Below are 144,179 nucleotides of genomic sequence, written 5' to 3'. Positions count from 1 at the left end.
TTTGGTAGCCAATGTGTGTTTTTCCTGTGCAATGTTATTTGTCTGCGCATGCGTCTGAATTGTAATGAATAGATGTCCCGATGGTGTTTGTACAGAGTTAACAGAACAAAATGTAAGTTGCTCAAATCAATTAGGAAATACAATTCAGGTGCAAGAAAGGGAGGGGGTAGTCTAAGCTACAAATACATTGGGGATAAACCCCTGGTGTCCCCCAGCACACCAAACTGTACCTGTACCAAGACATGAAAGACTATATATAATTATATATATATGCATATAATAGAAATCCAGAGGTCTTAGTTACATACAGTTTGCAAACGTATGATAAGCCACCAGGCCCTGACAAGGCTCCTCTGATGCTTGTGGTCCCTAACTCTAGGTCTGGGCCCGGGGTGCAGAACCCCACAAAGCAGCGAAGGCCAGCTACCCCAGGGCCGCACAATGGTGGTCATTCCGAGTTGTTCGCTCGTTATTTTTTTTTCGCAACGGAGCGATTAGTCGCTAATGCGCATGCGCAATGTCCGCAGTGCGACTGCGCCAAGTAAATTTGCTATGCAGTTAGGTTTTTTACTCACGGCATTACGAGGTTTTTTCTTCGTTCTGGTGATTGTAATGTGATTGACAGGAAGTGGGTGTTTCTGGGCGGAAACTGGCCGTTTTATGGGAGTGTGTGAAAAAACGCTACCGTTTCTGCATACCTCCCAACTGTCCCGCTTTCAGCGGGACAGTCCCGCTATTCGGACCCTGTCCCGCTGTCCCACCCGCGGGCAGCAGTGTCCCGCGGGCGGGGGAGGCAGTTGGGAGAGCCTTTGATCACCCGCTGCTCTGCTCTGCAGAGCAGCCGGTGATCACTGAATACATGCTGTGCGCACGCGCACGGCATGCATTCAGTGCTAGGAGGGGAGCGGGGGCTGCCCAGCTGCTCGGGGAGCGCTGGCCACGCCCCCAAAAGGCAGGAAAATGCCCCGTTTGTCAAGGCCACGCCCACTCGGTGAGGCCACGCCCCCTTTTCGGATCGAGTCCCGACTTACTCAAACCGAAAGTTGGGAGGTATGGTTTCTGGGAAAAACGCGGGAGTGGCCAGAGAAACGGAGGAGTGTCTGGGGGAACGCTGGGTGTGTTTGTGACGTCAAACCAGGAACGAAACTGACTGAACTGATCGCAGTTGCCGAGTAAGTGTGGAGCTACTCAGAAACTGCTAAGAAGTGTCTATTTGCAATTCTGCTAATCTTTCGTTCGCAATTTTGATAAGCTAAGATTCACTCCCAGTAGGCGGCGGCTTAGCGTGTGCAAAGCTGCTAAAAGCAGCTTGCGAGCGAACAACTCGGAATGAGGGCCAATGCGAGAAGGTAAAGTGTTAGTATGTGTTAATAAAAGGAAAACAAAATCTATATACAAAAATTAATATACTAGTGAGAGTGTAATTAAAAGACCAAAAGGATTAATAAATGTGTTAAGGGGGGTGCTAAATAAGATCTTGCAGTGTGCTGCCCCAAAGCAGCCCAGTCCCACCAATCCAGGGGGACCTGCACCCCAGACCCGCCCCAGGTACTAATAATAATAATAATAATTCGAATTGAGAGCTAACTTACCTGAAGATACCCTCGGGATCTCCAAATGGCACTACAGAGTGCCATTTGTAGATCCCGGGGGTATCTTCAGGTAAGTTAGCTCTCAATTCGAATACATTTACTCAGATGCCATTATCATGTGGCATTATGTTATATTACCCAGAAGGGTTGTTATTATTATTATTAGTAGTACCTGGGGCGGGTCTGGGGTGCGGTTCCCCCTGCATTGGTGGGACTGGACTGCTTTGGGGTAGCACACTGCGAGATCTTATTTAGCACCCCCTTAACACATTTATTAATCCTTTTGGTCTTTTAATTACACTTTCACTAGTATATTAATTTTTGTATATAGATTTTGTTTTCCTTTTATTAACACATACTAACACTTTACCTTCTCGCATTGTGCTGCCCTGGGGTAGCTGGCCTTTGGTGGTTTGTGGAGTTCTGCACCCTGGGCCCAGACCTAGAGTTAGGGACCACGAGCATCAGAGGAGCCTTATCGGGGCCTGGTGGCTTATCATACGTTTGCAAACTGTATGTAACTAAGACCTCTGGATTTCTATTATATGTATATGTATATATATATATATATATATATATATATAGTCTTTCATGTCTTGGTACAGGTACAGCTCGGTGTGCTCGGGGACACCAGGGGATTATCCCCAATGTATTTCTAGTTTGTACAGAGTTGCAATACAGATTGAGATGCACGAACCAAGAAATGTATTAGAAATGTGTTGGACGTACTGTACCTTGGCTAATCAGATGCAGATGTAATGTAATATGGGTGTGTTATTGGAGTGACATGGACATGTTGCTGATAGAGATTGCATATAGAGATGCTGAATTGCTCACATTGGAGGCCAAACTCCGACAGATAATCTGCACCTAGCATAAGGCTGGTGAATGTTTCAATGGTGTGACTGATGGTGGCATCTAAAGATGCACAAAGCATGTTTGCAGCATCTGTAGACACTGACAGTGGGAGTGTCTGTCCTTGCACATTCGGACTCACGGATGTACACCAGGGAAAGGCTTTGTAGTGGCATTAACATAAAAACGGAACTGCAGCAAAAGACGCAAGGAATGACGCAAATGCATCAAACTCAGAATCAGGCTCTATGAGGACAGATCCCGCCCCCCACAGACATTGCCTCTATTAGGGCTGCTTCCATAAATTTCCTGGTCTGGTTTTCCATCCCAATCCCCTCCTTAAAGGACTTCCATCATCTAGTGCAGGCATTCCCAACCACGGTCCTCAAGGCACACTAACAGTGCAGGTTTCAGTGATATCCAGGCTTCAGCACAGGTGACTTAATTAGTAGCTCAGTTATTTTGATTTAACCATCTGTTCTGTAGCCTGGATATCACTAAAACCTGCACTGTTGGTGTGCCTTGAGGACCGTGGTTGGGAATGCCTGATCTAGTGACTGCTACAATCCTTTCTTTAAGACATCTGACTGTCACTACAACTGCCCTTACCAGTTGTTACATGAACTCCATCCTGGGTGTCTGATTATCCCATAACCACCTACATGTGTTTTCCTCTGTTTCCAACCCTATCTAATGTTCCACTCAACCCACTTACTGGCTGAACACCAACCTGTATTCCACTTCTGCCCTTACTGTCTTATCCTATCTCCCATCACCACCTTTATTCTGCCAACTTCACCAAGCAGCCCATCTTCCCCTTTCCTACTCCATTGCTACTTACCTTCACTACTATTTTGTACCACTCTCCCCTGAAATTTTTCCTCACTACCCTATTTTCCCCCTCTCTAATATTTCAGTATGTGCACTAATCCCATTCCTGCATCTCTCATGTACTTTACTCTTTTGCCTTTCTCGCTCCGCTACTCATCCCTTCACTAACAGTAGGCCTCCTACCTTATAATCCTCTCTTTCATCATGTGAATAATTTCCTTATACCTGTCTACTTTCCCTGGTTGTTAGCTACTCATATTATCCTCTTCCTCTCTTACCTCCTAATCATGCCTTCTGGTGACTTTGGCCCCATTCCATTTCTACTATCACTTCCTCCCCTGCCACAAAACATATCCTAATATTCTCTCTAACCTTGCACCTACTACCCCTCCATCTTCATTCCCAGTCCTGCTCTCCCCAAATTCCCTATCTCCTGGTCACTCTGGAACAATAGAATAGTCTGCATCAAACTAACTCCAATCCAAAGCCTTCTCTGCTTCACTTTCTCACTCCTTACTCATTTGATCCCTTACGAATACTTCGATCTCCACCTATGATACCTCCTTCCCTTATGCACTTTGATGGCACACTCTCTTTTGCTCATACTCCCTCGCACTAGTGTCCATCAATGTAATGGTGCAGATATCTTTCTATCTCCTGGCTGCGCCTACATTAACAACCCTGTTTGTCCCCCTCCTAGTTCCTAGACAACTTTGCTGCTTGGATCTCCGACTTCTATTCTACTAAACTACTTACCCCTATCAGTACTTCAGAATCTAAACTCATTACCCTTCCATCTCCAGTGCATATCACAAAGGATATCATCATCCACCTAAAATGGTAGTAACGCCCTTGACTTTGTCTTCTTCCATCTTTGCGACATCTTCAATTCAGTCTATCCTCTCTCTGACAAATCTATTTCCATTGTCCTACCCCTTACCTACCTGACCTCTGCCGAAAGACAAACACAGCAACCCAGAACCCCTCCTACATTTTTTTCCCCAATCCCATCCCAATGCTACCTTCTGCTTCTACAACACCACAGTTTCTGATGGTTGTGATGCTGAAGACCCAGCTACTCCACTTTGTCTCCACCACTTATGTTCTCCTAGCACCAATGTGAAGATCTGAATCGGACTAAATCCACTTTAAATGTATTATCTCTCTGTGTCTGGCACCACCTCCTTCCTCCCTTATTTATCTGTAGATGGTGTTCACATATTGTACTCTATGCAACATTTTTCCAAAGAATCCATCTCCAGGTAATTATTGCTCCCGTAGACACTCATGTCCAGTAGCCTGGCCAGACCCGAATATGGCAGTAAAGTGATTAAATTACTATTTTGCATTCGCCGGGTCAAGTTTTTTTCAAAGCCCATGTCCAGACATGTCATAAATGGTAAACAAATATTCTGCAACATTGAGCGATGAGGAATGTTACTTTTCAGGGTGTGGCCACAGTAATTATTAAACAAGTCCCTATAATATAAAGCACTGCGGAGAATGCTGATGTCAAATAAATAAATTGTAAAATTTAGCTAATAAAGATTATATGGAAAAATGCAAGTGGGAGAGGATCATGGTTAAAACAATCCACAGTCAGCTGCATCACTCTGAGGGAGATGCATAATTACTTGGCAACAGGGAGGGTAGAAGCTTCCTCTGTGCCCTAGGCAAAACTTCAGCCTAGCACCCCTCCTCCCAACAAGACCAACTTCCCAGCCCCTTGCACATTTACTTTGGTAAAAATAAAAAAAAGTTCTTACTGTACCTCCATCTGGCTGGTTGGCAAGGCTGCAGTCCAGAAATATTGATGTGTGGAACAGAACACTCTCCGTGCTCGGCTGCTGTTCAAGGAAAAAAAAAAAAAACGTATTGAATTTCAGAGCAAAGCAAAAAATAATTTATCACAATAATCCAGGAACAGACAGTTTTACAATTATTGGTTTTGGCCTGATTTATCAAGTAGCATTTTTCCAAAAATTTCAGTTTACTACATTTTCATTGGTGATTACAGAGGGGTAACCATCCTAAAAAAAATGTAATATAATAAAACTGCTGGTTGATAACGCACAGTAAAAAAAATCACAGAAAAACTGTGATTTAAAAAAATCTATGTGTTATGCCTGTGTACCTGCTTATTACATAAAATCAGAGGAAAAAACAAAATCTCAAACCTTATTCCTCACATGCCTTTTGCCCACCAGCTTTACTCTGACATGCACCTCTACTATGGATTCCAATCCCAAAATAATTTTGTGATTCCAGGATTACCAGGCTCTAATTTTGGGATCCCGGGATTATTATCATTATTTAGGATTAAGGAAAATTAATAAATAATTAGATTGAATAAAAGCATATTTTAAATATATTTTCTCCTGTCCTTTCAACCATCCACCTCCTCCATCCTGTCCTCTTTATTCCATCCATCTCCCATTTGCTATACTTTCTGCCGTCCACCACGCCCCTCCTGTCCTTTGCCATCCATCTCTCTCTCCTGTCCTCATTTTTTCATCCATCTCTACTATCCTGTGCTCTCTGCCATCCATCACCCCCTCATGTCAACTCTGCCATCCATTTCCCCTCTACTGTCCTCTCTGCCATCCAATTCCCCTCTAATGTCCTCTCTGCCATCCATCACCCCCTCCTGTCCTCTCTGCCATCCATTTCCCCTCTACTGTCCTCTCTGCTATCCATCACCCCCTCCTGTCCTCTCTGCCATCCATTTCCCCTCTACTGTCCTCTCTGCCATCCATCACCCCCTCCTGTCCTCTCTGCCATCCATCTCCCCTTAATGTCCTCTCTGTCATCCATCTCCTCCTAATGTCCTCTCTGCCATCCATCTCCCCCTAATGTCCTCTCTGCCATCCATCTTGCCCTCCTGTCCTCTCTGCCATCTATCTCCCCCTCATGTCCTTTCTGCCATCCATCTTGCCCTCCTGTCCTCTCTGCCATCCATCTCCCCCTAATGTCCTTTCTGCCATCCACCTTGCCCTCTACTGTCCTCTCTGCCATCCATCACACCCTCCTGTCCTCTCTGCCATCCATTTCCCCTTTACTGTCCTCTCTGCCATCCATCACCCCCTCCTGTCCTCTCTGCCATCCATCTCCCCCTAATGTCCTCTCTGCCATACATCTCCCCTTAATGTCCTCTCTGCCATCTATCTCCCCTTAATGTCCTCTCTGCCATCCATCTCCCCCTAATGTCCTCTCTGCCATCCATCTCCCCCTAATGTCCTTTCTGCCATCCACCTTGCCTTCCTGTAATCTCTGCCATCCATCTCCTCCTAATGTCCTCTCTGCCATCCATCTCCCCCTAATGTCCTTTCTGCCATCCACCTTGCCTTCCTGTCATCTCTGCCATCCATCTCCCCCTAATGTCCTCTCTGCCATCCATCTCCCCCTAATGTCCTCTCTGCCATCCATCTCCCCCTAATGTCCTTTCTGCTGTCCACCTTGCCCTCCTGTCCTCTCTGCCATCCATCTCCCCCTAATGTCCTCTCTGCCATCCATCTCCCTCCAATGTTCTCTCTGCCATCGATCTCCCCCTAATGTCCTCTTTGCAATCTATCTCACCCTAATATCCTCTCTGCCATCCAACTCCCCCTAATGTCCTTTCTGCCGTCCACCTTGCCCTCGTGTCCTCTCTGCATCCATCTCCCCCTAATGTCCCCTCTGCCATCCATCTCCCCCTAATGTCCTCTCTGCCATCCATCTCCCCCTAATGTCCTCTTTGCCATCCATCTCCCCCTAATGTCCTCTTTGCCATCCATCTCACCCTGTCCTCTCTGCCATCCATCTCCCCCTAATGTCCTCTCTGCCATCTATCTCCCCTTAATGTCCTCTCTGCCATCTATCTCACCCTAATGTCCTCTCTGCCATCCATCTTGCCCTCCTGTCCTCTTTGCCATCCATCTCCCCCTAATGTCCTTTCTGCTATCCACCTTGCCCTCCTGTTCTCTCTGCCATCCATCTCCCCCTAATGTTCTCTCTGCCATCTATCTCCCCCTAATGTCCTCTCTGCCATCTATCTCACCCTAATGTCCTCTTTGCCATCCATCTCACCCTAATGTCCTCTCTGCCATCCATCTTGCCCTCCTGTCCTCTCTGCCATCTCTCTCCCCCTCATGTCCTCTCTGCCATCCATCTTGCCCTCCTGTCCTCTCTGCCAACCATCTCCCCCTAATGGCCTTTCTGCCATCCACATTGCCCTCTACTGTCCTCTCTGCCATCCATCACCCCCTCCTGTCCTCTCTGCCATCCATTTCCCCTTTACTGTCCTCTCTGCCATCCATCACCCCCTCCTGTCTTCTCTGCCATCCATCTCCCCCTAATGTCCTCTCTGCCATCCATCTCCTCCTAATGTCCTCTCTGCCATCCATCTCCCCCTAATGTCCTCTCTGCCATCCATCTCCCCTTAATGTCCTCTCTGCCATCCATCTCCCACTAATGTCCTCTCTGCCATCTATCTCCCCTTAATGTCCTCTCTGCCATCCATCTCCCCCTAATGTCCTCTCTGCCATCTATCTCCCCCTCATGTCCACTCTGCCATCCATCTTGCCCTACTGTCCTCTCTGCCATCCATCTCCCCCTAATGTCCTTTCTGCCATCCACCTTGCCCTCTACTGTCCTCTCTGCCATCCATCACCCCCTCCTGTCCTCTCTGCCATCCATTTCCCCTTTACTGTCCTCTCTGCCATCCATCACCCCCTCCTGTCCTCTCTGCCATCCATCTCCCCCTAATGTCCTCTCTGCCATCCATCTCCCCTTAATGTCCTCTCTGCCATCCATCTCCCCCTAATGTCCTCTCTGCCATCTATCTCCCCTTAATGTCCTCTCTGCCATCCATCTCTTCCTAATGTCCTCTCTGCCATCCATCTCCCCATAATGTCCTTTCTGCCATCCACCTTGCCTTCCTGTCCTCTCTGCCATCCATCTCCCCCTAATGTCCTCTCTGCCATCCATCTCCCCTTAATGTCCTCTCTGCCATCTATCTCCCCTTAATGTCCTCTCTGCCATCCATCTCCCCCTAATGTCCTCTCTGCCATCTATCTCCCCCTAATGTCCTCTTTGCCATCCATCTCACCCTAATATCCTCTCTGCCATCCATCTCCCCCTAATGTCCTTTCTGCCGTCCACCTTGCCCTCCTGTCCTCTCTGCATCCATCTCCCCCTAATGTCCCCTCTGCCATCCATCTCCTCCTAATGTCCTCTCTGCCATCCATCTCCCCCTAATGTCCTCTCTGCCATCCATCTCCCCTTAATGTCCTCTCTGCCATCCATCTCCCCCTAATGTCCTCTCTGCCATCCATCTCCCCTTAATGTCCTCTCTGCCATCCATCTCCCCCTAATGTCCTCTCTGCCATCTATCTCCCCTTAATGTCCTCTCTGCCATCCATCTCTTCCTAATGTCCTCTCTGCCATCCATCTCCCCATAATGTCCTTTCTGCCATCCACCTTGCCTTCCTGTCCTCTCTGCCATCCATCTCCCCCTAATGTCCTCTCTGCCATCCATCTCCCCTTAATGTCCTCTCTGCCATCCATCTCCCCCTAATGTCCTTACTGCTGTCCACCTTGCCCTCCTGTCCTCTCTGCCATCCATCTCCCCCTAATGTCCTCTCTGCCATCCATCTCCCTCTAATGTCCTCTCTGCCATCCATCTCCCCCTAATGTCCTTTCTGCTGTCCACCTTGCCCTCCTGTCCTCTCTGCCATCCATCTCCCCCTAATGTCCTCTCTGCCATCCATCTCCCCCTAATGTCCTCTCTGCCATTCATCTCCCCTTAATGTCCTCTCTGCCATCTATCTCCCCTTAATGTCCTCTCTGCCATCCATCTCCCCCTAATGTCCTCTCTGCCATCTATCTCCCCCTAATGTCCTCTTTGCCATCCATCTCACCCTAATATCCTCTCTGCCATCCATCTCCCCCTAATGTCCTTTCTGCCGTCCACCTTGCCCTCCTGTCCTCTCTGCATCCATCTCCCCCTAATGTCCCCTCTGCCATCCATCTTCCCCTAATGTCCTCTCTGCCATCTATCTCCCCCTAATGTCCTCTTTGCCATCCATCTCACCCTAATGTCCTCTCTGCCATCCATCTCCCCCTAATGTCCTCTCTGCCATCTATCTCCCCCTAATGTCCTCTCTGCCATCTACCTCACCCTAATGTCCTCTCTGCCATCCATCTTGCCCTCCTGACCTCTCTGCCATCCATCTCCCCCTAATGTCCTTTCTGCCATCCACCTTGCCCTCCTGTTCTCTCTGCCATCCATCTCCCCCTAATGTCCTCTCTGCCATCTATCTCCCCCTAATGTCCTCTCTGCCATCTATCTCGCCCTAATGTCCTCTTTGCCATCCATCTCACCCTAATGTCCTCTCTGCCATCCATCTTGCCCTCCTGTCCTCTCTGCCATCTATCTCCCCCTCATGTCCTCTCTGCCATCCATCTTGCCCTCCTGTCCTCTCTGCCATCCATCTCCCCCTAATGTCCTTTCTGCCATCCACCTTGCCCTCTACTGTCCTCTCTGCCATCCATCACCTCCTCCTGTCCTCTCTGCCATCCATTTCCCCTTTACTGTCCTCTCTGCCATCCATCACCCCCTCCTGTCCTCTCTGCCATCCATCTCCCCCTAATGTCCTCTCTGACATCCATCTCCTCCTAATGTCCTCTCTGCCATCCATCTCCCCCTAATGTCCTCTCTGCCATCCATCTCCCCCTAATGTCCTTTCTGCCATCTATCTCCCCTTAATGTCCTCTCTGCCATCCATCTCCCCTTAACCCCCTAATGTCCTTTCTGCCATCCACCTTGCCTTCCTGTCCTCTCTGCCATCCATCTCCCCCTTATGTCCTCTCTGCCATCCATCTCCTCCTAATGTCCTTTCTGCCATCCACCTTGCCTTCCTGTCCTCTCTGCCATCCATCTCCCCCTAATGTCCTCTCTGCCATCCATCTCCCCCTAATGTCCTCTCTGCCATCCATCTCCCCCTAATGTCCTTTCTGCTGTCCACCTTGCCCTCCTGTCCTCTCTGCCATCCATCTCCCCCTAATGTCCTCTCTGCCATCCATCTCCCTCTAATGTCCTCTCTGCCATCTATCTCCCCCTAATGTCCTCTCTGCCATCCATCTCCCCCTAATGTCCTCTCTGCCATCTATCTCCCCTTAATGTCCTCTCTGCCACCCATCTCCCCTTAACCCCCTAATGTCCTTTCTGCCATCCACCTTGCCTTCCTGTCCTCTCTGCCATCCATCTCCCCCTAATGTCCTCTCTGCCATCCATCTCCCCCTAATGTCCTTTCTGCCATCCACCTTGCCTTCCTGTCCTCTCTGCCATCCATCTCCCCCTAATGTCCTCTCTGCCATCCATCAACCCCTAATGTCCTCTCTGTCATCCATCTCCCCCTAATGTCCTGTCTGCTGTCCACCTTGCCCTCTACTGTCCTCTCTGCCATCCATCACCCCCTCCTGTCCTCTCTGCCATCCATCACCCCCTCCTGTCCTCTCTGCCATCCATTTCCCCTTTACTGTCCTCTCTGCCATCCATCACCCCCTCCTGTCCTCTCTGCCATCCATCTCCCCCTAATGTCCTCTCTGCCATCCATCTCCCCCTAATGTCCTCTCTGCCATCTATCTCCCCCTAATGTCCTCTTTGCCATCCATCTCACCCTAATGTCCTCTCTGCCATCCATCTCACCCTAATGTCCTCTTTGCCATCCATCTACCCCTAATGTCCTCTCTGCCATCCATCTCCCCCTAATGTCCTCTCTGCCATCTATCTCCCCCTAATGTCCTCTCTGCCATCCATCTCCCCCTAATGTCCTTTCTGCCGTCCACCTTGCCCTCCTGTCCTCTCTGCATCCATCTCCCCCTAATGTCCCCTCTGCCATCCATCTCCCCCTAATGTCCTCTCTGCCATCTATCTCACCCCAATGTCCTCTCTGCCATTCATCTTGCCCTCCTGTCCTCTCTGCCATCCATCTCCCCCTAATGTCCTTTCTGCCATCCACCTTGCCCTCCTGTTCTCTCTGCCATCCATCTCCCCCTAATGTCCTCTCTGCAATCTATCTCCCCCTAATGTCCTCTCTGCCATCTATCTCCCCTTAATGTCCTGTCTGCCATCCATCTCCCCCTAATGTCCTCTCTGCCATCCATCTCCCCCTAAAGTCCTCTCTGCCATCTATCTCGCCCTAATGTCCTCTTTGCCATCCATCTCACCCTAATGTCCTCTCTGCCATCCATCTCCCCCTAATGTGCTTTCTGCCGTCCACCTTGCCCTCCTGTCCTCTCTGCCATCCATCTCCCCCTAATGTCCTCTCTGCCATCTATCTCCCCCTAATGTCCTCTTTGCCATCCATATCACCCTAATGTCCTCTCTGCCATCTATCTCACCCTAATGTCCTCTCTGTCGTCCACCTTGCCCCTCTGTCCACTCTGCTGTCCATCTCCCCCTCTTGTCCTCTCTGACATCATCTCCTCCCTCCTGTCCTCTTTCTTTCATCTATCTCCCATCTCCTCTGAGAAGTTATGGGGAGGGGTGTATGATGCCCCACAGTTTGTTTGGCTGGGTGGGGGGTACATATAAAAAATGAAATACCTATATACTGTAGTGTCACATGGGAAGGGGGGTCACTAAAATAGTGGAGGCTCATTGACATTGGAAGTGAGGTTGGGTGGGGGCTGTGCCCTAGGGATCTAGTACCAGTAGGGGTGGGGGTGATAATATTGGGGAATAGTTTGCCACTGAGGGGGGCTATTTCTGCTTGGGGGAGGGACGTATTTTACACTGGGGACATATGGACATGGGAGTGGGATGCAATATACCCTCTAAGCAGGCCCGGCACTACCCGCTCAGCGAAGGGATGCAGTGCAGGGAGGCGCTGGGATGGACAGGCGATTCCCCTGCTCTGCATCCCTTCCCTGCTGTGCCATCCTGTCCTCCCTGCTGCTGCTGCCAGCTGCTGTGCCTGTCACTGTATGACAGGCACTGGCAGTGGCACCTGCAGCATGAAAAATCCCCCCCCCCTCACCTGTGTGACAGGCAGCGCTGTGTATGGGACAGAAGGGGGCGGGGCTACATGGTCCAGAAGGGGGCGGAGCTACACGGACCAGGCTGCTCTACAGAGGGAGACTGGCTTAGGTAAGTGGAGGGTGAGAGAAGTTTGTGTGTGTATATATGTGTGAATTGTGTGTGTGTGTGTGTGTGTGTGTGTGTGTGTGTGTGTGTGTGTGTGTGGTATGTCTGTGTGCGCGCTTTATGGACGCTACTACTGGGGGGGGCATTACGTATAACGACGCTACTACTGGGGGGAATTACATGTAAGGATGCTACTACTACTGGGGGGGCATTACGTATAAGGACGCTACTACTACAGGGGGGCATTACGTGTAACAACGCTACTACTGGGGGGCCATTACGTGTAAGGACCCTACTACTACTGGGAGGGGGGCATTACGTATAAGGACGATACTACTACTTGGGGGCATTATGTATAAGGATGCTACTATTACAGGGGGGGCATTACGTATAACAATGCTACTACTACTGGGGGGAGGGCATTACGTATAAGGATGCTACTACTGGGGGCGCATTACGTATAAGGACGCTACTACTACTGGGGGTGCACTACGTATAAGGACGCTACTACTACGGGGGGGAAATTACGTATAAGGACACTTCTACTACTAGGGGGGAATTACGTATAAAGACGCTTCTACTACTGGGGGTGCACTACGTATAATGACGCTACTACTACTGGGGGGGGGGCATTACAAATAAGGACGCTTCTACTACTGGGGGTGCACTACGTATAAGGACGCTACTACTACTGTGGGTGCATTATGTATAAGGATGCTACTACTACTGGGGGGGCATTATGTATAAAGATGCTACTACTACTGGGGTGCATTACATATAAGGACGCTACTACTACGGGTGGGGCATTACGTATAAGATGAATAAGATTGTGCTACATTGTGGAGTAATTTTAAATGGGGGTACTATTGTGTGGCCATGCCCCTTACTTGTGAGACCCCACCCCTTTTCCTGGCGTGCGCCAAAGGAATATGGGAAGACGAAAATTTATAGTTTGCAGGGGCGCGCCGAACACCCTAGCACCGGCCCTGCCTCTAAGTATGCATTCTTTTAATAAAAATTATTTTAAAAATACATTTAAATCTTTATTAAACTAAAAAAAATAAAAAAAATGACTGAACGGTTTTTGGAAAAAATTTAAGTGGTCAAAACTGTATTTCTAGCTTTCTCATAGAATTCTGCAATTTTTGTATTTTTATGTATTTTGTAAGACATTGGGTCTGATAGTGTGGAGGTGTACATACTTACATGTCACAGACCACACCCACACAGCACTGACCACACTCACACAGCACTGGTCACAGCTCCTCCCCTTCTCAGTATAGGCTCGTAAAACATTTTCAGCCCCAGGCCCATGTGGTCCTTCATCCGGCCCTGACAGTACCAACCTCACCATTGTATCGACGGCTGCTGCATATCTCCGGAGTCAGGGGAGCAGTCACTGCCCATGGATAGCAGGCAGAAAAGGATGAGTTGGGGGAATGTACAAGGACCAATAGACAGATTATTGGTGGAAGGTTGCTGTAACCAGAAGTGTAGCGTGTAGCCATGGCACCTGGAGCAAGCTCATGTCACGGTGCCCGCCCCCCCATATATACTCAAACACATACCCATATACACATTACACCAGGTAGCCCCATATACACGTTACACCACGTAGCCCCATATACACATTGCAGCAGGAAGCCCCAAATACACATTGCGGCAGGTAGCCCCATATACACATTGCGGCAGGTAGCCCCATATACACATTGCGGCAGGTAGCCCCATATACACATTGCGGCAGGTAGCCCCATATACACATTGCGGCAGGGAGCCCCATATACAAATTGCGGCAGGTAGCCCCATATACACATTGCGGCAGGGAGCCCCATATACACATTGCGGCAGGTAGCCCCATATGCACATTGCAGCAGGTAGCCCCATATACACATTGTGGCAGGTAGACCCATATACACATTGCGCTAGGTAGCCCTTATCTTCACAATTTGCTAGGTAGACAGGAAACAGTGAGAGTGTGTGTGTCTCACACTCCCTGCAGCTCTGGGACTCCCCGCAGCTTCATGACTCCCCACTCCCCGCAGCCCAGGGACACGCCACTCCGCACCTCCACTCCCCGCAGTGATGGGCAGGGGTGTATCTAGGGGTTTGAGCGCCCCTGGCAAAGTAAGAGACTGCCATATTTTAAATAGAAACAAAACGCGTGTAAAAAAGTGGCATGGTCTCTTGGGGAAGGGAAGTGTCCATGCAATAGTACACCAAATTGAAATCACACAACACAGTAGTGTCCACAGTAGTGTCCTTTCCTCACATTACACGACACACTTGAGCCAAGGGCTTAGTTACATTATGCTACACCGTAGTATGCCTTATATATATAATGCCACACAGCAGTGCCACTTACACATTGTAGTAGTGTACATACATATATTGTTTTCCATGTTTTTCCTGTTTTCACTCCCCCACTCCTGCTTCCTGCTTCACATCGGTAAACAGTCAAAGCAGAAAGAGCTATAGCGTCATGATCCGTGCCGCTATAATACATCACCCAGCAAGTGAAAACATTTCTGAAAAAAAATATTTATACATGATTACTAGTGATGAGCGGGTTCGGATCCTCGGGATCCGACCCCCCCGAACTTCACCTATTTTACACGGGTCCGAGGCAGCCTCGGATCTTTCCACCTTGCTCGGTTAACCCGAGCGCGCCCGAACGTCATCATCCCGCGGTCGGAATCTCGCGAGATTCGAATTCTATATAAGGAGCCACGCGTCGCCGTCATTTTTCACTCGTGCATTGGAGATGATCGTGAGAGGACGTGGCTGGCGTCCTCTCAGTTTCTATGTTCAGTGGGCTGCAAATATCTGTGCTCAGTGTGCTGCAAGTGCAAATATCTACGTTCTCTGCCTGAAAAACGCTCCATATCTGTGCTCAGTGTGCTGCAAATATCTGTGCTCAGTGTGCTAATTGCTTTATTGTGGGGACTGGGGACCAGCAGTATTATATAGTAGGAGGACAGTGCAGAGTTTTGCTGACCAGTGACCACCAGTATTATACGTTCTCTGCCTGAAAAACGCTCCATATCTGTGCTGCATTGTAGTATATAGTAGGAGGACAGTGCAGAATTTTGCTGACCACCAGTATAACTATATATATAGCAGTACGGTACAGTAGTCCACTGCTCTACCTCTGTGTCGTCAAGTATACTATCCCATCCATACCTGTGGTGCATTTCAGTTTTGCACAGTTTGCTGACCACCAGTATATATAATATATAGCAGTACGGTACAGAAGGCCACTGCTCTACCTACCTCTGTGTCGTCAAGTATACTATCCATCCATACCTGTGGTGCATTTCAGTTTTGCACAGTTTGCTGACCACCAGTATATATAATATATAGCAGTACGGTACAGTAGGCCACTGCTCTACCTACCTCTGTGTCGTCAAGTATACTATCCATCCATACCTGTGGTGCATCTCAGTTTTGCACAGTTTGCTGACCACCAGTATATATAATATATAGCAGTACGGTACAGTAGGCCACTGCTCTACCTACCTCTGTGTCGTCAAGTATACTATCCATCCATACCTGTGGTGCATTTCAGTTTTGCACAGTTTGCTGACCACCAGTATATATAATATATAGCAGTACGGTACAGTAGGCCACTGCTCTACCTACCTCTGTGTCTTCAAGTATACTATCCATCCATACCTGTGGTGCATTTAAGTTTTTGTGACCAGTATATATAGTAGTAGGCCATTGCTATTGATAAATATATTACTGGCATCCAAAAATGTGGAGGGTAAAATAGGGAAAGATCAAGATCCACTTCCACCTTGTGCTGAAGCTGCTGCCACTAGTCATGGCCGAGACGTTGAAATGCCATCAACGTCGTCTGCCAAGGCCGATGCCCAATGTCATAGTAGAGAGCATGTAAAATCAAAAAAACAAAAGTTCAGTAAAATTACCCAAAAATCAAAAATAAAATTGTCTGAGGAGAAGCGTAAACTTGCCAATATGCCATTCACGACACGGAGTGGCAAGGAACGGCTGAGGCCCTGGCCTATGTTCCTCATGACTAGTGGGTCAGCTTCACATGAGGATGGAAGCACTCATCCTCCTGCTAGAAAACTTAAAAGACTTAAGATGGCAAAAGCACAGCAAAGAACTGTGCGTTCTTCTAAATCACAAATCCCCAAGGAGAGTCCAATTGTGTTGGTTGCGATGCATAACCTTCCCAACACTGGACGGGAAGAGGTGGCGCCTTCCACCATTTGCACGCCCCCTGCAAGTGCTGGAAGGAGCACCCGCGGTCCAGTTCCTGATAGTCAAATTGAAGATGTCACTGTTGAAGTACACCAGGATGAGGATATGGGTGTTGCTGGCGCTGGGGAGGAAACTGACAAGGAGGATTCTGATGGTGAGGTGGTTTGTTTAAGTCAGGCACCCGGGGAGACACCTGTTGTCCGTGGGACGAATATGGCCATTGACATGCCTGGTCAAAATACAAAAAAAATCACCTCTTCGGTGTGGAATTATTTCAACAGAAATGCGGACAACTGGTGTCAAGCCGTGTGTTGCCTTTGTCAAGCTGTAATAAGTAGGGGTAAGGACGTTAACCACCTAGGAACATCCTCCCTTATACGTCACCTGGACCGCATTCATCAGAAGTCAGTGACAAGTTCAAAAACTTTGGGTGACAGCGGAAGCAGTCCACTGACCACTAAATCCCTTCCTCTTGTAACCAAGCTCCTGCAAACCACATCACCAACTCCCTCAGTGTCAATTTCCTCCTTAGGAAAGCCAATAGTCCGACAGGCCATGTCACTGTCAAGTCTGACGAGTCCTCTCCTGCCTGGGATTCCTCCGATGCATCCTTGAGTGTAACGCCAACTGCTGCTGGCGCTGCTGTTGTTGCTGCTGGGAGTCGATCGTCATCCCAGAGGGGAAGTCGGAAGACCACTTGTACTACTTCCAGTAAGCAATTGACTGTCCAACAGTCCTTTGCGAGGAAGATCAAATATCACAGCAGTCATCCTGCTGCAAAGCGGATAACTCAGGCCTTGGCAGCCTGGGTGGTGTCAAACGTGTTGCCGGTATCCACCGTTAATTCACAGGGAACAAGAGAATTGCTTGAGGTACTGTGTCCCCGGTACCAAATACCATCTAGGTTCCACTTCTCTAGGCAGGCGATACCGAGAATGTACACAGACGTCAGAAAAAGAGTCACCAGTGTCCTAAAAAATGCAGTTGTACCCAATGTCCACTTAACCACGGACATGTGGACAAGTGGAGCAGGGCAGACTCAGGACTATATGACTGTGACAGCCCACTGGGTAGATGTATGGCCTCCCGCAGCAAGAACAGCAGCGGCGGCACCAGTAGCAGCATCTCGCAAATGCCAACTCGTTCCTAGGCAGGCTACGCTTTGTATCACCGCTTTCCATAAGAGGCACACAGCTCACAACCTCTTTCGGAAAATGAGGAACATCATCGCAGAATGGCTTACCCCAATTGGACTCTCCTGGGGATTTGTGACATCGGATAATGCCACCAATATTGTGCGTGCATTACATCTGGGCAAATTCCAGCACGTCCCATGTTTTGCACATACATTGAATTTGGTGGTGCAGAATTATTTAAAAAACGATAGGGGCGTGCAAGAGATGCTGTCGGTGGCCCGAAGAATTGCGGGCCACTTTCGGCATTCAGCCACCGCGTGCCGAAGACTGGAGCACCAGCAAACAGTCCTGAACCTGCCCTGCCATCATCTGAAGCAAGAGGTGGTAACGAGGTGGAATTCAACCCTCTATATGCTTCAGAGGATGGAGGAGCAGCAAAAGGCCATTCAAGCCTATACAATTCAGCACGATATAGGAGGTGGAATGCACCTGTCTCAAGCGCAGTGGAGAATGATTTCAACGTTGTGCAAGGTTCTGCTGCCCTTTGAACTTGCCACACGTGAAGTCAGTTCAGACACTGCCAGCCTGAGTCAGGTCATTCCCCTCATCAGGCTTTTGCAGAAGAAGCTGGAGACATTGAAGGAGGAGCTAAAACAGAGCGATTCCGCTAGGCATGTGGGACTTGTGGATGGAGCCCTTAATTCGCTTAACCAGGATTCACGGGTGGTCAATCTGTTGAAATCAGAGCACTGCATTTTGGCCACCGTGCTCGATCCTAGGTTTAAAACCTACGTTGTATCTCTCTTTCCGGCAGACACAAGTCTGCAGAGGTTCAAAGACGTGCTGGTGAGAAAATTGTCAAGTCAAGCGGAACGTGACCCGTCAACAGCTCCTCCTTCACATTCTCCCGCAACTGGGGCTGCGAGGAAAAGGCTAAGAATTCCGAGAACACCCGCTGGCGGTGATGCAGGGCAGTCTGGAGCGAGTGCTAACATCTGGTCCGGACTGAAGGACCTGCCAACGATTACTGACATGTCGTCTACTGTCACTGCATATGATTCTGTCACCATTGAAAGAATGGTGGAGGATTATATGAGTGACCGCATCCAAGTAGGCACGTCAGACAGTCCGTACGTATACTGGCAGAAAAAAGAGGCAATTTGGAGGCCCTTGCAGAAACTGGCTTTATTTTACCTAAGTTGCCCCCCCCCCCCTCCAGTGTGTACTCCGAAAAAGTGTTTAGTGCAGCCGCTCACCTTGTCAGCAATCGGCGTACGAGGTTACTTCCAGAAAATGTGGAGAAGATGATGTTCATCAAAATGAATTATAATCAATTCCTCCGTGGAGACATTCACCAGCAATTGCCTCCAGAAAGTACACAGGGACCTGAGATGGTGGATTCCAGTGGGGACGAATTAATAATCTGTGAGGAGGGGGATGTACACAGTGAAGGGGGTGAGGAATCGGACGATGAGGAGGAGGTGGACATCTTGCCTCTGTAGAGCCAGTTTGTGCAAGGAGAGATTGATTGCTTCTTTTTTGGTGGGGGCCCAAACCAACCAGTCATTTCAGTCACAGTTGTGTGGCAGACCCTGTCGCTGAAATGATGGCATTGTTAAAGTGTGCATGTCCTGTTTATACAACATAAGGGTGGGTGGGAGGGCCCAAGGACAATGCCATCTTGCACCTCTTTTTTCTTTCATTTTTCTTTGCATTATGTGCTTTTTAGGGATTATTTTTTGAAGTGCCATCCTGTCTGACACTGCAGTGCCACTCCTAGATGGGCCAGGTGTTTGTGTCGGCCACTTGGGTCGCTTAGCTTAGTCGCACAGCTATCTCATTGCGCCTCTTTTTTTTCTTTTCATCATGTGCTGTTTGGGGACTATTTTTTAAATCAACCATCCTGTCTGACACTGCAGTGATACTCCTAGATGGGCCAGGTGTTTGTGTCGGCCACTTGGGTCGCTTAGCTTAGTCATCCAGCGACCTCGGTGCAAATTTTAGGACTAAAAATAATATTGTGAGGTGTGAGGTGTTCAGAATAAACTGGAAATGAGTGTAAATTATGGTTATTGGGGTCAATAATACTATGGGATCAAAATGACCCCCAAATTCTATGATTTAAGCTGTTTTTGAGTTTTTTTTGTAAAAAAAACAACCGAATCCAAAACACACCCGAATCCGACAAAAAAATTTCAGGGAGGTTTTGCCAAAACGCGTCCGAATCCAAAACACGGCCGCGGAACCGAATCCAAAACCAAAACACAAAACCCGAAAAATTTCCGGTGCACATCACTAAGATTACGTTAACCTATAGAAGCCTATGGGCTTCTCTCAGCATCAGATGCTGTCAGAGGGATCCGATCAGATGTCCAGGGAAGGGAGCACATAACGAAGGACAGCTCTTATCAGAAGAGCTGGCCTTCGCAATTCCAAAAGCATATGTTAGTGCATATGCGATTGGTATCGTTGCGATGTCCTGCGATGTGTGTCGGGATGTACACCGCAAGGTTAGTACATTCTGCCCGCAGTGAGAAGCATGCCAGGCAGTGCCAGATTAAGGACCACATGGGAGAGAGAGGAAGACAGTGAGAGAGAGAGAGAGAGAGACTGAAGGGGGAGAGGAGAGAGAAAGGGGAGAAGGGGGGAGACGCAGAGAGAGAGAGAGATGAGGTGAGACAGAGAAAAGGGGGAGACACAGAGTGTGGAGAGGAGAGAGAGACAGGAGAGAGAAAGAGAAGGGAGGGGACAGAGAAGGGGAAGAGGTGAGAGTGAAAGAGGGGGGAGAGAGAGGGAGAGCGATATCGGGAGATAGAGGGAGAGGGGAGAGAACGTGGAGAAAGACAGAGAAAGAAAGGAGAGACAGAGAGAGAAAGAAGGGGGAGACAGAGAGAAAGAGAAAGATGGGGGAGGCAGAGAGAGAGAGAGAAGGGGGGACCCAGAGGTAGAGAGAGAAGGGGTAGGCAGAAAGAGAGAAGGGAGGAGAGAGAAAGAGGGAAGAAGTGTGCGTGAGAGAGAGAGAGGGTTGAGACAGGCATATCTATCCCCCCCCCCCTATCAGTTCAGACAGAACTATGTACTTCCTCCCTCACCCCCTTACAGGTGTACCTTTGGTAGCAGCGGGTCCCCTGTCATCAGCGCCGCAGAAGCGGGTCCCCGCCATATGGTTTTCACGCCGGGTCTGGTCACTAGATAGTGAAGTTGATACCTGGCAACAGAAGCTAGAAGGAGCTAAGAGCAGAGGAGGGAGAGGAAACGTGAGGGAAGGGGAAGGTGCTGGAACACCTCTTTGTCACACAGCTACCTCATTGCACCTCTTTGTTTTGTTTCGGCCCATGGCCGGCCTCTGCCCTTTCACATTGCACAAATAACCCGGTATCGACTCGGCATATTGGCTATGGCAACCGACCTTGCATATTGCCGGGTTGAGAAGCCAACGCAGAAGCTCCAATGCCGGATCCCACCAGGGAAGGACCCGTTTCCAATTCCCGGGTGGGATCTGGCATTGGAGACCTGAAAGGGGTATTAGCGCTGGATGATGGATCTGCCACATGATGCCGGTGGAGTGTATGTCGGTACTAAGTGGGGTTGAGGGGATAAGGCAGTGAGTAGGCGGGGCTTCAGATGGCAACTGATAGTGACAGAAAAATAATTTCTTGTTTAACAGCACCGTCTGGGCCTATTTTCATGGGGGGCCTGGAGCTGCAGCTCCACCCGCCCAATTGTTAATGCGACCCCGATGCCAGTAGATTAGGTCTTTTTGTCAGGTGACCCACACACATATTTATCATAGTGAAACCCAGCCAGCATACAGCTTTAGGTATTAGTGCCTATTACACAATGCTATACTATAGGCAGCCTGTTCCCCATGTTATTACATACATCACACAGCACATGGATTGAGGGTAAATACCGGCAGTGCACTGCAACCTAATGTATACAGTATAATGTGCTACTGAGCGTTCCTGTGCACCAGTGGTGGAGGGTCCCCGGGTGAGACCACGGGCAGCAGGTTTGGTGATGTGGGAGAACATGCAGGGGAATCAGCAGGCAGCAGCTTCCAGTGACTCCAACAGCAGCAGCGGCATAGAGCACTAGTAGACAGTGTGAGGGGGCGGCTCTATATAGTGCCTGACGACACACGTGACCATTCCAGCTAAATGCCAATTGTCGCCGACAGGACCTGCTCCCTGCAGCGTCGGGACCTGCTCGCCGCAGCGCTGGGTACCGCTCTTCCGCGCCCTGCAGCGCCGGTACCCACCAGCACCGGCTAACGGTTTTGGCGCCTGGAGCTTGCGCTCCGCCAGAACCGCCCTCCCTACGCCCCTGGCTGTAACCACACACAGACACAGCATCAGGAATCATCCACAGCAGTGAGCATAAGTCCCATAGACATTGCTGTATGTTAGATCAGAGACACTGTATACCAGTCACCAAATTACACTTCAGGAAATATTAAATGTAGACACGGGCACTGTCTAGGTGACCTGTGTGGGGGGAAGGAAGGGTATTCTGCATCTCTCTGGCTAATCTGTGATACACGTGAGTAGTCCAAGCTTCCAGCAACGTTAGGGTACAGTCTGCGTAGTGCTGGGGTGAAAGTTAGGGCATCTAGTGTATCTCATTTATTATAGGAAAGTGTGGTGAAGTAGGGTAATAATAAAGAGGTGTAGAGCTGCCTCCCCTCCTTCCCCCTCTTGCCGGTCACCAGACCACATTTCAGGGTTGCCTACCCTCCCGCATTTAGCGGGAGGCTCACGTTTTTTACATAAGCCCCCGCTGCCCCGCAAAAGCTCCGGGTCCTCCCGGTTTTTCAAATTACTCGCTAAAAATGCCATGTGCGCATGCGTGAATCCGGATTGTCAGGGGGCGGGGCCTGCACGACAATATCATGAAGTGGATAGTACAGGCCGCCGATATCATACCTATCACGCTGCCCTCATTTAAATAACATGACGCCCCCACCATGATGTCACCCATATAGGTCCGCCCCCAGCATTGCGCATGTGCAGTCCCCATTTTCCTGATGTCAGGGAACATGGGTCCGGCCACCGCGGAGTTATGGGTAGCGGTGGCCTTTCCCGAAGATGGTAACCAGCAGCGCAGCAGAGATCGTCGGGGGGAGGAGGGGGAGAGAGAGGCAGCCGGCAGCGTAGCTCATTCAGCTGAGCTGAAACTGCGGCTGTAAGCGGGAGGGAGAGCCGGAACTACGGAGGCTCAGACGGCTGCCAGTGATAAAGTTGCTGCCCAGATCGGGCGGCCACCAGTGCCGCAGCTCACACATCTATGCGGAGATAAACCAGCAGCGGGAGGGAGAAGGTGCAGAAGCTCTGCTTTCAGTGCTGACTGCAAGCTATGCTGCCACAGAACTTTAACTTCCCCAACATATCAGGTAAGTTTTTTTTTTTTTTTTAATTGTTGCTTTTTTTTTGGGGGGGGGGGGGGGCAATGAGTGTGTGTTATCATTCTAATGTGGGGGCAATCTGTGTTATTATTTCCCTATTTCCCTGGGTGCAGAGGGGTAGATTTATGAACATGCAGGATGCGGACGTTGGGGGTCATTCCGAGTTGTTCGCTCGCAAGCTGCTTTTAGCAGCTTTACACACGCTAAGCCGCCGCCTACTGGGAGTGAATCTTAGCTTCTTAAAATTGCGAACGAAAGATTCTCAAAATTGCGATTACACACCTCTTAGCAGTTTCTGAGTAGCTTCAAACTTACTCGGCATCTGCGATCAGTTCAGTGCTTGTCGTTCCTGGTTTGACGTCACAAACACACCCAGCGTTCGCCCAGACACTCCTCCGTTTCTCCAGCCACTCCCGCGTTTTTCCCAGAAACGGTAGCGTTTTTTCACACACTCCCATAAAACGGCCAGTTTCCGCCCAGAAACACCCACTTCCTGTCAATCACATTACGATCACCAGAACGAAGAAAAAACCGTGAGTAAAATTCCTAACTGCATAGCAAATTTACTTGGCGCAGTCGCACTGCGGACATTGCGCATGCGCATTCGCGACTAATCGCTCTGTTGCGAAAAAAAAAATAACGAGCGAACAACTCGGAATGACCCCCGTTATTTGCAAGGATCCACTTCACCTCTGGATCGTGGTGAAGTGGATCCAAATACCGCCCGAATGTATTATTGCAACTGTTGTCGTTGTGGGAGAGCGTTAAATCATCTGTCTGGTGATAAACGCTCTCTGACTATTGGCTCCCCTTACCAGCGTTTGTGCCTCAGTGCGCATACAGCGACTATTATTTAACCAGCGAAACCTGCAGCTTCTTAGAAAAAAAAAAATAAGAATTTACTTACCGATAATTCTATTTCTCGTAGTCCGTAGTGGATGCTGGGGACTCCGAAAGGACCATGGGGATTAGCGGCTCCGCAGGAGACTGGGCACAAAAGTAAAAAGCTTTAGGACTACCTGGTGTGCACTGGCTCCTCCCCCTATGACCCTCCTCCAAGCCTCAGTTAGGATACTGTGCCCGGACGAGCGTACACAATAAGGAAGGATTTTGAATCCCGGGTAAGACTCATACCAGCCACACCAATCACACCGTACAACTTGTGATCTGAACCCAGTTAACAGCATGATAACAGAAGGAGCCTCTGAAAAGATGGCTCACAACAACAATAACCCAATTTTTGTAACAATAACTATGTACAAGTAATGCAGACAATCCGCACTTGGGATGGGCGCCCAGCATCCACTACGGACTACGAGAAATAGAATTATCGGTAAGTAAATTCTTATTTTCTCTAACGTCCTAGTGGATGCTGGGGACTCCGAAAGGACCATGGGGATTATACCAAAGCTCCCAAACGGGCGGGAGAGTGCGGATGACTCTGCAGCACCGAATGAGAGAACTCCAGGTCCTCCTCAGCCAGGGTATCAAATTTGTAGAATTTAGCAAACGTGTTTGCCCCTGACCAAGTAGCTGCTCGGCAAAGTTGTAAAGCCGAGACCCCTCGGGCAGCCGCCCAAGATGAGCCCACTTTCCGTGTGGAATGGGCTTTTACAGATTTTGGCTGTGGCAGGCCTGCCACAGAATGTGCAAGCTGAATTGTACTACAAATCCAACGAGCAATCGTCTGCTTAGAAGCAGGAGCACCCAGCTTGTTGGGTGCATACAGGATAAACAGCGAGTCAGATTTTCTGACTCCAGCCGTCCTGGAAACATATATTTTCAGGGCCCTGACTACGTCCAGCAACTTGGAATCCTCCAAGTCCCTAGTAGCCGCAGGCACCACAATAGGCTGGTTTAAGTGAAATGCTGAAACCACCTTTGGGAGAAACTGAGGACGAGTCCTCAATTCTGCCCTGTCCATATGAAAAATTAGGTAAGGGCTTTTATAGGATAAAGCCGCCAATTCTGATACACGCCTGGCTGAAGCCAGGGCTAACAGCATTACCACTTTCCATGTGAGATATTTTAAGTCCACAGTGGTGAGTGGTTCAAACCAATGTGATTTTAGGAATCCCAAAACTACATTGAGATCCCAAGGTGCCACTGGAGGCACAAAAGGAGGCTGTATATGCAGTACTCCCTTGACAAACGTCTGAACTTCAGGAACAGAAGCCAGTTCTTTTTGGAAGAATATTGACAGGGCCGAAATTTGAACCTTAATGGACCCTAATTTGAGGCCCATAGACAGTCCTGTTTGCAGGAAATGCAGGAATCGACCCAGTTGAAATTCCTTCCTGGCCTCGCACCACGCAACATATTTACGCCAAATACGGTGATAATGTTGTACGGTTACATCCTTCCTGGCTTTGATCAGGGTAGGGATGACTTTATCCGGAATGCCTTTTTCCTTCAGGATCCAGCGTTCAACCTCCATGCCGTCAAACGCAGCCGCGGTAAGTCTTGGAACAGACATGGTCCCTGCTGGAGCAGGTCCTTTCTTAGAGGTAGAGGCCACGGGTCTTCCGTGAGCATCTCTTGAATTTCCGGGTACCAAGTCCTTCTTGGCCAATCCAGAGCCACGAGTATAGTCTTTACTCCTCTCCTTCTTATGATTCTCAGTACTTTTGGTATGAGAGGAAGAGGAGGGAACACATACACTGACTGGTACACCCACGGTGTTACCAGAGCGTCCACAGCTATTGCCTGAGGGTCCCTTGACCTGGCGCAATATCTGTCCAGTTTTTTCCCAACGGTTCACAATCATGTGGAAGACTTCTGGGTGAAGTCCCCACTCCCCCGGGTGAAGATCGTGTCTGCTGAGGAAGTCTGCTTCCCAGTTGTCCACTCCCGGAATGAACACTGCTGACAGTGCTATCACATGATTTTCCGCCCAGCGAAGAATCCTTGCCACTTCCGTCATTGCCCTCCTGCTTCTTGTGCCGCCCTGTCTGTTTACGTGGGCGACTGCCGTGATGTTGTCCGACTGGATCAACACCGGCTGACCCTGAAGCAGAGGCCTTGCCTGACTTAGGGCATTGTAAATGGCCCTTAGTTCCAGGATATTTATGTGAAGTGACGTTTCCATGCTTGACCACAAGCCCTGGAAATTTCTTCCCTGTGTGACTGCTCCCCAGCCTCTCAGGCTGGCATCCGTGGTCACCAGGACCCAATCCTGAATGCCGAATCTGCGGCCCTCTAGGAGATGAGCACTCTGTAACCACCACAGGAGAGACACCCTTGTCCTTGGAGACAGGGTTATCCGCTGATGCATTTGAAGATGCGATCCGGACCATTTGTCCAGCAGATCCCACTGAAAAGTTCTTGCGTGGAATCTGCCGAATGGAATCGCTTCGTAAGAAGCCACCATCTTTCCCAGGACCCTCGTGCATTGATGCACTGACACTTGGCCTGGTCTTAGGAGATTCCTGACTAGGTCGGATAACTCCCTGGCTTTCTCTTCCGGGAGAAACACCTTTTTCTGTACTGTGTCCAGAATCATCCCTAGAAACAGCAGACGTGTCGTCGGAATCAGCTGGGATTTTGGAATATTTAGAATCCATCCGTGCTGTCGTAGTACTACTTGAGATAGTGCTACTCCGACCTCTAACTGTTCTCTGGACCTTGCCCTTATCAGGAGATCGTCCAAGTAAGGGATAATTAAGATGCCTTTTCTTCGAAGAAGAATCATCATTTCGGCCATTACCTTGGTAAAGACCCGGGGTGCCGTGGACAATCCAAACGGCAGCGTCTGAAACTGATAATGACAGTTCTGTACCACAAACCTGAGGTACCCTTGGTGAGAAGGGCAAATTGGGACATGGAGGTAAGCATCCTTGATGTCCAGAGACACCATATAGTCCCCTTCTTCCAGGTTCGCTATCACTGCTCTGAGTGACTCCATCTTGAACTTGAACCTTCTTATGTAAGTGTTCAAGGATTTCAGATTTAAAATGGGTCTCACCGAGCCGTCCGGCTTCGGTACCACAAACAGCGTGGAATAATACCCCTTTCCCTGTTGTAGGAGGGGTACCTTGATTATCACCTGCTGGGAATACAGCTTGTGAATGGCTTCCGATATCGCCTCCCTGTCGGGGGGAGACGTTGGTAAAGCAGACTTCAGGAACCGGCGAGGGGGAGACGTCTCGAATTCCAATTTGTACCCCTGAGATACTACCTGCAGGATCCAGGGGTCCACTTGCAAGTGAGCCCACTGCACGCTGAAATTCTTGAGACGGGCCCCCACCGTGCCTGAGTCCGCTTGTAAGGCCCCAGCGTCATGCTGAGGACTTGGCAGAAGCGGGGGAGGGCTTCTGTTCGTGGGAAGAGGCTGTCTGCTGCAGTCTTTTTCCCCTTCCTCTGCCCCGGGGCAGATATGAGTGGCCTTTTGCCCGCTTGCCCTTATGGGGACGAAAGGACTGAGCCTGAAAAGACGGTATCTTTTTCTGCTGCGAGGTGACTTGGGGTAAAAAGGTGGATTTCCCAGCCGTTGCCGTGGCCACCAGGTCCGATAGACCGACCCCAAATAACTCCTCCCCTTTATACGGCAATACTTCCATATGCCGTTTGGAATCCGCATCCCCTGACCACTGTCGCGTCCATAATCCTCTTCTGGCAGAAATGGACATCGCACTTACTCTTGATGCCAGAGTGCAAATATCCCTCTGAGCATCTCGCATATATAGAAATGCATCCTTTAAATGCTCTATAGTCAATAATATATTGTCCCTGTCCAGGGTATCAATATTTTCAGTCAGGGAATCCGACCAAGCCACCCCAGCACTGCACATCCAGGCTGAGGCGATTGCTGGTCGCAGTATAATACCAGTATGTGTGTATATACTTTTTAGGATATTCTCCAGCTTCCTATCAGCTGGTTCCTTGAGGGCGGCCGTATCAGGAGACGGTAACGCCACTTGTTTTGATAAGCGTGTGAGCGCCTTATCCACCCTAGGCAGTGGCAAACGCAGGATTTGCATGGGGGGGTTTCCAGAACTGGGAGGAGCCAAGCACGGGGGTGGGGACTGAGGTGACCGAGTATATGATGGGTCCGTAAAACTAGTGTGTCTGTGTGTATGTATGTATACATATATATATATATATATATATATCTAAGTAAAAGAAGAATGGAGGGCGCAGGTGTGAGTAAATATTACAATTCCATTTATTGCACAATAAAGCTCACATACATCTTAGCTTCTGTAACTCCGCATGATCAACCGTCTAGCCACAGGCGTCTAGGGATCTCTCCGTCTCGTATTGGTTCAGGACGGCACACCGCAAGAGCTGTCAGACGCGGCCCGTCTAACACACCAGGACCAGACTTTCAGACGTTCACACGTCTAGCGCTCCACAAGCCACGCCCTATATATCTACACACATATATATACTGTATATACACCTCTCTCTCTCTCTCTCTCTATATATATATATATATATATATATATATACACACACATATACATAGCATATTAAACATGCATATATATACAGTACACATATATATACACACATGTATATATATCATATGTGTGTGTGTTTATATGTATGTATATACATGTGTATATATGTATGCACATGGATATATATGTACTATAATTAAAGTAAAGTAAACTTTTTGTAAGTACTTATAAGTACCACCAGGAAGACAGCAGGCATAATAATAGTCATGCAGGACAAAAAACTAAAAAAAAAAAAAAAATTTTTTTTTTTTTTTTTTTTAGTGAGGGGGGTTTCTGGGTGCTCGGAAACCCCCCCTGCGTGCGCCACTGCTAGGGGGTGTTTCCCAGCGCGCCCTAACCTCTGGCGGGAAAGGGTATAATGCCAATAATTTTTTAGAAATTAGCAGTTTTTTATCGGGGGAAACCCACGCTTCATCACACACCTCATTTAATTCATCTGATTCAGGAAAAACTACGGGTAGTTTTTTCACACCCCACATAATACCCTTTTTTGTGGTACTTGTAGTATCAGAAATGTTCAAAACCTCCTTCATTGCCGTGATCATGTATCGTGTGGCCCTACTGGAAAATACGTTTGTTTCCTCACCGTCGACACTGGAGTCAGTGTCCGTGTCTGTGTCTGTATCGACCTGAGGTAACGGGCGCTTTAGAGCCCCTGACGGTGTTTGAGACGCCTGTACAGGTATTAACTGATTTGCCGGCTGTCTCATGTCGTCAACAGTCTTTTGTAAAGTGCTGACACTATCACGTAATTCTTTCCATAAGACCATCCAGTCAGGTGTCGACTCCCTAGGGGGTGACATCACTAACACAGGCAATTGCTCCGCCTCCACACCATTTTCCTCCTCATACATGTCGACACAACGTACCGACACACAGCACACACACAGGGAATGCTCTGATAGAGGACAGGACCCCACTAGCCCTTTGGGGAGACAGAGGGAGAGTTTGCCAGCACACACCAGAGCGCTATATATATATAGGGATAACCTTATATAAGTGTCTTTCCCTAATATAGCTGCTGTATATATTTATATGCCAATTTAGTGCCCCCCTCTCTTGTTTTACCCTGTTTCTGTAGTGCAGGACTGCAGGGGAGAGTCAGGGAGCCTTCCTCCAACGGAGCTGTGAGGAAAAAATGGCGCCAGTGTGCTGAGGAGATAGGCTCCGCCCCTTCTCGGCGGCCTTTCTCCCGCTTTTTTATGGAAAATTTGGCAGGGGTTAAATACATCCATATAGCCCAGGAGCTATATGTGATGTATTTTTTGCCAAAAAAGGTATTTTTATTGCGTCTCAGGGCGCCCCCCCCCAGCGCCCTGCACCCTCAGTGACCGGAGTGTGAAGTGTGCTGAGAGCAATGGCGCACAGCTGCGGTGCTGTGCGCTACCTTATTGAAGACAGGACGTCTTCTGCCGCCGATTTTCCGGACCTCTTCAGTCTTCTGGCTCTGTAAGGGGGCCGGCGGCGCGGCTCTGGGACCCATCCATGGCTGGGCCTGTGATCGTCCCTCTGGAGCTAATGTCCAGTAGCCTAAGAAGCCCAATCCACTCTGCACGCAGGTGAGTTCGCTTCTTCTCCCCTTAGTCCCTTGGTGCAGTGAGCCTGTTGCCAGCAGGTCTCACTGAAAATAAAAAACCTACTTTAAACTTTTACACTAAGCAGCTCAGGAGAGCCCCTTAGCCTGCACCCGTCTCGTTCGGGCACAAAAATCTAACTGAGGCTTGGAGGAGGGTCATAGGGGGAGGAGCCAGTGCACACCAGGTAGTCCTAAAGCTTTTTACTTTTGTGCCCAGTCTCCTGCGGAGCCGCTATTCCCCATGGTCCTTTCGGAGTCCCCAGCATCCACTAGGACGTTAGAGAAATATTGTTGTGTATGTGCACGTTTCCTGACGGAACTGACAGCCAGGGACAGTGCTGTGCGCCAGGCAATGGCAACTGCAGCTGTCGAATCGATAGCTACAGCTGTCGCAATGGTCAGTGCCACTGACCGTTCTTACACTGCCTGACATATTAGCGTGCTATCTTGTAGATAGCAGCGGCAATAATGACAGGGGTGCACAGGCATTTACTGGTAATCACTCCTGTCTTACATGGAGGAGAAGCAGTGATACTGCTTCTTCCAAATAACGCCGGTACTTATATCTACCCCAATGTGTGTTATTATTCTCCTGTGGGGGCATTGTGTGTGTTTTTGTCCTGCGTTGGACAGTGTGTGACTGATTATGAGTCAGATACAACCGGTCCATATCTGCGTCTCTTTGCCGGTCACACATCTATGACTTGATGTAAATGCTGCTGCATAGCCTTTCCCTGGTGCACATCCCTGTATGTGAATCTGCAAGGACTGAGACGCCCTTTGCATCGTCCATAGGTGCTGAAATACTGATTAATGCTTCCTTAGACGCCACATTCAGTTGAAACATTGAAACTTGCACCAGCCCTATTGCAGGTGCAGAGCATAGTTACCTACTTTGCTGCCTCCTCCTCCGGGAGGAGGCAGTGTTGTAGGTGTATGGGGGGGGCGTGGCCGGCACACGATAGGCGGTCTGGGGGCGTGGCCGGCAGCAGGATGGACGGTCCGGGGGTGTTACATCACGGTCGCGTCATCGTGACTCCGCCCCCTGCTGTGCTGTGCCGAGAAACGAACCGCTGCATAGCGGGGGGCGGAGCTACGATGACGCAATTCAGCGTGAATCGCGTCATCGGACCCCCTCGGGCGGCCCGCTTGTTCTCTGCTACGGGCGGCCGAGGGGGAAAGCGGGAGGCTTGCCCACCTTTCTGGGGGCCGGGAGGGTCACCTGATTTTCGGGAGCCTCCCGGCCATTCCGGGAGGGTAGGCAAGTATGGTGCAGAGTCTCCGTCTGAGTACGGCCTCCTGTGTGAGCTCTATTGCAGGTGCAGAGTCTCCGTCTGAGTACGGCCTCCTGTGTGAGCTCTATTGCAGGTGCAGAGTCTCCGTCTGAGTACGGCCTCCTGTGTGAGCTCTATTGCAGGTGCAGAGTCTCCGTCTGAGTACGGCCTCCTGTGTGAGCTCTATTGCAGGTGCAGAGTCTCCGTCTGAGTATGGCCTCCTGTGTGAGCCCTATTGTAGGTGCAGAGTCTCCGTCTGAGTATGGCCTCCTGTGTGAGCCCTATTGCAGGTGCAGAGTCTCCGTCAGAGTACGGCCTCCTCTGTGAGCCCTATTGTAGGTGCAGAGTCTCCGTCTGAGTACGGCCTCCTCTGTGAGCCCTATTGTAGGTGCAGAGTCTCCGTCTGAGTTTGGCCTCCTGTGTGAGCCCTATTGTAGGTGCAGAGTCTCCATCTGAGTATGGCCTCCTGTGTGAGCCCTATTGCAGGTGCAGAGTCTCCGTCTGAGTATGGCCTCCTGTGTGAGCCCTATTGTTGGTGCAGAGTCTCCGTCTGAGTACGGCCTCCTGTGTGAGCTCTATTGTAGGTGCAGAGTCTCCGTCTGAGTACGGCCTCCTGTGTGAGCCCTATTGTAGGTGCAGAGCCTCCGTCTGAGTACGGCCTCCTCTGTGAGCCCTATTGTAGGTGCAGAGTCTCCGTCTGAGTACGGCCTCCTGTGTGAGCTCTATTGTAGGTGCAGAGTCTCCGTCTGAGTATGGCCTCCTGTGTGAGCCCTATTGTAGGTGCAGAGTCTCCGTCTGAGTACGGCCTCCTCTGTGAGCCCTATTGTAGGTGCAGAGTCTCCGTCTGAGTATGGCCTCTTGTGTGAGCTCTATTGCAGGTGCAGAGTCTCCATCTGAGTACGGCCTCCTGTGTGAGCTCTATTGCAGTTGCAGAGTCTCCGTCTGAGTATGGCCTCCTGTGTGAGCCCTATTTTAGGTGCAGAGTCTCCGTCTGAGTACGGCCTCCTCTGTGAGCCCTATTGTAGGTGCAGAGTCTCTGAGTACGGCCTCCTCTGTGAGCCCTATTGTAGGTGCAGAGTCTCCGTCTGAGTACGGCCTCCTGTGTGAGCTCTATTGCAGGTGCAGAGTCTCCGTCTGAGTACGGCCTCCTGTGTGAGCCTCCGTCTGAGTATGGCCTCCTGTGTGAGCTCTATTGCAGGTGCAGAGTCTCCGTTTGAGTACGGCCTCCTGTGTGAGCCTCCGTCTGAGTACGGCCTCCTGTGTGAGCTCTATTGCAGGTGCAGAGTCTCCGTCTGAGTATGGCCTCCTGTGTGAGCCCTATGGCAGGTACAGTGTCTGTCCGAGTACAGACTCCTGTGTGAGCCCTATGGCAGGTACAGTGTCTTTGTCTGAGTACAGACTCCTGTGTGAGCCCTATGGCAGGTGCAGTGTCTTTGTCTGAATACGGCCTCCAGTGTGAGCCCTATAGCAGGTGCAGTGCCTCCGTATGAACATGGACTTAGAGGTGGCCATCATAACAGTAAAACATATACTACAGTATGTGCAATGCAGGAGTGATACCATAGGTGCCTGGTTTGAATTCTCAGACATCATTTGAGTTTTATCTATTTTGATTGATTAAATAATATCAGGCAGTGTGTAAAATATTATATATATATGAATAACTGATGTATCACTCCTGTGGTTCCAGCAACAGCTGCTAGATCGACACAGCAGCGCCCACCTCTTAATCAGGCCCAGAGTGTTACTGAACTCATAAACATCAATTTGTCTGATGGGTTTAATTCAGAGTTGATCGCAGCAGCAAATTTGTTAGCAGTTGGGCAAAACCATGCTGCCCTGCAGGTGGGGCAGATGTAACATGTGCAGAGATAGATAGATTTGGGCGGGTTATATTGTTTCTGTGCAGGGTAAATACTGGCTGCTTTACTTTTACACTGCAATTTAGATTTCAGTTTGAACACACCCCACCCAAATCGAACTCTCTCTGAACATGTTACATCTGACCCACCTGCAGTGCACATGGTTTTGCCCAACTGCTAACAAATTTGCTGCTGCGATCAACTCTGAATTAGGCCTGATGTCTGATGTGGAATCTTATGTCTGGAAAGACACCCATACACAAACCCCCTCAGGCAGCATGCTGCACTTAGTAATTTCGTTTTCACCTGTCATTGCAGGACACACCCCTTAGTTGCACTAGATACGCCCATAGGTGGAGCTACATATGCCCTTTGGGAGGAGCATGACACGCCCTCTCATCGGCGCTGCACATTCTACTACCAGCTAAAATCTCCCTCAAACTAGTTTTAAAAAGTAGGCAAGTATGCATACAGTACCTGTGTTCGGTAGCTGCAGCAAAGCTCACATTGTCACGAAGAGTAACTAACCGCTAACCTCAAAGCTCCCTAAAACAAAATATCCAAACCCATACTATTCACTGGTGTCAGACATCCAGGTTTGGCCTATGGAGAAATCCCATTCCCAGAGGCATAACTAAGGAGAAGTCGAGCAAGGCACGTGCCCTAGGCGCCTTGGCAGGCCCAGCAAAGGGGGCACCGCCGGCGACCAGGGCATCATGCCCACCCGCCCCCGCTATTGCTCTGCCCCCATCTCCCGTCCCGCTGCAATGTGAGGGGAGGAGAGTGCAGTGCCTCTCCTGCCCCTCAATGTGCTCAGTGTCTGTCTGGTCTCCGGCGGCGGCGGGGCGAGTCTCATTGGTTTGTTAGCCAGAGCTCGCGGACCGGCTCCTAATTGGCTGCCGGTCCCCGAGCTCTGACTGACTAACGAACCAGCGGCTCATTTAAGATAGCTGCCGCTGGAGACCGGACTTCATAGAACATTGATGGGCGGGAGAAGCGCTGCGCTGCACTCTCCTCCCCTCACATAGCAGAGGCCAGAGGCAGCAGTGAGCGGGGAGGGAAGGGGAGGGGTGATGTATGTGGCACTGTGGGGTAATGTGTATCTGGCACTGTGGGGTAATATGTATCTGGCACTGTGGGGTAATATGTATCTGGCACTGTGGGGCATTTGTGTATCTGGCATTGTGGGGCAATATGTGTCTGGCACTGTGGGGCAATGTGTATCTGGCACTGTGGGGCAATGTGTACCTGGCACTGTGGGATAATATGTATCTGGCACTGTGGGGTAATGTGTATCTGACACTGTGGGGTAATATGTATCTGGCACTGTGGGGTAATATGTATCTGGCACTGTGGGGTAATGTGTATTTGGCACTGTGGGGTAATATGTATCTGGCACTGTGGGGCATTTGTGTATCTGGCACTGTGGGGCAATATGTATCTGGCACTGTATGGCAATGTGTATCTGGCACTGTGGGGCATTTGTGTACCTGGCACTGTGGGGTAATATGTATCTGGCACTGTGGGGTAATATGTATCTGGCACTGTGGGGTAATGTGTATTTGGCACTGTGGGGTAATATGTATCTGGCACTGTGGGGCATTTGTGTATCTGGCACTGTGGAGCAATATGTATCTGGCACTGTGGGGCAATGTGTATCTGGCACTGTGGGGCAATGTGTACCTGGCACTGTGGGGTAATGTGTATCTGGCACTGTGGGGTAATATGCAGAGGCGTCACTAGGGTCGGTGTCACCCGGTGTGGTAACTCATGGTGTCACCCCCCCATGATCCTCCTCCTGTATCACACCACACAGAATCCTTAGTAATGTACTAGTACTAGTTTTACTTGTAAATCATAATTCCTGTATATCACTGAATGCAATGGCAATAGTAGTGACATAAACAGCTAACAAAATTAATATCATACCTTTAAATTACAATATCATATGCACAGCTTAAATGTCATAACATTTACATTGGTTAGGCAAATTAGACTCAACGCCTAAATTATTACACTCAACAGTTTCATGATTTACTGGCCACAAACTGTCTTGCACTGCAATGAGGTTTTTTCACCGACGGGGTTTGTCCTCATTCGGCATACCAGAAAACGCCAGTTGCAGGTCTACTTAAGATGTTGCACATTTGATTGTGTTCTGCCTTGAAAAAAGGACGGAAGTCCTGAAATGTCGCCACTTAGCCGAATATACAGTACACACACACATGTTCTGCAGCGCTGTACAGAGAATATTTGGCCATTCACATCAGTCCCTGACCCAGTGGAGCTTACACTCTATATTCCCTACCACATATACATGAACACACATTCACACTAGGGTTAATTTTTTGTTGGGAGCCAATAAACCTACCAGTATATTTTTGGATTGTGACGCAAGCACGGGGAGAATATACAAACTCCGCACAGTTAGGGCCGAGGTGGGAATTGAACACATGACCTCTTGTGCTGTTAGGCAGTAATGCTAATCATTACACCATCCGTGCTGCAAATTGTATCCATATTACAAGGAGGGCAACGAAGCACATTTATACTGCCGGGCTGATACAGTATATATATATATATATATATATATATAAAAAGCACGGCACTACAGGAATTTGGTAGTGCCGTACTTCCGGCTATATGACGTTTGGCAAGGTCAATCTGTACTATTACAGCAAAGGCAGATATGTGGTTTCAACAATTGATACAGAGTGCCAGATTGCTCAAGTATATGTGTGTGTGTGTGTGTGTGTGTGTGTGTGTGTGTGTGTGTGTGTGTGTGTATATATATACATAGATCTAGTTATATAAATATATAATATATGTAAATATATATATATGTATGAGTGTGTATAGCGAGAGAGAGAGATAGATATACATAGATAGCAGACAATGTGTGTGCGTGTGGAGGGGTTGTTGTGCCCTCATCTAACCCACAGCGGGGTTAATGTATAGCAGCAATATAGACGTGGCACTCTGAGGACTTTTTAGTTAAGTAAAAACATTGACGGACGTCTTAGGAAGATGTCAACGTTTCATTTACTTTATTTGCAATAAACCTCATCTAACCCCGCTGTGGGCACAACAACCCCTCCACACATACACACATTACGGAGCAGGTATCCCGCATATCTAAAAAAAAAAGAAAAATCCACATAAAATACATTGCAAAAGCCAGATCCACATTAAAAAAAAAAAAAACTTAAAGCCACATCAGCATTAAAAATAAAAACACTGAAAAAGCCAAATCCACACAAAATATCCACATAAAATACATTGCAAACGGCAGGTCCACATTAACAAAACAATACTTAAAAAGCCAGATCCACATTGAAAATAAAAAACACTGAAAAGCCAAATCCACATAAAATACATTGCAAAAGGTAGATCCACATTAACAAGAAAATACTTAAAAAGTCAGATCCACTTAAAAAAACGTATAAAGTCAGATCCACGTTACAAAAAAAGCTGAAAAAGCAAAATCCACATAAAAAAAACACTGAAAAAGCAAGATCCATATAAAATAAATTGCAAAAGCCAGATCCACATGAACAAAAAAAAACCCGTAAAAGCCATATACACTTTAAAAAAAAAAGTGACAGTACTATACTCACCATTGGCTGAAGTCTTACTGTTATGCGAGTCCCTCACCGTGGAGCTCACAGACGGGCAGGCTGTGGGAGACCAAGCAGCAGGAATGCGAAGCTGCAATGCATCAGGCCATCAGTGGGATGGGGATAACCAGGCACAGTGGTGGGCGGCCAGGAGCCATTTTAAATGTGGCGCCTACTTGCGAACCAATAGGAGCTTGCGGTTCGGCAACGCTCCTGATCGGCTGTAGGTCCGTGAGCTCAGAATGGCTGGAGGTCGGCGCCTCATTTGAAGTATCGTCAGCGCTATCATCCATAGCTGCCCAGCCCCTGCCTTACCGCTTGTGTCGATGTTCCCTTCGTGATCAGGATCAGGAAGTGACAGCACGAGAGGGCAGTAGATTACTTCCGCCCTTACAGCACCTTAATGTTGTATCCATTCTCCGTTCGTTTGTGGTTATTTCGTTTTACCTATGCACCATTGGACGCTCGACACGCTTCGGGCTGGGTGTCTCACTCTGCTTCGCTCGCCACAGGTTACTATTAAAAATAGTTTGTGACATGGACCCAGGGGGTTATGGGAAAGGTCATCTCCACGAAAGATAACTAGACGCTACCCTACCTGACCGCATGCCAGGCCCCATCCTCACTACGTTCCCAGTCCCCTCTTCATAGTGTTCAGGGCCCTGGTCGCCAGGCACCAATACCTGGTCGCCATGGCGTCTTGGCCGCCGGAATTTGTCGTGCCATGCAATACACACTTACAAAATCTAATCTTAATTACCTTTTATCTTTTTGATAATCAGATAAACATTTAGTATCAGTTGTACAGCAGTCACATAGGGTTGTGTCTATGTTACCTTTGTGCTAAGGACCTGGACGTGACAAAACGAGTGGGCAGGAGAGAACTTCCGCCCTTACAGCTCCTAAATGTTTTCTTCGTTCTCCGATCGTCTGGGGTATTTTTTTTTGTCTATGCAGCATTGGACCCTCGCCACGCTTTGGGCTCGGTGTCTCGCTCGCCACACTATTCTATTCCAAATAGATTGTGACATGGACCCAGGGGGTTATGGGAAAGGTCCTCTGAACGAAGAGAATCTAGACGCTACCAGTCACACAGGTGTACTAACCTCCCCCGCCGTATTATTTGGCTTATCTCAGAGCTCTTTTTGTATTATCTTTGCGGCTACCATTCAAAGATACCTTTGAAAAAGCTGCTAGCTGAACGCAGCGAAACGCGTCAGGTGTACAGGGGACCCAAAGCCAGAGACTACTAATTGGAAGACCGAACCACCCCCCACACAAATTCCGGATCGCCATATACGAATTGGAGGACTCAAATAGCAGATTGGACCGACAACTTCTACAGTCCGCATTGCATGAGGAGCTCCCCATTCAAAATCCAGGAGCACCAATTCCTCTGGCGGTAATTGCTATCATATGGGACACTGCTTACCTCCTAAATATTCATATATACCGGACTCAGATCGATCTGGGGGATCAATTTGGAACGGACTCTTCCATTCATCGAATAATTTCAATTCTGGCCAATTGGGTAACCCCTTTTTATTATACCTTACTGTATGGTTTTATCAAGTTTTATTTATGTTGCATGCATTTTATGATATATTGATCATAAGAATTTAGTGATATTATCTGTTTATAATAAATTGTACTAGTAATAATAAGAATTTACTTACCGATAATTCTATTTCTCATAGTCCGTAGTGGATGCTGGGGACTCCGTAAGGACCATGGGGAATAGCGGCTCCGCAGGAGACTGGGCACATCTAAAGAAAGCTTTAGGACTAACTGGTGTGCACTGGCTCCTCCCCCTATGACCCTCCTCCAAGCCTCAGTTAGGATACTGTGCCCGGACGAGCGTACACAATAAGGAAGGATTTTGAATCCCGGGTAAGACTCATACCAGCCACACCAATCACACCGTATAACCTGTGATCTGAACCCAGTTAACAGTATGATAACAGAGGAGCCTCTGAAAGATGGCTCACAACAATAATAACCCGATTTTTGTAACAATAACTATGTACAAGTATTGCAGACAATCCGCACTTGGGATGGGCGCCCAGCATCCACTACGGACTATGAGAAATAGAATTATCGGTAAGTAAATTCTTATTTTCTCTAACGTCCTAAGTGGATGCTGGGGACTCCGTAAGGACCATGGGGATTATACCAAAGCTCCCAAACGGGCGGGAGAGTGCGGATGACTCTGCAGCACCAAATGAGAGAACTCCAGGTCCTCCTCAGCCAGGATATTAATTTTGTAGAATTTTACAAACGTATTTGCTCCTGACCAAGTAGCTGCTCGGCAAAGTTGTAAAGCCGAGACCCCTCGGGCAGCCGCCCAAGATGAGCCCACCTTCCTTGTGGAGTGGGCATTTACAGATTTTTGGTTGTGGCAGGCCTGCCACAGAATGTGCAAGCTGAATTGTACTACAAATCCAACGAGCAATAGTCTGCTTAGAAGCAGGAGCACCCAGCTTGTTGGGTGCACACAGGAAAAACAGCGAGTCAGATTTCCTGACTCCAGCCGTCCTGGAAACATATATTTTCAGGGCACTGACAACGTCTAGCAACTTGGAGGCCTCCAAGTCCCTAGTAGCCGCAGGCACCACCAATAGGTTGGTTCAGGTGAGACGCTGAAACCACCTTGGGGAGAAACTGAGGACGAGTCCTCAATTCCGCCCTGTCCGAATGGAAAATCAGATAAGGGCTTTTTCAGGATAAAGCCGTCAATTCTGACACGCGCCTGGCCCAGGCCAGGGCCAACAGCATGACCACTTTCCATGTGAGATATTTTAACTCCACAGATTTAAGTGGTTCAAACCAATGTGACTTTTGGAACCCAAAACTACATTGAGATCCCAAAGTGCCACTGGAGGCACAAAAGGAGGCTGTATATGCAGTACCCCTTTTACAAACGTCTGAACTTCAGGGACTGAAGCTAGTTCTTTTTGGAAGAAAATAGACAGGGCCGCAAATTTGAACCTTAATGGACCCCAATTTCAGGCCCATAGACACTCCTGTTTGCAGGAAATGTAGGAATCGACCCAGTTGAATTTCCTCCGTCGGGCCTTACTGGCCTCGCACCACGCAACATATTTTCGCCATTTGCGGTGATAATGTTTTTGCGGTTACATCCTTCCTGGCTTTGATCAGGATAGGGATGACTTCATCCGGAAAGCCTTTTTTCCTTCAGGATCCGGCGTTCAACCGCCATGCCGTCAAACGCAGCCGCGGTAAGTCTTGGAACAGACAGGGTCCTTGCTGGAGCAGGTCCCTTCTTAGAGGTAGAGGCCACGGATCCTCCGTGAGCATCTCTTGAAGTTCCGGTTACCAAGTCCTTCTTGGCCAATCCGGAGCCACGAATATAGTGCTTTCTCCTCTCCATCTTATCAATCTCAGTACCTTGGGTATGAGAGGCAGAGGAGGGAACACATACACTGACTGGTACACCCACGGTGTTACCAGAGCGTCTACAACTATTGCCTGAGGGTCTCTTGACCTGGCGCAATACCTGTCGAGTTTTTTAATCATGTGGACGACTTCTGGGTGAAGTCCCCACTCTCCCGGGTGGAGGTCGTGCTGAGGAAGTCTGCTTCCCAGTTGTCCACTCCCGGAATGAATACTGTTGACAGTGCTATCACATGATTTTCCGCCCAGCGAAGAATCCCTGCAGCTTCTGCCATTGCCCTCCTGCTTCTTGTGCCACCCTGACTGTTTACGTGGGTGACTGCCATGATGTTGTCCGACTGGATCAACACCGGCTGACCTTGAAGCAGAGGTCTTGCTAAGCTTAGAGCATTGTAAATGGCCCTTAGCTTCAGGATATTTATGTGAAGTGATGTATCCAGGCTTGACCCTAAGCCCTGGATATTCCTTCCCTGTGTGACTGCTCCCCAGCCTCGCAGGCTGGCATCCGTGGTCACCAGGACCCAGTCCTGAATGCCGAATCTGCGGCCCTCTAGAAGATGAGCACTCTGCAACCACCACATGATGGATACCCTTGTCCTTGGTGACAGGGTTATCCGCTGATGCATCTGAAAATGCGACCCGGACCATTTGTCCAGTAGGTTCCACTGGAAAGTTCTTGCGTGGAATCTAACGAATGGGATTGCTTCGTAGGAAGCCACCATTTTTACCCAGAACCCTTGTGCATTGATGCACTGAGACTTGGTTCGGTTTTAGGAGGTTCCTGACTAGCTCGGATAACTCCCTGGTTTTCTCTTCCGGGAGAAACACCTTTTTTTTTTTTCTGGACTGTGTCCAGGAACATCCCTAGGAAAAAGAAGACAAGTCGTCGGAACCAGCTGCGATTTTGTAATATTGAGAATCCAATTGTGCTGCCGCAACACTACCTGAGATAGTGCTACACCGACTTCCAACTGTTCCCTGGATCTTACCCTTATCAGGGAATCGTCCAAGTAAGGGATAACTAAAATTCCCTTCCTTCGAAGGGATATCATTTCGGCCATTACCTTGGTAAAGACCCGGGGTGCCGTGGACCATCCCTACGGCAGCGTCTGAACTGATAGTGACAGTTCTGTACCATAACCTGAGGTACCCTTGGTGAGAAGGGTAAACTTTGACATGAAGGGAAGCATCCTTGATGTCCCAAGACATCATGTAGTCCCCTTCTTCCAGGTTCGCAATCACTGCTCTGAGTGACTCAATCTTGAATTTGAACCTCTGTATGTAAGTGTTCAAAGATTTTAGATTTTAGATTTAGAATCGGTTTCACCACGCCGTCTGGCTTCGGTACCACAATAGTGTGGAATAATACCCCGTTCCCTGTTGCAGGAGGGGTACCTTGATTATCACCTGCTGGGTGAATGGCTTCCAAAACTGCCTCCCTGTCAGAGGGAGACGTCGGTAAAGCCGACTTTTGGAAACGGCGAGGGGAAGACGTCTCGAATTTCAATATGTACCCTTGAGATATTACCTGAAGGATCCAGGGGTCTACTTGCGAGTGAGCCCACTGCGCACTGAAATTCATTGAGAACGGGCCCCCACCGTGCCTGAGTTTGTAAGGCCCTAGCGTCATACTGAGGGCTTTTGCAGAGGCGGGAAAGGATTTCTGTTCCTGGGAACTGGGTAATCTCTTCAGCCTTTTTCCTCTCCCTCTGTCACGAGCAGAAAAGAGGAACCTTTTGTCCGCTTGCCAACAAAGGACTGCGCCTGATAATACGGCGTCTTATTTTGAGAGGCGACCTGGGGTACAAACGTGGATTTCCCAGTTGTTGCCGTGGCCACCAGGTCTAAAAGACCGACCCCAAATGTCCCCTTTTAAAGGCAATACTTCCAAATGCCGTTTGGAATCCGCATCACCTGACCATTTTACTGGTAGAATTGGACAACGCACTTATACTTGATGCCAGTCGGCAAATTTTCCGCTGTGCATCATGCATATATAGAAATGCATCTTTTAAATGCTCTATAGGCAATAATATACTATCCTTATCTAGGATATCAATATTTCCAGTCAGGGAATCCGACCATGCCAACCCAGCACTGCACCTCCAGGCTGAGGCGATTGCTGGTCGCAGTATAACACCAGTATGTGTGTGAATACATTTTTGGATACCCTCCTGCTTTCTATCAGCAGGATCCTTAAGGGCGGCCATCTCATGAGAGGGTAGAGCCCTTGTTCTTACAAGCGTGTGAGCGCCTTATCCCCCCTAGGGGGTGTTTCCCAACGCACCCTAACCTCTGGCGGGAAAGGGTATACAGCCAATACTTTTTAAGAAATTATCAATTGTTATCGGGGGGAAACCCACGTATCATCACACACCTCATTTTATTTGTCAGATTCAGGAAAACTACAGGTAGTTTTTCCCTCACCGAACATAATACCCCTTTTTGGTGGTACTCGTATTATCAGAAATGTATAAAACATTTTCCATTGTCTCAATCATGTAACGTGTGGCCCTACTGGAAATCACGGTTGTCTCTTCACCGTCGACACAGGAGTCAGTATCCGTGTCGGCGTCTGTATCTGTCATCTGAGGTAACGGGCGCTTTGAGACGTCTGGACAGGCACAAGCTGAGTAGCCGGCTGTCTCATGTCAACCACTGTTTTTTTATACAGAGCTGACACTGTCACGTAATTTTCAACAGTACATCCACTCAGGTGTCGACCCCCTAGGTGGTGACATCACTGTTACAGACACTCTGCTCCGTCTCCACATAATTTTTCTCCTCATACATGTCGACACAAACGTACCGACACACAGCACACACACACAGGGAATGCTCTGATAGAGGACAGGACCCCACTAGCCCCTTTGGGGAGACAGAGGGAGAGTATGCCAGCACACACCAGAGCGCTATATATATATATACAGGGATAACCTTATATAAGTGTTTTTCCCCTTATAGCTGCTGTATGTTTTAATACTGCGCCTAATTAGTGCCCCCCTCTCTTTTTTTAACCCTTTCTGTAGTGCAGGGAAGAGCCAGGGAGCTTCCCTCCAACTGAGCTGTGAGGGAAAATGGCGCCAGTGTGCTGAGGAGATAGGCTCCGCCCCCTTTTCGGCAGCCTTATCACCCGTTTTTTTTTTTTATATTCTGGCAGGGGTTAAATGCATCCATATAGCCCAGGAGCTATATGTGATGCATTTTTTGCCATGTAAGGTATTTTTATCGTGTTTTATTGCGTCTCAGGGCGCCCCCCCCAGCGCCCTGCACCCTCAGTGACCGGAGTATGAAGTGTGCTGAGAGCAATGGCGCACAGCTGCAGTGCTGTGCGCTACCTTATTGAAGACAGGAACGTCTTCTGCCGCCGATTTTTCCGGACCTCTTCGCTCTTTTGGCTCTGTAAGGGGGCCGGCGGCGCGGCTCCGGGACCCATCCAGGCTGAACCTGTGATCGTCCCTCTGGAGCTAATGTCCAGTAGCCAAGAAGCCCAATCCACTCTGCACGCAGGTGAGTTCGCTTCTTCTCCCCTTAGTCCCTCGATGCAGTGAGCCTGTTGCCAGCAGGTCTCACTGAAAATAACAAACCTAAACTAAAACTTTCACTAAGAAGCTCAGGAGAGCCCCTAGTGTGCACCCTTCTCGTCGGGCACAGAAATCTAACTGAGGCTTGGAGGAGGGTCATAGGGGGAGGAGCCAGTGCACACCAGTTAGTCCTAAAGCTTTCTTTAGATGTGCCCAGTCTCCTGCGGAGCCGCTATTCCCCATGGTCCTTACGGAGTCCCCAGCATCCACTTAGGACGTTAGAGAAATACCAATACCATTATTGTCAGAATATATTTACTTAGCGCAGCCTTCCATTTTCCTTTGTTTATCTACCTGGTGGGGGTGACTCCCCCTAATTTAAGGCAGCAGCTCGGTGAAACACCTTATACCCAAAGCGCCCGAGTACCCTTGGGTAACCAAACATTCACAGCAGTGTGTAATACACAGAATTAGTACAGGTGTGGGGTATATGAGCTCAAGGTGTAGGAGACACAGATCACACATAGGGCAGCAGTGTGTAATACACAGCATTAGTAGAGGTGTGGGGTATATGAGCTCAGGGTGAAGGAGACAGATCACACAGAGGACAGATGTGTATAATACACAGAATTAGTACAAGTGTGGGATATATGAGCCTAGGGTGTAGGAGACACTGATCACACATAGGTGGTCATTCCGAGTTGATCGCTAGCTGCCGTTGTTCGCAGCACAGCGATCAGGCTAAAAATTGGCATTTCTGCACATGCGCATGGTATGCAGTGCGCACGCGCGAAGTACTTTCACAAATGCCGATGCAGTTTTACACAAGGTATAGCGACGCTTTCAGTCGCTGTGTTGATCGGGGAGTGATTGACAGGAAAGGGGCGTTTCTGAGAGGTAACTGAGCGTTTTCCGGGAGTGTGCTAAAAAAGGCAGGCGTGTCAGGTAAAAACGCAGGCGTGCCTGGGGAAACAGGGGAGTGGCTGGCCGAACGCAGGGCGTGTTTGTGACGTCTAAGCAGGAACTAAACTGACTGAAGTGATCGCAAGGAAGGAGTAGGTCTGCAGCTACTCTGAAACAGCATGAAATTTTTTCTGAGCAGTTCTGCTAATCTTTCGTTCGCACTTCTACTAAGCTAAGATAAACTCCCAGAGGGCGGCGGCTTTGCGTTTGCACTGCTGCTAAAAGCAGCTAGCGAGCGATCAACTCGGAATGAGGGCCATAGGGCAGCAGTGTGTCATACACAGCATTAGTACAGGTGTTGGGCATGTGAGCTCAGGGTGTAGGAAACAGATCACATATAGGGCAGTGGTAGCAGTGGTATGTAATACACAGCATTAGTACAGGTGTGGGGTATATAAGCTCAGGATGTAGGAGACACAGATCACACAGAGGGCAGCGGTGTGTAATACACAGCATTAGTAGAGGTGTGAGGTATATGAGCTCATGGTGTAGGAGACACAGATCACACAGAGGGCAGCAGTGTGTAATACACAGCATTAGTAGAGGTGTGAGGTATATGAGCTCAGGATGTAGGAGACACAGATCACACAGAGGGCAGCGGTGTGTAATACACAGCATTAGTACAGGTGTGGGGTATATAAGCTCAGGATGTAGGAGACACAGATCACACAGAGGGCAGCGGTGTGTAATACACAGCATTAGTACAGGTGTGGGGTATATAAGCTCAGGATGTAGGAGACACAGATCACACAGAGGGCAGCGGTGTGTAATACACAGCATTAGTAGAGGTGTGAGGTATATGAGCTCATGGTGTAGGAGACACAGATCACACAGAGGGCAGCGGTGTGTAATACACAGAATTAGTAGAGGTGTGGGGTATATGAGCTCAGGGTGTAGGGGAAACAGATCACACATAGGGCAGCAGTGTGTCATACACAGCATTAGTACAGGTGTTGGGCATGTGAGCATAGGGTGTAGGAAACACAGATCACACAGAGGGCAGCAGTGTGTAATACACAGCATTAGTAGTGGTGTGAGGTATATGAGCTCATGGTGTAGGAGACACAGATCACACAGAGGGCAGCAGTGTGTAATACACAGCATTAGTAGAGGTGTGAGGTATATGAGCTCATGGTGTAGGAGACACAGATCACACAGAGGGCAGCGGTGTGTAATACACAGAATTAGTAGAGGTGTGAGGTATATGAGCTCAGGATGTAGGAGACACAGATCACACAGAGGGCAGCGGTGTGTAATACACAGCATTAGTACAGGTGTGGGGTATATAAGCTCAGGATGTAGGAGACACAGATCACACAGAGGGCAGCGGTGTGTAATACACAGCATTAGTACAGGTGTGGGGTATATAAGCTCAGGATGTAGGAGACACAGATCACACAGAGGGCAGCGGTGTGTAATACACAGCATTAGTAGAGGTGTGAGGTATATGAGCTCATGGTGTAGGAGACACAGATCACACAGAGGGCAGCGGTGTGTAATACACAGAATTAGTAGAGGTGTGGGGTATATGAGCTCAGGGTGTAGGGGAAACAGATCACACATAGGGCAGCAGTGTGTCATACACAGCATTAGTACAGGTGTTGGGCATGTGAGCATAGGGTGTAGGAAACACAGATCACACAGAGGGCAGCAGTGTGTAATACACAGCATTAGTAGAGGTGTGAGGTATATGAGCTCATGGTGTAGGAGACACAGATCACACATAGGGCAGCGGTGTGTAATACACAGCATTAGTAGAGGTGTGGGGTATATGAGCTCATGGTGTAGGGGACACAGATCACACATAGGGCAGCAGTGTGTAATACACAGCATTATTACAGGTGTGGGGTATATGAGCTCAGGGTGTAGGGGACACAGATCACACAGAGGAAAGCGGTGTGTAATACACAGCATTATTACAGGTGTGAGGTATATGAGCTCAGGGTGTAGGGGACAGTATCTCATACAATCAAACCCTCAAATTCCTACTTTTTATTTTTTGCCGAAGATTCATAAACACCTCACTAACCCACCAGGACGCCCAATCATTTCTGGCATAAATTCCATCACTTCAAACCTTTCCAAATACACTGATTATTTTTTACAGAACTTAGTCATTCAACAAAGAAGTTATCTGAAAGACACAATCAGCATACTTCAAATCCTGGAAAATTTCACATGGAAACCTTCATACACACTAGGCACAGCAGACGTTAAATCATTATATACATGCATTGCACATGAAACAGGATGCACACATACCCGCCATTACCTTTCCACTCAAACGTCGATCCCAAACCAACAAATCAACTTCATCATGGCGAACATCGAATTCATTTTAACCCATAACTATTTCTGGTATAATGACAAATTCTATCTTCAAAAATGTGGCACCGCAATGGGCACACCCCTAGCCCCAAGCTATGCTAATCTTTTCGTGTCAAAATGGGAGGACGACACCATCTGGACAAATAATATTTTTTCGGAAAATTTAATTCTTTGGCATCGATATATAGACAATGTGATGTTCATTTGGGACGGACCAGAAGAAAAACTGCAACTCTTTTTAGAGTACATCAATAACAATTCACTCAATTTGGCATTCACGACAACAACAAGCAAAAAAGAAGTGTTTTTTTTAGATCTGGAAATCTTCATCGAACATCAGAAAATAAAAACCAGAACACACTTCAAAGAAGTCAATGGAAACAATACACTTCCCACTCACAGCAATCATCACAGACAATGGATCAAAAATATTCCTGGAGGCCAAATGCAAAGACTAAGACGAAACTGTACAGACGACAACACGTTTTTAGAACAAAGTGAACATTTGAAAAACAACTTTGTGGAAAAAGGGTACTCCAACTTGGACATTCAAAAATATATCGATAAATTGAAACACACTGATAGAAAAGAACTCATCAAGTACAAAGAGAAAAAAGAAAATCCCATCAAATTATCATTTATCACCCAATATAGCAGCAACACATCATTAGTAGAAAAGATGATACGGAAACACTGGTACATATTACAACTAGACGAGACACTGAAACAAATACTACCAGAACATCCAAAAATAATACATCGACGAGCACAATCCATAAAACAAACAATAACAAAAAGCCATCTACATCAACTGGGCAAAAAAGACTATGATTCAAACAACAAAGGATTCAGACAATGTCTCAACTGTAAGGCATGTGACATAAGCAACAGAACAACAAAGAAAACAACTAGCTTCTCATCGATAGTCACTGGAAAAACTTATCAAATTAATCAAGCATTGAGTTGTGACACAGAAGGGGTAATTTTTACAATGCCCATGCAATCTCCAGTACGTGGGACAGACAAAACGAAAAGCAAAAGTCAGATTTGCTGAACATATTAATAATATAAAAAAAGGCTTGGTCACACATAATGTCTCAAAACACTACCTAGAAGTTCACAACAAGAACCCTGCTGGAACTAGCTTCCTGGTAATTAAAAAAATCTATACCAACTGGAGAGGTGGAAACATCTCCGAAGAATTAAAAATGGTAGAAACTAAATGGATCTCTGACTTAAAAACCATGACACCGAGAGGTCTAAACATAGAAATAGAACTTAATCCTTTTCTACGAAAATAAAGAAATTAATAATTATCTTTTTATAATAATAAAAAAATTAATTAATAACCATTTTTCCTTATAAAACTAATACCTTTATACATTCACTTAATTTTAAAAGTAAGAAATAATCATTAATCACAAGCGGTACCAGTTATAATTAATTTTTTCACCTTTTAACAGCAAAAAACCAAACACATGGTTGCCACCAAAAAATGAGGTCATTTCCACCGGAAGTTCATGTTTTTTTAGTATAAATAAACCCAATAAAATTATTTCTTTTCACTTCACTCCTCGAAAAAGTGCATTAAAGTGCATGAAACGCGTTGGAGATCATCTTTTACACACAAAGAGGAAAATCCATCAACAGCCGCAACACAAGCAGAACCCGCTGCAACTTCAGCTGATATCAACATCACGCCGGAGTACATCTCGGAGGACACAGCAGGACACGGGAACGCTGCCAGCCCTGGACTCAGCGGTACTCGGAAGCACCGCCAGCACCACCAACTACCATCAGCCGCGGACGAACAACACCGGAGCCGCAGTGCTCACAGCGGCGTCCAGCGGCTTCTCAATTGGCACCCGGCGGTCCCTGCAATCAGTGTGCTCCACGGCACGAAGTTTAGCACAGGGAAAGGTAGGAATTCATGGACATTCAGCAGTAATAAAGTGTTGCCGGCCACCTCCTCTTCCACATCCACTCAAGAGTGTAAACATTTTATTAATAACAACTTTGTCTTTTTTACAGGTACCGCTTTACATTAATTTTTATATTCACGGTTTTAGTAACTATCATGTGCAATATTTCATCTAACATCCCTAGCGCTTTCTTTTAAACATCATAAAAATCTAATCTAAGAAAGCAGCTCAATCCCTTAGCGCAGGCAATTAAATACATCTGCGTTGTGAAAGTACGTTGTGCATGCGCATTGCGCCGCATACGCATGCGCAGAAGTACCATTTTTTTGCCTCATCGCTGCACTGCAAACGATTACAGCTAGCGAACAACTCGGAATGACCACCATAGGGCAGCAGTGTGTAATACACAGCATTATTACAGGTGTGGGGTATATGAGCTCAGGGTGTAGGGGACACAGATCACACAGAGGAAAGCGGTGTGTAATACACAGCATTATTATTACAGGTGTGGGGTATATGAGCTCAGGGTGTAGGGGACACAGATCACACAGAGGAAAGCGGTGTGTAATACACAGCATTATTACAGGTGTGGGGTATATGAGCTCAGGGTGTAGGGGACACAGATCACACAGAGGAAAGCGGTGTGTAATACACAGCATTATTACAGGTGTGAGGTATATGAGCTCAGGGTGTAGGGGACACAGATCACACAGAGGAAAGCGGTGTGTAATACACAGCATTATTACAGGTGTGAGGTATATGAGCTCAGGGTGTAGGGGACACAGATCACACAGAGGAAAGCGGTGTGTAATACACAGCATTAGTACAGGTGTGGGGGGGTATATGAGCTCAGGGTGCAGGTGCAGCAGCACTATGTGATGTGACGTGTGTGTTGTAAGAGCAGTGTATCACTGCGGCCGCCGTGGTGTGTGTCATCTGCCTCTGACTCATGCTGCTCATGTTTCTTTCTGTAGCAGTAGCAGCAGCAGCAGCAGCGGAGGAGGGGGCGTGCACTCTCGGTGATGTCAGCAAAATGGGCGGGGCTTAGGTGAGTCACGTGGTGGGAGTAGCGGCGTAACCGGTTCCTGGTTGCAGAGTGAATGAGGAAATAGAGTGCGGGCGGCGGCAGCAGCAGTAGACATGGCCTCCCTGTTTAAGAAGAAGACGGTGGACGGTAGGTGACTGTTATTATACACCTGGTGCCCGTGTAACTCTCACACCCTGCCTGAAACCCACTGGGCCATAGGTCACCTGTGTGCCCAATCCTCGCCCTCCTCTGACCGATAGAGTCTATAACACAGTGCTCTGCAGCGCCCCTCACTGTGTGCCCCATGCAGACACTGGTCACACTGCTCTGACTGTGCCTCTGACCCCCTATTGCTTGTGGTGTGCCCCCTGTCGCCATCTGCCCCCTACTCACCTTCCCCAGATACATAGTGCCAACCACTAATTCTCCCCTACATAGTGCCCCCACCATTCTCCACTTCATAGTGCCCCCCACCCTACCATTCTTCACTTCATAGTGCCCCCCACCCCACCCTACTTCTCAGCCTGTTGCTGGCCACCTGTTTACCTGCTGCCCATCACTCTATCATTACCATCCCCTATTAACAGTATTGGGTACTCCTACCAGCCTGTGTGCCTTGGGTCCCCCCACCATGCAGCATTAACCCTGTATTGCTATAATAAGTTAATTGTCAGGACCATATCCTGGTACACTGAGCTCTGATATAATGCCAGTCACTGTGCCACTCTGTGTGTGCCCAGGATGGCTCTGTACCTTGCCCTACAGCTGTCATTATGTCTGAGTGTCTGTTCCTGTGTGTCTGCGTCCTCCCCGCCTGGCTGACACTGCAGTGTGCATGTGTCTGCTACATTTATTTTCCAATACACCTTCCAGGCAGCATTGTGTAAAGCTAAGCACATAATAATATCAGCACCCGGATTATGGCTGGTCGGTCACCTTTAGCTCATTATTGTGTTTATGAACTTTGATAACATAAAAAACATTTATATTGCGGCACTAACTTAATACTGTGTGTGTTCCCTGTAAGTGTCTTTCTGGATTATAGACTTCTGGGACCTAATTCCTTCAGTGCTGTAGCTGGTGTTTCGGAGATGCTTGATATGTCTGTGACAGTATCTTCAGAGAACCGCTGCCTGCTATTAGGGACTCTGCATTTTGTGAGCATAGCATGTTGCTCTGGTGTTATACAAGTTTTAACGAATCACTCTGCAATGCAGCTCTAAAATCTGCTGGTGTTCTCTGTTGAACTAGCAAACTGCCGCCTGTCTTATATTTTCCTGACTGTAAATATATAATGTATATGTATTTTGTTTTTTTAAGTCACTCATGTTTTGAAACCTATTACAGATTGAGTTACTATGTATACACTTCTTTCCGGAAGTAGATTTTTTTTTCTTCCCCTTTGTAACTACTATTTACACACGTGATATTGCGTATGACTTGAAACTGACGTCACTCACCCATCAGGTGATCATAGGGGCAGGACAAAATAATCTGACTCAGACTATCTCCCTGACGGAAGTGAAACTTTGTAGTTTTTTTTTTACTCCTGTCTGAGTAAAGGTCATGGATTATTGCTGCAAATTTGGAGTTTGTACGTGTTTTTCGGGATTCTCAGGATTTCGCATCATACCTCCACCAGTACAAAAAAAATATACATTGACATTCCTGTGAAAGCTAAAAATTACACATACAGGCTTCCCAATTTTTTTTTTTTTTTTGGTAAATATGAATTCAAAGCAAACTATTGGAGGTCACCGAAAATGCTTTCCGGAGTATAATTTAATCATGTGTAGTCTATAGGTTGTGTCTCCTAGTGTCCGTTCATCAGATCATGCTTCTACTGTCTGTTTCCTTTGTATTCAGGGAACAAATTAACATCTGTGATTAATTTTACTGCCCAATTGTATAACACGGTGCTTCCCAAACTTTCTTTGAATCACGGCTCCCTAGAGTGTCAGCATTTTTTTTTTTTTCAGTGCACCCCTACGATAAAAGTTTTTTTTATTTGTACATTTTGGGGGAAAAAATATAAAATTAAGTAAACTGTGCCTGCCTATCATCCTTTTTTATGTGGTGGTGTAGTTCTTCTGATTGTTCACATGTATTGTGATTAACAGCCAGTAGCACTGGTTTTGCCTATCACTTTGAACCATAAATAATTTGATTTGGCTCTGGACCAACCCAATGCACCTCTGCAAGTGCCCCAGCCAAAAATAATTGGTAGATGGCAGTATAAACATGTAATACAAGTGTTTCTAAAAAAGTGTATCTATATATATATATATATATATATATATATATATAATATATATATGTGTGTGTGTGTGTGTGTATATATATATATATATATATATATATATATATATATATTCTATATCACACACTATATGTTACAAATGAAGGTTCTATAACACATGCAATTACAGCTGGTCCATAATTTATTAGTCGGTAGTACACAGTATATTGTCATTATCCCTACCCTAAATGACACAGTGACATTCGGTTTGCTCCTGTGTCACAATTTACAGATACTTTGCTGCATGGTAGATTGACTACCTGTCAGTGTTTCCCAAAGTCTGTTCTCAAGGCACAGTGTAGCAGTCCAGACATTAAGAGTAGTCAGTAGGGTGCCTTTAGGACTAAGTTTGGAAAACACTGCCCTATGTATTCTGTAAGATATAGCGGCTGCTTTGTCCTCTCCCCCTTGTGGTTGTCTAGTATCTGCTGGAAGTGAAATCCAGCATGTTCCCCCTATGTTATCCTTTCTGTGGAAGAAAAACGCTACTTGCTACAATACAAGTTCCATTAGTAGTGGCCGTACATCAGGCAGCAACATATTAAGCAGCTTGAAATTCTTCCAGACTACAAGGGGAAAATAAGTCTCTTTACGCTCTGACTTTGTATTCCTAGTGACATGATGACAAATCTAATTAGTGTAACACTGCACTGCCAGTGTTGTTACTCTGGAGGCTTGTGGTTTGGTGGTGTCATACACTGAATTATATTACTTGGTCTGGACATACTGCTTCCAAAGTTAGGAGGCAGCAATTCTGTAACCCAGGGTTTCCCAAACTCAAGGCACTTAACAGTCCAGGTTTTAAGAATATCCATGCTTAATCAAGGATATTAAATCAAGCTGAAGGAGGTTATACAGACACAATATTCCTGATCCACCAAACAAGCCATGTGCACACTCTATTATAGCCCTGTGTGTGTATATATATATATATATATATATATATATATATATATATATATATATATATATATATATATATATAATCCATAAAGCATGTACCTTTATTACATGGGAATGCAGCAGCATGGACTGATGTGGAATTGTTCCCATCAATAATATGTACTATGTAGAGCCCTGTTACTGGGCAGGACTGCACTCCTGCATTGAAAGCTTGCTTACTACGTCGCTGGGTTGGGCAGGGTACAACAAGGTGACACCTGTGGTTGCTGAGGTGCGTGTCTTTGTTACCATACACAACCATGTTCTTCCAGCCCTATAATAAGTGACATACTGATTCTGATTACTAGCTTAGATAATCATTTTGCATTGGGGACAGGAGACAGAGATGTTTTGCAAATATTTTAGCTCTTATGTTTTTTGAAAGAACACCACCAGAAATTGGTATACTGCATAAAGATTTACTAAATGAGGATATGGTCTGTAAAGGTGGATGAGATGTCTGTTACTGCAGGCTGGTCTGCACAAGCTACATGTTGCTGGACTGACAGCCAGGCTCTGATTGCATGACCCCTGCAGTTTGATGCCATCTTTTCTGGGGGGGGGGGGGGGGGTTTATGTTTGGATCGATTCCATTAGGCGATAGCATTGCATCAAGTCTCCATCAGAGAGACCTGGGGCACTTAGCGAGTGGTAGAAGTCCCAGGGTAGGTTCCCTCATTAATGCACTATCCTTGGGTGTGGAGATAAAAGCATTCACGCTTATTAACCTTAAAGCCATGGATAATATACTGTACCTTACATGTTACATGTCTTGGAAAAGTCACAGTTCTCCATTATTTATGCCTCAGTGATGTCACTGACCCCTAGGGAGGAATTCAATTTCTTTTTTGTGCTCTCTTAAATAATGACCACCCAACAGAGCTATTGGGCGAGATTCAATTGTTATATCGCGTTTGATCTACCGTCTACCGTCTAAAGTGACAGGAGATCCCGGTGCAATATTGAGTTTTTCTATTTTATCACGCCCATAGCAGTTATGTTTAGCAACGTAAAGTGACTCAACGCGACTAAACTAATGGGCATGATGTGAAAAGTCCGGTTTGGGTGCCCAAACGGGTCACTTTTCGTGCATTTCAGCTCGCTAGCCCCAGGGGTACGCGCTGAAATGTTATCGTGCCCATCCGCAGAAACAATAGCTGCAGGATCTAAACGCATTTAAATTACTGAGCCATTAAACTACTGAAACAGCAGTTTGGATGCCCGGAAGTGTAACTTTTCACGCATTTCTGCTCGCCATCTCAGGACGTGATGAGCAGAAATAATGGGTGAATTGAGGTGTCATTGACTATAATATTTGGTCAGACAAAAAAATTGCGGCCACCATTCTGTATAGACGAAGAGGTCACTATAAACTCCTCTTGCTGAACAGCTACACCAAGCTTCCAATATACCATGATTGCCACTTCATGGGGCAATATCAATTAAGTGATCCTACGCACACTGCCAGATATTCCGCAATGGACATTGCTTGTTTTTGTTTGCACCTAAGGTACTACAATGTTTATTACCAGAAACACCCGCGAGGCTCCCATGGGACCTCATGCTTAATTAAATCTACCTCTATAAAAGGACCTGTATTACACCCTGTCTGGAAAAGAAATGGTAAATAGTGATATGAAGAAATCTAACAATTCTCCCGTAATCCTAGACCACTGTTTTATTGTAAAGAATGTGCTTTTATGGCTTTAAAGGGACATTGAAGCTGAGAACTAATTATGGCTGTAAACACTCTTAATTAGATTTAATATACCCCCTGAGCAGTGTTTATATCTCCCTTTTCTTGCAGTTTGCTATTCACTACTGAGGAGTACCAGAAGGTGAAAGCTGCATTAGAAGCTGATGGATATGAGATACAGTGGCCTTAAATCTGTAGAATATAAAGTATTTATACGTGCAGTCATCCTATAGCTACAGAAGGTTATTAGTGCGTTCGTCAGTGATCACATAATTGACCCTGCACGTTTTATCACAGACATTATTAAACAATTTTTTCTTGAAGCAAGGGTACAAAGCGGGTGAGAGGAGTACACATAGATCACACGGAATTTAATCAGACATTTCTCTTCCTCCTTGCAGATATAATAAAGGAGCAGAACAAGGAGTTAAGAGGCACTCAGAGGGCTATAACCAGAGACCGCACAGCCTTGGAGAAGCAGGAGAAACAGCTGGTAAGTGAACTAATCACTCCTGGACCTTTTAGTGGTTCTGTTTTATGTACTCCATGCACTACTACGAATCTTATTCGGTAGAAGGATGATTTTTTTTTTTTTTTGTGCTTTAGGTCTTAATTCTTCATACATTTTCTTTCTACCTGAAAATTAATGACTTTCATCAAGGGAATATAGAGTGGTAAACATTAGTCTGAATACAGCAGAGTGCATATTGATGAAAATCTGCTTACTAGGACTATGTCTTATAGAGGAGACAGAAATATGATTGTGTCTTACTACCCAGACGTTATACAATTGAATGTAATGTGCAAGCCTTTTGATACTACTGTACTAGAAGCAGGGTGTTGTAACCGGGGTCATGTACTGCCTGGACACACATGCCAAATTTATGAGCTCAATAAATACATTTCTCTAACGTCCTAAGTGGATGCTGGGGACTCCGTAAGGACCATGGGGAATAGCGGCTCCGCAGGAGACTGGGCACAAAAGTAAAGCTTTAGAACTACCTGGTGTGCACTGGCTCCTCCCCCTATGACCCTCCTCCAAGCCTCAGTTAAGATTTTGTGCCCGAACGAGAAGGGTGCACACTAGGTGGCTCTCCTGAGCTGCTTAGTGAAAAGTTTAGTTTTAGGTTTTTTATTTTCAGTGAGACCTGCTGGCAACAGGCTCACTGCATCGAGGGACTAAGGGGAGAAGAAGCGAACTCACCTGCGTGCAGAGTGGATTGGGCTTCTTAGGCTACTGGACATTAGCTCCAGAGGGACGATCACAGGCCCAGCCATGGATGGGTCCCAGAGCCGCGCCGCCGGCCCCCTTACAGAGCCAGAAGACAGAAGAGGTCCGGAAAATCGGCGGCAGAAGACGTCAGTCTTCAACAAGGTAGCGCACAGCACTGCAGCTGTGCGCCATTGCTCTCAGCACACTTCACACTCCGGTCACTGAGGGTGCAGGGCGCTGGGGGGGGGCGCCCTGAGACGCAATAAAAACACCTTGGATGGCAAAAAATGCATCACATATAGCTCCTGGGCTATATGGATGCATTTAACCCCTGCCAGAATACATAGAAAAACGGGAGATAAGGCCGCCGATAAGGGGGCGGAGCCTATCTCCTCAGCACACTGGCGCCATTTTCCCTCACAGCTCCGTTGGAGGGAAGCTCCCTGGCTCTCCCCTGCAGTCACTACACTACAGAAAGGGTTAAAAAAGAGAGGGGGGGCACTAATTATGCGCAGTATTAAAGATACAGCAGCTATAAGGGGAAAAACACTTATATAAGGTTATCCCTGTATATATATAGCGCTCTGGTGTGTGCTGGCAAACTCTCCCTCTGTCTCCCCAAAGGGCTAGTGGGGTCCTGTCCTCTATCAGAGCATTCCCTGTGTGTGTGCTGTATGTCGGTACGTTTGTGTCGACATGTATGAGGAGAAAAATGATGTGGAGACGGAGCAGATTGCCTGTAATAGTGATGTCACCCCCTAGGGGGTCGACACCTGAGTGGATGAACTGTTGGAAGGAATTACGTGACAGTGTCAGCTCTGTATAAAAGACAGTGGTTGACATGAGACAGCCGGCTGCTCAGCTTGTGCCTGTCCAGACGTCTCATAGGCCGTCAGGGGCTCTAAAGCGCCCGTTACCTCAGATGGCAGATATAGACGCCGACACGGATACTGACTCCAGTGTCGACGGTGAAGAGACAAATGTGACTTCCAGTAGGGCCACACGTTACATGATCGAGGCAATGAAAAATGTTTTACACATTTCTGATAATACGAGTACCACCAAAAAGGGGTATTATGTTCGGTGAGGAAAAACTACCTGTAGTTTTCCTGAATCTGAGAAATTAAATGAGGTGTGTGATGATGCGTGGGTTTCCCCCGATAACAACTGATAATTTCTAAAATGTTATTGGCATTATATCCTTTCCCGCCAGAGGTTAGGGTGCGTTGGGAAACACCCCCTAGGGTGGATAAAGCGCTCACACGCTTGTAAGGGCTCTACCCTCTCCTGAGATGGCCGCCCTTAAGGATCCTGATGATAGAAAGCAGGAGGGTATCCTAAAATGTATTTACACACATACTGGTGTTATACTGCGACCAGCAATCGCCTCAGCCTGGATGTGCAGTGCTGGGTTGGCGTGGTCGGATTCCCTGACTGAAAATATTGATACCCTAGATAGGGACAGTATATTTTTGCCTATAGAGCATTTAAAAGATGCATTTCTATATATGCGTGATGCACAGCGGAATATTTGCCGACTGGCATCAAGTCTAAGTGCGTTGTCCATTTCTACCAGTAGAGGGTTATGGACACGACAGTGGTCAGGTGATGCAGATTTTAAACGGCATTTGGAAGTATTGCCTTATTAAGGGGAGGAGTTATTTGGGGTCGGTCTTTCAGACCTGGTGGCCACGGCAACAGCTGGGAAATCCACGTTTGTACCCCAGGTCGCCTCTCAACATGAGAAGACGCCGTATTATCAGGCGCAGTCTTTTCGTGGACAAGCGGGCAAAAGGTTCCTCATTTCTGCCCCGTGACAGAGGGAGAGGAAAAAGGCTGCAGAAATCAGCCAGTTCCTAGGAACAGAAACCCTCTCCCGCCTCTGCCAAGCTCTCAGTATGACGCTGGGGCTTTACAAGCAGAATCAGGCACGGTGGGGGGCCCGTCTCAATGAATTTCAGCGCGCAGTGGGCTCACTCGCAAGTAGACCCCTGGATCCGTCAGGTGATATCTCAGGGGTACAAATTGGAATTCGAGACGTCTCCCCCTCGCCGTTTCCTAAAGTCGGCTTTACCGATGTCTCCTTCTGACAGGGAGACAGTTTTGGAAGCCATTCACAAGCCGTATTCCCAGCAGGTGATAATCAAGGCACCCCTCCTGCAACAGGGAACGGGGTATTATTCCACACTGTTGTGGTACCGAAGCCGGACGGCTCGGTGAGACCGATTCTAAATCTAAAATCTTTGAACACTTACATACAGAGGTTCAAATTCAAGATTGAGTCACTCAGAGCAGTGATTGCGAACCTGGAAGAAGGGGACTACATGATGTCTCGGGACATCAAGGATGCTTACCTTCATGTCCAAATTTACCCTTCTCACCAAGGGTACCTCAGGTTTATGGTACAGAACTGTCACTATCAGTTCAGACGCTGCCGTATGGATGGTCCACGGCACCCCGGGTCTTTACCAAGGTAATGGCCGAAATGATGAAATTCCTTCGATGGAAGGGAATTTTAGTTATCCCTTACTTGGACGATTCCCTGATAAGGGTAAGATCCAGGGAACAGTTGGAGGTCGGTGTAGCACTATCTCAGGTAGTGTTGCGGCAGCACGATTGGATTCTCAATATTCCAAAATCGCAGCTGGTTCCGACGACTCGTCTTCTGTTCCTAGGGATGATCCTGGACACAGTCCAGAAAAAGGTGTTTCTCCCGGAGGAGAAAGCCAGGGAGTTATCCGAGCTAGTCAGGAACCTCCTAAAACCGAGCCAAGTCTCAGTGAATCAATGCACAAGGGTTCTGGGTAAAATGGTGGCTTCCTACGAAGCAATCCCATTCGGCAGATTCCACGCAAGAACTTTCCAGTGGGACCTGCTGGACAAATGGTCCGGGTCGCATCTTCAGATGCATCAGCGGATAACCCTGTCACCAAGAACAAGGGTGTCCCTGCTGTGTTGGTTGCAGAGTGCTCATCTTCTAGAGGGCCGCAGATTTGGCATTCAGGACTGGGTCCTGGTGACCACGGATGCCAGCCCGCGAGGCTGGGGAGCAGTCACACAGGGAAGGAATTTCCAGGGCTTATGGTCAAGCCTGGAGACATCACTTCACATAAATATCCTGAAGCTAAGGGTCATTTACAATGCTCTAAGCTTAGCAAGACCTCTGCTTCAAGGTCAGCCGGTGTTGATCCAGTCGGACAACATCACGGCAGTCACCCACGTAAACAGACAGGGTGGCACAAGAAGCAGGAGGGCAATGGCAGAAGCTGCAAGGATTCTTCGCTGGGCGGAAAATCATGTGATAGCACTGTCAGCAATTCCGGGAGTGGACAACTGGGAAGCAGACTTCCTCAGCAGACACGACCTCCACCCGGGAGAGTGGGGACTTCACCCAGAAGTCTTCCACATGATTATAAACCGTTGGGAAAAACTCGACAGGTATTGCGCCAGGTCAAGGGACCCTCAGGCAATAGCTGTAGACGCTCTGGTAACACCGTGGGTGTACCAGTCAGTGTATGTGTTCCCTCATCTGCCTCTCATACCCAAGGTATTGAGATTGATCAGATGGAGAGGAGTAAGCACTATATTCGTGGCTCCGGATTGGCCAAGAAGGACTTGGTAACCGGAACTTCAAGAGATGCTCACGGAGGATCCGTGGCCTCTACCTCTAAGAAGGGACCTGCTCCAGCAAGGACCCTGTCTGTTCCAAGACTTACCGCGGCTGCGTTTGACGGCATGGCGGTTGAACGCCGGATCCTGAAGGAAAAAAGGCATTCCGGATGAAGTCATCCCTATCCTGATCAAAGCCAGGAAGGATGTAACCGCAAAACATTATCACCGCATTTGGCGAAAATATGTTGCGTGGTGCGAGGCCAGTAAGGCCCGACGGAGGAAATTCAACTGGGTCGATTCCTACATTTCCTGCAAACAGGAGTGTCTATGGGCCTGAAATTGGGGTCCATTAAGGTTCAAATTTCGGCCCTGTCAATTTTCTTCCAGAAAGAACTAGCTTCAGTTCCTGAAGTTCAGACGTTTGTAAAAGGGGTACTGCATATACAGCCTCCTTTTGTGCCTCCAGTGGCACCTTGGGATCTCAATGTAGTTTTTGGGTTCCAAAAGTCACATTGGTTTGAACCACTTAAATCTGTGGAGTTAAAATATCTCACATGGAAAGTGGTCATGCTGTTGGCCCTGGCCTGGGCCAGGCGCGTGTCAGAATTGGCGGCTTTATCCTGTAAAAGCCCTTATCTGATTTTCCATTCGGACAGGGCGGAATTGAGGACTCGTCCTCAGTTTCTCCCTAAGGTGGTTTCAGCGTTTCACCTGAACCAACCTATTGTGGTGCCTGCGGCTACTAGGGACTTGGAGGACTCCAAGTTGCTAGACGTTGTCAGGGCCCTGAAAATATGTTTCCAGGACGGCTGGAGTCAGAAAATCTGACTCGCTGCTTATCCTGTATGCACCCAACAAGCTGGGTGCTCCTGCTTCTAAGCAGACTATTGCTCGTTGGATTTGTAGTACAATTCAGCTTGCACATTCTGTGGCAGGCCTGCCACAGCCAAAAATCTGTAAATGCCCACTCCACAAGGAAGATGGGCTCATCTTGGGCGGCTGCCCGAGGGGTCTCGGCTTTACAACTTTGCCAAGCAGCTACTTGGTCAGGAGCAAATACGTTTGTAAAATTCTACAAAATTGATACCCTGGCTGAGGAGGACCTGGAGTTCTCTCATTTGGTGCTGCAGAGTCATCCGCACTCTCCCGCCCGTTTGGGAGCTTTGGTATAATCCCCATGGTCCTTACGGAGTCCCCAGCATCCACTTAGGACGTTAGAGAAAATAAGAATTTACTTACCGATAATTCTATTTCTCGTAGTCCGTAGTGGATGCTGGGCGCCCATCCCAAGTGCGGATTGTCTGCAATACTGATACATAGTTATTGTTACCAGAAAATCGGGTTATTGCTGTAGTGAGCCATCTTTTCTAGAGGCTCCTCTGTTATCATGCTGTTAACTGGGTTTAGATCACGAGTTGTACGGTGTGATTGGTGTGGCTGGTATGAGTCTTACCCGGGATTCAAAATCCTTCCTTATTGTGTACGCTCGTCCGGGCACAGTATCCTAACTGAGGCTTGGAGGAGGGTCATAGGGGGAGGAGCCAGTGCACACCAGGTAGTTCTAAAGCTTTACTTTTGTGCCCAGTCTCCTGCGGAGCCGCTATTCCCCATGGTCCTTACGGAGTCCCCAGCATCCACTACGGACTACGAGAAATAGAATTATCGGTAAGTAAATTCTTATTATTTCCATCAGATTCCAACGTCGTTCATTTTTAGCCATTTATTGTAGTCCGATATTTTTCCTGTATCTGTAATGTCTCCCATTTGTACTTGTCCCTTTTTTATTTCTTACTTCACATCTTAATTCTTTATTGATTTAAAATTTGTATTCTATTTTTGTTTATTTTGCTATTTATTTACACTTGATATGAACTCCATCTGTAATCTCATTTACAGACTTCTATGCAACATATTCCTAGCCCTGCGCTTATACCTGCTATTGTTTTTAGTATTATTATGGGATTGGAACAAGCTTAAGGTCCATACACACGGAGCGATATAGCTGAGCGGTTTTGAATATATCGTCAAAATCGCTCAGAAAGTTAATGCATATTGCTCTGTGTGTACACAGCCAGCGATAGCGAAGCGCGTCCCCGCCAGGTCGCTATCGTGTGCTAAAAATAGACTGTGCAGGCAAGTCAATTTTGGCTAGGTCGCTGGAAAAGAAAAAGCATCCCCTTGCTTAAATGAGTTAGCCAAAATCGCTGGAAAAGTTAGTCAAAATCTCCTACTGCCAGTTCAAGGGAAATCTCTCAGTCAAAATCTCTCTCATAGTCAAAATCTCTCCGTGTGTATGCACCTTTAGTCTAGGCCGGATTTTTAGGTTGCATGTGCACATAGAGAGGCACAATAATCAGACAATCAGAATAGCCTGCAGAGAAAGTAGTTCTGAAAAGCGTATGCATAAAAGTACCATAGCAGTCATTGCTTATTTGTAAGGCACCACATCATTAACAAGTCTGTACTGTAACAGATGTGCAGAAATTCAGAACAAGTACACACAGGTACTACGGAGATTATAGACCTGAGACAGACTAGATGGCAGAGAGGTAGCTGGACCATTGGTTATTGAAGTCTTTACCTTTGTAAATATGACCAATGTAATAGCAGTGCCTAAATTCACCAATCACCAACCTTATTCTATCCATACATTCCTGCAGACATGTTCCCACTAGCTTCATTGGTTTGTTCTGTCGAAAAGGCAGCTTTTCAGTCTCTTGTAAAACCTAATGAGCCCCATATTGCCTGATATGACATACAAGAACATTGTGAAGTTATCTTATTGTGAGGCAGGAATTTTTGAAAAAAGTTTTTAGTATCTAAATAAACTTTTAAATGTATTTTCCCCGCTGGGTCCATTTTAGTGCTGTAACTTAAGCTCCCTTTTCATGTTTCTGTCTTTTTATTTTTTTATTTTTATTATTATTATTATTATTATTATTATTTTTTATTATTTTGCATGTGTTTTTAACACAAGACATTGCATACTAATACTCTAACTGCTGGCCTTGCACAATAGCAACTTGTCTATTTAGATACCTAAATTGTATTTAGGTAATTACCCTTTATTTAATCTAATTGTACGTTTTAAAATAAACTTTTTGTTGACTTAAAAAAAAAAAAAAAGCAGCAGAACCAGGTGGGTCCCAGTGAGACCTCCACTGTTAGGCCAGTACTCGGTTTTATTAAACCCTCCAGCTACAGTGCAAGGCCTGGGCAATACATACTCATCCTGGGAATGCGGGTTTCAGAGTCTTTTTTTTTTTTTTTTTCCAAGGAAATTGTCTGTTTAACTTTGTGACCCCTGTGGTTCGAGAAGTTGTGACTGGAGTCAGGTTTTATGTAAACGAGCACAATGAAGTTCTCCATTTAAGATAAATGAACCTATAGCTACATTTTCTCCTGTCTGAATTAACCTGTGTTAAAGGAGATGTGCACTCGGTATAATGTTTCCCAAGCAATGTCCACTCCACGTGTGGTATTCAGGACATGAAAAATATACATTTATCAGTCATGGGGCATTATGTAACAGCCTGCGAGGTTTACGGTCTTCAGGAATTTCTGCCAATCTGACCATAGTTTTAAAGCGGCAATCATTGTACAAGGCAAAACCAACCTGATTGCCGCTTTAAAACGATGAGCAGACTAGCAGAAATTCCCGAACAGCCTGAACCTCACAGGCTGTTACTTGCTTTCACAGCTTTAATATTGTTATGATCCTATTTTGTTTTTCTCCTCAGGAAATGGAAATAAAAAAGATGGCAAAGACTGGTAACAAAGATGCCTGCAGGGTGATGGCAAAGCAGTTAGTGCAACTGCGTAAGCAAAAAACTCGAACCTATGCCGTCAGTTCAAAGGTCACATCCATGTCAACGCAGACCAAAGTCATGAGCTCACAGATGAAGATGGCCGGAGCCATGTCCACTACAGCTAAGGTGAGGGCCTCTCTGAGATGAAACCCAGTATGACTTTATAAGGCCACATTCTGCATGGCTGTCGCAGCAGTGAAACGGTGTGTGGAGCATCCCGTGGCCGGACATTGCCACGTACAGCTATACCGTCACATACTAATTTATACTTTGTGTTAATTAGAAGTAGTTTCATTCTGGTTTACCTTTTGAATTACTGTGTTCTAGCTAGTTTGGAAGTATGATCTGACTTTTTTTTTTTTTTGGTAGACTATGCAAGCAGTCAACAAGAAAATGGATCCACAGAAAACACTGCAAACAATGCAGAATTTCCAGAAAGAGAATATGAAAATGGAAATGACAGAAGAAATGAGTAAGTCTTTGTTTTTCCGGAAATACCTTCCCGTTCAGTCATACAGATCTATGTTGTCTGTCTTTGGCCGTCGTTGCTTGTATAAAGAAAACTTGTATCTTTACTCTTCTTTTTTTGTTACTTTTTCAGATTTTCTTTTTGTTTATTTTGTATCTTATTTTTGTTTGCGTCTTTCCACAATGTGCAGTAGTGTCATTTACACATTAAAACAATAAATGCTGTAATACAATAAGCAAATAAATAGGGCTTAAAAAGTGGGAACACAATGTAAAGAACTTCCATAAGACAATGTAAGAACGTTGATAAAAGATTATCCAGACTGTCCGTATTTGCCAGCAGCCCGGTAGTGGCATTGTACAGCTCGGAGACATTTACCCAATGAATCAAGCATCATTGCCGTTTATGTTTGTGTATGTGAAACCAGCATTTATCCTCAACATGACAGTTCAGAAGTTTCCTAATATTTCCACTTTATTTAGTTTATCTTTACATTGTGTTCTCGCTTTGAGCCCTTTTTTACATGCTTATTGTATTACAGCATTTGTTTAATTTGCATTTTCACATCACCTATTTTACACTTTATACCATACGTATTCCAATAAACAACACCTTATATCCATCATCAGCAGATGTGGTTCCATTCTGACATATTAGATTAATAATTTGCACCTGTACAGACGCACCTTCCACAATTATCATCATATTATTATGTACAGTGGCTAGGAAAGTTTTACTAGTATCTGTCTATATGCTCCCTAATGTAACGCCAGTTCCAGGCAAAGCAGCGCTCTAAACTACGTCTGATAATCACAATAAAATATCAGTCTCTCTCAAGGGCTCCCCCATGTGGCAGACAAGTGTAAATTGTTCTACAGAATTACAGACTACCAGCTGACTAACTTCTGTCATCATTGTTGTGAACAGATTGACCAGAAACATCTGGGTATTAAAACACATTAGAAATCTACCTGTCTAAATATGGTAATGAGAAATTTTAATACTGCTGCTGAATAAATCTGTTCACCTGAGGCTTCTGTATAGAGCTGCATATCATTCAGTAGCTATTATTCCTTCAGATCAGGCTCGGGGTCTGCAGCTAAAAGCACACTGCACCTTTAACCTCTTTCTTTTTTTTTTCTTTTTTTTTTTTTTGTATTATTTATTTTATTTATTTATTTATTAACAGTTTCTTATACAATGCAGCATATTCCGTTGCGCTTTACAACTAGAACAGTAATAGAAAAAAACTGGGTAAAAACAGACAGAGGTAGGAAGGCCCTGCTCGCAAGTTTACAATCTATAGGGAATTATTAGATATGGGTATTGGTATTAGAGATTGTATTGAGATAAATTATTATTGCAGCTATTATAATAGAATCTAAAGTAATAAATAATTACTTTTCAATACTGAAGAAGGGTAGTAGAAATAACTTAGAATTGTATGCATTTTTATGGAAGAAACAATCTACAATGTGTGTGTGTGTGTATATATATATATATGTATATGTATGTATATATATATATATATATATATATATATATATATATATATATATATATATATATATATATATATATATATATAGTGTGTGTGTATGTATATTACACACGTTGTGTCAGACTGTAACCTGCAGGAGGTGGGAGAGCTAAAAGAGCAGGAAGGAAAACGTACAAAGTAGTGATTGCATTTTTTGCAAGGTACAGAATGAAAATATGATGGTAAAGTTACCTATAAATTATAATACAAGTCCAATCTTCTGTCATTCTATATGAATGGAGAGTTGATTCCACATGGCAGGGCATCCAAGGATATAGTGAAGAGACTCTAAAGTCCTTAATTTAGGACCATGGGGGTGTTTGCACCATTGTATAATGTACCAGTGGGGACTACATGCCTTCAAAGGAGGAAGCACCAGGGATCTTTATATATTGTTTCAGCATGGAGTGGACCTTGCCCCAGGTAGGGAGGTATTCATGGGCAAGTCCACCCTATGCAGGTTATTGTTGTCCTGTGACCCCATATTCTACAACACATTGTGCTGGCTGTTGGAAACGTTCAGGAGATTCTTCCTGGGCCGGGTGTAATATCAGACTATAATAGATTTTATGTACAGCTGTATTTTATCCTGGTGGATAGAGAGTTTGTGGTTACTCCTCTCTGACCTCCTCCCAACATGACTCGGCCGGTTTCTCTCCCAGTCTCTCCCGGGAGTCAATAGTGACATCAGTCAGAAAGTAGTTAATGGTCCATGTCTCACATGGGATCTCCAATGGAGTTATTTCCCAAAGAAACTGACTTATCTGAAAGAACTAAAACTGACTTTACTCTGTGGATGTTTAGGCGGTGACTTTTCTAGTTTTGATCTTTAGTAATTTGACGTTTTTGTGCCACACAGTAAACGACACCCTGGATGATATTTTCGATGCATCTGAAGATGAGGAAGAAAGCCAGGACATTGTCAATCAGGTGTTGGATGAAATCGGAATTGAAATCTCAGGAAAGGTATGTGTGCATATGAGTGTAGGTCAGAAAGAAATGCTTTAGCGTTCCAGTGCCATTACAAGCCTTTACACTCTCAGAAATGGGTACATGTTGCTTCCTTAGGTGTATGATGGAAGCAAGGTGTGTTGTAATTCTGTTTTCTGATGCTATGAATGTGTGAACATGTTGGAAGTATATGGTGTGAATAGAGATGAAGGCTTATGACCCCCATAAATCACATAGAGAAAACTGTATGTTTAATCTCCCCGAGGGAACACTGATCATCGTCGGCCGCCTAATGGTGGGTCGGGGAATCGGGGCCACTGTATGTATGGGGGACATTACTCTCATTTAGCAGAGCTGCAGCCATGTGGTTAGTTAAGAGCTATTTTACCAAGCAGCTTGCCGACCTAATGCTGCCGCCACCGTTACTGAGGTAGAACCAGCCTCCGGTGTAGTTACTTTGAGTTAGTTACTTTGAAGCCGATTCTGGTCAAAATAAACTTTTATGTCAGTCTTTTGCTCTGTCCCTAACACACACATACCATTTATGTTGTAACTATTGTAAGATAAGTGAGTTTGTACCAAAATAATTTGTTTCATATAGTATCAAAACTGCTATCACTTACATGTTCTACTGGTATTCATGCAATGCATGTACACCACTTTCTCTTTATCTGGACACTTGATGCTCTAAAACTTGACCCTAACATTGTACGGTCTCATGTCTATGGAGTTTGCTGCGGATCACACATAATTGCTTTCCTGTTCACGTTTCAGATGGCAAAAGCACCGTCAGCTGCCAAAGGCCTTCCCTCCGCGTCTACTGCCAAATCATCAACCATTTCAGATGAGGAGATAGAACGCCAGCTCAAGGCTCTAGGGGTAGATTAACGGTTTCACGATAGCTAACCCCTCTGCTCTGTGTGGACTTGTATCTTAGCTACCAATGGAACTGCACAATACCTGCTTTACAGAAGAATTTATTTTTGAAGAGGATTGAAGGAACCTACGTGGCTTTTGCTTGTTAATGAACACTACAGTGACTTGTGTAATACTAATTGTATATAGGACAGTGACCCCTTTCTTCTGTACAAATGTCCCATCTTCTCGCGCAGTGCAGCCATCTCCGGTCTGCTCCAATGTAAAATTCTGTATAATGTTCCTACTTAAACTCAGCGGGTGCATACGTTTTCTTTGTGGACTTATAAGTGGCTACTAACTAGCTACACGAGTTGTTTATAGAATTACAGACCTTGTATTGTTGGCCTACGAGCTACAGTATGACTTCATCAGCCATATGCATGGTAACCGATTCTCAAATTGCATGTCAATTAATTCTGATCTGTTCATAACAAAATGCATCAATATGTCTCGTTTCAGTTTGACTCATGAGCTCATTGGCATTACAGCAAAGTTTTAATAGTCCTATGAGTGAGTCCAGGCAAATGTATTTTAATTAGAAACTCACTTGGGTGGGTGGGTATACTAAGCAGTGATGAGAGTGGAGAAGTTGCCCATGGCAACCAATCAGCTGCTCTGTATAATTTTACAGTATGCAAATTATAAATGTTACTTCAGTGCTGATTGGATGCAACTTCTCTACTGGCTCACTTATGCACTCTTATCACTGCTTGGTACATCGCTCTCCCTTGCATATTGGGGCTGTCGCAATTCTCAGCCATTGATATATATCGACCTACGCAATAATAATTGGGGGTTTATTAGTACCTGGAATTTATTTATTGCTCTAGAACGATCTTTTATTTGTAGTTGAGAGCTTCTATCTAAACGCTTACATCTAGTGATATCCCTTTTGGAATAATAAAATCGGACTTACCATTTTTGTAGTTGGCATGTTTTACCGTTATTTATATATATTTTGTTTTCCATTAGCTTGCTGTTAGATTTGAAGATATTGGAAACCATGGTTTTATTATTATTTTCTTTCTTATGTGCTGTTAACCTCTAAATGTGTGCCTTTGTAAATTAAAGCCTTATCATAGCCATCACTTCCACTCTAGGGTGTTCTTGTATGGGATAAACGGCATATTCGATTATGACCTTTAGTAGTAACAAACTGAGGTCTAGTCATTTGGTCAACATTTACAGTGTCTACACTAAGATGTAGACCGTTATGACTTCAACATATTGCCTGTAAACATTTTAACAATGTCTGTATTTCGTGTCGACATTAGAGTTAGGCACTAGGGCAGTGATTTTCAACCTGTTTTAACCTGCGGCACACCAAACAATGTTTCTCTCCACAGGGAAAACCACACACATTGGCCCCCACAGTAAAAAAACAAACAAAAAAAACCCACACACACATTGGCCTCCACAATAAAAAAAAACAAAATACACATTGGCCTCCACAGTAAAAAAAAAAAAAAAAACAACCCCACACCCCCTCCCACACACACACACACACACATTGTATTTTCTGTGGAATCCAATCAAATTTCTCCCCACATAAGTGACATTGCTCACCACATAAATCAGTTATACTGTATTGCTCCCCACATGAGTTACATTGCTTTCCACAGAAATAAATAAATATTGTCCGTCATCTGTGGATCCGTCGCACAGGGTAAGTAAGTCTGACCCTTTTCTTGTTTTGCAGGAAACTTTTTTTTTTTTTAGCATAGCAGGGCTGCACAAGCGATCGCTGCCCTGCTAAAATACACTCCCTCATAGGTGGTGTCAAGTTGTTCGTATGAGCAGCAAAAAGTTACTATGTAACATCAACTCGGAATGAAGGCCTTACTACTTTGTATTTTTCTCTGTGTATTTCAGTCACCATATACCACTTAAGTCCTCTGTTTGTGTTCTGTATTTGCAGTCAGATTGTACAGAGTTTTTTTTTTTTTTGTCTGGTACTGTATCTGACTATATTGTACGGTTACGCCCTAAGGCTACGTTTCCAAATAATGTCTGCTACACAGGACAGGAGATCCGTGGCTGATCCTGCGTTATGCAGTGCTGACGCCACGGATTTATCTGAGGAAAATATTCCAGCTGAGGGTCCAGGTACCAGAGGTTCTGTACCCCTCAGTCAGTCTGTAGCACTGGTAGCACACCAAGACCTACCCTGGGCTGCTTTTTCTAATTTACTGACTACGCAAGTAAAGAGACTTATGCCCCCTGTGGGAACTCCTGTGCCGTTACAATCACATATTGTCCCTGTCATAAATCTGCCATGGTCGGATGCTCCATCGACTCGGTTACAGCAGTTAAATCGGTCTTTGGTTAACCAAAAGCCTAACCCTCGCCCTCCTAGGACCAAAGGGTCATCAAAGCGGGCCATTTCTTCCTCACAAACCACTTATGTTTCGGATACTTCATCCGATGAAGATGGGGTATATACTGATCCCTCAGACACTGATGCAGATGCTTCTGATGAGGAATCTACAACACAGGTGGAAGTTCCTGACCTCTTGGAGGCTATCAAACTGATTCTTCAGATTGATGACGAAACTGACCCTCCAGATACGTCTAAGAAATCTGGTAAGTTCAAACATCAGAAGGTGACTAAATTAGTTTTGCCACATTCTGACCATTTAGTTGACATACGTCAGGAATCCTGGGAATATTCAGGAAAGAAATTCTCCCTGTCTAAAAAGATGCTAGCTTGTTATCCCCTCTCTGCGGAGTTGAGTAAGAATTGGGAAACCACCACCGGTGGAATCACATGTAGCTCATCTTGTGGTGTCTTCTACTGTGCCTGTCACTACGGTCACCTCTCTGAAGGAACCGACTGATAAGCGTGTGAAGGGTTGCTTGAAGTCTATTTACACTCTTGCAGGTGTCGTACATAGGGGGTCATTCCGAGTTGATCGCTCGCTGCCGATTTTCGCAGCGCAGCGATCAGGCTAAAAATCAGCATTTATGCGTATGGGCCGCAATGCGCACGCGCGTTGTACGGGTACAAAGCCCGTTGTGGTTGTGCACAGGTTGTAGCAAAGTTTTCCTTCGCACTGACAGCCGCAAGAAGATTGACAGGAAGGGGGCGTTTCTGGGTGTCAACTGACTTTTCAGGGAGTGTTTGCAAAAACGTAGGCGTGTCTGAAAAAACGCATGCGTGGCTGGGCGTTCGCTGGGCGGGTGTATGACGTCAAATCCGGACACGAATAGGCTGAAATGATCGCAAGCGCTGAGTAGGTTCAGAGCTACTCTGAAACTGCACAAACTGTTTTTGCAGAGCTCTGCTGCACAAGCGTTCGCACTTCTGCTAAGCTAAAATACACTCCCCAGTGGGCGGCGTCATAGCGTTTGCATGGCTGCTAAAACTAGCTAGCGAGTGATCAACTCGGAATGACCCCCATAGACACACTATAGCAGCTTCTTGGGCTGCAAAAGGTATTGAAGCCTGGGTTCAAGCTGTTGAGGCAGAGCTACCTCCTGAATTTTTCTGATAATGCCAGACAGTGTGTCTCGTATATTACCACAGCCTCTCATTACATTCAGGAGGCGGCTACTACATCCATTCTGGCTCGCCGGATTCTGTGGTTACGGTCCTGGTCGGTGGACCTGGACTCTAAAAAGACGTTGGAGGTGATCCCTTTTAAGGGAGACATACTATTTGGGGAAGATTTGAACAAGATTGTTGCTGAGTTAGCGTCTCCTAAACCTGCATGTCTGCCAAGTACTAATCCTTCGGCTCCGAAGGCTAAAAGTACCTCCTTTCGTTCCTTTCGACCTCCAAGTAAAGAAAAGGGTCAGGCGTACCCAAAACAGGGTCGCATTTCCGAAACCTCGAAGCCCAAACCTAAACGTTCTTGGGCTGCCCCTCAGCCTGCTTCCAAACCAGACAAGCCTGCTGAATGACTGGGCTGGCCTCCCCCTAGGGGACTACAGGGTGGGAGGCCGACTTCTGCGGTTTTCCCAGGTATGGTTACAGACCACTTCAGACGCCTGGGTGAGGGAAGTCATCACTCACGGATACGCCATCTCTTTCAAGAAACGTCCCCCTCACCAGTTTTGCTCGACAATTATCCCTTCGGATCCGTTAAAAGCAAAAACTCTGCATTTGGTGGTACAATCCCTCCTGGACACAGGAGTGGTAGTGCCGGTGCATCTGTCTCAGAGGGGCAGGGGTTACTATTCAACGCTGTTCTTAGTTCCGAAGCCAAAGGGAACCTCCTGGCCTATTCTCAATCTCAAGTCTTTGAACAAATTTGTGAAGGTATCCAAATTCCGTATGGAAACTCTTCACACTATTGTTCTGGCTTTGAAGCCCAGGGACTATATGGTATCCCTGGACATACAGCATGCTTACCTACACATACCTTTTGTCATGTCGCATCAGTGGTATCTGCGGTTTGCTATTGGTAACCTACGTTATCAATTCCAAGCCTTGCCTTTTGGACTGACCACAGCTCCTCGGATCTTCACCAAGGTCATGGCAGTCAAGGCATCAGGATCCAAGCCCACGGATGGCTCATTAATTGGAAGAAATCCTCGCTGGTCCCTGCTCAGAACATGGTGCACCTGGGGGCATTCCTGGACACACAACCAATGTTTGTTCTTGTCTCCAGAGAAGGTCCTGAAACTCCAGGACAGGATACAATGCTTCCTCTCTCGCCCAAGAGTGTCGATACACTCGGCGATGCAAGTACTAGGCCTCATGGTGTCTGCTTTCGACATGGTGGAATATGCTCAATTTCATTCCTGCCCTCTGCAGAGGTTAATCCTTTCCAAGTGGGATGGCCTGCCTTACCGGATCAGATCTCAAATGATCTCCTTGACCCCGGAGGTTCGTCTGTCACTGAGCTGGTGGCTACAGGACCAACAACTGAGCAGGGGTCATCCCTTCTCCAACTGGGTCCTCCTTACAACGGATGCCAGTCTCCGGGGTTGGGGTAACACTCTCTTCAGGGTCATTGGACCAGGGAGGAATCTCTCCTCCCGATAAATATTCTGGAGTTGCGGACAGTGTTCAATGCTCTGAAGCTTGCCCTGCCTCAGGTACAGAACAGGCCTGTTCAAGTACAGTCGGACAATGCCACCATGGGGGCATACATAAATCATCAAGGCGGCACTCAAAGCCGGATGGCGATGTTGGAAGTGTCAAAGATTCTTCAATGGGCGGAACACCATCTGCCAGCCAGGTGTGGATCATTAGATCGACAATGTTTAGGTCGACAGGGTTTCTAGGTCGACATGTGCTAGGTCGACATGAGGTGTTTTTTTGGTGTCTTTTCTTTTCGTAGAGTGACCGGGAACCCCAATTAGTGCACCTTGTCCCCTCCCATGGCTCGTTTCGCTCGCCATGCTTTGGGCAAGTTGTCTCGCTTCGCTCGGCACAGATTACCGTTCCAATCATAGTCTACGTGGATCGATAAGTATGAAAAATATCGAAAGAAGAATTTAAAAAAAAAAACCCCATGTCGACCTTCCAACCCTGTCGATCTAGTGACTGTCGACCTATAGTGGTCGACCTAGACAGTGTCGATCTTCAGACCGGATTACTGCCAGCCATATCGGCAGTGTTCATTCCGGGGGTCCTCAACTGGGAAGCGGACATGCCGGAGAGTGGAGCATTCATCCAGAAGTCTTTCAACTCCTAGTGGACAAGTGGGGCCTACCAGATGTAGACCTGATGGCGTCTCGACACAATCACAAGGTTCTGGTCTTCGGAGCAATGACGAGGGATCCTCAAACCGCTTTCGTGGACGCACTGGCAATTCCATGGAACTTTCAGCTGCCGTACGTGTTCCTTCCGGTGTCACTCCTTCCCAGGGTAATAATGAAGTTCAAGCAAGAAGAAGGAATATTACTTCTAATCGCTCCAGCGGGGCCCAGACGGCATTGGTTTTCAGACCTGCAGGGTCTCTCGATAGAGCGTCCCCTTCTACTTCCGCAACGCCCAAATCTCCTCGTTCAGGGCCCTTGTGTCTACCACGATCTGGCCCGACTGGCTTTGACGGCGTGGCTCTTGAAGCTTCACTCCTGAGGGCCAAAGGATTTTCTGAGGCGGTCATTCAAACTATGTTGAAAGCCCGTAAACCAGCTTCAGCTTGGATTTATTATAGGGTCTGGAATTCTTACTTCTCCTGGTGTGTGGATAAGAATTATGATGCATACAAGTTCAGTACTGCCAAACTTTTGGCTTTTCTGCAACAGGGCCTGGACTTAGGCCTTCGTCTGACCTCCCTCAAGGTTCCTATTTCAGCCTTGTCGGTGTGGTTTCAGAGAAAAATTGCGTCTCTGCCTGACGTTCATACTTTCACTCAGGGAGGCTGAATCCGTAAAACACCCTATGTCCCTCCTGTGGCTCCTTGGGATTTGTCCGTTCTGAATGCCCTACAAGAGTCTCCATTTGAACATCTTGAGTCTGTGGACCTTAAATGGCTTACGCTTAAGGTCTTATTTTTGCTGGCTATTGCCTCTGCTCGACGGGTCTCAGACTTGGGTGCCTTATCTTGTCGGTCACCATATCTGATTTTTCACCGTGACCGTGCTGTTTTTAGAACTCGCCCTGGTTATCTACCTAAGGTGGTGTGTCATCTTGCCACCTTAACCAAGAGATTGTGGTTCCGGCTTTTATCTCTCCTGGTTTGTCCTCCGAAGAGCGGTCTTTGGATATGGTGCGGCCTCTCCGTATCCATGTGAAGAGAACCACCTCTCTTAGGAGATCTGATTCTCTCTTTGTCCTTTTTGTTTTTCACAAGCGAGGTTGGCCTGCGAATATGCAAACTTTGGCCAGATGGATTAGAATGGTGATTGCACAAGCTTATGCGCAGGCTGGACTTCTAGCTCCTGCTGCTATCAAGGCCCATTCTACTCTGTCTGTTGAACCTTCTTGGGCGGCCTGCTGTGGCGCGTCCCTAGAACAAATGTGCAAGGCGGCTAGGTGGTCCTCAGTGAACACTTTCATTAGGTTTTATGCCCTTGATACTTCCACCTCTCAGGATGCTTCCTTTGGACGCCGGGTTCTTGTGCCCGCTACAGTGCGTCCCCTCCCATGAGAAACTGCCTGAGGTCATCCCCGATGTTATTCCCTGTGGAATACCAGTGTACCCTGCTGCAGAAAAGGAGATTTATGGTAGACTTACCATAGTTAAATCTCTTTCTGCGAGGTTACACTGGATTCCACAGGGCACCCACCCTGACGCACTTAGCTTCTTTGGGTTTGTATAACATTGCCGCTGGTACCTTATGCGGTCGTGAGAATGGGGTTCTCTGTGGCTAATTACTGTCTATTACCTGCTACTGTATTGGGTTGGTTAACAAAACTGAGCTTCAGTGCCTGGAGGCAGGGATATAGAGGAGGCGGTGCAGTGCATCCTGGGAACAGTCAAAGCTTTTAGCCTGTTGGTGCCTCGGATCAAGATCCAACTCTACACCCCCGATGTTAGTCCCTGTGGAATCCAGTGTACCTCGCAGAAAGAGATTTAACTATGGTAAGCCTACCATAAATCTCCTTTTCTGCGGCTGGGTCCACAGGTTATCCACAGGATAACATTGGGATATGCTTGAGCGTCAGCGGATTGGCACCAAACCGATCACGAGCTTTGTGGCCTCCCAGGATGCATCAGGCTCGTCCATATAATCCCGCCCACCGACTCAGTCAAATCAGTTTTTTGTTTGGTGCAGCAGGAGTCGGACCATGGTCACAGGGCTGCTGTGTTTGGCAGCCCTAAGATCTTTTTTTAATTTATTTTTATAGTCTTACCTTTTTTTGAGTGACCTTTCCTAACAGCGTTTTACACGCATATTGGAAAGAGTCGCAACAACGCTTACCCACGGTACAAGTGCTGTCTCGATGGGCGTCTGTGTTGGATGTTGCTAGCAGGTCCAGCAGACGGGACCAGGCTGTGGCCGGAGCACGGGGAGAAGGTAAGGCATCGGTTCCGCTTAGAGGGGGAATACGGATACAGCCGCACTGATTTGGGAGGAGACTACCAAACAGTAGCTGGCGCGCCACCACCACAGGTGCTCTAGCGCTAGGCTTTAGGGATCAGAAGGCGCCAGGAATAGTTTGAGGCTGCGATCCCTAGGGTTGATGCCAGCAGCGGGGAGTCAGACGCTCTCCTGGTCGCCCCTCCCCCCAGTTCATGACCAGTTTCCGACCACCTCCTGCCATGAACTGATTGCCTCACTTCCGTCTCAGACGCTACCACGAGGGAACCCGGTCGCAGCATGGCGCTGCGTCTGTATACACTAAAGTTGGACCGCTAAGAGACCGGGTCGCAGACAGAGCGTCTGCATGCATGCACGATCGTCCACTGAGCGTCTGTGTCCAATAAAAATACTGGAGCGGCTGTGTACACTGGTAGCGTCTGGATCAACTCAGCGGTTTGCTAACGTATTGATCGATCCTGGAAGTGGGGTGAGTCTCCATGTATCGCACTCTACAGAGTAAGGGTTATACAGCACCAAAACTGCTATCTACTATGTTAGTATGAATAGTTAAGTTTAGTGCCTATTGCATATGAGTTTTTGTACAATGCTGTAGTTTTCTCCGCAATTGCGTCTGAATACATTAAGATAACTGTATAATACAGAAAACAGTAAATGTACGCCTACATACTTGAAATGTGTTTGTAGTTGATAATTTGCTCATATGATTAATAATATATGGCTGACTGCTGGTGTGATTGCTGACTTTATATATGTTTGTCAGTGTTTTTTTTTCTGAACCTCAATGCTGGTGCTTGGGTTGGGGATCAGATTGATATCACTTTTTATGCAATATAAAGTGTTTTCAGTCACAGATTGTGTAGTACTGTGGACGAGTTGATTATTTATCATGTCTAAGAGCGGCAAAGGTGACGAGGTTACTACAGTAATATCAACACTCAAAACATGTTTATCCTGCAACGTGGGGTTAATAACTCAATCCTTGGGAAATAATGGATTGTGTGCAAATTGCTTTTCATTTCAGAAGACTACTAAGCAGATCCCTGTTCAACAACAAATAGATCCACCCTGGGCCATATTTGCACAGACTCTATCCAGTATAGCTGACAGGTTGGCCTCTGCAGCTCCTATCGCAGGAATAGGTTACACGGTTAACCCTTACATGCAGCTCCCATCTTATGGTATAGACCAGAGGTTCTCAAACTCGGTCCTCGGGAGCCCACACAGTGCATGTTTTGCAGGTAACCCAGCAGGTGCACAGGTGTATTAATTACTCACTGACACATTTTAAAAGGTCCACAGGTGGAGCTAATTATTTCACTTGCGATTCTGTGAGGAGACCTGCAAAACATGCACTGTGTGGGTCCCCGAGGACCGAGTTTGAGAACCTCTGGTATAGACCCTACAGCTTCTACAAGTCAACAAGCTGATAAACCGAAGGTAAATATATCATCCAATTCGCAAGCTACACAGGAGGATACAACAGATAATGACTCCATATACTCTACTTCACCTTATGAAGAACAAATAGAGGGCTTCAGCTCAGAAGATAAAGCTGAGTTAATTGGATCAATGAAGGCTATTCTGTCTCTGGAAGATTCAATTGAGCCCGTAGTAAAAATTAAAGCACCTGTGTTTAAACGTCCCAGAACAGTGAGGGTAGAATTTCCAGGGTCAGAGGAACTGACGGAAATTATGGAGGAACCTTGGGCTACGCCCAATAAGAAATATAAAATCCCAAGGAAATGGGATTCGTACTACCCTTTTCCAACTGGGGACTGTTTAAAAAGAGAAGTGCCTCCTAAAGTAGATACGCACATCATTCGACTGGTGCGAAAATCCGTTTTACCTTTGCTTTCAACATCATTAAATGATGTCGCAGACAGGAGAGTGGATGTTTTTTTGAAAAACATTTTTTTCCCTGTCAGGGGCAGTCATAAGGCCGGCCATGGCCTCGGCCTGGATGGCAAAAGCAGTAGTTGAATGGGATGAAGAATTAGAGAATGGGCTTTTAGCACCTACTAGGGAGCAGGAGTCTCATATAGCCCATATGAAACAGGCTGCACTATTTCTAGAAGCAGCAGCAATGGATATGGGTACGATTGCTTCCAAAGCCTCAGCCTTAATGGTAGCCGCTCGCAGAGCAATTTGGCTACGTACATGGAAAGCTGATTCCGAATCCAAAAAGGTTCTGGAAGCTTTGCCTTTTGTTAGGAACATTCTTTTTGGTAAGGAATTGACAGAAATTCTGGAGTCAGAAGCTGAATCCAAGAAAGTTAAATTTCCTGCCAGTTATACTCCTAAACCTAGGGGATCAGGTTTTAGGCCCTTTCGGTGGCATGGTAAAACAAAAGGTAAGAATGAACCTAAGCAAACCCAGTACAAATAAGTCTCATAAAACAAGGAAGCAGTGGGCCACTAGAGGGCCAGCTTCCAAATCAGAACAGAAACCATCAGCCTGAGGATGCGGGCCTCCACTTGGGGGACTCCAAGGTAGGGGGCCGTCTTCTTCAGTTTGCACACATATGGCAACAGTCGACAACAGACGCTTGGGTGCAAGAAGTGGTATCTCGGGATTATGTTTTCCCATTCAAAAAACAGCCTCTTCGAAGGTTTTTTGTATTAGCCCGTCTCACATAGAGACGAGGGCCAGGGCACTTCAAGAAGCAGTTACATATTGCTTCAGTCAGCAGTTATCGTCCCGGTACCTCCGGAACAACGGGGGAAGGGGTTTTACTCCAACCTATTCTTGGTCCAGAAATCAAATGGGTCGTTTCGACCCATTCTCAATCTCAAAATGTTGAACAAATACATTTGGATACCGAGGTTCCATATGGAAACATTACATTCCATAATTTTGGCCATGGAACCAGGGGATTACATGGTATCTCTGGATATACAGGATGCTTACCTGCATGTGCCTATAGCATTGTCCTTTCAGTGTTACTTCAGGTTCGCTATCCTCCAGCAACATTTTCAGTTCCAAGCCTTACCCTTTGGGTTGGCTACAGCCCCCAGAGTATTTACCAAGATTATGGTGTTTATGGCAGCTTATCTCCACAAACAGGGGACAAGAATTTTTTCATACCTCAACGATCTTTTAATCCTGGCACAGTCCCAGGAATTGTTTTTGAGCCATCTCCAACCGACAATAACTTGTCTACAAAAACATGGATGGCTGATAAATTGGGCAAAGTCATCTCTAATTCCGTCACAACGGATGATTCACTTAGGGGCTGTATTGGATTCAGGTCTGCAGAGGATAATTCTACCTGTGGGAAAAATATCCAAGGTGCAGTTGATGATTCAGGAATTGTTGCACAGTCAAACAATATCAGTTCACATGGCTATGCGAGGGATGGGGTTGATGGTGTCGACATTCGACATGGTGGAAAATGCACAATTCCACTCAAGACCTTTGCAACATCTGATCCTAACTAGATGGAATGGAGTACATCAGACAATAAAGAAACAAATGATGGTACTTCCGGTAAGTGTAAAAAGGTCGTTAGCCTGGTGGCTGCAGACATCCCATCTAGACAAGGGGAGACCCTTTTGGATATCAGATTGAGAGATCCTGACAATGGATGCCAGTCTTCAGGGCTGGGGAGCAGTGTCCGAAAAAATTATTGTCCCAGGGACAATGGACCAAAAAAGAAAGTTGCCTACCAATAAACTTGTTGGAACTTCGTGCCATATACAGGGCACTGATTCAGGCAAAGGACATTCTGCACGGAAAACCAGTCCAGATCCGCTCGGACAATGCAACGGCAGTAGCGTACCTCAACCATCAGGGAGGAACTCGCAGCCAAAGAGCAATGGAGGAGGTAAGTCACATACTAAAGTGGGCAGAACTCCATCTTCCAGCATTATCCGCAGTGTTTGTTCCAGGAGTCCTAAACTAGGAAGCAGACTTTCTCAGTCGGTACACCATTCAGGAAACCAAATGAGCTCTACACCCGGAGGTCTTTCAGACTCTAGTAGACAAGTGGGGGTTGCCAGAGATAGATCTCATGGCGTCCCATCTGAATCACAAAGTTACGGTATACGGGTCAAGAACAAAAGACCCCGGAGGGACCCTGGTGGATGCATTGTCAGTGAAATGGGAATTTCATCTGGTATATCTGTTTCCTCCAATCTCCCTGCTCCCCAGGGTGGTGAGGAAAATAAAGCAAGCAAAGGGTGCCGTGATTCTAATAGCTCCGGCTTGGCCAAGGAGGCATTGGTACATAGATCTACAGAGGATGTCGTTGGATGCACCAATTCTGCTCCCTTAACGTCCAGATTTACTATTGCAGGGTCATGTTGTCATAAGCATCTGGATCGGCTGTCTTTGACGGCATGGCTGTTGAAACCTCTATCCTAAGATCAAGAGGTTTTTCACAACAGGTAATTCAAACAATGCTTAGAGCAAGGAAACATTCCTCTGATCGCATGTATCACCGAATATGGCAAGCCTATATTCATTGGTGCAGTGAAAGAAATATGGATCCAAAATCTTTCAGAGTATCCAGAATCTTAGATTTCCTTCAGGCAAGAATGGATAAGGGTTTGAAGGTGGCTTCCTTGAGAGTTCAAGTTTCAGCATTGACTGTATGGTTTCAAAAGAAAATTGCTACTTTACAGGATGTGCGTACTTTTTTCCAGGGAATGCTGCGCATTCAACCACCTTTTGTTCCTCCTGCATTACCTTGGGATTTAAGTTTGGTTCTCAAAGCCCTTCAGGGGGCTCCGTTTTAACCACTTAAGAAAGTGGATCTTAAATGGTTGACAGCTAAAGTACTCTTTCTTCTGACTATGGCATCAGCTAGAAGAGTATCAGATTTAGGAGCGCTGTCGTGTAAGTCTCCTTTTCTGATTTTTTTTATCCAGATAAAGCAGTTCTCAGAACTAAGTCTGGTTATTTTCCAAAGGTGGTCTCTAAGTTTCACCTTAATGAAGAAATTGTGGCCCTGGCTTTTCAGGTAGCGGGACTGTCTGCGGGAGAAGCGTCGCTGGACGTAGTCCGTGCATGAAGAATCTACGTAGATCGTACCAGTGCCGTCAGAAAGACAGATTCTCTCTTCATTCTCTACGGATTTCATAAGGGGATGGCCTGCTACTAAACAGACACTAGCAAGATGGCTTCGACTGACGATTTCAGAAGCATACTCTCGTGCTGATCTCCCTGTTCCGGCTAATGTCTCTGCTCACTCTACACGAAAGGTAGGTCCTTCATGGGCAGCACAACATGGTGTTTCAGCAGAACAGATATGTAAGGCAGCCACATGGTCTTCCATTAATACATTCATTAGACATTATGCCTTGGATACCTTTGCCTCTCATGACGCTGAATTTGGGCGAAAGGTTCTCCTGTCCAATCAGGAGCGTCCCCACCACTAAAAATTTGCTTTGGGAAATCCCAATGTTATCCTGCGGATAACGTGTGGACCCAGACGGAGAAATATACGTTATGGTAAAAACTTACCGTTGATAACGGTATTTCTCCTATGTCCACAGGTTTCCACAGGGATCCCACCCTGACGCACCTGATATGAGAATCTTTAGACTCACTAACCTCTGCCCTCTTGCGTGGAAGGGTGTGCATGTGTGTTCTTCTCGCCTGAATAGGGTTCAACATAATGCTCCTGCATAATTGCTTTGGAAACAACTGATTTGACTGAGTCGGTGGGCGGGATTATATGGACGAGCCCGGTGCATCCTGGGAGGCCACAAAGCTCGTGATCGATTTGGTGCCAATCCGCTGACGCTCAAGCATATCTCAATATTATCCTGTGGAAACCTGTGGACATAGGAGAAATACCGTTATCAACGGTAAGTTCTTACCATAACGTATATTTCGTTTATTCCATAGTGCATTCTAGAAACATTGATCTATTTTTTTTGTAATAATCCTTTAATATTTATTTCTGTTGCTGTTTTAATCTTGGTGAAAGCAACGGATGATTACCTGGTTTCACAGACCTTTTGTAACCCTACTCCCAAGTGTTCATAAAATAAATTGATCCAGTGCACACAAAAATCATATAATGTAGCAAATGTTTTATGGAATTACCTATATTACATGTTGTATGTACACTCTAGCGAGTACAAGCCGGTTATTCGGACTGGCACCTGCAATGTCGTACTGAGAAGAAAACTGATTCCTCCCCAGGTGTAACTGCACATCATACATTTTTTTTTTTTATATAGTTCAAACAACTTGATAAAAGTTGCTATAGATTTGTGGATATCAAATGCCATTTCCCTTACCCTCCTCACTGGCAGCATACATGCATGGGTTACCCACTCCCACATGCCCAGCAAGTGCATAAGACACCCCGTCATAATTTCATGAGACTGCATCCTAATACAAAAGGACACACTGAAAGATTTATTCTTTGTATTTAGTGAGCGTCATTCAGTTTGTATTTACATGGGACTGAGGATTACAGAAGTGTAAGTAATTAATTGTTCCTATGCAAAAGAAAACCAAAGGGCAAGCACCCGCAGAAGCATCCCTTTCTAGAGAATTGAGGAATGTTTGACGTCTGAAGGATCTCCAGTACCAGAAGGCATTAAGCCCCATTCAACAAGGGCAGCATCTTCTTGGGCACAGAAGGAATCTGCTTCAGTAGAGGAGCTCTGTAAGCAGGCGGATGGTTGTATGTTCATACGTTCACTTAGCGTTACAGAGTCCACCTGCAGGCTTCAGCAGATGCAAGCTTTGAAAGAAAAGTCCTGTGCTGTCATTTATTCCCAGACGTTATTAATAGTAAACTATTATTCTGTTAAGAGTAGTATTGTAGTTACCCTTCTTTTTAAGCCGCGCATGCACCTTTAATCCAACTATCTGATTGGTTGGAATGAAAATCTTGTAAAGTGGCAAGCAGCCATTTGCTCCCGAACACCGGGAAAATGGACAAAAACTATTGTTGAAACAAGATCTTTAAATCAAACAGATTTAACCTTTTGGCTGTTTTTGGGGCAAATTGCTGATTGGCATTTGCTCCCATACGTAGGGAGGCCAATCCCGGGCCATTTTGTTCAATCCCAGGTATCGGGATTGAAAAAATGGTCAATACCGGGATTGGCTTTTCCCTATGTGGCCACCCCATCGCCCGCCCCGCACACGTAACTCACCATATATCGTGGGTGGGTGGGAAACATAATCTCTCGCCCAGCGGCGGGTGACCGCGCAGTGTGACTTCTCACTCCACGTCACACTGCGCTGGGGAGCCAGAAGGATGAAGCCGGGCAGCGTCTGAGCATCCTGAGGACGCTCAATGCTGATCCCTTAATCCTCGGGATTGGAGCTTCCAATCCCGGGTGTTTTTGGGCCTAAATTCCTGGATCCCGCCGATCCTGATCCCGGGATTGGTTTTTCCCTATGTGGCCGCCCCCTCACCCCTCCCCGCACACATAACTCACCATATATCATGAGCGAGCGGGAAACAGCATCTCTCTCCCAGCAGCGGGTGACGCGCAACGTGACCTCTCACTGCACGTCACGCTGCGATTGGGAGCCTGGATTGAATCCCGGCCGTTTTTGGGCCTAAATCCTGGGATCCTGCCGATCCCGGGATAGGCCTCGCTACCCATACGTTACTAGATTTTCATTACAACCAGCCAACTAGTTTGGATGGTTGGCTGAAAATGCGTCTGGTGTATGGCCATCTTAACTCTTACCCTTTTGTAAAAGGTTCCTTGAAAAATAACCAAGGTTGAGTGACCACGGAATCTGACCCTGGTAGCCACCAGGGTTAGACCCAGGTTATCTGACCCAGCTTATGCTTAAAAGCTTCTGATTGGCTGTGTATGCAGAGGTTCACCTCAAGGGAGAGTCTGTGAGATGCGGGGCAGACCCAAGTTCAGTGTAAATAGGGCTAACCCTGGAATAATCCGGGTCCAAGGTGCAGCGTAATACCCCTTTCACACCGCACAAATAACCTGGTATCGACCCGGCATATTGCCGGGTTGACACGGGTCAGTGTGTGGTGTGAAAGCGCCATGTTGGAAATCCTGGGTTGCCTGACCCAGCAATTCAACCCGGGAATAAAGCAGTGTTATACCAGGATTGAATACCGGGTCAATAGCAGCGTAAACGGGCTCCTGGGTCGATGCGACCCGGGACCCGTTTACTACAACAGGGAGAGGCGGCGCAGAGATGATCTCATCTCCCAGTGCCGCCCCCCGCTGCTATGGCAACCCGCCCGCCCGGGTCGGGAGAGCCAGCAGCAGCGTCCAATGCTGGATCCCACCCGGGAAGGACCCGTTCCCAATTCCTGGGTGGGATCCGGCATTGGCGGTGTGAAAGGGGTATAAATGGGATCTGACCTGAGTTGCAGCTTTACTTAAAGCAATGGTTCATAATCCTCCAGTATTCCCAACAGGTCATGTTTTGAGGATTTCTGCCTGTGGAAGCAGGTGGGAGAATTGCTAACCCAGCAAAATTGTTTAACGCACCTGTGCATGACTAAAGAAATCCACAAAACAAGGCCTATTGCTGCTACTGGAGGGCTGGAGCTGTGAACCACTGCACAAGAGTGACTTCACAGTTATTTGGTGACCCACCCTAATAAAAGGGCTTGCTGGGGTATCACCCATGCATGTTCGCTGCCTGATAGGTGAATAATGTATACTTGTATTGTACACTGGCCGATTAGGTTTCATGGCAGCGAGCTAGTTACCTGTCCCTAAGTAGTTTTGGAATGTTTTGTGTGTAGTAACTATATCATACTTGCCTACCTGACCCTCTCCATGAGGGAGAAAATGCTCTGTTCCTGGACTTTCCTGGTAATGTATGATTGCCATCACCTGTGGTGAAACACCTTTCTTATCAATTACCTAGCTCACCACAGGTGATGGCAATCATACATTACCAGGAAAGTCCAGGAACAGAGCATTTTCTCCCTCATGGAGAGGGTCAGGTAGGCAAGTATGAACTATATCAGCTTGGAAAAGCCCAAAGACACAGGGAGGAGTCAGCTTATGTACCTGCTGCAGGTGAGAATGCTGGACCTGCCCTGACTAGCAAGAGCATGTAAGCTGCCCTGAAGGAGTTCAGTGTGTTTAGTTGCTAAGCGTCCGGTTCTAAAGCCCAGCACTTAAGATCATGTTTATGTCCCAATTTTAAAAGGGAGCAAAGTTTATTTTGCTAGTGAAAGTATCACCCTTTTAAATTGCGGGCATAAACACAACTGGAAGCACCAGTTTTTCGAACCCGACGCTTAATAAATAGACCCAAGGGAACCTACTGTCCGGTACATAATACCCAGTTATTTAATTGAGCGTTTTTAATACACTGTAGAAATGTGTGTTTCCATACAACGGCGTTCCAGTTGGCAATGTAGCCTGATGCCAGGTTTCTATTATTTTTCTGAGGATGCACTTTAAATAGCAATGTCCTTTTAATGGTGAGATACGTGCCGCTCACAAGCATCTCCTCAGGAAGCTATTAGACTTATGCATTTCCTTATCCATGCGTCTAACCTGACAGCAGCAGAGTCTCCTTAGAGCATGGGTCTACAACCTGTGGCCCCCCATCTGCTGTGGAACTACACATCCCAGCATGCCTTGTAACAGTTTTGCTATTAAGGCATGCTAAAACTGAGAAAGGGCATGCTAGAATGTGTAGTTCCACAGCAGCTGGAGGGCCACAGGTTGAAGACCCATGCCTTAGAGCATTATCTGAAGGGGCCTATACACTGGGCGATGTATTCGACCAACGATAATATCGATGGTCGATTCAGCCTACACACTGGAAGATATCGCTGGTCAATTTGGACGATATGAGAAGTACATACATCTATAGCGTCCAAATTGACTTGCATGTTTAAACGATGATCATTCAATGATGAACGATTGTCGGCACGCACATCGTTCATTGTTGAAGCACACACACTGAAAGATATGAAAGATTTATCGTTCATTTATGAACTATATTGTTCATATCTTTCAAGATATCGCCCAGTGTGTAGGCCCCTTGAGTGTTCCAGGACGCTACTTCCAATCCTGTCTGCGCAGCGTGGGAGAAGAGGGCCTCTTTATTAGTGATGAGCGGGTTCGGTTCCTCGGAATCCGAACCCCCCCGAACTTCACCCATTTTACACGGGTCCGAGGCATACTCGTATACTCCAGTATTGCTCGGTTAACCCGAGCGCGCCCGAACGTCGTCATCCCGCTGTCAGATTCTCGCGAGATTCGGATTCTATATAAGGAGCCGCACGTCGCTGCCATTTTTCACTCGTGCATTGGAAATGATAGTGAGAGGACGTGGCTGGCGTCCTCTCACTTTGTTTCAGAACTTTCAGGGGGCTGCAAATATCTTTATTCTGGGGACCAGCAGTATTATAGGAGTACAGTGCAGAGTTTTGCTGACCAGTGACCACCAGTATTATACGTTCTCTGCCTGAAAAACGCTCCATATCTGTACTCAGTGTGCTGCATATATCTGTGCTCGCACTGCTTTATTGTGGGGACTGGGGACCAGCAGCATTATATAGGAGGAGTACAGTGCAGCGTTTTGCTGACCAGTGACCACGAGTGTTATACATTCTCTGCCTGAAAAACGCTCCATATCTGTGCTCAGTGTGCTGCATATATCTGTGCTCACATTGCTTTATTGTGGGGACTGGGGACCAGCAGTATTATATATAGGAGGAGTACAGTGCAGAGTTTTGCTGACCAGTGACCACCAGTATTATACGTTCTCTGCCTGAAAAACGCTCCATATCTGTGCTCAGTGTGCTGCATATATCTTTGCTCACACTGCTTTATTGTGGGGACTGGGGACCAGCAGTATTATATAGGAGGAGTACAGTGCAGAGTTTTGCTGACCAGTGACCACCAGTATTATACGTTCTCTGCCTGAAAAACGCTCCATATCTGTGCTGCATTGTAGTATATAGTAGGAGTACAGTGCATAATTTTGCTGACCACCAGTATATAATATATAGGAGTACGGTACAGAAGGCCACTGCTCTACCTACCTCTGTGTCGTCAAGTATACTATCCATCCATACCTGTGGTGCATTTCAGTTTTGCACAGTTTGCTGACCACCAGTATATAATATATAGCAGTACTGTACAGTAGGCCACTGCTCTACCTACCTCTGTGTCGTCAAGTATACTATCCATCCATACCTGTGGTGCATTTCAGTTGTGCGCAGTATATATAGTAGTAGGCCATTGCTATTGATACTGGCATATAATTCCACACATTAAAAAATGGAGAACAAAAATGTGGAGGGTAAAATAGGGAAAGATCAAGATCCACTTCCACCTCGTGCTGAAGCTGCTGCCACTAGTCATGGCCGAGACGATGAAATGCCATCAACGTCGTCTGCCAAGGCCGATGCCCAATGTCATAGTAGAGAGCATGTAAAATCCAAAAAACAAAAGTTCAGTAAAATGAACCAAAAATCAAAATTAAAAGCGTCTGAGGAGAAGCGTAAACTTGCCAATATGCCATTTACGACACGGAGTGGCAAGGAACGGCTGAGGCCCTGGCCTATGTTCATGGCTAGTAGTTCAGCTTCACATGAGGATGGAAGCACTCATCCTCTCGCTAGAAAAATGAAAAGACTTAAGCTGGCAAAAGCACAGCAAAGAACTGTGCGTTCTTCTAAATCACAAATCCCCAAGGAGGGTCCAATTGTGTCGGTTGCGATGCCTGCACCTCTTTTTTATTTAATTTTTCTTTGCATCATGTGCTGTTTGGGGACTATTTTTGGAAGTGCCATCCTGTCTGACACTGCAGTGCCACTCCTAGATGGGCCAGGTGTTTGTGTCGGCCACTTGGGTCGCTTAGCTTAGTCACACAGCTACCTCATTGCGCCTCTTTTTTTCTTTGCATTATGTGCTGTTTGGGGACTATTTTTTTGAAGTGCAATCCTGTCTGACACTGCAGTGCCACTCCTAGATGGGCCAGGTGTTTGTGTCGGCCACTTGGGTCGCTTAGCTTAGCCATCCAGCGACCTCGGTGCAAATTTTAGGACTAAAAATAATATTGTGAGGTGTTCAGAATAGACTGGAAATGAGTGGAAATTATGGTTATTGAGGTTAATAATACTATGGGATCAAAATTACCCCCAAATTCTATGATTTAAGCTGTTTTTGAGGGTTTTTTGTAAAAAAACACCCGAATCCAAAACACACCCGAATCCGACAAAAAATTTTCAGGGAGGTTTTGCCAAAACGCGTTTCCGAATCCAAAACACGGCCGCGGAACCGAATCCAAAACACAAAACCTGAAAAATTTCCGGTGCACATCACTAATCTTTATGCAGCTGAGTGATTATCATCTGACTGCGTATGCGTCTGTCTCACTGCGCATGTCCTGCGGTGGTCTTGCGACTGCGGTCGCAGAGAGGATTTATTTTTAAAGTTATTGACAGTGACGGTTTGGGGAAGGTAACGTGGAGTGGCAGCAAAAACACAGGTTTGTCGCTACCGTTTTGAGAGCACGCCTCAGCCTGCGACTGCGATCCTGTGTGCAGCTGCAATTTCTCTGGCAGCGTGCTGCGCAACCATAGGGCCACTCAGAACAGTCGCTGCATACTAATTTTCAGCTGCAAATGCAAAAGGTCGACAGGTAGAAGGTAGTCAATGCTTAAGATCGACAGGTTCAAAAGGTCAACACATATGGTCGACACAAGTTTTTTTGGGGTGTTTTTACATTTTATTCCACTTTTACTTGATTTACCATCCACGTGGAACGTGCCGAGCGATACGGTAGCGGATCGAGGCACCTTGCCGGAAATGTGGCGAGCAATGCGAACCCACGCCATTTCCATGTTGACCTTTTTGTGCCTGTCAACCTTTTTTACGGTCTACCTTTTACATGTCGACCTTTTGAACATGTCTATTTGCTGCTGATCTACTAGACCAGGGGTTCTCAATCTCGGTCCTCAGGACCCCACACAGTGCATGTTTTGCAGGTAACCCAGCAAGTGCACAGGTGTATTAATTACTCACAGACACATTTTAAAAGGTCCACAGGTGGAGCTAATTATTTCACTTTTGATTCTGTGAGGAGACCTGCAAAACATGCACCGAGTTTGAGAACCTGTGTACTAGACCACAGGTTCTCAAACTCGGTCCTCAGGACCCCACACAGTGCATGTTTTGCAGGTATCCTCACAGAATCACAAGTGAAATAATTAGCTCCACCTGTGGACCTTTTAAAATGGGTCAGTGAGTAATTAATACACCTGTGCACCTGCTGGGTTACCTGCATAACACTGTGTGGGGTCCTGAGTACCGTGTTTGAGAACCTATGTACTAGACCATAGGTTCTCAAACTCAGTCCTCAGGACCCCACACAGTGCATGTTTTGCAGGTAACCCCACAGGTGTATTAATTACTCACTGACACATTTTAAAAGGTCCACAGGTGGAACGAATTATTTCACTTGTGATTCTGTGAGGAGACCTGCAAAATATGCACTGTGTGGGGTCCTGGGAACCGAGTTTGAGAACCTGTGTACTAGACCACACTCATACAGATAGCTTTGTGAGTGTTAGTGAGGAAAGAATGAGAGAAATGAAAATGGCAGTGGGAAGAAATATACTACTATCCAGGGCATAGAAATCCAAAGTGACTAGTAATATCTGTAACAACGGGGTACATTTACTAAGATGGGAGTTATATTTAAGATGGGATGTTGCCCATAGCAACAAATCGGATTCTACTTCTTATTCATCTAGCACCTTCTTGAAGATAATACTTGGAATCTGATTGGTTGCTAGGGGCAACATCCTATCTTAAATAGAACGCCCATCTTAGTAAATTTACCCAATGTATTTGTATGGGGAGCATTATTCCTAATAATTATTTCTATAATACATGGGCTTCCCCAATGAGCACTGACGTAATGACATAGAACACACCAATTGCAGAGATGTCAGAACTCAATTAATCTGCACATATTATTTACAGTTAATATATAAATAATATATGTAATATTAGGCTTCCCATACTATCCCTTTAAACCGGGACACTTATGAATTACACAGGTTCTGTGGCTGGCTTACTCCAAGCCTGAATTTCACCTGGTTTTAATCAGCCACAAGACCTGTGTAATTCATAAGTGTCCCAGTTTAAAGGGCTAGTATGGTAAGCCTATGTAATATACACCTGTACATTTCAGAGATATAACAGGCTGTTATTGCTATCCAATAAGAGCATTATGCTACTAATGTGCTTGCAATATGCAGTTATATTCAGTTGTAACTGAATATAACAGATACACCTCTACTTTCCTGCTATTTTATTTAAACAACAGCCAGCAAACAGGATGAAAAAAAAATGCACACGCATATTAGTGAAGCAATACTGTCCTCTTGTGGTAATATTTTATACAACAGCTTCCTACATCATACAGTATATCACATTAATTTTAATATAAATAAATAAATAAAATCTAAAATTGTAGAACACAAAAAAACACAGTATATAAACTGATAAATAAAATACAATTGCTATTCTGGTAGTTTAAACATGAACACTTAAAGGTAAGTCCCCATATACCCCGTTTAGTAGAAAATGCACACATGACTTGCAATTCTTGGTTATTATCTTGTTTTCCAACCATAGGTCAGCAGAAAAATGTATAAATAGTCTAGAAATCATCTGACGGGGAATACAGTAGCTGGGTAGATGTTGAAGAGGATTGGTGGGAGAATGATGAATGGAGATTTTTTTTTGGGGGGGGGGATGGAATTGATAAATAATAGAGGTTTGAGTGATGGAGAAGAATGGTGGTGAGATGATGGAGATGGCAGGGGTTAATGAATAACATGGGTGGAGGAATGATGAATTAGAGGGAAGGATGCTAGATATGTGGAATTACAGGGAAGGGTCCATGGATCATGGGGGAAATTAGTTACAGTGAAATATAAAATACAGAAATAGCACTGCCACTTTGCATACCAATATAAAACTTATTTCTGTTCCCTGTTATGAAATAAATGTAATTCTTTATATTTTTTCCACTGTTTTGCAGAGCTGGGTTACATTCATCATATCCTTCTACCCGCTTTATACAATGGTCAGAGAGTCTGTAGTAAGAGGTAGCTAAAGGGTGCTTCAAAACCTCTAGGTGCACCCCTCACAGGCTGGCCATGGCATCTCTGTGAACTACCCCTACTGCCCACCCCCGATGGCAGTGGTCCGTGGCAACATACACTTTTTTCAGTTTGAGTAGGTGCTCCCGCCAGGAACCATGGGTTTGCATCATCATAATAAACAAGGTCCACATTCTGGGATAATGAGTTGTAGTAATGAGAAGGGGCAGTTACTGTATAAGAAATAACATCAGTGTTACAAAATAGCTGACCACATATTATTTCCAGTAAATCTAAGGTGCTGTCTGTTACAAATGTCCCTTTATCTGCAGTCATGGTGGTCTTTTGTGAATGTGCTGAAGGTATTCTGGTGCAGGCTGGTTTTCACTCTCTTCTCTCTCTGCCTCCGATTGCAGAACCAGACTCGGACAACTTCCTTCTCCAGGTTGAGGCTTTCGGCCATCCTCATGATTTCTTGTGAGGATGGTTTGCTCTGCTCCCCAAAATGTGACTCCAAAGCTTCCTTGGCTGCTATGCTGTTATACAAAGGGGAAACTGGGCTATTAGAGGACTTTGCAGATAAATGTGAAATATAAAATAAGATAGCTACAATCTGATTGGTTGCCCCCACTTGTCCTCTTTAGAAGTTAGGTGCTGAGAAATATGCATGCAGAAATCTTTTTTATAGTAGAGATGTGCAATCGTTTTTTTAGAAATCCGAACTTACCCGAATTTAGGGTATCCAAGTCCCAATTTGGATCTTCCCTTGGTTCCATCCAATTTTGACCACACTCACCTGAGTGAAATGGCACTGAGTTCCGAACCGAGGGAAGTTCCGGATCGGGACTCGGTTCGGAAGTCGGATTAAGAATCAGAATGTTGGGTTTTGGACTGCTAGCGAGTTCCTTTCTCGTGATTTCAGGTGCCATATTACTCAGGAGAGCGTCCTCAAAATTAACTGGAAATAAGTGTAATTGATGTTAATACTACTGTAAAGTCAAAAATAGCTCCAAATGACATGATTTCTCCCTGTTTTTATTAATTTTCAAGAAATCCAAAACCAAAATCTGAATCCAAAACACTTCAGGGTGGTTTTGCCAAAACCAAAACAAAACCCGAAAGTGCACGCTCAACTCTATTTTATAGTATACACTGTACACTCCCTGGTGTTATGCGTACTTATATACTCTCCCGGAATGTTTGGGAGACTCCTGAAGTGATGATGCTCCTTCTGCATCCCGTCCACATCCTAGTGAAGTGAAGTGGGCCTGATGGGGAGAATAATACTGATGGGGAGAATAATACTGTAAATCGATGGTCTGGGAGGGGACGAGGCCAAAATGACATGATTGATAATCCTGTCATTTTGGCCCCTGCCCCTTCTTTATAGACCTGCTATTCCTGACATTTTGCTGCAAGGGGGTGGAGCCTGATTGCTCTGATAGTACGCACCTACCCCCAACAGCTGCCACCAAAAGATTCTAAGTGTAAACCTGCTCTGATGCTGCATTTTGAACGCTGGAGAGTAATCTCGGGAACTAATTATTCACTAAGCAGAGCTTTCAAAGCTACAGCCAGCGTGGTCTATTCTAATTTCATAGGTGTGGTATCATGAGTGGAGGGAGTACCACTCCTGTAAGTGTCAGCCAAGTGCTCATTTACTAAAGTTGCATTAACGTAAAAAATTAGCGCTGAACCACATCAACCAATCAACACTTTGCTTTTACAGTATTTGCCTAGTGCAAGTTAGACAATGACATCAAGCACCTTGTACCTTACTCAGCTACAGTTGCAGTTTTGCTATACTTGCGCATGCTGCTGTGCGCATGCGCGAGCACTTAGATTGTGAATGCATGCGATCACAGTAAAGTCCTTGCAGGGGGTGGGAACAGGTCATCGCGGTGGCAATATAGGGGTGGCATGCGGCATTGGGAGGGCACGGTCCAGACAATGGAGGCATCTCCGGACTGCTTGTGGGGCAGGCCGAACTGGCTGCGTGCTGGCACACGCAGTCGCTGCGACCCAAAACATGGCAGGCTGGCGACTGCCTTCGCAGCTAGGCTGCACAGGCAGGGGGCTACCCTAAACATGCGAACACTTTGCTGTTTAACAAAGCGCTCACATTTTAGCGGAGGGAAGGAGGCAGGACCCGGCATGTGGAATGGCCTTGCCCTGTTCTGGGTGGCCCCCGCGCATGCTAGAGAGGTGAGTTATAGATTTGCAATTTCTCTCAAAGCTACACCTCATGCTGAATTAGGCCCATAGTTCAATGTGAAATAGCAGAGACTTTTTTTTATAACTATTTTTATGTGTTCGTCAGTTAAATGTATCATTATTTGGACAAAAAGCAAAGAGCCTGAAAGAGTTAAACAAACGGTATAAGTACCTTATAGTAGTTCTGCGCTTTCGCTTGCGTTCATTTCCTCCAATTTTTTCATTGTACAGAGCTGTTTAGAGACATAACACATCATATCTAGGACAGTGTCTGAAGCAACCCACTATAATTCCTTTTTCATCAACAAATTATTTATCAAGGACGTGCAGCGAGCTAAATGGATCAGGAGGCACTAGTTGGCCCCAGAGCCTGATTTACAGGCAATGTATGAGCCAAAGGGTACATCTGGGCATTATACACAGGTGCAGCAGCATAAAATCCTGGAAATTTGGTGAGTTTTGATCAGAGATGAGCAGAAAAGATAAGCAGGGGAGGCACTGCCTCAGCTGCCATAGACTTTTTACTCCACAGTTTTGGCTATAAAAAGTATTAGAATAATGCAAAGGAGATATTTCTAACATATTCTTTGTATTTATCATATACTTTACAAGGTTAAAACTCTGGCACAAACGTAAAAGGCTCTGCCTCACCCGCCTCACCCCACCGCACATCACTGAATCATATATATATATATATAGACGTCCTCGTAATCGGCACTCCAATCTTTAAACAGAATAATGCCTGGTGCCTTCTCGTGCAGGTGCACCCGCTGTATATGCAAAGGAATGAGCGGCACTCCCAGGTCTTATCCAAAAGAAAGGGTTCTCAACCCATCAATAAATGCAACGTTTCGGTACTTTTATTTCAACCGTCGTCAGGCTCATTCCTTTGCATATATAATAAGAATTTACTTACCGATAATTCTATTTCTCGGAGTCCGTAGTGGATGCTGGGGTTCCTGAAAGGACCATGGGGAATAGCGGCTCCGCAGGAGACAGGGCACAAAAAAGTAAAGCTTTTACCAGATCAGGTGGTGTGCACTGGCTCCTCCCCCTATGACCCTCCTCCAGACTCCAGTTAGGTACTGTGCCCGGACGAGCGTACACAATAAGGGAGGCAATTTGAATCCCGGGTAAGACTCATACCAGCCACACCAATCACACCGTACAACTTGTGATCTAAACCCAGTTAACAGTATGATAACAGAAAGAGCCTCTTAAAGATGGCTCCTTAACAATATAACCCGAATTTGTTAACAATAACTATGTACAGTATTGCAGATAATCCGCACTTGGGATGGGCGCCCAGCATCCACTACGGACTCCGAGAAATAGAATTATCGGTAAGTAAATTCTTATTTTCTCTATCGTCCTAAGTGGATGCTGGGGTTCCTGAAAGGACCATGGGGATTATACCAAAGCTCCCAAATGGGCGGGAGAGTGCGGATGACTCTGCAGCACCGAATGAGAGAATTCCAAGTCCTCTTTTGCCAGGGTATCAAATTTGTAGAATTTTACAAACGTGTTTTCCCCCGACCACGTAGCTGCTCGGCAGAATTGTAATGCCGAGACCCCTCGGGCAGCCGCCCAAGATGAGCCCACCTTCCTTGTGGAATGGGCCTTAACAGATTTAGGCTGTGGCAGGCCTGCCACAGAATGAGCAAGTTGAATTGTGTTACAAATCCAACGAGCAATCGTCTGCTTAGAAGCAGAGGCACCCAACTTGTTGGGTGCATATAGTATCAACAGCGAGTCAGATTTTCTGACTTCAGCCGTCCTTGAAATGTATATTTTTAAGGCTCTGACAACGTCCAACAACTTGGAGTCCTCCAAGTCGCCAGTGGCCGCAGGCACCACAATAGGTTGGTTCAGGTGAAACGCTGATACCACCTTAGGGAGAAAATGCGGACGAGTCCTCAGTTCTGCCCTATCCGAATGGAAGATTAGATAAGGGCTTTTATAAGATAAAGCCGCCAATTCAGATACTCTCCTGGCGGAAGCCAGGGCCAGTAACATAGTCACTTTCCATGTGAGATATTTAAAATCCACCTTTTTCAATGGTTCAAACCAATGGGATTTGAGGAAATCTAAAACTACATTTAGATCCCACGGTGCCACCGGAGGCACCACAGGAGGCTGTATATGCAGTACTCCTTTAACAAAAGTCTGTACCTCAGGAACTGAGGCCAATTCTTTTTGGAAGAATATTGACAGGGCCGAAATTTGAACCTTAATAGATCTCAATTTGAGACCCATAGACAATCCTGATTGTAGGAAATGTAGGAAACGACCCAGTTGAAATTCCTCCGTCGGAACACTCCGATCCTCGCACCACGCGACATATTTTCGCCAAATGCGGTTATAATGTTTCGCGGTGACTTCCTTCCTTGCCTTAATCAAGGTAGGAATGACTTCTTCTGGAATGCCTTTCCCTTTTAGGATCTGGCGTTCAACCGCCATGCCGTCAAACGCAGCCGCGGTAAGTCTTGAAAGAGACAGGGACCCTGTTGTAGCAGGTCCCTTCTCCGAAGTAGAGGGCACGGGTCGTCCGTGACCAACTCTTGAAGTTCCGGGTACCAAGTCCTTCTTGGCCAATCCGGAGCCACTAGTATTGTTCTTACTCCTCCTCACCGTATAATCTTCAATACCTTTGGTATGAGAGGCAGAGGAGGAAACACATATACTGATTTGTACACCCAAGGTGTTACCAGTGCGTCCACAGCTATTGCCTGTGGATCTCTTGACCTGGCGCAATACTTGTCCAGTTTCTTGTTGAGGCGAGACGCCATCAAGTCTACCATTGGTCTTTCCCAACAGTTTATTAGCATGTGGAAGACTTCTGGATGAAGACCCCCCTCTCCCGGGTGAATATCGTGTCTGCTGAGGAAGTCTGCTTCCCAGTTGTCCACGCCCGGGAAGAACACTGCTGACAGTGCTATTACGTGATTCTCCGCCCAGCGAAGAATCTTGGCAGCTTCTGCCATTGCACTCCTGCTTCTTGTGCCGCCCTGTCTGTTTACATGGGCGACCGCCGTGATGTTGTCCGACTGAATCAACACCGGTTTTCCTTGCAGGAGTGGTTCCGCCTGGCTTAGAGCATTTTAGATTGCTCTTAGTACCAGAATGTTTATGTGAAGAGACTTTTCCAGGTTCGTCCATACCCCCTGGAAGTTTCTTCCTTGTGTGACTGCTCCCCAACCTCTCAGGCTGGCGTCCGTGGTCACCAGGATCAAATCCTGTATGCCGAATCTGCGGCCCTCCAATAGATGAGCCTTTTGCAACCACCACAGAAGATATACCCTTGTCCTTGGCGACAGGGTTATTCGCAGGTGCATCTGAGGATGCGACCCTGACCATTTGTCCAACAGATCCCTTTGGAAAATTCTTGCATGGAATCTGCCGAATGGAATTGCTTCGTAAAAAGCCACCATTTTTCCCAGGACTCTTGTGCATTGATGTACAGACACCTTTCCTGGTTTTAGGAGGTTCCTGACAGGTCGGATAACTCCTTGGCTTTTTCCTCGGGAAGAAAAACCTTTTTCTGAACCGTGTCCAGAGTCATCCCTAGGAACAGCAGACGTATCGTCGGAAAACAGCTGCGATTCTTGGAATATTTAGAATCCAGTCGTGCCGTCGAAGAACTACTTTAGATAGTGCTCTTCCGACCTCCAACTGTTCTCTGGAACTTGCCCTTTTTAGGTCGTGCAAGTAAGGGATAATTTAGATGCCTTTTTTCTTTGAAGAAACATCTATTTCGGCCATTACCTTGGTAAAAAGGCCCGGGGTGCCGTGGATAATTCAAACGGCATCGTCTGAAACTGATATTGACAGTTCTGTACCACGAACCAGAGGTACCCTTGATGAGAAGGACAAAATTTGGACATGGAGGTAATCCTTGATGTCCAGGGACACCATATAGTCCCCTTTTTTCCGGTTCGCTATCACTGCTCTGAGTGACTTTATCTCGATTTGAACCTTTTATGTAAGTGTTCAAAACATTTTAGATTTAGACTATGTGTCACCAAGCCGTCTGGCTTCAGTACCACAATATAGTGTGGAAAAATAATACCCTTTTCCTTGTCGTAGGAGGGGTACTTTGATTATCACCTGCTGGATATACAGCTTGTGAATTGTTTCCAATGCTGCCTCCCTGTCGGAGGGAGCCGTTGGTAAAGCAGACTTCAGGAACCTGCGAGGAGAAGATGTCTCGACTCTCCAATCTTTACCCCTGGGATAATACTCGTACGATCTAGGGGTCAACTTGCGAGTGATCCCACTGCGCCCTGAGACTCTTGAGACTACCCCCCCACCTTGAGTCCGCTTGCACGGCCCCAGCGTCATGCTGAGGACTTGGCAGACGCGGTGGAGGGCTTCTTTTCCTGGGAAAGGGCTGCCTGCTGCAGTCTACTTCCCTTACCTCTATGTCTGGGCAGATATGACTGGCCTTTTGCCTGCATGCCCTCATGGGAAAGGAAAGATTGAGGCTGAAAAGACGGTGTCTTTTTTAGCTGAGATGTAACTTGGGGTAAAAAAGGTTGGATTTCCCAGCTGTTGCTGTGGTCCCCAGGTCCGATGGACCGACCCCCAAATAACTCCTTCCCTTTATACAGCAATACTTCCATCTGCCGTATGGGATCTGTATCACCTGACCACTGTCGTGTCCCTGACATCTTCTGGGAGATATGGACAACGCACTTATCTTGATGCCAGAGAGCAAATATCCCTCTGTGCATCTCACATACATATATATAGAATGCATCCTATTAAATGCTCTACATGAATAAAATATTTTCAGTCAGGGAATCCGACCAAGCCAACCCAGCACTGCATCTCCAGGCTGATGGCGATCGCTGGTCGCAGTATAACCACCGTATGTGTGTATATACTTTTTAGGATATTTTTCCAGCTTCCTATCAGCTGGCTCCTTGAGGGCGGCCGTATCTGGAGACGGTAACGCCACTTGATAAGCGTGTGAGCGCCTTATCACCCTAAGGGTTGTTTCCCAACGTACTCTAATTTCTGGCGGGAAAGGGTATAACGCCAATATTTGCTATCGGGGTAACCCTACGCATCATCACACACTTCATTTTATTTTATCTGATTCAGGAAAAACTACAGGTAGTTTTTTCACTCCCACATAATACCCTTTCTTGTGGTACTTGTAGTATCAGAAACACGTAACACCTCCTTCATTGCCCTTAACGTGTGGCCCTAATGAGAAATACGTTTGTTTATTCACCGTCGACACTGTATTCAGTGTCCGTGTCTGTGTCTGTGTCGACCGACTGAGGTAAATGGGCGTTTTTAAAAACCCCTGACGGTGTTTCTGAGACGCCTGGACCGGTCCTAATAGATTGTCGGCCGTCTCATGTCGTCAACCGACCTTGCAGCGTGTTGACATTCTCACGTAATTCTCTAAATAAGCCATCCATTCCGGTGTCGACTCCCTAGAGAGTGACATCACCATTACAGGCAATTTCTCCGCCTCCTCACCAACATCGTCCTCATACATGTCGACACACACGTACCGACACACAGCACACACACCGGGAATGCTCTGACAGAGGACAGGACCCACTAGCCCTTTGGGGAGACAGAGGGAGAGTCTGCCAGCACACACCAAAAACGCTATAATTATATAGGGACAACCTTATATAAGTGTTTCTCCCTTATAGCATCTTTTATATATATACAATATCGCCAAAATCAGTGCCCCCCCTCTCTGTTTTAACCCTGTTTCTGTAGTGCAGTGCAGGGGAGAGCCTGGGAGCCTTCTCTCCAGCTTTTCTGTGAGAGAAAATGGCGCTGTGTGCTGAGGAGATAGGCCCCGCCCCTTTTTCGGCGGGCTCGTCTCCCGCTATTTTTGAAGTTAGGCAGGGGTTAAATATCTCCATATAGCCTCTGTGGGCTATATGTGAGGTATTTTTTGCCTCTAATAAGGTTTTTATTTGCCTCTCAGAGCGCCCCCCCCAGCGCTCTGCACCCTCAGTGACTGTTGTGTGAAGTGTGCTGAGAGGAAAATGGCGCACAGCTGCAGTGCTGTGCGCTACCTTTATGAAGACTCAGGAGTCTTCAGCCGCCGATTTTGGACCTCTTCTCTCTTCAGCGTCTGCAAGGGGGCCGGCGGCGCGGCTCCGGTGACCATCCAGGCTGTACCTGTGATCGTCCCTCTGGAGCTAGTGTCCAGTAGCCAAGCAGCAAATCCACTCTGCACGCAGGTGAGTTCACTACTTCTCCCCTAAGTCCCTCGTTGCAGTGATCCTGTTGCCAGCAGGACTCACTGTAAAGTAAAAAACCTAAGCTAAACTTTCTCTAAGCAGCTCTTTAGGAGAGCCACCTAGATTGCACCCTTCTCGTTCGGGCACAAAATCTAACTGGAGTCTGGAGGAGGGTCATAGGGGGAGGAGCCAGTGCACACCACCTGATCTGGTAAAAGCTTTACTTTTTTGTGCCCTGTCTCCTGCGGAGCCGCTATTCCCCATGGTCCTTTCAGGAACCCCAGCATCCACTTAGGACGATAGAGAAATATATATATATATATATATATATATATATACAGGTTGAGTATCCCATATCCAAATATTCCGAAATACGGAATATTCCGAAATACGGACATTTTTGATTGAGATAGTGAAACCTTTGTTTTTTGATGGTTCAATGTACACAAACTTTGTTTAATACACAAAGTTATTAATAATACTGTATTAAATGACCTTCAGGCTGTGTATATAAGGTGTATATGAAACATAAATGAATTGTGTGAATGTAGACACACTTTGTTTAATGCAAAAAGTTATAAAAAATATTGGCTAAAATTACCTTTAGGCTGTGTGTATAAGGTGTATCAACACTTGGCACCCCCACGACTAAATGTGTCCTTTGAAAATTTTTAATAAAAAAAATTTTTAATAAAATTTTTTTTTTAAACTGAAATATTTAATGAATATAACATTTTTAATAAATTATTATCTACTATTATTTATCTTTTTTATAGATTTTGTTCTTTGCATAGATTTACATAATGTGCTGGAATTAAAGGCCTTTAAAACAGCTAATTTGCAGTATACATATATGGTATAAGCACCTCCCCCTCACCTTAGATTCACCTGAGAGAGCCCTGTCAGACAGTTCAAACGGATCACTGTATTATAAGTTTATAAATTATATACATACTCAATATTAGCCTATGGGTTGTTTTGATATTGCCAACTGTTGTTTTATGATAAAAAACACCAATATAAGGATTACTACCAACTGCTTGTTTCTATTTTTTACATGGAAACGTTGCCATGGATATTTCTAAATGAAATGAATATGGATCTCCTGAAACTCCAACAAAATGGCCACCGCAACTCCTCTGATTCCTATGGACTTTCCGCACAAAGAAATGGCCGCCGTGGAGGAGAGAACCCCGACCAAAGACTGAGGAGACACAACAGAACATATTGACATAGACACAGAGACCGGGTCTCGCCGCCGGCGCATGCGCAGACGCGCACAGGAAGTGGGGCGGAAGTGCCCGAAGTCATGTGACCCGCGGCCTCCGTCACCGGAAGTGTGGCGGAAGTGCCGCTATTTGATGTTCTAATCCTTCCCACATAGTATATTTACACCTTTTGAACTTATAAACCACTCGTTTTAGATGATAATATGCCCCTAATGTCACCCACAGACTGCTGTGATGTTTCAAAACCACCATCATGTATATTTTTATGTGAGACCTTTAGATTGAATCACCTGACCACCTGTGATGTCACAACTCCTTACCTAGTATGTAAGGGTATAAATAGGCTTAAGGAATCATTCTGTCCCTACCCTTTGAAGAAGTCATATGTGACGAAACGCGTTGGGTTCCCTGCACTGACCCCCTGCCTATTTTCAAAGCTAAGTCTTATCTCCTACCTTATATTTATATACTTTTTATCTCTTGAAAGTTTGTACTTTTTATCTATTAACTTTTATATTTTATTAAAATTGGATTATTTTTATATATATTTTTTGGCTCATAAATTCAAAGATTTTTAGTACATACTTTTTAAACAACACAGGTCGCCGGTACCCCTATCCCCCACTTTTTCCATACTTTTTAGCATTACTCCACCAGCATTGCATTTTTAGGGGGTGGCAGACACCTATAACAAGGGAGTGTGTGTGTTTTCAAAGATTTTCTCTTTTTTAATCAGTTTGACATAATTTTGGAATCCATCCCACAAGTGGCGCTGTATATATATTTTCTACATATATATATATATATATATATATATATATATATATACAGGTTGAGTATCCCATATCCAAATATTCCGAAATACGGAATATTCCGAAATACGGACATTTTTGAGTGAGATAGTGAAACCTTTGTTTTTTGATGGTTCAATGTACACAAACTTTGTTTAATACACAAAGTTATTAATAATACTGTATTAAATGACCTTCAGGCTGTGTATATAAGGTGTATATGAAACATAAATGAATTGTGTGAATGTAGACACACTTTGTTTAATGCAAAAAGTTATAAAAAATATTGGCTAAAATTACCTTTAGGCTGTGTGTATAAGGTGTATATGTAACATAAATGCATTCTGTGCTTAGACTTGGGTCCCATCACCATGATATCTCACTATGGTATGCAATTATTCCAAAATATGGAAAAATCCCATATCCAAAATACCTCTGGTCCCAAGCATTTTGGATAAGGGATACTCAACCTGTATATATATATATACTTCCAAAACAGTCCACACTCTGGCCTTATCCACATATGCTGGGGTGACTTCCATAAAGTGATGAATTATCGTGATCCATCAATTCCAATTTAAGTCCAGTAAATAGGAGCACTCACCAGTCTTCATAATAATCTTTTCTTTATTAGCAGCACCGGTAATGGATACAGAACTTCAGTGCAGAACCGCAAACTTCCGGTCACGTGTCCGGAACTTGCATTCCAGACACCAGAAGTGCGGCGCACAGTGGAACGCACGCCCTGTTATCAGCGGTAACACAGTGGACTCATGACCTAATATGGTACTTTTTATATCTTAATGTTGTGTTTGTCTATGTGGTGTTTGTGCATGTCTAGTTATGTGTTTGGCTTTTAGATATGAACATTGGGTGCATGGTAATTTGTTAATTAGGGGGAGGGTCACTTTAGGGTATATAAGGGGACTTCTCACTATGTTACATGATCTTGAAAAGGTCCCATTTGGGACCGAAACGTCGATTATACCCCCTGTCTGATGAATTGCTGCTAATAAAGAAAAGATTATTATGAAGACTGGTGAGTGCTCCTATTTACTGGACTTATATATATATATATATATATATATATATATATAGAGAGAGAGAGAGAGAGAGAGAGAGAGAGAGAAATTTCATATATAAGTCTGTGGTGTACCACAGCTGCTACAGCCTGGAATCTGGTCAGCCCGAGCAGCCTGAGCAACAAGACTCTGCCCATGAATGGAGGATGCCTAGTCCCTGGAGGGTATGCAAGCCCAGATGGAAACGCAGACCACGGAGAGAGAGGAAGCAAAAGCGGGGTAAAAGAGCAGGTATTAGGGTAAGACTTTATCTGTGCCCCTATAGACCAGCGCTTCCCAGTTTATTTATGGCAAACGTAAGATCTCTTACGAACAAATTGGATGAGATCCATGTGAGACTGGCAAACAAGTCCCCTTTAAAGACCTGCTCTCTCATGATTTTCACAGAGACATGGCTGAATGACTCTATCCTGGACTCTGTAGTTCAGCTTACAGATAGATCATTATTTAGATCAGACAGAACCATGGAATCTGGGAAAACGCGAGGAGGTGGACTATGTGTATACGTAAATAATAACTGGTGTACTGATGCCAGTCTTGTTGCGACTTTTTGCTCTGTAAATGTGGAATATATGGTGGTTAAGTGTCGACCATTCTATTTGCCAAGAGAATTTTCAGTGGCGTTGGTAATGGCCGTATACATTCCTCCCTCTGCTCATGTAGAATCTGTATTAGATATCTTGCACGCTGCTATAGTTAAACTGGAAACTAAATATGTTGAGGGGGTTCTTTTAGTAGCAGGGGATTTTAATCAGGCTAGATTGAAGGTAGTTTTACCAAAATTCTATCAATATGTTAAAGTCCCTACTAGAGGGGGAAATGTGTTGGACCATGTCTATTGTAATATTAAGGATGCTTATGCGACTTTTAGATATCCCAATATTGGTCATTCTGATCACATGTCCCTATTTTTGGTTCCAGCATACAAAACCGTAGTCCAACGGTTTAGGCCGACTAGTACTAGTATTACAGTTTGGCCTGAGGGGGCAATGCAGAAACTTCAGGATGCTTTGGAATTTACTGATTGGGGGTTGTTCATTGAAGAATCATTGGGGGATGATAATAATGTGAATGTGGACTCCCTTACCTCCATGGTCCTTGGTTATGTGTGTTGTTGCATACAGAGTGTAACAATTAAAAAGTGTGTTCGTACTTACGCAAATGATAAACCATGGATAAATGGTACGGTTCGAACCTTATTAAGTGAGAGAGACAAAGCTTTTAGATCTGGTGACCAAAATGTTTTTAGGGCTGCCCGTCAAAAATTAAAAAAGGGTATAATAGAGGCAAAAAGGGCCTTTTCTGTTAAACTCGAAAGCAAGTTTAAAAATGATAAAGATGCAAAAAGTCTGTGGAAAGGTATTCAAGATATCTCTGACTACAAAGTTAATAAGAACCCCTCTCATAAAGAGGCTGACAGTTCCCTAGGGGAGACATTAAACATATTTTACTCTCGTTTTGATAGCATGGCTGTTTCCCCTGTAGATTGGGATGGGAATCTGGAGAACGCGGAGCCCCTGGTACTGGATGAATTGTCTGTCAGACGGTGCTTTGCCAGTTCTAAATCAGGTAAGGCCCCCGGCCCAGATGGGATTCCGGGAAATGTTATCAAGACATGTGCTGAGCAGTTGGCTGGGATTTTTACTATAATTTTTAACCTTTCTCTTGCCACTTGTCATGTGCCTAAGTGTTTTAAGTCATCTATTATTGTCCCGGTCCCCAAAAATGGTAAGGCCAGTGAGCCAAACGATTACCGACCAATTGCTCTGACATCTCTTATAATGAAGGCCTTTGAAAGATTGGTTATGGGACACATAAAAAAAAGTATCCCAGCCAATCTGGATCCTTTTCAATTTGCATATAAAGCAAACAGGTCGACAGATGACGCTGCTATCACCTTGATTCATCGTGTGGCTACCCATCTAGAATCCACATGTTCCTCTGCGAGAATTTTGTTCGTGGATTACAGTTCGGCATTTAATACAGTAATCCCAACATCATTAGTGTTTAAATTATCTGAGTTGGGATTGAATAACTTTGTATGTAGATGGATCTTGGATTTCTTGACTAACAGGCCCCAATCTGTTAGATTGTACAATTCCCTGTCAAGCGAACTTGTAATCAGTACAGGGGTGCCTCAGGGTTGTGTACTGAGTCCCCTGCTGTACTCTCTGTTTACCTATGATTGCCATTCAAATTCGGAGTCAGTTCACATTATTAAATTTGCCGATGATATCGCAGTCGTAGGTTTAATAAGTAAGGACGATGAGTCAGAATATAGATCTGAGGTCGCTAGGTTAGAAGCTTGGAGTCAAACTAATCACTTAATTTTAAATGTAAAAAAAAACAAAAGAAATGATTGTAGATTTTAGGAAAATTCACATGCAGCCTTCTTGTCCCCTAGTCGTAAATAACCAGGTTGTGGAGACAGTTGAGTCCTTTAAATTCCTGGGTATTAACATCTCCAATGACCTGTCTTGGGGTATCCATACACGATGTGTTGTTAAAAAATCTCAACAACGCCTGTTTTTATTGAGGAAAATGCGCATGGCAGGGATACGTAAGGAGATTTTAGTAAACTTTTATTCAGCAATTTTAGAGAGTGTCCTCACATACGGAATTATAGTATGGTTTGGAAACTGTACTGCTATAGAACGTAAGTCCCTTCAGAGAGTGGTTAAAACTGCAAGTAGAGTAATTGGAGTCAGCCTGCCCTGTATTCAGGACATATATGAAAAAAGGCTCCTCACTAAGGTGAAAAGTATTCTGGGAGATCTATCTCATCCAAATGGGGGGATGTTTTCTGTGTTGCCATCTAATAGGCGTTACCGTTCTATTCTTTGTCGGACAAACCGGTTAAGGGGTAGTTTTTTCCCAAAAGCAATAAACATGTTAAACCAGATAGGACCGAGATAAATTGACAATTGGGAATGTCTTGGGTTTAGGAGTGCTCTCTTCGTTCTGTTTTTATGGTCTCTGTATATGCTTGCTTTTTAGTTTCGTTGATTGTTCATTGAACTATTGATGACAATAAAGTATTATTATTATTATTATTATTAATTTTCCGATATTAGTATTATTTTTGTATCTGCAGTGTTATATAATATCCTATGGTATCAGTCTAGCACACGCTCAGTAGAGAGCTGCAGGGAAGCCCCACCCCCTCCATTTTCTCACAGCTCTAACTGGCTGCTTGACTTTCGGACTAAGGGGATGATTCAGATCTGATCGTAGATGTGCTAAATTTAGCACATCTACAATCATTTAATCTGACATGCGGGGGGACGCCCAGCACAGGGCTAGTCCGCCCCGCATGTCAGGCCCTGACCCCTTCCCCGCAGAGGTGCAAAAGCATAGCACAGCGGCGATGCTTTTGCACCTGGCAAGTAGCTCCCTGCCAGCGCAGCTCCTGTTTGTCACGACAGCGGTGGCTGCGTGTGATGTCAAGAAGCGTGTGCACTCCACAAAAGGATTCAGACTGCGATCACTGCCCAGTCTGAATTAGCCACTAAGCCTCTCTTCCAAACTGTTCACTGGGAAGAGCTATAACTCTCTTACAGCTGAGAAGCATTGGTGTTTCTATAATGGATGCAGTGTGTGCGGTGCACACGAGTCCCTGGCTCCATGGGTGAGGGGCCCACACCGCATACACTGCACCCCTATTTGAATACTTGCTGGGTGCTGCAATCATGGCAGTAGTTAAATTGGTCTCCGGAACATGGCGAGCACCTACGCAGTAGACTTCAGCAAATGCTGGAGACTACTGCGCCGTGCACAGCAGGGGGCCCACCCGGAGGTGCAGATGGGCCCCCTCCTCTGTTGGAACGCCCCTGCTGAGAAGATATATAAATTAAGGCTGCATAATAATGTAATGATGACTGTAAGCACCCAGACCTCACCCCCCTTATGGGCAGGGGACGGGGCTCTTTTTTCCAGTCTGCAGCAATAACATTTTTACCAGAATACCCGAAGCATTGTGGGTATATACTATATATTTTATACTTAAATTTTAAAAGTCCTTCTGTTTTGATGGAACTATTATTATTGGTTAATATTGGCTTGCTATCATTAGCTCGAACTGACTCAGTTCCCTGAATCCTTAAAACAGGATATTTTCCCCTTACATATGGATTTTATTTAACCAGGTGTTTTATTTAAACTATTTTTTGCTGTCAAACTGATTTTTATTGAATAAAATGACATTACTTTGGAATAATACAATGTCAGGTACAATAAAACCGCTTCACAAATCTGTTGTCAGGTAAAACAATAACATTGACATGTAGCCGTGTTATTCTTATTTTATCAGAAAGACTCTACTCTAAAATAATCATGAGTGGAAAAAGGTGTAAGGGTGTCCTCCTACAGTACCTCCAACTTGTTCCGCTTCATCCAACCACTTGGACAGAATGGATTTTAATTTGCAGGCATTCTTAAAACTGAGCTGTAAATTTTCAAAGCGGCAGATGGTTGTTTGGCTAAATTCTGAGCCATGCACGGCCGCCAGGGCTTCTCCAACATTTGTCTGCGTGTAACCTGCTTGAGATTAATAAACCGGTATATGTGTCAGGAGGAAGAGGATCAATATTCCAGGTACTTCTGTTTTATTATAGCAACATCTAAAAAGACAACTAAAGTAACAAGAAAATATAACGGCACTAGTCAGAAATAATGGACAGTACAGCAGCACATGTTTATTGATCTGGTTTGCAACATCTTTCCAGTTTTGCAACGCTGGGTTGTGGATGGGATCTTGCCAGGACCCTGGCATTCTGGATTCTGACAATCAGAAGCCTGACAGTGGAATCCTGATGCTCACAATGCTGATGGGTCCCGTTTGTACTGGGTTAGGTTTAGGGTTAGGCACTAAGGGGAGGATTAGGCTGCTGGGGGGTAAGGGTTAGGCTGTGGGGGGAGGGATGGTTAAGGTTTGGCTGTGGGGAAGGTTAGGGTTAGGCTGTGATGGGGTTAAGGTTAAGCTGTAGGGGGATGGCAAGGGTCAGTCTGTGGTGGAGGGGAATGGTTAGGGTTAGGATTGAGGGATAGTTAGGGTTAGGATGTGAGGGGGTTAGGGTTAAGCTGTAGGAGGATGGATGGTTAGGGTTAAGCTGTAGGGGGATGGATGGTTAGGGTTAAGCTGTAGGGGGATGGATGGTTAGGGTTAAGCTGTAGGAGGATGGATGTTTAGGGTTAAGCTGTAGGGGGATGGATGGTTAGGGTTAGGCTGCGGGAGGGGATGTCAAGGGTCAGTCTGTGGTGGAGGAAAATGGTTAGGGTTAGGCTATGGGGGGGACGGTTAGGTTTAGGCTGTGGGAGGGGTGGGTGATGGTTAGGGCTAGGTTTAGGGTTAGAATACTCACCAGCATTTCATACCAAATCCATTGTGGATGCCTATTGTACTCAGCTAGTAATTAAAGCATGACGCAAGTGAAAAAACAGATGCATCTGACTATTTGCCACAGACTGCGCATGCGTCTAAAACTGTACGCATGTAGAGGGTCATTCTGACCCATTCGCTCGCTGCTTTTTATCGCAGCCGAGCGAACGGGTCCCCACTGTGCCGGCGCCGTAGTGCGCCGGCACATGCCAGACAGCCAAAGGTTGTAGCAGGGCTGCGATCGCCTCTGCCTGATTGACAGGCAGAGGCGGTCGCTGGACGGGAGGGGGCACGGTCTGGCCAACGCAGGCATGGCCAGATCGTTGGGGTGGCAGGCCACGACGGCTGCGTGACGTCTCACGCAGCCGATGCGGCCAGTGGCAGCGACGATCTACTCCCGGCCAGCCGCAGGAGCTGCGCTGGCTGAGAGTTACTCCACAAGTACAAAAACATTGCCGCTGTGTGATGCTTTTGTATTTGTTATAAACTTGTAGGTGGATGCTGAGTCTCTTCAGAACGACTTATTTAAATTGAAAGCATGGGCAGCAAAATGGAGAATGAGGTTCAATATAGACAAATATAAGGTTATGCACTTTGGTAGCAAGAACAAACATACCACTTACACACTAAATGGGGAAAAACTAGGGGATTCTGTATTGGAAAATGATCTAGGTGTTCACATAGATAACAAACTTAGCAGTAGTACACAAAGTAGGAATGCAGCAAAAAAGGCAAACAAGTTATTATCATGCATAAAACGGGGAATTGATGCAAGGGATGAGAGTGTTATTATACTCCCATTACATAAATCATTAGTGAGGCCACATCTCGAATTCTGTGCACAATTATGGGCACCATACTATAAAAAGAATATACTGGAACTAGAAAAGGTTCAGAGATGGGCAGCCAAATTGATTAAGGGGATGGAGACGCTAGAATACGAGGAAAGGCTTACTAGGCTAGGCATGTTTACACTGGAAAAACGGAGATTAAGAGGGGACTTGATTAACATTTACAAATATATAAGGGGACAATACACAGAGCTAGCGGGGACTTGTTTTTGGTAAGATCAACACAAAGGACACACAGACACCCGCTTAGGTTAGAGGAGAGAAGATTTCTCAGCCTGAGTCGGAAAGGTTTCTCCACAGTAAGGACAATACGTATTTGAAATTTCCTGCCTGATAGTGTAGTAATGGCGGACTCGTTACCGCTAGATAAATTCCTAATGGATGAGTATATACAGGGTTATGGGGGGTAAATCATGTACTAAAGTAAAAAAAAACCCACAAAACAAAACAAAAAACATAAACATTAAATAAAAGAAGAATAGACAAAACAGCTAAACATTCATCACAGTTAATATTAGTTTTAAAATATCACAGTATAGGAGATTACTAACAGGTTGAACTCAGGGACAAATTGTCTTTTTTCAACCTCAGAAACTGTTACTATGTTACTTATTGGCTGGTACTTTATCTCTCTTATGTACCCCATACACTTGCCGCTGGCCGCTCCCGGCGGGTGCCCGTCGCGCATCGCAGTGCGATATATCGCATGTGTTTTTAAAAACACATGCAATCGCACTGCGATGCGATAAATATTAAGTGCAGCACTTAATATCTTAAGATGTGACATTCTAGCGGCGTGCCCGTGCATCGTGTCGCAAAGTGCACAACATCTGCATACAATCATGTGATTGATCGCACAGATGCTGTCGAAATCGCATGATTGTATGCCATATCGCACCAGTGTATGTGGGCCATAGTTTTATCTATCTCAGAGCTTTGATTAAACCCCCCCAGCACCCTAAAATAAAGATTCCTTCTAGCTACAATTAGCTGCAATAAGGAATCTTAATTCTCCCAGATGTACCACTGGCAAGTTGCTAGGTCGTCAGCACATGTGTAAGTTGGAGCCACTGGGGGGGTTCACCACTTTCTATTTCACCTCCAGCGCCTAGTATGCCCCTGTCTACACCAAGTATAGCCAGTGTCGGACTGGGGCATGAAGAGCCCACCGGGGGATGCTGCTGTAGGGGGCCCATGCTTAAAGGTGTAGCCAGGTTCCAGTGGGGGCGTGGCCATCCACCACAGAGGTTTGGCTAACCATTACATGTTCTGTTCCCCTTGGTAAATATATAATAAACAAAAGTATTGTGAAGTATAATGTAACATATGTATAATGCATAAATCCAGTGCACTAGGATAGTCTGGAACTTGATCCCTAGAGGAGAAGGAGGACCCACAGGCAGTAGGGCCCACCGGTGGTTTCCCCTGTTCACCTGTGGGCCAGTCCGACCCTGAGTATAGCATAAGATCATTTCAAATTTTCCATACAATCCTTTTCCCCCATAATGGTAATATGTCCTGTAGCGATCCCTACCCAGCTTTATTCTTCTCACTTTGAATTCATTGGCAAACTTTTCCAGCTCTCTGATTTCCGGGGAATCCATGTCTATGGGCTCCTCGATGGGCTTGCTCTTTCTCCTGAACTCCTGCTTGAAGTCCGTGGTTGTGACATCCTCTAGGAGAGTCTGGTGTACTGGGGCAAAGCCGTGTCCCAACGTGCAGGAGTTAGCGCTCATCAGGCAGGGAGGGAGGGTGCCTGTATGGACTCCTGTGGAAAGGAGGCAGAAACTCTGGGGTTCCCATTACTGGATTACTGCATGTGATACAGAGGGTGACATTTAGAGCATTAAAACCATGAGTGTAACTGGAAATGTCTCCACCCTGTTGTCCTCTATGCACCATTACAAAATCATTCAGCAAGTATCCAATAGGACAGGATACTAATTGCAATCTAGTACATGAATTACATGTGCCGTTATAATCTCCTCATTAAGGACCTTAGGCCGGGTACACAACAGGATGACACTGGCACGATTTGATGTTTCCAGGCTAACTGGAATGACAAACTGTGCAGATAGTTCAGTGTCCACCCTCAATTATGGGTCATTAACCACTTAACTGACGATTTATTTTGCCGAAAACCGCTCCGAAATTGTCAGGTTTTTTATGAGTGAATAAGGTGAAGAACATGACTTTAACCCTATCCCAAATGATTTTAGTTAAAAAAAAGGAAAAAAAAAACAAAAAAATGTTTTCAAATATTTTTCCAAACATCGAAACATCAAACGGGAACATCGCGATCATCGCGGCCTTCATTTTAAAAAGCTGGGACAGCCTGCAGGTATACAGGGGGAGGGGGGGGGGGTCTGTGGGTGGCTTGGGAGGGTTCATTAACTCTCCCCACTAGCTGTCATTGTCTGCAGCCACTGGAGGGGGGATCCTGCCGTGCTGACCGATCAGCAGTGATCTGCAGCACAGCAGACACAGGGAAAGAGTGCAGGGAGGCAGCAGCGGAGGGAAGTTTATCTCTATCTGACAGGATGCGACCAGGTCAGATAGAGCACTTGCAGGCATGGTTGCATCTGATGCGACCATGCCAGGCAAGTGGTTAATGATGTCTTCTGGTTGGCTGTGCTGAATAGCAGAAGATATTGTGTATGATGCCATGCTGCTAAATTCAGCTCGGCATGGTACATCATCACTACATCATGCGGTGTGTACGCATGGTGCGATATGTAGGCCAGTCATCCGGTAAAATATCATTTTGATGTGTACCCATTCTTCCTCGGAGTTACACGCAGGTCTCAATGTGTTTAGATTGCAAAGGAATTGCTAATGCAGTTATACGTATGTTCTAATATGTATCACACCACCCCACTTTCTCTGCCTTACGTCAGAGCAGCCATAATGACTATCATTGGCACTCACACTTACCCCATGTTAGGTTCAAGACATACTACTGAAACAGGCATCCCCCCAGGCTCTGCAAGTCTTAAGGGCATACACACAAAGAGATCAGTGCTTAAATTCTAAGCAATCTGACTAGATTGCTTAGAACTTAAGCACGGATCTCTCCGTGTGTATCCCCCACAGCAATAGCGATGCGCAGCCGTGGTGCTAGATTGGCCTGCATGCAGTCACAATCTAGCAGGTCGCTCATTTCACCACTGCGCCCCCACCGTCCACCTCCCTCGCTCAGCATACATCGCGCTGTGCTGAGCGGGGAGAGATGTGTGCTGAGTGGTCACTGATAGATCGCTCAGCACACATCTCTTTCTGTGTGTACAGGGCTTTAGAATAAAGTGTTATTGTGGCTACACATTTACTACACTATCACAAGAAGGTTATCTTCTATGCATATGTCCAGTTGCTTCCTAGTTGACAACCAAAAATAAAATTTCACGGATGAAGCGAAATAGCCAAAATACATCCAGAGATTTGGAAAGATGTGTATGTTCACTATGGTACATGGGACTTAAAGGGGGACATTTACTAAGCAGTGATAAGAGCAGAGAAGTGAGCCAGTGGAGAAGTGGCCCCATCAACCAATCAGCAGCTCTGTATCATTCTATAGTATGCAAATTATAGATATTACTTCAGTGCTGATTGGTTGCCATGGGCAACTTCTCCACTGGCTCACTTCTCTGCTCTTATCACTGCTTAGTAAATGTCCCCCTTAGAATCAAGCCCAAATAGGGAGATTCATCAAGCCTTAGGGAGAGATAAAGTACCAACCAATCAGCTTCTAAAGCTGGGTGCACATCTGGCCAACACGGCCAACCCGCCGACTTATCTAATGATTAGTAAGTAGATACACACTTACCAATTGTCCGCCCAATGTGTCATGCCTGACACTTTAAATGTGCCCGCCCAGTTGAGATGTCAGTCACCGGCGGTCCCTGGCCCTGCAGCACATACTGCACGTACACACAGCCAGATGCGCCAATACAGTATATCTGAAGATATATCGGGCATCGGCTCTGCTGCAGGGCTGATGTGATATGTCCGTGAATAACATAATTCACAGACATATTGGGGGTACACACACAGCAACGGACTTGCGATATACTGGCTGATATATCTGCCAGTGTGTGCCCAGCTTAACTGTCATTTTACAGGCTGTGCTAGAAAATTACAAAACTTGCTTGGTTGCTATGAGCAACTTTCTCAGTTGTGAGGGAGATGGGAGATGTACTAAAGCCTTAGAGAGTGATAAAACAGAGAGAGATAAAGTACTAGCCAATCAGCTCCTAACTGCAACATTACAGGCTGTGTTTGAACATTGTCAGGAGCTGATTGGCTGGTACTTTACTCTCTCCGAGCTTAGTACATATGTCCATTTATCTCTCTCCAGGATTTGATAAATCCCCCCGCCTTAGTTTGTATATTAAGGCACATATTTTCCTCTGGAACAGGCCCCTTCTCTGCTGCGGGCCCCTCTAGTAGTCACATGGACTGTGATGGCTTTAGTTACACCCTTGATTTAAATGTAATGTGTTTGATTATGTAATAAAATGTGCCTGTTTAACACTGATCCAAGTCCTACAGTATATGTATAACATTTGCAGATCACTTTGGCATAATTGGTACAATGCATAGTTGCAAATGATGCACTTATATGAGTGCTATAACATTGAAATTGCAGTAGCTGCTTAGGCAAAATTCTTAATGGATATATGGGGATCTATTCATGAAGCAGTGAAAAAAGTGGAGAAGTGAGCCTGTGGAGAGGTTGCCCATGGCAACCAATCAGCTGCTCTGTACAATTGTATAGTATGCAAATTATAAATGTTACTTCAATGCTGATTGGTTGCCATTTGCAACTTTTCCACTGGCTCACTTCACCACACTTTTCACTTCTTCATGAATAGACCCCTTGGTGAGATGAGAATAAAGAGTTGCTTTTTATCTCAAGTTTATGTGAGGGGAATCTGCTAGAAAGGTGGGAATGATAAAAAAAAAAAAAGGGTTTTGTACAGTTTTGAGAAAAAAGTTGTAGCAATTTTGTTATTCAATTTTAGAACAATGGCCCTCACTCCGAGTTGTTCGCTCGTTGCCGAATTTCGCTATATTGCGATTAGTCGCTTACTGCGCATGCGCAATGTTCGCAGAGCGCATGCGCTTAGTTATTTTACTCAAAAGTTAGGTATTTTACTCACGGCATTACGAGGGTTTTTCTTCGTTCTGGTGATCGGAGTGTGATTGACAGGAAGTGGGTGTTTCTGGGCGGAAACTGGCCGTTTTATGGGTGTGTGTGAAAAAACGCTGCCGTTTCTGGGAAAAACGCGGGAGTGGCTGGAGAAACGGGGGAGTGCCTGGGCGAACGCTGATTGTGTTTGTGACGTCAAACCAGGAACGAAACTGACTGAACTGATCGCAGTGGCAGAGTAAGTGTCGAGCTACTCAGAAACTGCCAAGAAATTTCTATTCGCAATTTTGCGAATCTTTCGTTCGCAATTCTGCTATGCTAAGATACACTCCCAGAGGGCGGCGGCTTAGCGTGTGCAATGTTGCTAAAAGCAGCTAGCAAGCGAACAACTCGGAATGAGGGCCAATGTTAAAAATTTATATTAATACAAACCAGTTTAACCAATTTCTCCAGACTGCATTTTTAAAATATAAACACTTGAATTGAAAGTACATTTTAAATACCATAAACATGTTGCTTCCATTAATTTAGTCAAATAAAGTGGAGTATTTTTTAATTTTGGGAAAATATTTTAGAGCTGCACTACAGAAATAGAGCACTTACAAATGCTTTTCCCCTATCTGCTTTTCTGAATAAATTCCAGTCAGATGTTAACAATAAAATCTGTCAGGACGTTAGTAGCCTCATTCTACTAGTTGTAACTCATTTATTACAACAGACCTCAGCCAGTAGACAGCGGTTGTCACTGCGTGTTGTTGCAATCTTTCAGTGGAGCATAAATGCTGCAGTTAAGCAGTTTGTCTAAATAATGTATATGCTATATTTCAGCCATATGGCAAAAATAATAATAAGAATAGATATTTGCAAATAATCTTACTAAAAATTTGTAGATAGCCTTATGGGAAAGGACACAGATCAAAGTGAAGTTTAAAATCCATTTAAAGGGGTCCACCATGACTGATGTTACAGTACAAGGTACCATAGCTGTGATTGACACATTTCCAAAACAATTTACCTTGTAAGGTGCTCACTCCATTTACCACACTCGAAAGGGGCATACTGCAGGTCTGCAAAATCCTTGTTTGGGAAATACTTGCAGATAACATCTCTGGTGCTGTGGGTTTAATTCCTGGGAATATATAGTAATATCTTGTTAAAAGCTTTTAATTTACGTCAGCAATGTTAAGGATATTTGTATGTTTGTTCTACAATTGACCAAAAGTAAGGCTACCCCTATGCTACTGTACCTATATGTTTATACCATGTAAGTATGTACTTTATACTAGGGCTTATGGGGGTCATTCCGAGTTGATCGCTAGCTCCTTTCGGTTGCTGCGATCATGCAAAAAATCGGCACTTCTGCGCATGCGGTGCAATGCGCACGCGCGTCGTACTATTACAACAAACAATGTAGTTTCACACAAGGTCTAGCGAAGCATTTCAGTCGCACTGCTGGCCACAGAGTGATTGACAGGAAGAGGGCGTTTCTGGGTGTCTACTGACCGTTTTCAGGGAGTGTTCGAAAATACGCAGGCGCGCCAGGAAAAACGCAGGCGTGGCTGACTGAACGCAGGGTGTGTTCGTGACGCCAAAACAAGAACTGAATAGTCTGAAGTCATCGCAAGCGCTGAGTAGGTCTGAAGCTACTCTGAAACTGCACAAAATTATTTTGTAGCCGCTCTGCGATTCTTTCGTTCGCACTTCTGCTAAGCTAAAATACACTCCCAGTGGGAGGCGGCATAGCGTTTGCACGGCTGCTAAAAACTGCTAGCGAGCGAACAACTCGGAATGACCACCTATGTTTCAAGGAGGAGACTCTTTTTCTGGAGCACTCTTAATACATATAATAGAATAGAACTTTAATTCTAGTTCATTAAAATAAGTTATCATTTGTCCTGAAAGCCAGTACATAGTAACAGAAGAAGATATTAAATGAAAAAAGGAGTTTGAACAGCACAATATTGAATGTATCAGCCAGTGTACTGTTTGGGTGAGGAATATTCTGGAAATGAAACTATCCTGTGAACCACTATGACCAATGACTGTACTGCATTATTTTAATAAAGAAAAAGAAGAATTGCCTTTCTCAATTAAAAGAAAGCATCATTGAGATGTAATACAAATGGCGAAAAATGTTGAACATATTGTAGACTCTAAAAACTTACTATGTTATTCAATTATGATTAAATAGCTGGTATTTACTGTATGGTGAGTCCTATTGTGTACTATGCCTCTGCTAGTGATATCAATAATAATGTGATATAAATCATTTGCAACACATAAAACAAAACTATAAAATATACAATATGTATCCAATACATCAAGAGATCTTGTGTCCCTCAAATTTCATAGTGTGAAATGGTCGTGTGTGTGTGTATGGTCGTATACCCTGTCTGATATACTTAGAATAGGTAAACCTATATCATATGATGTGTACATGGATGTTTACTTGCCATACATGAGATTCATGAATGTGCTAGTACTTATATATCATTAAATGAAAGATAAAAGGAATCCAAAAATATCAAATGTCATCTAATTCCTTCCCTGTTTCTGCTTCCCACCTGTGTGCTTATAACAAGCAGTGAACAGGAGAGTGAGAGAGCACAGGGAGCAGAATCTGAAACTGAAATAATTACAGAAAATTGGATCTGCTGTTGTATGTATTTACAGGTAAGTTATGTGTACCATCTCTCACATGTATTCAAAAAGACTGCATAAGGTGAGTTTGCAAACAATGCATGCACTGACTGGGACCACAAACCTGATGTGTGTTGGGTTGATCACCTGGGGACTAATTGGCATGTGAATTATACACTGTATTGTTTGCGGGATCCGGTCTGAATGTTAAGGTTGACCACTATAGTTCGACAGTCACTAGGTCGACAGGGTTGGAAGGTTGACATGTGCTAGGTCGACAGGTCAAAAGGTCAACATGAGTTTTTTTTAAAAAAACTCTTGTTTTTTACTTTTTCATACTTAACGATCCACGTGGACTACGATTGGAACGATAATCTGGGCCGAGCGAAGCGAGGCACCTTGCCCAAAGCATGGCGAGCGAAGAGAGTCATGCGAGGGGACACGGTGCACTAATTGGGGTTCCCAGTCACTCTACGAAGAAAACAACACCGAAAAAACCCAAAAACCTCATGTCGACCTTTTGACCTGTCGACCTAGAAACCCTGTCGACCTAGAAACCCTGTCGCCCTAGTGACTGTCAACCTATAGTGGTCGACCTAAACATTGTCGACCTAGACACTGACGATCTAATTATCCACACCCATTGTTTGCAACCTCATCTTATGCAGTCTTGTTGAACACATGCGAGAGATGGTCCAAACAACGTATGTGTAAATTGCACTTAACCCTGTGGTTTCCGTTGGACTCCCATTGTGAGAGGGTCCTCCAACTCCCCTACATTGGTTGTTACTAACAGGTGTGACAGAGGTGACAATCCATAAAACAGCAGATCCAATTTTCTGTACTTCTTTCCTTTAGTTTCAAATTAACCCCTGTGCTCTCACCTTCCTGTTCACTGTTAGTTGTAAGCACACAGGTGGGAAGTAGAAACAGGGAAGGAAACATGAAATTTTATATCTTTTGGTTTCCTTTTATCTTTTAGTTAATGATATCTGAGAACTACCACATTTATGAATTTCATGTATACTGAGTAAAGATCTGTGTACATATCAAATGATATATGGTTAGCTATTCTAAGTATATCAGGCAGGGTATACGACCATACAGTACATGTAGTCGCACTAGGAAACTTGAGGGATACTAGATCGCTCAGCACAAGAATCTCTTGATGTAAATGCTGAAATGTATTGGATTCATATTGTGTGTTTTATAGTTGTGTTTTATGTGTTGCGAATGATTTATATCACATGATTATTGATTTCACTACCAGAGGGATAGTGTACAATAGGACTCACCATATATACCAGATATTTAATCATAATTGGATATAGCAGTATGTTTTGGGAGTCTACAGTATATACAGTGCATCTGGAAAGTATTCACAGGGCTTCACTTTTTCCACATTTTGTTATGTTACAGCCTTATTCCAAAATGGAATAAAATTATTTTTCCCCTCAAAATTCTACACACAACACCACATAATGACAATGTGAAAAAAGTTTTTGAATCTCAAAATTGAGCTCAGGTGCATCCTGTTTCCACTGATCATCCTTGAGATGTTTCTACAGCTTAATTGGAGTTCACCTGTGGAAAATTCGGTTGATTGGACATGATTTGGAAAGGCACACACCTATCTATATAAGGTCCCACACTTGACAGTGCATGTCTGAGCACAAACCAAGCATGATGTCAAAGGAATTGTCTGCAGACCTCCGAGACAGGACTGTCAAAACACAAGTCTGGGGAAGGTTATACAAAAATATCTGCTGCTTTGAAGGTCCCAATGAGCACAGCGGCCTCCATCATCTGTAAATGGAATAAGTTCAGAACCACCAGGACTCTTCCTAGAGCTTGCCGACTGTCTAAACTGAGCAATCGGAGGAGAAGGGCCCTAGTCGGGAAGGTGACCAAGAACCTGATGGTCACTCTGTCAGAGCTACAGCATTCCTCTGTGGAGAGAGGAGAACCTTACAGAAGGACAACCGTCTCTGCAGCAATCCACCAATCAGGCCTGTATGGTAGAGTGGCCAGATGGAAGCCACTCCTTAGTAAATAACACATGGCAGCCCGTCTGGAATTTGTCAAAATGCTCCTGAAGGACTTTCAGACCATGAGAAACAAAATTCTCTGGTCTGATGAGACAAAGATTGAACTCTTTGGCGTGAATGCCATTTGTCATGTTTGGAGGAAACCAAGCACCGCTCATCACCAGGCCAATACCACCCCTACAGTGAAGCATGGTGGTGGCAGCATCATGCTGTGGGGATGTTTTTAAGTGCCTGGAACTGGAAGACTAGTCAGAATAGAGGGAAAGATGAATGCAGCAATGTACAGAGACATCATGGATGAAAATCTGCTCCAGAGCGCTTTTGACTTCAGATTGGGCAACGGTTCATCTTTCAACAGAACAACAACCCTAAGCACACTGCCAAGATATCAAAGAAGTGGCTTCAGGACAACTCTGTGAATGTCCTTGAGTAGCCCAACCAGAGCCTAGACTTGAATCCGATTGAACATCTCTGGAGAGATCTGAAAATGTCTGTGCACTGATGCTTCCCATCCAACCTGATGGAGCTTGAGAAGTGCTGCAAAGAGGAATGGGACGAAACTGGCCAAAGATAGGTGTGCCATGCTTGTGGCATCATATTAAAAAAAACTTCAGACTGTAAGTGCTGCCAAAGGTGCATCAACAAAGTATTGAGCAAAGGCTGTGAATACTTATATACATGTGATTTCTTAGTTTTTTATTTTTAATAAATTTGCAAAAATCTCAAAAAAACTTTTTTCACATTGTCATTATGGGGTATTGTGTGTAGAATTTTGAGGGGAAAAATGAATTTATTCCATTTTGGAATAAGGCTGTAACATAACAAAATGTGGAAAAAGTGAAGCACTGTGAATACTTTCCGGATGCACTGTACAATATCTTCGACATCTTACTTGCATCTCATTGATGTTTTCTTTTGACTGAAGAAGGAAATCCTTCTTTTTCTCAAATAAAATAATACAGTCATTGGTCATAGTGGTTTACGGGATCGTTTAATTTCCAAAATATTGCATCCACTCAAATACTGGCTGATACATTCAGTATTAAGCTGTACAAATTTTTCTATTTCATTTCTTCTTCTGTTACTATATACTTGCTTTCAGGACAAATAATACCTTATTTTAATGAATTAGAATAAAAGTTATATTTTATTATATGTATTCATTTTCAAAAGAGAGCCCCAGAAAAGAGTCTACTTCCTTCTTGCGACTCAATACATAATACCATGTGACTCTTTGGAGCCCCATTAATTTTGAGGTATTACCCAGATTAAAGGGCACGATTTACTATACAGTATGTTGGTTTTCTGTCTGGTTAAATTACAATGTAAGCAGTGTCAGACTGGGGCATGAAGGGCCCACCGGGGGGATGCCGTCATAATGGCCCTAACTTAGGGGTGTGGCCAGCCTACAAAAAGGGTGTGACCATCTTCCATAGAGGCTTGAAATACACAATAGTTTAGTGCAGTGTAATGCAACATATCTACCATGTATAATACAAGTGCACAGTCTGGAACCTGATCCCTAGAGGAAGGAGTGGGCCCTCAGGCAGTGGGGCCTACCGGAGGTTTCCCTGGTACCCCTGTGGGCCAGTCCGACCCTGAATGTAAGGTTCTGTGCAGAATCTCTCTCCTTCTTTTCTCTTATACCAAAGTTTTCCAAACTCGATCCTTAAAGTACCCCAACAGTCTATGTTTTAAGGATATCCATGCTTGAAACCAGTTGGTCAAATTAAACTGGTTGAGGTAATAGTTAAGTCAACTTAAAACTTGGACTATTCAGGGTGCCTTGAGGACCAAGTTTGGGTACCACTGCCTTATACTATTACTACTCCAGAAACATTTAAAATACAGTATGACACTTATGAAAAAAAAAAAAATAGAAAAAAGAAATGATGGTAGAAACTACTATGCCTAGAGTCATCTAGTAGGAAATTCTGGAGTCAGGGATGCTGAGGTTGGGCAGAGGATCTCATACACTCTCATTCTTGGTAATGCCCCATCCTAATTAGTGAGTTTTGACATTCTGCATGGCTGTCATGGCTTGGGTCCACTAGAATTTTATGCACAATTTGAAGTGAACCTGTAGCATGAAACGGGTATTTTAGGACATGGTGGGGATTAGTTGCAGGACCCCATCCGCCCAATACCCGTTACCAGTGAAGGTGTCTTTGTTATCTCCTGTACCGGTGCCATATTTCCCAAAGACATTGCTAGAAAGTTGGTGCAGCCAGCCCAAAGAATAGTATGAAGAATCTGTCCTGGGTGCACTGCAGGGTGTGCGGTGCAGGGCTCCTTTTCACCCATGTTCACCACACACCTTACACCCACCTGTCTGTGTATACTGATTGTACTTTTATTGTATGTCGGCTTTCATGGAGAGAATGGAGAGGATCTGAACAGGGCACCAGGGGGTAAATTTACTAAAGCTTCTAAAAATGAAAAGTGGTTGATATTGCCCATAGAATCCAATCAGATTCTGTCTCTTATTTCTCTCTTGCATCCTAGAAAATGACAGACAGAATCTGATTGGTTGCTAAGGGCAACATCGCCCCTTTTCATTTTAGAAGCTTTAGTAAATTTACCCCTAGGTCTGCTGAGAATGTCCATAGGAAAGAGTAAAGCAGAACTACAGTATGACCTTTTCAAATCAAATAAGAGTTTCTTACCTGCCATCACCCCGTAGGTAGATTGCTGGCTTCCATAGTGGCATGAGGGGTTTGGATAGTGCAGCCCTGCTGGTATATTTTCCACGTTAGGCACAGAGAAGTATATATGAGATAATTTAGGAATTTGGACCAAAGACAAAACAGACGGGACTGGTAAGAAAATGTATGAGTATTCAAGATTCATTCAGAAAGTATACTTTGTTTTCATACAGTTCCTATCATTTATTTATACAAAATGCTGATTAAGGTTTGGCATCATTTACCTCTAAGCAGAGAAAGTGTAAAAAGTCTGGAAGAAAGAAAACTGTTATTTGCGTAACTTGGAGTAATTATTTTATTTATGCTGATTTATTTTTCATCAAGTTGCTTAATACTTGTTGCTTAAAGTACTGTATGTCAATGTTAAGTTATTTGTGTGAAGTAGATGCCTACTGAATATGTTGGTTATATTTGTCTCCTGCAAGATCACCTCTGTGGGTGTATCAAAGCAGTATAAGTACCAGCCATTAATGTCATATCGCTGTCAATAGGGCAGTGGTTCCCAAACTGGCTGCCATGTCACCTTGGGGTGCCTCAGGTCACCTGCAGAGGTGCCCTGAGTTGGTGGTCCAGGACCAATTCAAATTGATTAGAGTTAATGTAATATGCGAAATCAGTGCTTGTGACTGCCAATCATAAAATATGTGGACAAACATAAGTGAATCCTGACCCTCACCCCATAACTGAACCTAAGGATGACATATAAATAAACACAATTAACTTAATGTAATATTTTTCTGAATTTCTCATTAAGAAACATTTGGCCTAGGGGTTCCGTGAAAAAAAATTTCTGATATTCTAGGATATTGTTATTCATAGAAGTTTGGGAACCACTGTTACAGGGAATGCAGTTAAAGGGGTTTTCCTACATTCAGATAATTATTAACTTGCACATGCCTTCTTTCAACTTCTACTATCACACCGCTTTATCTTACTAGCTTCCGTCTTTTTTGTTAGCAATATCTAAGACATAGGGGTCTACTCGTACTTAAAAAGATGAGCGACAAGCAGCATAAAAAAATTGCAGCTGTTCTCTATGAAATTTCCCCAAAATAAGAGAGAGACTCTGAGGAAAAGAAGGTTAGAAATAGAAAACATGGGGGCAAGAGAGAGAAAAAGAAATAAAGAGGAGAAAAAAAGTGAAGGAGAGGTCAAGAAAAGGGCGAGAGAGAAAAAAGAGGGGGATAGAGAGAAAAGGGGAAAAGAGAGAAAAAAGAGATGGAGAGAGAAAAGAGGAAGAGACAGCGACAGGAAAATGGGAGAAACAGAAAGAGAGAGAGAGACTGAAGAAAGAAGGGGTAAAAGAGGTGGTAGATGTGGAGGGAGAGAGATGAGGGAGAGGGGTGGTGCAAAGGGGGAGAGAGATAGAGAGATGGGGAGTGAGTGAGAAAAAGAAGGGATAGGGAAGGGGGATCTAAATAAGGAGAGGGAGAGCGATATAAAGGGAGGATAGAGGGAACAAAACAGAAATGGAAAGTACAATAGTTAGTATTGAAATGAGTAGGCATAGCTGTTTATTTTCCCTGCCCTTGGATATGACATAGAGTAGCTCTACTGGGTTCTCTGTATTGGATACAGTGGTATACAGAAAGAAAAACTCTGCTCGAACATATAAACATAGGGCTAAAAAGAAAGAAGTCAGAAATTAAATGTCATGCATTTAGCAAAAGTTTCAAAAGGACATATACAAGACAATATATACTGTTAACCACTGCCTCTTTAAAGCATGTCCACCCAATGTGATATTTTCTAAGTTGAAAGTCAGTCACATTGGAAGGAACGGGGAAATAACTACCCAGGGGAGGAACGCAGGCATCGGGTGCCATAACATTGTATGTATTGATATCTGTAGGGTCTGAGGCTGCTAGATAAAATGCCTGATGGTCTGACAGACATTTTATCTGCACGTGTATGCCCAGCAAATACACACCTAATTATTCAAATATGCTATTGTTAAATTTCCATTTTACAGTCTCCAGGCAATTTGGATACTTATTATGTACTTTCCTGCAGTGCACACGAATTGTGTACTGTTGTATGATTTTGCACATTTTTTGTGCTCACAATTAAGCCACACCCCATATTGAACTGCTGTCACGGCATCTACTCTTGTTACTCACACGGGGAATGAGGCCCATTCGCTGACAGTGTAGAGTTGATTGTGGCTAACACTGCATACAGTAGGTAGCGAAAGACAATTTTCTTTCCCCTAGGGTGCTTTCTACGCTTACCCAGACACAAATTGCTTCCAACTCTGAATGCATTTCTGTTGCTTTTTTAATTAACTCCTTAACACTATTACAGTACACCTTTCTATTGAAGTTGCCAGCAAAACAGTAAACCTGTTGTAATAGCAACATGTGTGCTGAATAGAAATCCATACAATCAAATTAGTGTGTCATAGTTAAAATAACTTCATTTCATGGATAGCTTATTACAGTATATGTGGAGAAAATATAGGGCCTTATTTTTAATAGATTTAAATTTGACTTTGTAGTATACAAAAATAAAATATATCTGATTCTTAGGATTACGGGGATAGTATAACAGCGAGTCTCTAGTGTAAAACTAATATTGTGTTTTATTATTACAATCACTTACTGTATACGGTGGCAGCATATTCCACTGTGGTTTACAATTAATAAACTAATTTATGTATAGTTTACTGCAGCTCCAGTATTGTTATTAGAATAATAACGTCTGTATGAATAATGCTGATTATTACCAATATTTATATTACTAGTATGAGTAGCATTCTAAATAATAGTTGTTAATAATACTGATGATGATAATAATAATAATAATAATAATAATAATAATAATAATAATATTATTATTATTATTAGTTTTCACATAAATATTGTTATTATTGTTATTAATATCATTAGTACTATTGTTATTACTACTGCTTTAAGAAGAAGAAAAAAACAAAAAAGGGAACTAATCTACTGGTCTTTTTGTTTAAAATATCACTTTGGATTTAATACATTCAAATTGTAAATAAAATATATATATTTTTAATTGATTCACTGTCATGATGTTGACAATATTAATTGTCTCAACATATACATCGTTAGAATATTGCTTATATGATCCACTTTTTGGAAGTAAAGCGACTGAAAACTCAGCGACACAAAAACCATGAAAACAGGAAAAACATTGTTAAAGTAATATATGTCGATTATATAATAAAGGATAAAAATTATTAACTACAACAATATCATTACTCGTTTCTGCACTATTTCACAAACTGTCGCTGTTTTTCAGTGACAATTGAAATGTCAGATAAATAATGAACATAAAAATACACACAAAACTTATAACATCAACACTGAGAATCAGGCAATGAACTGTCTAGCAACTCACACTAAAGTTACATTGAGATCTAGATTCAAACTAAGCATATGGCTATACAGCGAAACCAGCAATTAGAAAATACAAGTACCTGTGGATACCATGTTAGTTGTATGATTGGTGACAGGCAGATATTCGGCTGTGTTGTGATGCATCCTAAGGGGGAAAGTGGCGGAAGAATCTGAATTTATAGGTATAAATGTATCAGCAGTCACAAAGGCCTGGAAACTCATCCCCCCAGAGAGTGGCGAAAAAAACAGGTGAGTTTTAAAATGTTTTCCTTTTTGGGTTTTAGAACTTCTAAAAAAAACCCTATATGAATCTTTCAATAAAAAGTTTTCTTCTGCTTGCATGTATGCATTAAGGGACAGGCAGCTGAATGCGTGGCGTGTGCAGGTATTTATACTGGTAGGAAATCCCTTTATCCATGTTAATGATTTCTTCCCTGGAGATTGCTACATAAACGCATCAGCTGTCCTTCCCACCCAGTACAATGGCCTATTGGTCTAGCTGCAGAGAAACCTGAGATGTGCTGGTCGCTCAAACTGTCTCTGCGTAAGCCATTTATGTGGAAGTAAAACACTGCAGACAGGTTTAGAGACCCACACTATGCACCTGTAATGCAGAGCAGCAGTAGTAGTGTAGCACGTTTCCCAAAAATTCAGACTGATGACAGATTTCTGGATGGATTTCTCTAATTGTTATAGGTGAATTTTCAACCAAAAATGCATGACATCTGGAATCCAAAAAATATGTAGATAATATAATTATATATTATTGCATGGGTGGCATAGGACCACATTTTAACTTAGGTTTATTACCGCTCTTACTATTGTAACAGTGACTTCTGTTGCTCATTACCAATATCTGACTTCAATTACTGCAGACGGCACAAATCCACACTGATTTCCCAGCATGCAAAAGCATGCTACTCTCAAACGGCCCCATAGTGTCTGATATATTTTCTGCAATATACTGTAAGAATCTGCAGCTGAAGCCTTGCGTCTTGGGTTACAGGGCCGGTGCAAGGTCTCTCTGCACCCTAGGCAAAGTTTCAGCCTAGCGCCCCCTATCCTGCAATCCCCTGCAAAAATGTTTTACTTTGTTCACAATATATTTCACTTTAAAAGTCCTTTAGTGCCGTCTTTTCTTCATACAGAAGGAGCCTCCATTATCTTTGCTCCTTCTGTGACTAGGCGCGCCCGCCTGGACGCACCTAGTCACTGTGAGCGTTACCGTCTGGACGGGCGCACGCACCCGGACGGAGATGTTCCCCATTCACTTGAATGGAGAGCGTCTCTGACCGGGCAGGCACGCGTGCCCAGACAGAAACGCTTACAATGGGAAGCGGCTCTGTGCACTCCCGTCGTGACTAGGTGGACGGATCGCCTAGTCACGCTGGAAGTGCACGCCTGCGACTAGGCAGGCATAGATAAGAAAGGATGCATCTGCATACTGTATAATACTGTATATGGGGTCTGGTGAGGATATTTAATTGGGGTTGGGTACGGGATGCCACGGTCAAAATACAGACAGTGGTATCCCGACCACCATAATACCGACATTTTTAATTAAATTAATTACCCTTACCCCTTACACTAACCCTCCCTCCCCACAGCCTATCCATAACCCTCCCCAGCATACTAAATTTCAGGATGCCTATTGTTGAGATTCCGGCATTAGAATTCTGAATGCTGGGATGCCAACATCGCTTTAATTGTATGCATATAAATACATACTGTATATACGCACAGACATACATATATTTGTATGTTCCATGGGGGAGATGTACTAAGCCTGAAAAGTGATAAATATCACTGTGATAAAGCACCAGCCAATCGGCTCCTAACTGTCATGTTACAGGCTGTGTTTGAAAAATGACAGTTAGGAGCCGATTGGCTGGTACTTTATCTCTGTGATATTTATCACTTTTCAGGCTTAGTACATCTGGCCCCTTATGGTGTTCCATTCCCTCATCTGTAAGTTCATTACTGACCCGCTTACAGAGAAATCCTTCAGTTTTTTGCTGGATGAATTCAGTGGTGCCCTCCAGTGTTTGGCACCCCTAGGCAGCCGCCTAAAGCTGCCTAATGGTAGAGCCGGCCCCGTTGGGTTATTATATTCTCATATATTATGAAACACTATTTCCATGGCTGACTACATTGCTTGTTTGAATATCTACCACAATCTACTGTACACAGTTGTCTCTACATACATTATCACATTTGCGTCATATGAGTCATTCGGCATGTTAATGATGACATGTAAAACGTGAACATTTCGACTATGCTGAAATTTTCATGTCGACTTTCACAGCCCATACAAACATTTCAAATATGTAGATTACTGAATAAGCTTATAGTTATTATAGGGTATATTCATGAAGCAGTGAAAAGAGTGGAGAAGTGAGTCTGTGGAGAAGTTGCCCATGGCAACCAATCAGCTGCTCCGTACAACTGTATAGTATGCAATTATAAATGTTACTTCAATGCTGATTGGTTGCCATGGGCAACTTCTCCACTGGCTCACTTCTCCACACTTTTCACTGCTTCATGAATAGATCCCTAAGTGAAAAATGATTGATATCAGAAATGTACAATGAGAAATCCAGATGAACTTCAGTGTATACCATATCTATGCATCATAATACAGTATGTCTGTACAGCAATTAGTTGGGACAGCAGGAGAGATACCGTACAGTATGGTCCTTTGATGTCACCAAAATGTAAACCAATGGCAAATGGCAACGAGTGGAAGGAATACTTCTATAAACCTGAGCTCATCCGATGAGTTCCAGATTTCTCATAATAATTCTCTACAACACATTTTTATTTTCACATACGCAAATTGTGGCGCCGACCACAAAACAGTGAGACTCACAGAAATACTTTGCTCACCTTTATGTACAATAACTCACAGCTTCATCCCGTGAAACAACCTTGGTTGCATAGGGATGTTTGTTTCAATAAATAAGTCCGTGCTTAAGGACAGGGAACTCTCCAACTGGCTCATGCAGCGGGAGCGAGTCAGTAATTCCCGCCGACACCTGTTTGGATATGTGTAAGTGCTAAGGAAAATTTATTGCACAAAAGATTCGAGAACAGACAGGGAATCTACTAATGTCTGTTCCTATGTCGCAGAGACCTTCAGAGTCTCTCAATGCTCACTATCCAAAATAATAAACACTGATATCGACACAGGGGTCTGACTCCAGTTTCAACTACGATAATGCAAAGTTACAGCCAAAAGGGCAGGAAAGTATTCAATATATGATTATTGTAATAAAAGATAATTTGCATATCACTGATGACTCATCTGTCCCTGACACAAGGGTACACATGTTTAAGGGGAAGAAAGCTGAGGTAAATTTCCCTCCTCTCATGAGGAAAAAGAGCGGGAATCTCCAGACAAGAGACTGCAGTTTCCCACAAAGAATTCTCAGGGAGTATCCTTTCCCTACTAGGGCCAGGATACGATGGGAATCTTCCCCTAGGGTGTCACGTTTGCCCAAAAGGTAGCCCTGACTAAACAGCTATCCTCAGGGATCCTGCAGATAGCGTGCACATTCTGGTACACTACTCAGACCGGCGATTGTGTCGGCAAGGGTTTATAGCGCTGTAGCAGCGTGGACAGGTGCCTTATCAGCAGAGATTGCGACCCTAGTATGTATATATATATATGTATATATATATATATATATATATATAGATATATATATTAAAGATGCTGTCTTTAGATATGTATATATATTAAACATGCCTAAAGAGACATTAGTCTACTGGGTTCTAGAGTCAACGCTATGTCGATTTCTGCTTGACGTGTCCTGTAGAATATGCAATGGACAGGTGATGCCGACTTAAGAGGCATATGGAAGGCTGAGGATTGTGTAGAGAAGGGATCTCGGACCTGGTCTTCACAGCTATAGCTGGTAATTCTGATCTTTTGACTTATATTCCAGCACAGCCTAGGATAGCACGACATTATCAAATGCAGCCTTTCGAACACAAAGGAACAAGAAAGTCCGAGGTGCGTCCTTTCTTGCCAGAGGCAGGGGCAGAGGAAAGAAGCTGCACAACACAGCTAGTTCCCAGGAACAGAAGTCCTCCCCGGCCTCTACAAAATCCACCGCATGTCGCTGGGGCTCCATAGGCGGAGCTAGGCCCGGTGGGGGCACGTCTTCGTAATTTCAGCCACAAGTGGGTTCACTCCCTGTTGGATCCCTGGGCAATAGATATTGTGCCTCAGGGATACAAGCTGGACTTTGAGGGGATGCCCCCTCACCGACGGCCCTGCTGGCTTCCCCCCACGAGAGGGAAATAGTGTTAACTGCAATTCACAAATTGTGTCTTCAACAGGTGGTGGTCAAGGTTCCCCTCCTTCAACAAGGAGGGGGTTATTATTCGACCATGTTGTAGTCCCGAAACCGGACGGTTCGGTCAGACCCATATTGAATATAAAATCCCTGAACATATACCTGAAAAGGTTCAAGTTCGAGATGGAATCGCTAAGAGCGGTCATCGCAAGCCTGAAAGGGGGAGATTTTATGGTGTCTCTGGACATAAAGGATGCATACCTTCATGTCCCCATTTATCCACCTCATCAGGCGTACCTCAGATTTGCGGTACAGGATTGTCATTACCAATTTCAGACGTTGCCGTTTGGTCTCTCCACGGCCCCGAGAATCTTCACCAAGGTAATGGTGGAAATGATGGTGCTCCTGCAGAAGCAAGGTGTCACAATTATCCCGTACTTGGACGATCTCCTCATAAAAGCGAGATCAAAAGAGCAGTTGCTGAACAGCGTATCACTTTCTCTGGAAGTGTAACGGCAACACGGCCTAGGCATGATCCTAGACACGGACCAGAAAAGGGTTTATCTCCCGATAGAGAGAGCTCAGGAGCTCATGACACTGGTCAGGAATCTATTAAAACCAAAACAGGTGTCAGTGCATCACTGCACTCGAGTCCTGGGAAGGATGGTGGCATAATACGAGGCCATTCCCTTCGGCAGGTTCCATGCGAGGACCTTCCAATGGGACTTACTGGACAAGTGGTCCGGATCACATCGGTTAATCACCCTATCCCCGAGGGCCAGGGTGTCACTCCTGTGGTGGCTGCAGAGTTCTCACCTTCTAGAGGGACGCAGATTCGGAATTCAGGACTGGGTCCTGGTGACCACGGACGCTAGCCTCCGAGGGTGGGGAGCAGTCACACAGGGAAGAAATTTCCAAGGTCTGTGGTCAAGTCAAGAGACTTGCCTTCACATCAACATCCTGGAACTAAGGGCCGTATTCAACGCCCTACGTCAAGCGGAGCACTTGCTTCGCGACCAATTGGTTCTGATTCAGTCAGACAACATCACTGCAGTGGCTCAGGTGAACCGCCAAGGCGGCACAAGGAGCAGAGTGGCGATGGCAGAAGCCACTAGAATTCTTCGCTGGGCGGAGAATCACGTAAGCGCTCTGTCAGCAGTGTTCATCCCGGGAGTGGACAACTGGGAAGCAGACTTCCTCAGCAGACACGACCTCCACCCGGGAGAGTGGGGACTTCATCAGGAAGTCATCACACAGATCACATATCGGTGGGAACTGCCACAGGTGGACATGATGGCATCCCTCCTCAACAAAAAACTACAGAGGTATTGCGCCAGGTCAAGAGACCCTCAAGCAATAGCGGTAGACGCCCTGGTGACACCGTGGGTGTTCCAGTCGGTCTATGTATTTCCTCCTCTTCCTCTCATTCCCAAGGTGCTGAGGATAATAAGAAAAGGAGGAGTGAGAACAATCCTCATTGTTCCAGATTGGCCACGAAGGACCTGGTATCCAGATCTGCAAGAAATGCTCACAGAGGACCCGTGGCCTCTTCCTCTAAGACAGGACCTGTTGCAACAGGGGCCCTGTCTGTTCCAAGTCTTACCGCGGCTGCGTTTGACGGCATGGCGGTTGAACGCCGGATCCTAGCAGAAAAGGGCATTCCAGACGAGGTCATTCCTATGCTGATAAAGGCTAGGAAGGACGTGACACCTAAACATTATCACCGTATATGGCGAAGATATGTTTCTTGGTGTGAGGCCAGGAATGCTCCTACAGAGGAATTCCAGCTGGGCCGTTTCCTTCACTTCCTACAGTCAGGAGTGAATTTGGGCCTAAAATTGGGCTCCATTAAGGTCCAGATTTCGGCCCTATCCATTTTCTTTCAAAAAAAGTTGGCTTCTCTACCAGAAGTTCAGACGTTTGTAAAGGGAGTGCTGCATATTCAGCCTCCTTTTGTGCCTCCAGTGGCACCTTGGGATCTTAACGTGGTGTAAAGTTCCTGAAATCACACTGGTTTGAACCACTTAAAACGGTGGAGTTAAAATATCTCACGTGGAAGGTGGTCATGCTATTAGCCTTGGCTTCGGCTAGGCGTATGTCAGAATTAGCGGTTTTGTCACATAAAAGCCCCTATCTGGTTTTCCATATGGATAGAGTAGAATTGCGGACCCGTCCACAATTTCTGCCAAAAGTGGTGTCATCTTTTCATATGAACCAACCTATTGTGGTGCCTGTGGCTACTCGTGACTTGGAGGATTCCGAGTTACTGGATGTGGTCAGGGCTTTGAAGGTTTATGTAGCCAAAACGGCTAGAGTCAGGAAAACGGAGTCGCTGTTTATCCTGTATGCATCCAACAAGCTGGGTGCTCCTGCTTCAAAGCAAACTATTGCTCGCTGGATCTGTAACACGATTCAGCAGGCTCATTCTGCGGCTGGATTGCCGCTGACAAAATCAGTTAAAGCCCATTCCACTAGGAAGGTGGGCTCTTCTTGGGCGGCTGCCCGAGGGGTCTCGGCATTACAACTATGCAGAGCTGCTATTTGGTCAGGTTCAAATACTTTTGCAAAGTTCTACAAGTTTGATACCCTGGCTGATTAGGACCTATTGTTTGCTCAATCGGTGCTGCAGAGTCATTCGCACTCTCCCGCCCGTTTGGGAGCTTTGGTATAATCCCCATGGTCCTTACGGAGTCCCCAGCATCCACTAGGACGTTAGAGAAAATAAGATTTTACTTACCGGTAAATCTATTTCTCGTAGTCCGTAGTGGATGCTGGGCGCCCGTCCCAAGTGCGGACTTCTTCTGCAATACTTGTATATAGTTATTGCTACAATAAGGGCTATGTTATTGTTGCATCAGGGTTGAACTGATGCTCTGTTGTTATTCATACTGTTGACTGGGTAAGTTTATCACAAGTTATACGGTGTGATTGGTGTGGCTGGTATGAGTCTTGCCCTGGATTTCCAAAATCCTTTCCTTGTACTGTCAGCTCTTCCGGGCACAGTTTCTCTAACTGAGGTCTGGAGGAGGGACATAGAGGGAGGAGCCAGACCACACCAGAATCTAAATTCTTTCTTAAAATGCCCATGTCTCCTGCGGAGCCCGTCTATTCCCCATGGTCCTTACGGAGTCCCCAGCATCCACTACGGACTACGAGAAATAGATTTACCAGTAAGTAAAATCTTATTTTCACACCGCCACCTCTGAACACGGGTTTTTGGCACATGAATGCGCATAACCCGTGTTCATGTGTGGTGTGAAAGGTGCCAGGGTTGAAATACCGGGTCGAGTGACCTGGTAATTCAACTCTGCTCTTGAGCAGGGTTGAACACGTGTTCAACCCGGCTCACTGTGCGGTGTGAATAGGAGCTAGGTCAATGCGATCCATTTCCTGTTCACTCTCTATGTACGGGCGGCGCTTGGAGATCATGTGATCTCCAAGTGCCGCCCCTGCCGTATCACAGCTGACGTCAGCAACCCAGCAATACACCGGGCTGCTGACTGTGGTGTGAAAGTTGCCTGAGACGGGTCACATCCTGGGAGCTCCCGTGTCAGTCTCCCGAGTGCGACCCGCCTCAGGCGGTGTGACATGGGTATAAGCGAGTTAACTTAATATACATCTTGCCAACATTTGCTGTTGAGACTGTAGGATTATTACAGCCAATCATTAAGACAAGTGGTACATACTTATACTTACCTTTAAGAGGCTGTCCAATATTATTATTTATGGTGGGTTTCATACCATCTATACTTACGATGCATTGCAATGCCAGTCGATATACCCAGTAAAATGAAATAAAAATTATACAGCTACATTACCTGAGACTGCTATTGGTATTGATACCAGAGACATTTTCTATACTAACAATATTGTTTGACAGAGCTATCAGCTACGTCTGCTAACTTGTAATGAGGACATAATGTGCCTATGTGGACAATGGGTCTGATTCATGGCCCTCATTCCGAGTTGATCGGTCGCAAGGCGAATTTAGCAGAGTTACACACGCTTAGTCTACGTCTACTGGGAGTGTATCTTAGCATCTTAAAAGTGCGAACGAAGTTTACGCAATATTGCGAACAAAAAAAACTTAGCAGTTTTAGAGTAGCTCCAGACTTACTCTGCCTGTGCGATCAGTTCAGTGCTTGTCGTTCCTGGTTTGACGTCACAAACACTCCCAGCGTTCGCCCAGACACTCCCCCGTTTCTCCGGCCACTCCTGCGTTTTTTCCGGAAACGGTAGCGTTTTCAGCCACACGCCCATAAAACGCCGTGTTTCCGCCCAGTAACACCCATTTCCTGTCAATCACACTACGTTCGCCGGTGCGAACAAAAAGCCGTGAGTAAAAATCCTTTCTTCATAGCAGAATTACTTAGCGCAGTCGCAGTGCGAACATTGCGCATGCGCTCTAAGCTGATTTTCACTGCGATGCGAAAAAAAAGAACGAGCGAACGACTCGGAATGAGGGCCCATGTTTGTAAGCAAAGCAAAGAAGCAAGCAACTGGGCAAAACTACAGTATGTTGCACTGCAGGTGGGTATAATGTAACATGTGCAGAGAGAGTTAGATTTGGGTGGGGTGTGTTCAAACTGAAATTCAAATTGCAATGTAAAAATAAAGCTGTCTAACATTTATGGACTACATGCCAAAGCAGCCAGTATTTACCATGCACAGAAAAAAATATAAATATATTTGCTCCCCTTGCATGGCAACATCATGGTTTGTTCCAGACTCAGGGGTCTATTTACTAAGACTTGGATGGAGATAAAGTGGACGGAGATAAAGTACCAGCCAACCAGCTCCTAACTGACATTTTTCAAACACAGCCTGAAACATGACAGTTAGGAGCTGATTGGCTGGTACTTTATCTCCGTCCACTTTATCTCCATCCAATGCTTAGTAAATAGACCCAACAGTTACGTGATTTTTTGGCTTTACTACAAACATGAGTCAGGCCCTATGTGCACAAACTAAGGTTACAAACACGGATTTTAGTCATTTACAATTGGAATCTATCATCAGTCTGCATCAAGATGGAAGCAGCCGCTGGCTTACAATGAATAACTTTAGCCATAGACATCAAAGTTTTCACTAAACTGTGTTTTATGTTTGTTAAATATATTCCAGAGTTTATATCCTTCAATTACAACATAGAAAACTTTTTTTTTATTTCTTCTTTATTATGCAACAGAATTAACTAAGCCATTGTTGGAAATATCACCAAGTGTAAAGTATGAGTTTATTATAGTCGGTTATGAAAGTATGTAATATATTGTGGCGTGGCTAAATATAGATGGAACCAGTGGTCGAAGTGGGGCGGTATTCGGCGGTATGGTATACCGCCACTTCTCCACAGACCCGGAAGTTTTTTTATTTTTTATTGCAGCAACATGCAGCGGACTTGCGTCCCCTACAAGACTCTGCAGCAGACAGCGCCAGGGCAGTGTGTCTGTCCCCAGCGGCAGGACGTGGCGGCGGACAGCGCTGGGATCACGTGTCTGATCCCAGACAGCGCTGGGATCAAGTGTCTGATCCCAGCGCTGATGAGGCTGCAGCGGCAGAGGCATTCAAAGATTGTGAACCAATCGCGGCTCACGGATTGGCGGCCATTCACAGGCTGCTGCGGCGAGCCAATCAGCAATCACCGCGTCATAGACCCCGCCCCCGGCATCTGACGTCAGATGCCGCTTGGACGGGGAGAAGAAGGAGGCCGCGCGGAAGAGCAGCGAAGAGCGCTCCAGGAAGAAGAAAAGTCAGCGCCGTTGGCCAGGATGGGCCAGCGGCAGAAGACAGAAGAGGCGGCGCCGCTGGCCAGGACGGGCCAGCGGCAGAAGACAGAAGCTGAGGACCGGAGAGGCCACCAGGGGTGGAAAGGAAAAGAGCTAACAAAGCTCCCCCCTGGTGCCTCTCCCACCAGGACAGGTAGGCCCTCGGTAAGGGCACCTGTCACTCCCCCCCCCCCCCCTCCCTCCCTCCCTAGACCATCAGGGTTCGGGCACTAGGCCCATGGGCACAATCAGGCTACAGGCCTGTAGCGCAGTAGGCGGGCACTAGGCCCGGGGGGTTAATTCAGGCATTAGGCCTGTCCCCATGTAGAGGGCATAAGGCCCTAGTTCAGAGTGCCACTTTAGGTAAATAAGGTGACCCAGGGCATTAGGTCCAGGTCACCCAACTGGCCCCATGTTAGGCGGGTGCTAGGCCCGTGGGGGTGAAGTCAGACCTCTGGCCTGTGTGCACTTAGGGGGCGCTAGGCCCAGTTAATAAGTGTTCCCCCTCAGGTGATTAAGGGTGATCTGGGTGCAAGGCCCAGGTCACGCCAACCTGTTCCTGGGGCAATGTGCCTATAATCAATAGGGGATAGGTAGGGGTCTCTCTCTCCCTGTCCCTGCTGTCACTCCCCATCTCCCTAGAGTGTGCTATAATGTGAATCTCTCAGTGTGTTATAATGTGAATTTCGGCTCTTTCAGTGTGCTATAATATGAATTTCGGCTCTTTCAGTGTGCTATCATTTGAATTTTGGCTTATTCAGTGTGCTATAATGTGAATTTCGGCTCTTTCAGTGTGCTATAATGTGAATTTTGGCTTATTCAGTGTGCTATAATGTGAATTTCTGCTCGTACGGTGTGCTATAATGTGAATTTTGGCTCGTACCGTGTGCTATAATGTGAAAGGGGCACCAGTACTAGATAGTATAAAGGGTTCTACTACACTGACCACGCCCCTTTTGAGTGACTACGCCCCCTTTTGGGCGACCACACACCCTTTTCTGGAGCGCCTTAACTTTTGCATGGAACTATAAATTAAATGATATGCACAGCAAGACTCTTTATGGATATAGGGCACAGCTTACTATCTAACATGAGTTCTACATATGAACATAGGGGGTAATTCCAAGTTGATCGCAGCAGGATTTTTTTTAGCAGTTAGGCAAAACCATGTGCACTGCAGGGGAGGCAGATTTAACATGTGCAGAGAGAGTTAGATTTGGGTGGGTTATTTTATTTCTGTGCAGGGTAAATATTGGCTGCTTTATTTTTACACTGCAAATTAGATTGCAGATTGAACACACCACACCCAAATCTTACTCTCTCTGCACGTTATATCTGCCTCCCCTGCAGTGCACATGGTTTTGCCCAACTGCTAAAAAAAAATCCTGCTGCGATCAACTTGGAATTACCCCCATAGAGCAATTAACTTGCATGTTAAATTATCTGTGTATAACAAATCTGACCTTTGACTATAGCACAGGTGATTGTAGGGTAAGTTGGATGAATTTACATATGAGCCACTAGATGGTGCTATTTCTAAAGGTTCTGAAGCATCGTTATGCTATCAATGAAAATAACTTTTCAGACCCGACAGAGTTCTGCTGCCTCTGAGAAATAAAGGATCAAATGCACACAGTCCCAGTCCTATACAACCAGTATGGTGACAGTGACCCATAAAATTCTGTGGGCAAACCAAAGAGGGTTCCGGTATGAATAGTCGACCATGTTATGGTCGACAGTCATTAGGTCGACCACTATTGGTCGACATTGACATGGTCGACATGGACACATGGTCGACACATGAAAATGGTCGACACATGAAAAGGTCAACATGAGTTTTTTAACTTTTTTTGGTGTCGTTTTTTGCGTAAAGTGACTGGGAACCCCAATTAGTGCACCGCGTCCCCTCGCATGGCTCGCTTCGCTCGCCATGCTTCGGGCATGGTGCCTTCGCTTCGCTCGGCACAGATTATGTAATTATGTAATCGTAGTCCACGTGGATCGTAAAGTATGGAAAAGTTCCCCAAAAGACAAAAAAGTTAAAAAACGCATGTCGACCTTTTCATGTGTCGACCTTTCATGTGCCGACAATTTTCATGTGTCGACCACGTGTCAATGTCGACCTAATGACTGTCGACCATAACATGGTCGACCATCTGAACGGATACCACCAAAGAGACAGTTTATGCATATATTTTATTTTTCTTCATAGATCCAACATCTTGCATTTGATTTACTGCGATACTACAATATAATCACTCATCCTTACTTCTGTTTGGGACATAGCAGTGGGAATTATGGTATTACTATTTGTCTAAAGGAACCTTTTACTGGTCTGTTTAGGAAAACACATTTATTATTATTTTGTGATGTAAAAATACATTGACACACATATGGAGATAGACATAAATCTGATCCTTTTAAGTCGGATACACATGTCCATACAACACATGAGACCAAAACAAACGATGTACAGGTATGGCTGACTGTGTATTGACTGGTCTAGCTTATTAGTGTTGCAGCTATATTATATGAAGCCGATGCTATTTACATTACAACATTGACATTTCCATTTGTACTACTGCAGGAAAGAAGATTCTCAAAATTTTAAAGTAAAAAAAAAAAGATGATTGTACTTAATGTCATCTAATTTGTATCTGTATTTCTATATTTACTCAGAACATTTATTTATTACCAGTTATTTATATGGTGCACATGCACACATATTCCCCAGAGCATTACAGAGAATATTTGGCCATTCACATCAGTCCCTGCCCCAGTGGAGCTTACAATCAATGGGGGTCATTCTGAATTGATCGCTCGCTGGCAACTTTTTGCTGTGCTGCGATCAGATAGTCGCCACCTATGGCAGAGTGTATTTTCGCTTTGCAAGTGTGCGAACGCTTTTGCAGCCAACGGACAAAAAAGTTTTTTGCAGTTTCTGAGTAGCTCTGGACTTACTCAGCCGCTGCGATCACTTCAGTCTTTTTGGTCCCGGAATTGACGTAAGACACCCGCCCTGCAAACGCTTGGACACGCCTGCGTTTTTCCAAACACTCCCAGAAAACGGTCAGTTGACACCCACAAACGCCCTCTTTCTGTCAATCACCTTGCGATCAGCTGTGCGAATGGATTCTTCGTTAAATCCATCGCCCAGCACCGATCCTCTTTGTACCCGTACGACGCGCCTGCGCATTGTGGTGCATATGCAAGCGCAGTTTTGCCGAGATTTAACCTGATCACAGTGCTGCAAAAAGTTGCTAGCGAGCAACTCGGAATGACCCCCTATGTTCCCTACCACATGTACATACATTCACGCTAGGGTTAATTTTGTTGGCAGCAAATTTACCTACCAGTATATTCTTGGACTGTGGGAGGAACCGGAGTACCAAGAGAAAACTCATGCAAGCATGGGGAGAATATACAAACTCCACACAGTTAGGGCCATGGTGGGAATTTAACTCATGATCTCAGTGCTGTGAAGCAGTAATGCTAATCATTATACCGTCCGTGCATAATTATGTAATCTGGACCTCACCGGAATGGTGGTTATATCTGTCCTGTACTTTCTGCCCATTAAAGATATTCATATACATATGCAAATTGGAATGATTTTGTGTTTATATGAATCAACATTCTTTTTCCCCCTTAGCAACGTGGTCTAACACTAGCAATGCATGCTCTAGAATCTTCAATATAAAACTTCATCATAACAGGCATAGCTAAAAAAAATGCTTTTCATTTTCTTTATTTCATCCAAAATGAACATGTTTTACTGTTAAACACGTTCTCTAAATAGGATTGAGACTGTTGATCATCTTAAGCAACAGTGTGGACTATGCAGAAATGAATGGGGTCTGGTCAGTGTAATACAGATCAGCAAGAACACAGAGCCAATTAGCTGGCTGAAAAGAAGACACTTTCCCATGCGGCAACACAATGTGCTAGGTTTTAGAAAACATATAGATGGCTTATTAGGTCTCGCTGCTAATGTTTGCTTCACTGGCTTTTCAATGCAACCAAGCATAATTGCATTATAGGTGACAATGGCGTAAAGCCAGATTTTATGAAAACGAACATATTAGGTAAAGGACAAGGCTAGTTAGATTTGCGTTACAGAAGCACCTGTCCAGGCTCTCAACTGTCTGCATGGTAAATAAAAGACACATCTATATAGATAGAAAATGGACAGCCTAGGCAAGATATTGGTTTATAAAGTTCCCACGGTTCTAATCAGCAGTGTTTATAGAAGTCTATACAAACAGAGCACCTAGCTGATATTCATTAGCATATACATTAGTAATAATCAATTTCAATTACTATATATATATATATATATATATATATATCTACATAAATACAATGACCTTTATACTGTATGTTCCCCATTTATACAAAATGATGCAGAGCTGATGGCAGTGCACAGGGCCAGCGTTACTACAAGAGGACAAATGTAGCAAGCTAATACCCCTTTCACATCGCACAAATAACCCAGTATCGACACGGCATATTGCCGTGTCGACACGGGTCAGTGTGCAATGTGAAAGCACTTTGCTCGAATTAGCGGGTCGCCTGACCTGGTAATTCAACCCACTATAAAAGAAGGGTTATACCCGGGTTGAATACCGGGTCAGGCGCAGTGTGAATGGGAGCCGTGTCGATGCGACACGGCTCCCATTCACAGCATAGGGAGAGGCGGCGCAGGAGATGAGCTCATCTCCCAGCGCCGCCTCCACCCCTCGCCCCTGCTGCTGCTGAGGCCCCCTGCTGCTATGGCAACCGACCCGGTATATTGCCGGGTCGGAAAGCCAGCAAAGCAGAGCAAATGCCGGATCTCACCCGGTAAGGACACGTTTCTCTTCCCGGGTGGGATCCGGCATTTGCGATCTGAAAGCGGCATAACAATGTTAAAAGCTACAAAAAACAGAAAAACATTCAGGTGACACATATTCGGTTAATGAACACAATGTATCAGATTACATTTCCCAAAGCATAACATTGAAATTCCCAGCAAAAACATTTTTCAGCCACGTGCATTTTGTTAAATTACAAATATTAAATGACTTAATGGTACTTTATCTCTCTCCACTTTATCTCTCCATGCTTTGATAAATCTCTCCCCGCCCCCAATCAGCAGCATCTGGGATCTGAGCATACAGTAGGTAACGCTTACTCACTTACAGAGAACTCAAAGGGATTGACATGTACAGTACCTTCTCTCAGCTCACACGTGCTTAAGAAAAGCATGAATTACAAAACATACTGTCTCTCGAGATCCTCAGCTACCCATTAAGTGACAGTTAGAAGCGGATTGTTTGCTTTGGGCAACTTCTCCACTTTATCACTCTCCAAAGCTTGATACATCTCATCTCATGTGAGTGGGGTTCCTCTGGTATAGTTATAACCAGTACCAGGTTGTTCAATTCCAGGCTGGTGCCTTTAAGGGGGGGAAAACTTTCTAAAATAGTTTGCTTCTCCCCAGCTCCCTCGCCGCCACCCCACTTCTATAGAATGGTTTTATATTTAATGTAATTGTCCCTTCAAATCTATCTACCGAAGACACAGCGGCTTTAAAATTACTTCTTAGTAAATTCATTCCTAGAATTCCACTTGAACACACACATGACCTTTTTTTTTGGGGGGGGGGGGGGGGGGGGGTTGCATCTTTAGTGGTTTAGCTTGGTATGCCCCAGCAAGTAAACCAGACGTGTGGGATATTGCGGATGAAATATCTCTGCAGATCATATAATTGCTATCAGCTGGCACTGGCTGTGAATCAAAACTTAACATTGTAATGTAAGGATGGCCATTGACCATCAATGGTTGGAACGCAGAAGTATTCTAAACTTTACAAAGGTGCTAAGTCCAGTATTGACCTGGGTCAAATTCGGATTCAATGCATAAGACGTGTTCGAAGGGGTCTGGGACTGAGGGTCGACAGCACAAAGGTCGACACACCTTAGGTCGATGCCAATTGGTCGACACACCTTAGGTCGACATGGACAAAAGGTCGACATGGACAAAATGTCGACAGGAACAAGGTCGACATGGAAAAAGGTCGACATGAGTTTTTTATGTTTTTTTGGTGTCGTTTTCTTCGTAGAGTGACCTGGAACCCAAAGAAAAAAAGGTACAAAACTGCTGAATAGCGCCTCAGATCATGAATATAATTTATATATTTGTACAATTGTTCTGTCACCTGCGCTGCCGTGAAACACTGTGTGTGTGTTTATAATAAATGGATAATAATAAGGAAAAACGGCTGCGCAAAAGTGGAAGAACAACCACCAATGGCTAATGGGGAATAATTAATGATAAGAGCTGACGTAGAAAAAGAAAAGATTTATTATGTTAATAACATTAATTAAGACATTCGGAGTCTACATATAAAATGCAATAAAAAACACATGAAAATAAAATTAAATATGTCAACACCTAGATCATAAGATGTATGAGCTGTAAATTCTCAATCTGCTTATTGAGAATGGGAACCACAGAGTCCAGAATTGATGTGATTGGAATGTCCACAGTTCCAGATAAACAGCCGTTCAGTGTGTGGCTGATGATATTTGTCTTGAGAGATTTTCACAGGCAGGTGGGCAAATGAATAATTAAATTATGATTACCTTCTCCTAGGGCTGGTCCATACCGAGCGTCCTCGGTATTGCGGTCCTGCAATGCCCAGTGTCCGTCTGCGCGGCGAGAAGATGACTGTGCGGTAACCAGGCAACCAGCTGTAAAGAATGTAGTTTCAGCCGCGTTCTAAGAGAAGATGTCAGCAGCCGTGCACAGGGCCGATGCGTGGGGCTGAAAGACCGGATGGCTTACGGGCAATTCACTGCCTGATATATGGTGGTCTCCCCAATATAATGAAAGGAGTAGCTGACGGCCGTATAATGAGCCGGGATGTGCAGCCGGTGTGGAGCCGGGATATCTGTGGTTCAATGAGTAGTTTGAGCCAAGATGTAGGGCTGGTGTAGAACCAGGATTTCTGTGGCTCAGTGTGCGGCTTGCTACCTAATAGGTAGAATGATCCAGGTGTGCAGAGAGGCGGGGTCCTGACGCGTTTCATCACAGATCATGTGACTTTGTCACATGATCTGTAACGAAACGCGTCAGTACCCCGCCTCTCTGGATCATTCTACCTATTAGGTAGCAAGCCGCACACTGAGCCACAGAAATCCTGGTTAAGTCCCTTACAGTGTTGCTGTGTTGTGCTGCATCAGACCAGTGGCAGTGTCCTGGCCATCAGTCATTTCAGTGACCAGGCAGTCACAGTGGTATACGCTGCTGCTATATGTCCACTGCTGCCATATAATAATAAAAACAATAACAACAAGTCCCTTACAGTGTTTTTGTGTTGTGCTGCATCAGACCAGTGGTAGTGTCCTGGCCATCAGTCATTCCAGTGACCAGGCAGTCACAGTGGTATACGCTGCTGCTGTATGCCTATACATCCACCTACGATATAGTCAAAGGAGGGGGAATGAACCTGACTCAAGCGCAGCGGAGAATGATTTCTATCTTGTGCAAGGTTCTCCAACCCTTCGAACTTGCCACACGTGAATTCAGTTCAGACACTGCCAGCTTGAGTCAGGTCATTCCCATCATCAGGCTTTTGCAGAAGCAGCTGGTAAAAAATTGAAGGAGGAGCTAAGACGGACCGATTCCGCTAGGCATGTGGGACTTGTGGATGGAGCCCTTCATTCGCTTAACCAGGATTCAAGGGTGGTCATTCTGTTGAAATCAGAGCACTACATTTTGGCCACCGTGCTCGATCCTAGGTTTAAAGCCTACGTTGTATCTCTCTTTCTGGCAGACACAAGTCTGCAGAGGTGCAAAGACCTGCTGGTGAGTAAATTGTCAACTCAAGCAGATCGTGACCCGGCAACAGCTCCTCCTTCAATTTCTCCCGCCACTGGGGCTGCAAGGAAAAGGATAAGATTTCCTAGCCCACCCGCTTGCTTTGATGCAGGGCAGTCGGGAGCGAGTGCTGACATCTGGTCCGGACTAAAGGACCTGTCAACGATTACTGACATATCTACTGTCACTGCATATGATTCTGTCACCATTGAAAGAATGGTGGAGGATTATATGAGTGACAGCATCCAAGTAGACATGTCAGACAGTCCGTGTGTATATTGGCAGGAAAAAGAGGCAATTTGGATGCCCATGCACAAACTGGCTTTATTTTACCTAAGTTGCCCCCCCTCCAGTGTGTACTCCGAAAGAGTGTTTAGTGCAGCCGGTAACCTTGTCAGCGATCTGCGTAGGAGGTTATTTCCACAAAATGTGGAGAAGATGATGTTCATCAAAATGAATTATAAATTCCACCGGGAAGACCTTTACCAGTAATTGCCTCCAGAAAGCACAGAGGGACCAGTGATGGTGGATTCCAGTGGGGACGAATTAATACTCTGTGAGGAGGAGGATGTACTCAGTGAAAGGGGTGAGGAATCGGAGGATGAGGTCGACATCTTGCCTCTGTAGAGCCAGTTTGTGCAAGGATAGATTGATTGCTTCTTTTTTTGGTGGGGGCCCAAACTAACCAGTCATTTCAGCCACAGTCGTGTGGCAGACCCTGTCGCTGAAATGATTGGTTTGTTAAAGTGTGCATGTCCTGTTTATACAACATAAAGGTGGGTGGGAGGGCCCAAGGACAATTCCATCTTGCACCTTTTTTTTCTTCTTTGCATCATGTGCTGTTTGGGGACTATATTTTTAAAGTGCCAACCTGTCTGACACTTCCGTATATGTCCAGTGGTACTGCCATTTAATTCCAGTGATTTGGACGTATAATTCCAGTGATTTTGCCATTTAATTCCAGTGGGAATTGTTTGTGTCGCTTGGCTTAGTCATACAGCTACCTCATTGCACCTCTTCGACATCTTTGCATGAGGTGCTGTTTGGGGCCTTGTTTTTGAAAAGTGCCATCCTGTCTGACACTGCTGTATGAGTCCAGGGGTACTGCTGTATTAGTTCTGGGGTACTGCCGTATAAGTCCACCACTTGCAGAATATTTTTTAAAATGACAGGGGCGTGCTGCAGATGTTGTCAGTGGACCGAACAATTGCGGCCCACTCTCGACATTCAGCCACTGTGTGCCACTACTAGATGGGCCAGGTAGTTGTGTCGCTTAGCTTAGTCATACAGCCACCTCGGTGCAACTTTTAGGCCTAAAAACAATATTGTGAGTTGTGAGGTGTTCAGAATAGACTGAAAATGAGTGGAAATGAATGTTATTGAAGTTACGCCACGCATCGGGCTCGGTGTCTCGCTCCGCTCCACTTCGTTCGCCACACTTTACTATTCCAAATATATTGTGACATGGACCCAGGGGATTATGGGAAAGGTCCTTAGCACGAAGAGAAACTAGACGCTACCGCAGGGCTACGGTATCTGCTTGTGTGAGGGGTAGGTGATTGGGATATATGTGTGTGAGAGGGTGGTAACTGGGGCAGGGCTAGGTATATATGTGTGAGAGGTAGGTGGCTGGGGTATATGTGTGTGAGAGGGAGGTGGCAGAGGCAGGGCTGGGTAAATATGTGTGAGAAATAAGTAGCTGGGATGTGTGTGTGTGTGTGTGTGTGTGTGTATGTGTGTGTAAGGTGGAGCTTCCATATGGGTATTTATAGTATGTATCTTACTGAGGTGGCTGAGGCAGGGCTAGGGTGTCATATAATTTATATGATAGATTGACCATACCTCCCAACTGTCCTGATTCCAGTGGGACAGTCCCGCTATTTGGACACTGTCCAGCTGAACCTCCCGCGAGCAGCAGTGTCCCGCGGGTGGGGGGCAGTTGGGGAGCAGAGCAGCGAGTGATCTCTGAATACATGCTGTGCACACCAGGGGAGCAGGGGGCT

At 45.4% G+C, this 144,179-nt stretch overlaps 2 protein-coding genes across 3 annotated transcripts; one reads left to right on the top strand and one right to left on the bottom strand.

Moving 5' to 3' along the window:
- The first annotated feature begins 50,149 nt into the window (after positions 1-50,149).
- Positions 50,150-68,678, top strand: CHMP2B (charged multivesicular body protein 2B). Its single transcript, XM_063956305.1, has 6 exons — positions 50,150-50,288; positions 55,480-55,571; positions 63,644-63,838; positions 64,082-64,184; positions 66,581-66,687; positions 67,447-68,678. The coding sequence occupies exons 1-6, from the start codon at positions 50,255-50,257 to the stop codon at positions 67,558-67,560; spliced, it is 645 nt and encodes a 214-aa protein (XP_063812375.1). The 5' UTR covers positions 50,150-50,254; the 3' UTR covers positions 67,561-68,678.
- A 21,170-nt stretch (positions 68,679-89,848) lies between these two features.
- Positions 89,849-124,647, bottom strand: POU1F1 (POU class 1 homeobox 1). Of its 2 annotated transcripts, XM_063956304.1 has the most exons (7): positions 124,328-124,647; positions 120,844-120,909; positions 114,505-114,618; positions 109,875-110,108; positions 106,484-106,648; positions 92,965-93,025; positions 89,849-91,114 (listed from the first exon to the last, which is right to left on the bottom strand). In XM_063956304.1, exons 1-7 carry the CDS (start codon positions 124,587-124,589, stop codon positions 90,901-90,903), a joined length of 1,116 nt encoding a protein of 371 aa, XP_063812374.1. In that variant the 5' UTR covers positions 124,590-124,647; the 3' UTR covers positions 89,849-90,900. The 2 variants fall into 2 exon arrangements, 1 of the variants encoding a protein (XP_063812374.1); XR_010241544.1 differs by lacking the exons at positions 106,484-106,648; positions 109,875-110,108; positions 114,505-114,618; positions 120,844-120,909; positions 124,328-124,647 and adding an exon at positions 99,888-100,281 and having other exon boundaries at positions 91,088-91,114.
- Positions 124,648-144,179: the final 19,532 nt, after the last annotated feature.

This window comes from Pseudophryne corroboree, chromosome 2 (genome assembly GCF_028390025.1).
Source record: "Pseudophryne corroboree isolate aPseCor3 chromosome 2, aPseCor3.hap2, whole genome shotgun sequence".
In the NCBI taxonomy this organism is placed as follows: domain Eukaryota; kingdom Metazoa; phylum Chordata; class Amphibia; order Anura; family Myobatrachidae; genus Pseudophryne; species Pseudophryne corroboree.
This window is presented reverse-complemented; position numbering and strand designations above follow the sequence as displayed.

Excerpts from the sequence above, each read along its gene's own strand:
- CHMP2B (XM_063956305.1), top strand. The coding sequence starts at position 50,255 with ATGGCCTCCCTGTTTAAGAAGAAGACGGTGGACG. Across the intron at positions 50,289-55,479 it reads TAAGAAGAAGACGGTGGACG|ATATAATAAAGGAGCAGAAC; the intron begins GTAGGTGACTGT and ends TCCTCCTTGCAG. Across the intron at positions 63,839-64,081 it reads CCATGTCCACTACAGCTAAG|ACTATGCAAGCAGTCAACAA; the intron begins GTGAGGGCCTCT and ends TTTTTTTGGTAG.
- POU1F1 (XM_063956304.1), bottom strand. The coding sequence starts at position 124,589 with ATGCAAGCAGAAGAAAACTTTTTATTGAAAGATTCATATAGGGTTTTT. Across the intron at positions 106,649-109,874 it reads AGTGAGAAGAATAAAGCTGG|GTTACACGCAGACAAATGTT; the intron begins GTAGGGATCGCT and ends AATCTCAAGCAG. Across the intron at positions 91,115-92,964 it reads AAGCGCAGAACTACTATAAG|CATAGCAGCCAAGGAAGCTT; the intron begins GTACTTATACCG and ends TTTGTATAACAG.